This window comes from Rhinolophus ferrumequinum, chromosome 17 (genome assembly GCF_004115265.2).
Source record: "Rhinolophus ferrumequinum isolate MPI-CBG mRhiFer1 chromosome 17, mRhiFer1_v1.p, whole genome shotgun sequence".
Lineage (NCBI taxonomy): Eukaryota > Metazoa > Chordata > Mammalia > Chiroptera > Rhinolophidae > Rhinolophus > Rhinolophus ferrumequinum.
The window spans coordinates 11,112,046-11,236,023 of NC_046300.1; the positions used below are offsets into that span (position 1 = coordinate 11,112,046).

At 47.9% G+C, this 123,978-nt stretch overlaps 4 protein-coding genes and 1 non-coding gene across 8 annotated transcripts; 2 read left to right on the forward strand and 3 right to left on the reverse strand.

Annotated features, from left to right (window-relative positions):
* The first annotated feature begins 7,500 nt into the window (after positions 1–7,500).
* POMGNT2 (protein O-linked mannose N-acetylglucosaminyltransferase 2 (beta 1,4-)) lies at positions 7,501–22,325 on the forward strand. Its single transcript, XM_033132798.1, has 2 exons — positions 7,501–7,726; positions 19,997–22,325. Exon 2 carries the CDS (start codon positions 20,102–20,104, stop codon positions 21,842–21,844), a length of 1,743 nt encoding a protein of 580 aa, XP_032988689.1. The 5' UTR covers positions 7,501–7,726; positions 19,997–20,101; the 3' UTR covers positions 21,845–22,325.
* A 9,916-nt stretch (positions 22,326–32,241) lies between these two features.
* On the reverse strand, positions 32,242–78,592 carry GASK1A (golgi associated kinase 1A). 3 transcript variants are annotated; one of them, XM_033133128.1, is made up of 5 exons: positions 78,300–78,592; positions 45,556–46,809; positions 35,937–36,059; positions 33,835–33,938; positions 32,243–33,189 (listed from the first exon to the last, which is right to left on the reverse strand). In XM_033133128.1, the coding sequence occupies exons 2-5, from the start codon at positions 46,768–46,770 to the stop codon at positions 32,979–32,981; spliced, it is 1,653 nt and encodes a 550-aa protein (XP_032989019.1). In that variant the 5' UTR covers positions 46,771–46,809; positions 78,300–78,592; the 3' UTR covers positions 32,243–32,978. The 3 variants fall into 3 exon arrangements, with proteins under 3 accessions (XP_032989020.1, XP_032989019.1, XP_032989018.1); XM_033133127.1 differs by having other exon boundaries at positions 32,244–33,189; positions 78,248–78,592; XM_033133129.1 differs by lacking the exon at positions 35,937–36,059 and having other exon boundaries at positions 32,242–33,189; positions 78,248–78,592.
* An 8,170-nt stretch (positions 78,593–86,762) lies between these two features.
* On the forward strand, positions 86,763–86,866 carry LOC117037372 (small nucleolar RNA U13). The gene has a single exon (XR_004425516.1). It is a non-coding gene; the product is annotated as a small nucleolar RNA U13 (small nucleolar RNA).
* Positions 86,867–96,006: 9,140 nt separating this feature from the next.
* Positions 96,007–99,136, reverse strand: KRBOX1 (KRAB box domain containing 1). The gene is made up of 4 exons (XM_033133303.1): positions 99,101–99,136; positions 97,279–97,402; positions 96,573–96,680; positions 96,007–96,119 (listed from the first exon to the last, which is right to left on the reverse strand). The coding sequence occupies exons 1-4, from the start codon at positions 99,134–99,136 to the stop codon at positions 96,007–96,009; spliced, it is 381 nt and encodes a 126-aa protein (XP_032989194.1).
* A 6,614-nt stretch (positions 99,137–105,750) lies between these two features.
* On the reverse strand, positions 105,751–114,172 carry ZNF662 (zinc finger protein 662). 2 transcript variants are annotated; one of them, XM_033133302.1, is made up of 4 exons: positions 113,852–114,172; positions 112,172–112,298; positions 111,412–111,522; positions 105,751–108,032 (listed from the first exon to the last, which is right to left on the reverse strand). In XM_033133302.1, the coding sequence occupies exons 1-4, from the start codon at positions 114,080–114,082 to the stop codon at positions 107,017–107,019; spliced, it is 1,485 nt and encodes a 494-aa protein (XP_032989193.1). In that variant the 5' UTR covers positions 114,083–114,172; the 3' UTR covers positions 105,751–107,016. The 2 variants fall into 2 exon arrangements, with proteins under 2 accessions (XP_032989193.1, XP_032989192.1); XM_033133301.1 differs by having other exon boundaries at positions 111,412–111,525.
* Positions 114,173–123,978: the final 9,806 nt, after the last annotated feature.

Genomic DNA, 123,978 nt, shown 5'->3' on the forward strand with positions numbered 1-123,978 from the left:
AACCACGCCTGCTTCTACATGAAATGCGTCCGTCAGCTGAGAAGGATCCCAGAGCCAGGATCTCAGGCAGGGAGAGAGAGAACTCAGGGTAGGTGCTGCTTGAGAGTCAGGTAGAAAGGAAAGCTAGAAAGATGTCCAGGTGACGAAGCTCTACCCGCACCTGCTGAGGCCTTTGGTGTTCTCATGGGGAGAAGGGTGGGTGGAGGGGACAGTTGCATGCAGCACGTGTCCCCTGCCACTCTAATGTACAGCACAGTACAAATTTATAATACTCCACTAGGGTGACTAGCAAATGGAAAATCTCCACTCCATTGTGGATATCTGAACAGCCAGGGCTGTGAAAATGATCATTTCTCCCCCATATCTAGAATGTCACAACTTGGAGCCTTTCTCTTTCCAACGCCCTATTCATTTGCAGAAAGGACAAAGCTGTAGTTGGATGATAACTCAGGCCTTCTTCCTCCCTATAGATGGGGCTGTTCCCATACAAATCTCCACAATTCTCTTCCCAGGAATCTTTTCAGGTTTCCACTTAGGAGCCTTTGGTGACTGGTGCCCCCAGGGAAGCCCTTTGCTTGGAGCTATTAGCTCTGTGTCTTTACAGACAGTCCGGCAGTGTTCCCTCAAAACTTGGCCTGAGTTTGTGGAGCCCTGAGCAGACCCCACTCATGAAACGCCAATTAGCACCACCAGCTGCTCCTCTTAGTGCGGAGTGTGACATTAAGAGACGCCTGCTGTCAACAGGGTACTCACGATGGCCGCAAAGCATCTGAGAATCTATCGTAAGACAGACAATCTCCAATGAGCAGACGCAGAAAATTTCCAACATCCCTGCCCCTACACCCCTCTGGGTCTCAGCTTCCTCCTCTGAAAATAAAGAGCAGACTCGATTGTCTTCAAGAGTCTTAACCGTCAGTAGCCGCATTATCAGTCTTGCCTTTCCTGCCTCCTTTACCCAGAAAAGTACAAAAGGAAGATAGTTATTTACAGACCCTTGAGCAGTCAGAGATGATCTGCCTACCCTCTGACTCTTTGTTGAGTAGATCCTTAGGGGGCTGTGGGAAAACATTTATGCTCTTCTCCCTACTTTTGTCTTTAAGCTTTGGTTTAGAGGTGGGAACTCCCACCCACGCTTCTGCTCCCTGTCTCTACCCACCTCCTCCTTGGAAAGAGAAGTTGTTGATCCAGTGGGGTCAGAGCCTGACATTCACTGTGACACTGCACTTAGCGAAACGCATTTGCATGAGCCCTTTCCGGCTGCAAGGAACAGCTTGTAGAGTGTTAGCACATACACATATGTGAGAACACATCTCCAGGATAAATTCCTAGCAGGGGGACTTCTGAATCAAGAAGTAAGTTCATTCAAACTTTTAACTTTTGGTAGCTATTTCTGAATTGTCCTCCAAAAAAGGCTGTACTTCATGGCAGAGAGTGCTCGTAATACAACCAATATCCATTCTCCCTTACTTTCCTATTAATCAAAAAGCTACATTCCTGGGCCTCCATCGCAGATGACATGGCCAATGAGATGATCACTAAAGCTTTGGGTGAGACTTCTAAGAAAGTTTCCTTTGCTTTCAGTCCTTCCTCTTTTTCCTATGTGGATCCCTGTTGTGATGCCAGGACCTACAGCAGCCTTTTTGTGACCTTGAAGATGACTGCCATGCACTAAGGATGGGGGAGCAGAGGGATGAAATGAGTCTGGGTCCTTGAAGGCCCTCCTACAGTTTTCAAACAGCTCTGGGCTGTTTTTCAGACATGAGCAAAGTCCTAATTGTTCTAAGCTACCTCAGGCAGGCCTCTGCTGCTAACAGCCTAATGCAGTCCCTGCCTGCCTGATTTATAATGATTTACATTCTCACCTATAGTATATGATAGCATCTTTCCACTCATGCCTTGACCAATATTGAGCATTGAGTGTTATGAGGTAGCCTGTTTTTGCCCTTTAAGTTTCCAGTGATGTTATCCTCCAAAAAATTCAAGATATGGGGTTGGAGAAAGGGAAGTATATTACTGAGTTGGAGACTTCCCAGGCAGCCATATTCGGGGGTGGCCATGTCTGAGTAAATCAGCCACCAGAGAGAGACAAACAAGTGACCCAGAACCGTGTTGTAGAGTGTGGGGAGACCAGTTCATGGGTTCTTAGTCATGTATTTCCCAGGGATGTGTAACAAATGCACTTTTTTTTTCCCTTTTTATGTAACTCTGAGAATTTCCCACTAAAGGATGTGTCTTCCTTCCCTCTCACATTCGGAATAAAATCTTCCACAAGGCTGCATGGCTGGGAAAATTCAAATAACAATCATTGGCAGGAGCAAAAGGAAAAGGGCAGTGTCGGGGGTGAGGAGATGAAGGAATGGGTGATTTTTAATTATGAAAATTATGTATGTCTTCCTCCAAAAGTTAAAGTTTAGTAAAGGCATAGCAATTGTTCAGGCTTCAGTTTTAAGAAGTGGATGTGTCTTTTAGAATTCTCCTCCTCCCTAGGTAGCACTTAACCATCTTTGCAGGTCATTGTACAGCAGGACCTTACCAAAGCCCTGATTATACGTTGTGCCCTGGCTGGTGTGTGTTCCCTGTGGGAGGGGAATTGGAGTGTCCCATGGCAAACGACCTGGTAGACTCAAACACTAGCAAAACTGCCTATCATGACATCAGTGAGCTGGGCAAATATAACCTTAAAGTAAAAACACACAACAGGGAAGGTTTACAAAAAGCAATTATTAAATGTTAAAAAGCATGTTTTTTAAAGCCATTCTAAACCTCATTCCGTTGCCGTATGTGAGAAACCAGCACTGGATTAGCGGCTGGTAGAAGGCGCTTGTCCTTTGCCTCTTCTCTTAATCCAGTCCTCCCGGGAATTACCCTGGCCTTGATTTTCTGATCTGGGTACAGATTCCATCGAGATTGCCTGGCTTCCTCTCTCTCTCCATTTGCTTTCAATCTGAGGATTCCTTTCAGATATCCTAAGAGATGCATAGGCTTCAAACTGCATAGAGTTTTAACAGATTGCTAGAGTGGCTTCATTTAACAGGCATGTCGTTTTTTACCATATCTTTTTTGTAGTGGCTGATACATAGAGGACCACCCTGAGTCAGGACAGTAGAAGCAAGGTTGGTAGAGCATGAGGGGGAGGATAAATGCTGAAGGAATTTACAGAACTTGACAGCAGGGAGGGAGAGGGAGCCCAGGGGGTGAAAAGGTTTGGAGGTTTCAAGCCCCTGGAAGACAATGGAGAGGCTTGTATGGAATCACACCCAGCTGGGTGCCATCTCCCTCCTCCTAAATGGCCTTGGGCAAGATAGTTAATGACTCTTAGCCTCGGTTTTCTCTTGTGTAAACCGGGGACAAAAGTGATCTACTGCGTGAGATTGTAGTGAGGATTAAATGACATCATTTCTATCTAAAGCCAAGCTCATAATAGGTACTGAACAGATGATATCTCTTATTATCATGTGGGAGCCAAGAAGACTTTCAATGATCCTCGTTCCTTAGTATTCACACCCTTGCATGTTCTCCTCCCATACTGAATCCGTGCTCGCCTATGTGACCTATAAAATACTGCAGAAGGGACAATGTGGGAGGCTTCTGAAGCTAGGTCATAATGTTATGCCTCTGCCTTGGTCTCTTCTCAGCTTCTGCCTTGGTCTAGCGGATCACTTGCTCTGCGGGCAAGCAAACCACCTTGCCATGAGGTCACTCAACAGGCCCACATGGAGAGGGCCTCAGAAGAAACCAAACTTGCCATCACTTTGATCTTGGACTTCCAGCCTCCAGAACTGTAAGAAAACACACTTCTGTTGTTTAAGCCCCCTCAGTCTGTGGTGTTTTGTTAAGGCGGCCCGAGCTGACTAACGCACCCATGCATGTCCTTTACGTGTGGCCTGAGCTTTCGAGATAGCACCTGTGTCACTTTTGTGACTTAATTTTAGAAGTCATACAGCACCACTTCTGACATGTCCTATTTATTAGACACGAGTCATTAAGTTATGCCATGGAGTCACTAAGTTATTCAAGGGAAAGGGAATTCACCTCCACCATTCGAAGGAAGGAGACTTAAATAATTTGCAGATATGTTTTAAAATCATCCCGTCATTACCATCATCATGTTCTGGATTTTAAGATGCTGGCAGGCCAGCCAGGTGGAGATATGCCTCAAGCAACTTGATCGCAAATGTGCATTTGGAATTCATGGCTAGATATGTGGATTTGGGAGTCATCCACATAGAATAATTGAAAGGGAATGGGACCCCAGAGAAAGGGCAAGGGGCTCAACCTTAAGGAATGCCAAACCCAGTTTGGTGCTGCATAAATATTATTGATTTACTGAAAGTATTTGGCAAGACCTCAAAAAGCCAGTTACCAGCCCACCGCAGATATTTACTAAAAAGGAAAGTACTTATTTTTTCCAATCTGCTAAAGATTCTGCCAACAAATAAAGGACTATGTAATGCTCCAGTGGCAGAATAGTTTTTAAAACATGATGGACACTACAATGTAACTTCATTGTCTGCAAACTAGGTCCTAGAGAACCCACAGACCATGTCCTTTGGGATCCTAACCAGAAGACTCTGTTTTGACCAGAATACAATCCCCACCCACCTCCAGTAATGGGCTGCTGTCTTGGGCTGCTTAGTACCTCTTTCCACTAGCCAGCCATAGCTGGCTTTCTTGTAGAGAACCATAAACTCAACATAAGAGCTTTTTAAAACTAAAAACGGGTGGCCGGTTAGCACAGATGGTTAGAGCATAGTGCTAATAACACCAAAAGTTGCCAGTTCGATCCCCGCATAGGCCATTGTGAGCTGCGCCCTCCTTAAAAAAAAAAAAAAAAAAAAAAAAAAAAGCATTCTTCCCAAATACTCTTCAACTAAGGGTTGAGTGCAAACAACAACAAAAATCAAGTAATAATAAAAGTGACTTAAATATTTTAATATCACAAAACAATCATACATGTTCATTGCAGAGAAAAATATGCAGGTAATCAACAAGATAAAAATAGAAATCACCCATAATCGCACTACACAGAGTATATGTTGATAGCCTTCTGGATGCTTTTCTATGCACAAATGGACTCTTTTTTAAAAGGGATCATATTGGATGTTTTTTGGTGCTTTTGATTAAATATGCTATAGTGTGAAATATCTTCCACTGCATTAAGTAAATGTTATTTTGCAACATCCTTTTAATGATTTTTTACATGGTCCATAATTTTATTTAATCAATCATGTATGGCTGAGAAATTAAGCAATTTTCAAGTTTTGGGGTTTTTTAAAAAAAAAACTTTTTATTTTGAAATAATTATAGATTCACAAGAAGTTGTAAAGAGAGTACATGGAAACTCTTCCTCCAGTTTCTGCCCAATGATTACATCTCACATAATTATAGTGCTTGATATTGGTATATAGTTGTGTATAGATCTGTCACTTTATTACACGTGTAGATTCATGTAACCACCACCACAATCAGGATGCAGAACTATTCCATCACCTCAAAGATCTTCCTCCTGCCACCCCTGTGTAGTCACAATCACCACTTCCCTGTCTATCCCATCCCTAATTCCAGACAACCACTAATCTGTTCTCCAGCTCTACAGTTTTGTCATTTCAAGAATGTTATATAAATGGAATCAGATAGTATGTAACCTTTTGCGATTGACTTTGTTTCACTCAGCATAATGTCTTTGAGATCCATCCAAATCCTTGCATGTCCATTCCTTTTTATTGTTGAATAGTATTCTATGGTATAGATGTACTACAGTTTGTTTAATCATTCATCTATGGAGGGATATTTTGTTTGTTCCCAGTTTGGGGCTATTGCAAATAAAGCAGCTATGAACATTTGGTGGTCTAAACCCCCCAATCTGTGGTATTTTGTTATGGCAGCCCAAGCTGAGTTTTCATTTCTCTAGGATTAATGCCCGGGAGTGCTATTGTTGAACCACATGGTAAATGCATGTTTAGTTTTTTAAGAAACTACCAAACTATTTCCACCAGTACAGTATGAGAGGTCTGGTTATCTGCATACTCACCAGCAGTTGACATTGCCATTATTTTTTATTTTAACTGTTCTCATAGGTGTGTAAAGATATCTCAGTGTGGTCTGAATTTGCATTTCCCTAATGGCTAGGGATGTTGAACATGTGTTTATTTGCCATATGTCTATGTTCTTCAGTAAAATATCTATTCATGTCTTTTGCTAATTTTTAAATTTATGGCCCAGAGGTGCAGTTTATTTTAATATATATACTGTGGGTGCTTGAAAAGGAATGTGTGTTCTGTTGTTGTTTGGTGGAAGGTTCTGGAAATGTCAATTAGATCCTGTTGATTGGGTGTTGCTGAGCTTTTCTATGTTCTTGCTGACTTTCTGTCTAGTTGTCCTACATATCAACTGTTGAGAGAAGGATATTGAAGTCTCCAGCTATAGCTGCAGATTTGTCTACTATTACTTTCAGTTCTATCAGTATTTGATTCATTTATTTTGAGGCTCTATTGTTTGGCACCTTCACATTTGGAATTATTATGTCTTCTTGCTCAATTGATCCTTTATATCAGTCCATACTAACCTGTTTTATCCCTGCTAATTTTCCTTGATATATTCTGTTTTATCTGAAATTAATAAAAACAGTCCAGCCTTTTAATTTATTATAATTATAAACAATACTGGTCAGCCTTTTCACGCATCCACAATAATTAGAATTTATATAACACAATTATTAGAACAAGGGTTGCTTGTTTTCAGAGGCTTTTGACTGTATTGTCAATTGCCCTGTATAAATTTACCAACTTACTGCCTCAGTACCTCTGGGCATTATCATTTAAAATAATTATAAAGGAAAGACATGTTTTTCGTATTTCAATAAACAGAAATGTTATCTCATAACTCAGTGGTGGTGGATGGAGGTAGTCATGATCCCTGCACATTAAAATGAGTAAAATTCTCATCTATCCTAGCCAAAAGTCAGGAGGTCTAACATTCATAAATCAAGAAATAGGGTATATGTATATTGTGAGCGTTGGCAGTAAATGCCAGATGCAGCAGCCGTGAGAGTTGAGATGGTTTGTCCTTGAAGAGCTGGACAGTCCGGGTGAGATAGGGTGTGGGGTGGGAGTGGTACAGAAGGGGAATGGTGACTTTGTATTTACGTACGCCACACCATTAAATTTTGTAAAGCATGTGAGCGTATTACTTATGCTGATTTTACAAATCAAAGCATATGGTTGTTGGTTTAACTTACATTTAAATTTATTATCAGGACTCGCATAATTGGATAAAGTTAACACCAAGTAAAACAGCCTCTCCCGGTGCAAACTACAATTCCCAGGATTCCGCGGGTTGAAGTGGTTCGTTCTCGGGTTCAAACTACAATTCCCAGAACTTCGCGAGCCAAGGCGTAGAATTCAAACTACAATTCCCAGAACTTCGCGAGCCAAGGCGTAGGATTCAAACTACAATTCCCAGAACTTCGCGAGCCAGGGTTGGGCGGTGTACCCGCGAGCCTGCGCACATTCACCGACTGCCGCTCCGGGCTCGCCAGCCGGGCAGGCGCACGGCGGCCACCCGCGAGCCCGGTGGCGGCAGACGGGACGGCTCGGCGCTGCCTGCTCTCCCTGCCTGGGCCTCCCCGGCTCCCAGCAGGCGCCGAAAGGCCAAAGCTGTCGCCGCAGAGGGCACTCCTGGACTCGTCTGCGGAGGTGGCTTTAGCCCCGCGGAGCCCGGGCTGCGGGTGAGACACGCGCGCTGGGGACTGGGAGGGCTCCGTGACCCGGCTGGGTTTGGAGTTGAGGGATAGGCCCCCGGACCTCCCCCGGGAATGGACGACGCGGGAGCCGGGCCCTGGGGTGAAGGGGAGTTTGCAGAACGGAGGCGTGACCTGTGATGCGACCTGAATGGGGCGCGGGAGGTGGGCAGGGGTTAGAGGAGGTGGACCCGGCGGGTCCAGGGGCCGCGCGGGCCCGGGCTGCGCCCCCGGGAGTGCTGGTTGAAACCCTTAGCGAGGGGCAGGCACTGGCAGCGGGTCCCCACACTCTGCTTGGGAGACGACGGTGCGCAGGAGGCGCGGGTGGCGGGGAGCCAGGCGAGGTGCGCGGAGGGGCACGGGCCTCCCCAGCTCTTTTTGGTGGCAGTACCTGGACGCACCTGCAGCTGATCCCCTGGGCTATTTGGGGCTCAATAGTGCACCTACTGTGTCGGGTGATAACAGCCTGTCACGGACTGCTTGACATTGTCCAGGCAGCCTCTGAAGGAGGGACCCAATGGACTCCCCACCCCGTGCATGTGTGCAGGACCCCGTCTCCCGGTCACTGATGGGAATCCACTGCCAAGGTCTGGGGTCCCTCGGGCCAGGGTCCTGCACCTGGTGGTGAGCGCCCAGGGTCTGCTTATTTTATGCCAACCAACTCGCAAAGCCTACTCTTGAGGGAAGCGCGTTGGCATGGGAAAGGTTATAGGATGAGCTTGATAGGACTTAGTGACTAAGAGCACAGATCACACAGGGTTCATTCACCGAATAGTTTACTGTTACATGTGCCGAACATTCAAACCCTGACTCTCATTTACTAGCTGTGTGCCCTTAAGCAAGTCACTTACCCTCTCTGAGCTTGTGCCTTCCTCTGCAAAAGGGGAACGAAAGTGCTTTCCTCACAGGGTTGCGGTGAGGATTAAATGAAACAATGCCACACAGTCCTCTCAGTCCAGTGTCCGGTGCCCAGTAAATGTTCAGCAAATGTTAGCACTTGTAGCTGCCTAAGAGAAAATGTTACAGGTGAGATTGGAACCCCAGTCCGTCTTTGTGCTGGAGCTGGCTGCCCTCTCTGGCTCTCATGGACCTTGGAGATCTTCCACTCATCCTTTCACATTCCACATCCTTCCACATCCTTCCCCACTTCCTTTCACAGATGAGGAATCTGAGTCCCTGTTGGTGGCAGAGCCAGGGAAGAACACTGGTCCCTGGGTAATGGCCAAAACATCAGATTCTGAGCCTTGGGCCCCCAGAGGGTGAGGAAAAGTGGAGAGTGGGGATCCTCAGCAAACTAGACGATGGGGTTTCTGCACACCCTGGCCACGCGAGCATCCTGGTGGCCTCGATGTGGGGGGTGTCAAAGCCGCTGCAGCTTGTTTTGAACTGGCCTTCTGGTTAGCAAGTTCTTGCTCTAAGCCTTGCTTTGGAAAATATTTAGCAATAAACAAAGGCTCCTAGTGAATATATGGAGCTAACCGGAAATTAAATTACCAAACGCCCCATTTCCCAGGGATCCTCATCACTCTCAGTTTGGTTGTTAGGCGATACTGTTCCCCTGGACCGACTCATCACCTGATAGGCCTTGTAAGGGGGATGAAATAATGAATGTGAACGGGGTTTCACTAATGTCATCGTAGATGTTGGAGTCACACGTGGGTTCGAATCCCAGCCCAACCACTTAATAGCTGTGCGACACTGCACAATTCGCTTAACAACTCTGAGCATACTCCCTCAAATGCCAGCTGGGATCGCTAACACCTCTTTTAGGTTTGTAGGAGGGAATAAATGAGATATAAATGTAAAGGGCTTCACATTGTGCCTGGCATAGAGTAAGAGCCAGTGAATGGGATGTGTTATAACATTATCATGATGAATAATAATACTATGAAAATAAGTGTCAGGCACTGTGCTTTGCCTGAATTGTCTCTGAATTCACAAAACCACCCTGTGAAGTGGCATAATTGTGTCTATTTTTCAGACTGGGAAATGGAGGCTTGCAGGAGTTAAGAGTTGGCCCAGGCAGACACAGAAAGACAACTAGTACATGATACAGCTTATATGACGAATCTAAAATAGTCAGACTCATAGAAGCAGAAAATGGAATGGTGGTTACCAGGGGCTGGGGACAGGGACACGGGAAGGTATTAGTCACAGGGTACAAAGTCTCAGGTATACAAGAATGACCAAATCCTAGAGCTCTGCTATATAGCACGGTGCCTATAACTGACAATACTTATCTGTTATTATAGACTTAAAATATTGCTAAAAGGATAGATCTGATGTTACGTGTTTTATCACCAAAAATAGTAGTAATAATAAGAGGGCAGGAGGAAACTTTTGAAGGTGATGGATAGGCTTAGGGCATATAGACTTACGGTGATAATGGTTTCACGAGTGTATCCTTATCTCCAAACTCATCAGATTGTATCCATTAATTATGTACAGCTTTCGGTATGTCACAAAGGACAATAAGAATTTGTCTAGGGTCATGCTGCTGCTAAGTGACAGGACAGGAGCTCACATCCTAGCATCTCCGCTCCAGAACTAGCGCCACTGAATTCTCCTGCCCGTGGTCTTTGCAGCTTTTCAAGCACGGCTGTGACCTGGGGCAGCCTCCAGGGTTCTAGTGGGAGTCTTCTCATACCATTTGGAGAAGAGGGAGAACTCTGCAGCCTGCCTGCATTGTTTCCTGTCCCTGTCTGAGGGCCCAGGAGGCTGGAGGAGGGTGTCTCGCGGGTGAGCCTGGGGGGGGCGGTGTTAGGAAGAGGCAGCCGCAGCAAGGGCTCACGGGCTGGGGGAGGGTGCCATCCTGGTGGGACCTGGACAGCTTGGTTATGACAAGAACTGGTCTTGTGTAGGGGCTGGGCCGAATCTCTGAGCTGCGTTCTTCTTTGGGCCTGATCTCTGCTTTTGGGAGGAGGGCCACCCATGAGCCGCAGATGTGAGAAGGAGCCATGGACTGAGCCAGCATGCCGCTGTTTTAATCCTGACTGTCTGTGAGAGCTCACACCGCCTCCAAGACCTCTTTTATATATTAAAAAAAAAAGAGTTGAAGCAAATCATTTCTAAGGGTTCTTTTAGCTCGAAAAAGCGGGGTTTTGTAATTCTGAATTGGTGGCGTAACCCTCTCAGCACAGCAGCCGTCGGTGGGACAACCATCACAGCAGTGTGTACACAGACTTCCCCTGGGGGTGAGAATGGCCATAGCTCCCTGAGCCTCCTGCCACCGCGGGCTTCTCTGTGCCCGGCAAGGTGGGCAGTGATTACACAGAGGAAGCCTGGGGTTGCTAAGTTACAGCTGAGGGCCTGTGGGTCTGCGTTTCTAGAGCCATCCACACCCGCTCTGCCCTTGAGTGATAAAAGCTCATTGCTCTGAGGTCTAACCTGCTTCTCTGTCACCAGTTGCACCTCCGAGTCTGATGGCCGACGAGCACAGTGCTTGAGAGCCAGACCTCTGGAGTCAGACCCGGTTCTGTCCCCAGTGTAAGACTGAGAGCCAGTCACGTAATTCCTGGGTTGTTTTTTTTTCATATTGAAAGAAAATGGAGATAATACTAGTACCCGCATTGGAGGGCTTTTGTGAGGCTTGAGTGGAAAAGGGCAGGAAAAGGGCTGAGGACAGTTCCTGGCACATAGTAGGCTCTCAGCAAAGGAAGCCCCTCCACCCTCTGCCCAGAGGAGGCCCCAGATTGTGTGTTTCTAACCTCCCAGGTGATGCTGAGCCTGGGTCACACCGTGAGTCCTGCGTGGGAGGACCCGTGACCAGCCCCCCTCCCTCCCTCCCTGTGGAGTAGCCCTCGCAGGATGGTCTTGTTTTGCTGGACCACTTCCAGGCAGGGGCTCACAGAGTGGCTGAGCCCTCCTCCACGTCTAAGCAGCTCTAACCCTTAGAGAAGTCCTCTTCCCACCCACCGCACTATAGACTTCCCCGCCCTGTGACTTCTTTCTGCAGGCCTCACTCCAGGGCCTGGACCAGCCCACACAGCTCTGCTAGGGGCAGGGACAGAATGGCAGCCAGTAGCCAAAGGCCGTACTTATGCCTGGGGGCCTGAGTTGCAGGGTCACTGTCGTGCCTGTGTCACCATCACGCACATGTGTCAAGTCAGTTAGAAAGGCTTACAGCCACCCCTCTGGCGCAGCCTCCAGCCTCCGTCTTGCTGCACAGCCCGTCAGGTGTTTGGGCTTCTCTTCTCCAGGGAGGTGGCCCTACCCCTTCGGGCATCCTGCACAGGGTTGCGTTTCTGAACCTTCCGGATCCTGACTGCCCCATGGAGTCGTGTCGCAGGAATGGTTGAGCCCTGTAGCTCTGATTCCTGACAAAGGGGCAGGGCCTGTGTCTAATCACAAGGTAACCTCAGACAGACCCAAACCAGGAGCATCCTGGGAAATAACTGACCCTGACTCTTAAAATTGTCAAGGTCATGAAAGTCAAGGAAAGACTGAGACCCTGCCCCGGTTAAAGGAGACTAGAGAGACATGATAACTGGCTGCTTGCTTCATCCTGGATTGGCTTCTGGACCACAGATTAATAATAGTCTCATATCAAGATGAATATCCCAAATTTGTGTTACGTAAGGGACTGTTCTCATTCTTGGGACATACATAATGAAGGAAGGGCAAGATGTCTACAGCTTAGTTTTAAATGGCTCAGGAAAGGGAGAAGGATAAAACAAAAGTGTCACATCAACAGTTGGTGAATCTGCAGGAGAATTCTTTGTACTACCCAGGCAACTTTTTTGTAAGTCTGGAATTATTTCTAGATAAAAAGAAGCAAAAAACAAGATCACAGAGGCTATAGCCAGAGCCTCCTCATTGCTTCCTGTGCAGCCTCGGGCAGGTCTCACCTCTCTGCGTGTTGGTTTCACCGTCTGTAAAATGAAGATTGTCCTTATGAAGTGGAGACCCTGGCAGCTGGTGACTACCAGTGTTGTTAGGAAAGGGAGGAGTGGAGGATGACACCAGGACGAGAAGGGAATCCCAAGCCAAGGCCCGTCACCTCCCCCACTTGCTGATGTTGGGTCCCAGCTCCCTGAGGCCTGGCAGGGCCGCTAGCGACTGGCCACCCGCCACATGGCTTCACCTGCAGAGGGCTTTGCTCCTGAGCCCGTGTGGCTCCACTGGTAAAGCCTAGGTCCCACTGCAGCTTCGTCCCTTGCCTTCTCCTGGCACTGCCCTCGGATGGTGCAGAGCTCAGGGTTTGGTGGCCTCAGGACTTGCTTGGTGGGTAAATAACTGGCATGGGGAAGCCTGCAGTGGACAGGGAGGTGTAGCATTCACTGCCCACGAGGACGTGTGGGCACATAACACGGATGTTTATCTTACCCCCCACGATCACCAAAAGACCTCCCAAACCTTGCTCAGAACTCACTCACCCTCCAGGGTCACTTCCCCGCTGGCCCCAGCCAATGCGATTTCCTGTCACGCACTGGGTGCTGTGCACACTTTGTCTTGCTTCTTTGTGACTGTTTTATGCTTTTCTCTAGTGAGTTGTCTTCTGACCCTGTCGATGACTTGTTTTCTGAAACCGGACCCGAGAGCCCCTTGGATCCATGTACACCCTGGGGTCTGAGCGTTCCCTGTAACAGTTGTGTTTGTTTGAATTTGCAGTTTCACCTGGAAAAACTGCTGCGGCCTGTGCCGTGTCGCCTGTGTGAGCCTCTGTCTCAGCAGAGGCTCACGATTCTGTTCCCAGCTGGCGTCCCTGTGTGTGACCACATGGGTGCGCTGTCGTGCTGCTCTGTTCTGCTGGAGAGGACCACACAGGGAGATCTAACTTCCAAGTGACCTATGGGTGCCAAGCAAAAGCCAGATGATGTCAGAGCAGGCCATGCGACTAAAGGTTTCTGCGTTGGGAGGCTCCTGCGTTGGCAGGCAAGCCAGGGGAGCCTGGGCTCACCCCCTGCTCCAATGTCCCATCTGCACTGAGCGCCTTGGAGCCTCGGCTCCTCAGCAAAGCCTGACGTCACCCATCGCGCCAGTCACACGGACTGCCGTTCTATTAGGGTGCCCCCCCGCCCCATGAAGGAGTTCCATACCTGTTTATTGATAAGGAAGTGGAGTGAGTCGCCAGCTGTTAATACAGGATTATGTCTTCCGCTTTGCCCTTTATACTGAAGCAGGAAGGTATTGTCCATGCTACGGTTTTAGTCTAAGAATGTGACCTCGAAGTGTTAAATATGCCTGCTCTTTTAAACGCTGGGTTTTACAAGGAGCACTCAGAGGCTGCCAACATTTTGTCAAAGGGTCCATACTTTTGTCAGGAAACCTGATGCCCTGTAAATGTTTGTCTGAGTTTGTCAGTAGCATCGGATTGATGCCTGACCTTGGAGCACAAATAAGCAATGTGTTACGGTTCCATGTACTGCTTCCGGTCACAAAAGGAGGAGTTGGGAGCGGGGGAGAGATCATTCTAGAATGTGTGTTATTGGAACTTGTTTGCTCTTTACCAACTCACAGTGTGTGAGACACATGAATGCAGGACTGAAAGCTTCCATAATTCAGCCCTAGTAATTCAGGCAGCATTTCGGATAAAAGGTACTTTTCAGTGACAAAAGAAGACTGCTGTCATTTTCTGTGAGCAGGGTTATGTAAAGAGCCCTTAGAAGTAAAATCGTTAACAATACTTAACATAAACCCTTGTCTAGGCACTGACTTGGCCTGGGCCCTCCCAGGTCTTGTGCAGCCTGGGGCCGGCGGGGGCTGGCAGTCCAGTGGGTCCCCCGACTTCCACAGCGCTGCTCCTGGAGGAGCGACCGGTGAGTAGCAGCCCGTTCTGGCAGTCGTGCAGCTGGAAACTCGGGAGCAGCTGGTGAGGCCGGCAGCAGGGGGGCTTCCCTTCACACCCGAGCTTGCTCACATGTGCCCGTTGCACCCAGCAGCAGCGAGGCCGGCAGCCCCAGCCCTTGGGCCTGCACGTCATCGTCACTCAATCCGAATGGTTGCCAGAAGTTACACATTAGCACATTTCACATTGTAAGTGGATTTCTGGCTTCTCTGGAAAGGCCAGCAGAGTTGCGTTGTGGACTGAATTGTGTTCCCACAAAATTTTATGTTCCAACCCTCACCCCCAATGTAATCATATTTGGACATTGGGCCTTTAAGGAGTAATTAAGGTTAAATGAGTTCATTGGGGTGGGGCCCCAGTCAGATAGCACTGGTGTCCTTATGAGAAGAGGGAGACCGGAAACCTCGCTCTCTCCGTGCACACTCGTAGAATACAGTGAGCACACAGCAAGAAGGTGCCGTTTGCAAGCCAAGGACATAGGCCTCGGAGACACCCTACCTGCCGACACCTTGACCTCGGATGTTTAGCCTCCAGAACTGTGAGAAGATACATTCCTGGTGTGTAAGCCACCCAGTCTGTGATGCTTTGTTATGGCATCCCGGGCAGACTGATACAAGTGGGTCCCACCAGGCCGCGGTCCTGCCACGTCCTCATTAGCTTGAGCTTTAACCTGGGTGTTCGGTCTCCGGGTCACACAACTCACCCCTAGCTTCACTCTCCCCTTTGGCTCTTGGCCCCAGTAAAGCAAGTGAGTTGGTACCTCCTGCTCTAGGCCTAGAATTCCTGGAGCTTTTCCTCCTTATCAGATCCCAAGGCCCTTGTGAATGACTTTTCTATGCCTGTGTCTGGAGCTGGCCCGCGTCTCCCAGAAGTGGCGCCTGCACCAGTGCCAGAGGCCCAACCTCAGGGGGAGCCCCCATGGCCGGTGGTCCCCACCCCACCTGCCCAGATCTTACTGTGTTCTCAGGTGTGGCAGCATCAGGGACGCCTTCCTCCAGGGCTTCTCAGAACAGAAGGGGTCCTAGAAAGGGGGATTCAGAAACCCGTGGCAATCTGATCATAGTCAGCTCCTCTGGGAGCTAAGCGAAACGTTGCGGGGAGATGTGAACTGTCCGCCACCTTCTGTCAGCCTCAGTTTCCAAAGGACTTTCTTAGGCATGTTTTTAATTCCTCATTTATTTTTTTCCCTTTCTTTTGAAAAACATTCCTGCTCTATCATGTTTTGTCCTGGCTGAGCCACTAAGCTCTGTGTGCCACACCAGTTGGATCCTAAATCTAGTGCCCGACGTAGAAGAGGCAGAGAATTATGAACTGGTGACATTTGGGTCCCCTGGACTGCTTGGCCTTGGAATGACGAGATGAGGTCCAAAGGGTGCCAGGGCTGTTCACAGAAGACAGTGCTTAGATGCTGTATGTTCAAATCCTGACTATTCCATGCACGCTGAGGGACGGGGGTCACATTTACTCAGCTTCTCCTAGCCTCTGTGTGCCGATCTGTAAGATGGGGAGAGTGGCAATGGTGCTCCACTAGCCTCTTGCTGTTGGTTTAAGGATTAAAGGAGAAAAGGCACCAAGTTTCTAGTACACAGCCGACATAAAATGTTGGAGGTGGTGGTGGTTCTGATTGTTAATTTTATACTGAAAACTGGCTGCTCAGGCCAGGGAGAAGCTTTTCCTAAATTTATGGGCCATCTTCACAGGAAAGGGGAAGCAAGTCATTAGAAAGACTGGGAGAACCTGCGAGACTGAGTATGCCATCCAAAGTGAGGGCTTTCAGTCCCTTTGGGAATCGGCTTGAAGCTATGTGACCACGACCTGTTTTTCTTATGTTGTTAATTTAGGTGCCTCAAGGGAAATATAATTATGACAGCTAATGAGTTGTGAGGCCTGTTTTGAGATTTCCCATGCATTAGCTCATTTAATTCTCACAACACCCTAAGGTTAGTATGCCCATAATACAGATGAGGCAATTGTGGCTTGAGGAGGGAAAGGAACCTGCCAAGATGATAAAGCCAGTTCACACCCAGAATCTGAAGGAAGGTGAGTGTGAGCTGTGACTTGGGGAGAATTCTTGACCATCACCATTAGGGAGAGGGGTTTAAATGTCCCCTGCAGCCTTTTGGGTGTCCTCATGCCTGCACTGAGCCCAGACTGAATACACTTACGTGGCGTGGGAAATCCACCAGGCTTTTCCAGCACCCTAAGCAGATTCTTCTCTTATCCACCAGACGGTGCTCTTCTCTAGGGAGCACTTTGGGCGAGACCGGTGAGAGGCAGGGATGTTTAAGCAAGGCCAGATGACCGTCTCTCAGGATGACCCAAGGGCCATCCGATCGAGTTGGGCTGGTCCCACTGAACAGGAAGCTTGCAGCCTCTACAGAGCACTTCCCTGCCACTCCGGGGACAGCAGGAGAGCGTCACAGTGATGGGCTCACCCCGCCCCCAGCAGCTAAGCTGCTTCCTCCATCAGTGCTCCGAAGCACGGAGCCCCTGCTTGCTTTGCGTTAGGTATTAACTGCCTCTGCACATAATCGCTCACCCACCTTACCTTCATTTAGGTAGAGTCAGCGCGAAGTTAAGGATGGCTTGCCATGGCACCCACGCCAGTGCTGCCCTCCGGGGGAGGAGCACTGTTTCGGCGTCATGGCTGCCATCCATTCTTGGTGATTCTGCCACGTTGGTGTCTAACCAAAGCCTATAGTCAAGAGAATGAAGGAGGGAACCTAAGAACCTTTGTCAGGAACAACTCGAGGGCACAGCTTTCCACCATGTGCCGTGGATCCAGGCCTCAGCCAATGTTTTCAGGAGGGGTTTCCTTTGGGGGGTCTATTCAGAGCTTGCCTCTGCTGGGAGATGGGAGCTCCAGGCAAGGGTCCCTTCCGTGTCTTGCAAGCCTTGAAGTCTTGTCCTGTTTAGCATGGGCCCCCTCCCCTGCTCCTTACCTCTCCTGAGAGAGTGTCTTCTGCACCAGACCAGGCTTTGTCTGGGGCCAAGTGACTTGACAGGTAACTTGAGACATGGGAGTTCTGGTCATAGTAACCGGAGGACAGACTCTTCCCCTCCTGGGCCTCACTGCTCGGAAGGGGGTTCGCTGGGAGAGATAGGAATAAGGACAGCAGGTGAGAGAGAGGCAAATTCCAGCTTTGCTTTTGAGCTTTTGAGGTCTTGGGAAAGTATACAAAGCCCTTCGAGTACGTACAAAGGTAGACAGACTGCTTAGGGGTGGGACGGAGCCCCCATCAGAACAGAGCAAGGTTCCTTGTCATGCTGGCATTCTGGCCTCTGCACGCATTTCCGCAGGTCCAGGTGACAAAGTGAGGCCCTGAGACCGTCAGTCTGAAAGAGTCCTTATCCCGCGGTCACCTTTGTCCTGGGGAGGCTGTTGGTGCACAGAATGGCACTTAACAGCTGGTCAAACATCAGGACTGAACAGACAGCACGCCCGGTCAGTCAGACAAGCTGCAGTCCTGCAGTAGCTTGGCTGAAGGTCCTTCTCCGTCTCCAGGGCCAAAGACAGCAACCGCGTTGTCGCTCACCACCCTGCCTCCCTACCACTGCCGTGTTGTCACTGAGACTAGCAGCCTCTCCAGGCAGCGGCAGACCCAGGAGCAGTGAAAATTTGGCCTAGAGAAAGGGGGCGTCACTGAGGCTATTGCCCACTAAGCAGCTTGGCCCATTTATTCACCATTTTGAATTTCCCTCCTAGAGAACTATGTGTTTATTATCCAGGAACATTTCGATGTGGTGATGGGGGAAGGCCTCTTACCTCCTCTCGGGCTAGGGGTCTGATTAATGCAGTCCTGGCCTCCATCTGTTATCTTTTGAAAACCGTTCTGAGGATTTTGCCTGATCTTCAGTTCTCCCGGCTTATGAAGGCCGCTGCAGAGCAGTTGGTGGCGGGGGGGGGGGGGGGGGGGGCGGAGGCAAGGAGGAACCCAGAGGAGGAGTGTGGGACACAGATAGGAAGGCTCTGTAATAACCCCTGAGTGCCCGAGTGTGTGTTGGCTTTCTCCTGCCACACTTGGGCCACTTCCCAGCAGGTGAAAGTGCAAGGGCGGCTTTCCATCTCCACAGTGCTGAAATACACTAATATCTGTGTTAATTACCGTTCCCCTAGAAGCAGATCCTGAGGCAAGGATTCAAGTGCAAGTAGATTATTTGTACTCGGTCCTGTTATTCAATAAACATGAATAGGGGAGTGAGGAAGTGAGACAGGGAAGGGAAAAGCGTCCATTGGGCCTATTACCCTTGTGGGCAACTGCTTAATCCTTCGGGAACTCTGGGAGCCTGTGTAGAACACGCCTCAGAGCTATCCCACCTGGAGAGGATGGTGTTTGTGCATCCATTCCCATCAGACATTGGTGCAGGCTGCCTGGTTTGTAAGTGGTCAAGTTAGGAACCCAGGCAATCCGACCTCCAAACCCCGTGCTTTAACACCACACTTATTTCTAGCAAAATGTTCAGCCAGTCCCCTGCAAACCTTCCTTTCCACATTCGCCCTTGGAAGGGTAACAGAGCCTGAAGCGCCCAGAGAAGGTCCCTGTGGGCCAGTCTATATTTGTCCTGCTGTCTGTCAACACCATTCCAGCAGGGCTGAGGGGCTGGATGGAGGACTTAGCATCTAATTAGAAACAGTCCTCTCCCATGCCCCGTCTCCAAGACTGTTCTCTGCCTAGTTGCCCATTTGCCCCACAAGCCCCCACCTCCATGTTTTCTGGTTCCCATAAACTTGACCTCAAGGCCTGAGCTCAGTGGATCAGCTGCTGCACACTCAGCCCCCCAGGTCCGGAGGAGAAACCGGGCTTCCTTCCTGTCTGGCTCCCTGCCCCATAGCCCCACCTGCCGCCAAGCCTTCTTTCACCACAGGGACACCTAGCAGAGGGGCAGGTATCCTTCTTCGCTAGAGAAGTGGGAGTAGCCCGGGCTGAGGTGCCCCCTCAGGTTGAAGGTGGGTCTTTCCTCATTTCCCTGGGAGTCTTTCTTCCTGATGTTCCCTGGGTGTGTCTGTTTTAGCTTTAGCTTTTATTGGAAGCGTTCTTGTCTGTGATCAGAGCAAAACATGCATCAGCTCATGGCACACGCATCTGCCTCCCGTCTCTCCAGGGAGGACTTTATTTACTTTCTTTTCTCTGAATATCAATTTATTGCTCATCCACAATCCAGAATCCTGTCACTGATAATAGTGATTTATTTGATTCTTTGTTTCCTTTTTGGCCAAAGCAAGTTATGTGGCCAAGCCCAGAGTCAAGGTGCAGGGATATATACTGTCCCAGGGAAGCAGTAGGGGAGGGGAGAGTGAGGACTTTTGAACAAGGTTTCATCTGTCATATTACCAATGTGCAAAATGGTGCACAGAGCCCACGCTGTAACTGGAATACAGAGCCGAGCACAGTGCCTGGCACACAGCGGGAGCTTCAGATGACTCCAGACAGACTGTGCAAACAACTGTTCCTTTTCCTTCTCTCCTGCAGGCATTTGCCGGTGCTCAGAGTGCCCGCAGGGATGGGTAAAGCCCACCAGGCCTGTGGCACTTCCCAGGGGCCGTCCTCTCACTAGGGCCCTCTGGTGGCGTTAGGATGCACCTCTCAGCGGTGTTCAATGCCCTGCTGGTGTCGGTGCTGGCAGCAGTCCTATGGAAACACGTGCGCCTGCGCGAGCATGCGGCCACACTGGAGGAGGAGCTGGCCCTCAGCAGACAGACCCCAGAGGCGACCCACGCGCACAGGATCGACTACCCAAAGGCACTGCAGATCCTGATGGAGGGCGGCACGCACATGGTGTGCACCGGCCGCACGCACACCGACCGCATCTGCCGCTTCAAGTGGCTCTGCTACTCCAACGAGGCCGAGGAGTTCATCTTCTTCCACGGCAACACGTCTGTCATGCTGCCCAACCTGGGCTCCCGGCGCTTCCAGCCAGCCCTGCTCGACCTGTCCACCGTGGACGACCACAACACACAGTACTTCAACTTCGTGGAGCTGCCGGCCGCCGCCCTGCGCTTCATGCCCAAGCCCGTGTTCGTGCCTGATGTGGCCCTCATCGCCAACCGCTTCAACCCCGACAACCTCATGCACGTGTTCCATGATGACCTGCTGCCTGTGTTCTACACCCTGCGGCAGTTTCCCGGCCTGGCCCGCGAGGCCCGGCTCTTCTTCATGGAGGGCTGGGGCGAGGGCGCACACTTCGACCTCTACAAGCTGCTCAGCCCCAAGCAGCCGCTCCTGCGGGCACAGCTAAAGACCCTGGGCCGCCTGCTGTGCTTCTCCCAGGCTTTCGTGGGCCTCTCCAAGATCACCACCTGGTACCAGTATGGCTTCGTCCAGCCCCAGGGCCCAAAGGCCAACATCCTCGTTTCCGGCAATGAGATCCGGCAGTTTGCACGGTTCATGATGGAAAAGCTGAATGTGAGCCGCGCAGGCGCCCCGCTAGGCGAGGAGTACATTCTGGTCTTCAGCCGCACGGAGAACAGACTCATCCTGAACGAGGCCGAGCTGCTGCTGGCACTGGCCCAGGAGTTCCAGATGAAGACGGTGACGGTGTCCCTGGAGGACCACGCCTTTGCCGACGTGGTGCGCCTGGCCAGCAACGCCTCCATGCTGGTCAGCATGCACGGGGCCCAGCTGGTCACTGCCCTTTTCCTGCCCCGGGGGGCCACTGTGGTGGAGCTCTTCCCCTACGCTGTCAATCCTGACCACTACACTCCCTATAAGACGCTGGCCACGCTGCCTGGCATGGACCTCCACTACGTGGCCTGGCGGAACATGGTGCCCGAGAACACGGTCACGCACCCTGAGCGGCCCTGGGACCAGGGGGGCATCACCCACCTGGACCGGGCCGAGCAGGCCCGTATCCTGCAAAGCCGTGAGGTTCCACGGCATCTCTGTTGCCGGAACCCCGAGTGGCTCTTTCGCATCTACCAGGACACCAAAGTGGACATCCCGTCCCTCATCCAAACCATACGGCGCGTGGTGAGGGGCCGGCCAGGTCCGCGGAGGCAGAAGTGGACAGTCGGCCTCTACCCAGGCAAAGTGCGGGAGGCGCGGTGCCAGGCGTCGGTGCAGGGCGCCTCCGAGGCCCGCCTCACCGTCTCCTGGCAGATCCCATGGAACCTCAAGTACCTGAAGGTGAGGGAGGTGAAGTACGAGGTGTGGCTCCAGGAGCAGGGGGAGAACACCTACGTGCCTTACATCCTGGCCCTGCAGAACCACACCTTCACCGAGAATATCAAGCCCTTCACTACCTACCTGGTGTGGGTCCGCTGCATCTTTAACAAGAGCCTCCTGGGACCCTTTGCAGACGTGCTTGTGTGCAACACGTAGCGAGCGAGCCAGCAGAGGCCAGGCCTCGGAGGGTGGCCCCTCCAGTCAGTGTCCCTGCTACCCCCCTTCTCCCCCCCATTTCTGGGAATTGTTTATTTATTGAGCAGGCCTGTGCCTCCATGTCTTCTTACTGCATCTGGGGGGTGGGGTTCGCAGCACTCCCCTGTGCGCTGGGATGATGGGACACCCCCTCCCCCCCACCTTCTCCCATCCTGAGCATTCATACCCCTGGAGAAGGTCCTTAGCGGGAGGGGAAGGAAGAGGAGAAGGCAGAAGGAAGGTAAGAATCCCAAGGAACCTCTTTGGTTCAGTGATCATGCTGTCTCCTACTGAGTCTTTCCGGTTGGTACCCAGGTTTCTGGAAACTGCGAGTAATCATTTAGTGGTTTGGTGGGTGGTTCGTCAGCTTCCATCACCATGAAATTCACCTGTAGCCCAGTGAAGGTGTGCTTGAAACATTCATTAAATGATTATAAACATCTTGGTCAAGTCTTTTTATTGGCTGGTAGGAAGGGGGAGGCTGCGAGACAAAACCAGACGCCCTTGAATGCTGATTGTCACCCAAGGAGATAAGGCAGTGGAAAGGCGTCGAGGACGGGAGAGGAAGGCAGGCGGGTTGGACTTCACCTTGACTGCTGGACGTGTGTCACAGCGCCATCTCAGTGGGATAAAAGTCTGGAAGAAGGTGGGAGAGGGCTGTGCTGAGGAAAAGCAGTGACCACCAGGGCTTCTTAGGGTCCGCTGGACATTCAGGCTCCCAGACTACAATAGAACGTACCTGGCATCAGATTCACTTAGAAGGACGTAGACAGGACACTCAGCAGGCCAGTCAGGCACTTCCCTTCCACAGAAGGACTCTTCACAGTAGTCCATGGGCCATCGTCCTGCCCTCTCCCCCAAGTGACTGCACAAGGGTGATGAGAAGAGACCCACGTCGATAGTTGTCGGGGGCACTTTGGCTTAGAAGCCCCATACAAGTCATTATCTTTTAAACAACCCACAATCATACCGTGTTTCCCCGAAAGTAAGACCTAGCTGGACCATCAGCTCTAATGTGTCTTTTGGAGCAAAAATATAAGACGCGGTCTTATTTTACTGTAATATAAGACAGGGTCTTAATATAATGTAATATAATATAATAAATATAATACCAGATAATATAATTAATATACTGGGTATAATAAATATAAGACCGGGTCTTATATTAATTTTTGCTCCAAAAGACACATTAGCACTGATGGTCCAGCTAGGTCTTATTTTCAGGGAAACATGGCGGTTCCCAGGGTCCCTCAAGGGACATGCCCACAGTTGTAAGTTGTGCTCAGAGAAGCCTACATTATGGTGCCCTACCAGATAATTTAGTTCCTTCATAACCCTTTCAGAGGTCATTTTTACTGTCAGCAGTTTTGCTGAATACCACGCCTGACATTCCACCTTCCTCTGGCTTCCATGGAAACAGAGCTAGAAAGTTAACCCCAGACCAAATCTGTCTTTAGAGAAGGAGAAAGAGTTTTCACCTTTTCTTCATCGAGAGACCCTGATGCAGGTCTGACTCCTGCGAAGGAAGCAGGGAGCTTCGGGCGGTAGTTCAGTTCTGAGAGTTGCACCGGGCCGGTCAGGAGACCTTGAGCCAAAGTGGTCTATTAGATGAGTGTCCTGGTCACTGACTGAGAGCCGCTGTGGGAAGTGTGACCTCAGTGCAGGAGACCTGAAGGGCATGTTTTCACGGTCATCCTGGGCATCATGGCATTCCTTTTTACCCAGAATGTCTTTCTCCCTAATTCTACCCTCCATCTGCCACCATCTCAAACTGCCACATGAGTCCACATATAAAGATTCAGCTCAGTCGGAAGTCTCAGACACTGCTGGTGGGGCAAAATGCTGCATTTGGCAAACCATTTGGCAGTTTCTGCTAAAGCTGAACACATAGCTACCTTACTTTCAGCAATTCCACTTCTAGAAATATACCCGAGAAATAAGGCTGATGTCATCAAAAAGATGTACTAAATATTTCCAGCTCTGAATAGCCAAAAACTAAACAACCCAAATGGCCATCATCAGATATATTCATGCAAAGGACACAACAATTGATAAAAAAAAAATGCTACATGCAGCGACGTGAATCTCATAGAAGCCAGACTCAAAAGAATATATACTGCCTGGTTCCATTTATATAAATCCAAGGATAAGAAAACAAATCTGTAGCAATAGACGTCAGAATCGTGGTTACTAAGAACGGGGTAAAGCTGGATGAACACAGAGGAGCTTGGGAGGTAGGGAATGCCGACCTGGGTGGTAGTTATACAATGGCTGTCCACGCAAGCGATCATCTGCTTACACACAAGATGAGTGCACTTTACACACTTTACTATATGCATGTGACACCTCAGCAAAAATGGCTCAAGTGGTAACTTCTAGAAAAGCCCGTGTGTGTCTCCCCCAGCCCTCTGGTAATTAGGCCTGCCACATTCCCCAAACCCCAGCTCTGCTGCCCTGTGTATCCTTCCGGAAGACACTTAGCTCCCACAAGGGGGTGCCCACAGGCTAGAAGCTCAGTGTGGGTGTTCCGTGTCTGTAGATCATGACAAAAAGAACTCCCTGAATGGTTCATTGGTTCAAGAAAATGATGGGTTCCTGCCTGTGTCCAAATTGCTTTTTCCAAATTTGAAATCCTGCTTTATGTGAAACTTTGTCCTGGTATTTTTTTCTCTTAACATTATAACATAAATGCTTTACCTTGTCATTCAACATTATTCTTTGAAAGCAAGATTCTGATTGGCTGTAGAACATTCCATTGTATGGACTCACAGAGAAGCTAGTATCCTTTCCCCAGGTCACAGTATTTGGTAAACCCAGCCTGAGCCAACCTTTGCTAGCACTGAGTGTGACTGGTTTGCTTCTTTTTGTTTTTAACATATTTTTTAATCGATGTTTCGTGAATTTATGGTGAAATGCACAGCTCTTCAGTGTCAAGTTTCATGAGTTTGACAGATACACCATCCATGTACCCCACATCTCTACACGATGTGGTTTATTTCCATCGTCCCCCTATTTGCAGTTTGCTAAACTTAGGAAATTTAATAGGCAAGAACTATTTCTTTGTTATTATATAAGAATTATTAAAGTGCATTTAACATTCGGGGTATTATTTCTCGATCCTGTTTGTTTTCAGTCTGCGTCTTAACACGTCGACCCATTAAAGACTCAGGTGAAGAATAAGGGCAGGAGAGTCAGAGCTGAGATCTGGGCTGCTCACAAAGTTCCTCAGTCATGTCTCACATGTGCTACCCTCCCCACCTACAAGTAAGCCTGGTTTGTGTTGGAGGCCAGCCCCCCAATCCCCAGCACCCCTACTATCAAGACCCACCATCTCGGGGGCTCTCTGGGCTTCCATCTGCTACCTACCTCCCTGCCTGACCCTGCCACCATCACCCGAGCAGACAGTCCTGCAGTCCAGCCCTCTTCCCAGCCCATTACCTTCTACATCCCCAGGACTCACAACCTGTCATGTTATTTTCCTACAAAAACTGAACTCCGCCTCTGCTATTGTGTGGAGCCTGAGTTTCTACCTAGAGACACCTTCCTCTCTGGTCAACTTTCTTGGAGACTCGGTGACTCTTCTCTTGGAAGTTGGACAAAACCAGAGATACCAAAGTTTACCCCAGCTGTCACCCACCCAAATGCCCCACCAGTCCCCACCCCCCAAATGAGCGTCTCCTGAGCAGTGCTAACCAGAACCCCAGGTGGGCCAGGAGAGGCCTTGGGCAGCACCATTGCTGGTCCAGGGTGGGGACAGAGGGGTGATGAAGAGGGGAGGGGGAGAGCGACCGAGGGGGGAGAACTCCACACTGTCCCTCAGAGTGGTCATAAATCCAAAAGTGGGAGCGATAGGCCAGTGTCCGCGGGAAAGCAAAAACCTGAGAGACAGCCCTTGCCTACAGGTGGTCCAGGAGTGGGGACTGCAGCAAGTATCTTACTTGAGCTGGCCAGCAAGTGTCAGGGATTCAGGTGGGGACTGCCCACTCCTCCGAAAGCCCAGGCCAAGGGGAAACATCTCAGGATGTTCACAGAGGTCTCCCCTCCTGCCTCTCCTCTGCCCTCCTGACAGGCAGAGCTCTTCCTCTGATGCCCTCTGGTCCACAGCGCTGCCCTCACGCTTCCCGTATCCCCAGTTACGGGGACCTTGCTTATCACACAGTGCCAAGACTCACGCTCTGACAACCAGACAGAATATATAAAACTGGGCCTGTCTCCAAACATCTGGAACATGTGGCCGCCACAGCACATGGCCTCGTTCCTTCTAAATGATACATTCTTGGGGGAAAGTTGCTCAATAAGATTTATTGAATGAGTGAGGGAAGGGAGGGTGGAGGGAGGGAAGGAGGGAAGGAAGAAAGGAAAGAAGGAAAGAAGGGAGGAAGGAAGGAAGGCAGCTATCACGGTGGGAGCAGAGTCTCTGGAGTCATTCGGGCCTGCGTTCAAATCCCAGCTCCACCTATTATCTGCTCTGTGACCTCTGGCAAGTGACTCAACCTCTCTGAGCCTTGGCTTCCTTTTCTGTCAAGTGGGATCAATAAAGCCCATCTCTTGGAGTTGTTTCAAAGGTTTGTGATAAAGAACTGTCATGCAGGGCGTCACGCAGAGTCTCTGGTCCCGCTTCCCGCATAAGAACGCAAGACATGGTGAGGTCAAAAAGGAACACCAAGGGAGCCATAAATTGGGGTTTATACCATTATATTCTCGCTGGCGGCTGAGTTGGAGATACAGGCAGGAGCCACAGGATCAACAATCTGCCGTCAGCTTCTCTGCCGACCAACCAACTCCACTTGCTAGCTGCCAACTGCTCTGATAACTGCAATCCGTGCTGGTTAGCTCAGCCACCATCCGCTACTAGTGTAGCCACGGCAGTTACATTAATAGTCAATGGCTCACTGGCTACAGCTGACGGCCAACTAGCCACAGCTGATGGCCATCCAATCACAGTTGATGGCCATTTACTACCTGAGCCAGCACCTTTCCACGTGAGGCCGAGAGCCTGGAAACTGCACTCCTGGCTCTGTCCCCACAGGAACATAGGTAAAGCTTTTGGCACAGTGGAGGCTACTGTCCGTGTTCACTTCATGCCAGGCACTGCTCCCCAGGTTCACTGCGGAATCTGCTGCCTCCGTCTGTGCGGCCTCGGGGAAGTCACTCCCTCCCCAGCTGAGATCATACAGCTGGAGTTGTCGTGAGGCATTCAGGAAATCATCTGTGTAAAGCCCTTAGCACCACACCTGCCTGGTAATAAATTAGTTTTGGGTGTGTGTGTTTTTTTCAGATTTTATTGGTGGAAGGGGGAACAGGACTTTATTGGGGAACAGTGTGTACTTCCGGGACTTTTTCCAAGTCAAATGTTGTCCTTTCAGTCTTAGTTGTGGAGGGCGCAGCTCAGCTCCAGGTCCAATTGCCGTTGTTAGTTGCAGGGGGCGCAAGGGGCGCAATCCTTTGCTGGAATCCAACTGGCAACCTTGTGGTTGAGAGGACGCACTCCAACCAAGTGAGCCATCTAGGAGCTCAGTAGCAACTCAGCTCAAGGTGCCGTGTTCAATCTTAGTTGTGGGGGGTGTCGCAGCCCACCATCCCTTGCGGGAGTCGAGGAGTCAAACCAGCAACCTTGTGGTTGAGAGCCCATGCGCCAATCAATTGAGCCACCTGGGAGCTGAGCAGGAGCTCTTTGTCTTCATTAAAGTTGTGGAGGGCGCAGCTCGCTGGCCCATGTGGGAATCGAACCGGCAGCCCTGTTGCCCAGAGCTCGTGTACTAACCAACTGAGCCACCTGTCCGCCCCATAAATTAGTTATTATGGCTCCAGAATCCCACACCCAAATCCTGGAGGCCAGATGTGATTCAGAAGTCGGAGTTTTTCAGATGCAGAAAGGTAATAAGGTGCATGTACCAGGTACTATGCAATCCTCCGAGCAGGGGCTGAGGTTACACCCAGTAACTGAACACATCAACGTCTCTGCAGTGAAACCTGTGAGTATTCACGCAGCGAGGGACATGAGTTCGGGCACCCAACCTATGAAAAAGCTTTTGATTTTCAGAGCTTGGGGATTATTGGAATTGCAACTAGAGAGCTGTGACCCTGTTAGTATCATCAGCCTCTCCCGCTTGGCAAGGTCATCATTTCCCTTGGAATAGCCATTTTGGGGTGAGGTGCATAGGAACAGGGTCAGGCCAGGGTGGGGCCCATCAGGCAGCATGGTAGCCAGCTATTGTGACCGCCTCGCTGGAACTCTTTGCCAGCCTCTTTCCGAAGGCTGATTGGCCTGCAGCTAAGATAGCATGCCCACCCCCCACCCCCCCCCACACTGCAGACCCCTGGCAGCTCCTGCCCTCACAGCCTCTTAAAGTTTGATGGGAACATCCTGATTCACCATTCCTGGCAGCTGGCTTCACTTGGCTTCACATCATTCTCATTCCGGGGGTAACAGCTGGGGGAGGCACAGGGCAAGCAGCACACACTGAGGCTGAACTCTCAGCCTTTTTGAAAAGGATAAAAAGCAGCTGAAGTTTCAAGTTTGCAGGAAAGACGCACTTCATAGCCTGGGCAGACTTTAACAAGCAAAGAGCAATGGGCCGGGAGCCAAATGTAAGTGAATATGCTTGGCCAGAGTCTCAGTTTACTGCTGAACGTTCTGGGGAACCGGACCCTGCCTACGTCATCGGCTCTGAATCCAAAGGGTTTAGAGGAAAAGGAGCTGTCAGAGCAACTGGGGCAGGCGGCAGGAGCCCCTTTGAGTGGCGGTCCTGGCTCAAGACTAGTTACCTAGCACAGCTCCTGCCTGGGTTTGACTATGGCCCTTCCACCTACCAGCTGGGTGACCTTGAACAAGTTAGTTAACCCTTCTGTGCCTCATCTGTGAAGTGGAGATAATAATAATCACACTTACCCATCGGGTTCTGGTGAAGTTAAATGCCTTGAACCATGGAAACCACTGTCACCACGCCTGGCACATAGTCATCACTCAGTAAATGTTAGTAGTTATTATGGTGGGTGCTCAGTAAACATATGTCAAGTGCTAACTACTACGTGGCCAAGCCCAGGCCTGAACCCAGAGCTCCTGCATTCAAGTCCAGTTCTCTGAAAGTCTATATATATACATATCTGTAAAATTTATATAGATATAATTCTTAAAGTCTTTCTGAGGCAGAAGGTAGGGACTCAAGGGACACCTGTTGAGTGGCCTGTGCCCTCAAATTGGGGCCATTCTCAGCTGAGGAGAAGCTGAGGTGCGGGCTGGGGCTGGACCCTGGAGTTCCACGGATCGGGCAGAGCTGGGCTTGGAGCCTCCTCCCCTTCGCCATCCACCCTCCACCATGCCCCTCAGGCAGGAAGAGGCCAGTGTTGAAGGGAGCACCAGAAATGGTGTCTTCGCTGGGAGGGCCAAACAGGGAGAGCTGGTCCCTGTCCCACGGTGCCACAGACAGTTGATATGAATTGGGCAGGCCGGTAGGGGCCATACAGTGTCTGCCCATGGTCCGTCCCCCTTTTAATGCTGAGCAGACCTGTTCACATCGGGACACAAAAGTGCCTGCTGGAAGCTTCGGACCTTACTCACTGACAAGAAGCTTCTGGCTTGGTATCTTCAGAGAGAAACTACAACACACACACACACACACACACACCCCAACACCACCACCACCACCATCGCCACACACCAGCCAACCCACCCACTCACTAGGCTGATTTCCCCTTCTCTCCCAGGCAGCCACCCAAACCTACTTCCATGTAAAGGAAAGCTGCTCTGGGCTGTGGTTCAGTTTGCCTCCCTGGAGGGCACTGGCCAGCTGCCTTCACCTAGATTACCCTCTAACTTTAAGCCTCATAGTCAAGCACTGTGAAAATAAAGACCACCCAAGTAGAAGCTATTCATTCAGAGCTTGTAATAATAACAAGAGAGTCAGCTCCATCCCTTGCCTTCGACAGAGACTCCAAGGCAGGCAGAAGAGTGCGAACGCTTTCTAGTGGAAAGGGAAGGCTTCAGGGATGCTCTGATTGGAGGCTGAGGACCTGGGGCAGTTGGAGGTGGTAACCAGAAGTGGGGCCTCCTAGGTGACTGGTTACCGGTGCATATTTGGCTTTCTCTGGTCATCCTGAGTTGAAAGTGGAGACAAAAACTAGTGAAGCTGGCAATGACTGACCAAGACTGGGCCATTCTGGGCTGATTCCGTGTTTCCTGAAAATAAGACCTAGCAGGACCATTAGCTCTAATGCGTCTTTTGGAGCAAAAATTAATACATGATCCAGTATTTATTATATTATTTATATTATATTATATTATACCCAGTCTTATAGTATATTACATAAGACCCAGCCTTATATTACATTATATAAGACCTGGTCTTATATTATAATAAAATAAGACCTGGTCTTTTATATTATATTATTTTATGTTATGATATGATATATTATATTATAAAGACACGGTCTTATATTATAGTAAAATAAGACCGGGTCTTATATTAATTTTTGCTCCAAAAGGTGCATTAGAGCTGATTGTCCGGCTAGGTCTTATTTTCGGGGAGACGGGGTTATTGCAGATCACCTTGTGGTTTGAGTTCTTGGGCTAGGAATAAAAACAACTTCATTAACTTAATGAAAGATATTTATTAGAAACTATTTCTTTAAACCTGATAATATTCAGTGGTGAAACTCTAGAGGTGTCCCCCCTAAACTCAGGAATAAGATGAGGATGTTTGCTATTGTTGCTGTTCAACTTTCCTCCAGAAATCCCAAAGTAATGAGACAAAAATAACTGAAGTTGTCCCTACGTACACACACACTTGTGAAACAAAAATGTAAAATTATCATTATTTGAAAATATGACTTTCTATTTAAAAACTCTAAGATATGCCTTTAAATATCTAGAAAAATCTAATCAAGAAAAATAACTCATTCTGAACATCAATAAAAATTATAAAATACCTTTAAAATGAGTTTACTTGTTGAAGAAGACTTTAAAATGTTACTGGAAGTCATCAGAGAATAATGGATAAACCATGTCCCTGAATGAGAGCACTCAATATTGCAAATGAGTCAGATTCCTACTAATTAATCTATAGATTCATTACAGTCCCAATCAAAACACTAACGGGATTATGAGGACGATGGGAGGAGAGTGGCATGCTTCATAGATTGGCGCTATTATATTAAAGGAAAATGCATAAAAATAGCAAAGAAAATAACTAAAGTAAATAAAAAGATGAGAATTGCCCTACCAAATAGAAAAATATTAGATAACTTTAATTAAAAGTGTCATATTGATTCAGAAACTGAAAAAAATGTCAATGCAACAGAACAGGTTGTGTATATGGCAAGAGTGTACTCTCAGATTAGCAGAGAAAAAGTAGACCATTGAATGATGATGCTGGAACAACTGATTATCTATTTGGGGAGAGAACAAAACTTAAGTTAGATGCCCACCTCACACCACTCCCAAATATAAATTTTATATGGATTTAGAGAGAATGTAAAAGGCATACTATATAAATACTAAAATAAAACGTAGGAGATTATTTCAATAATCTTGAAATAGAGACAGCCTTTATAAGAAGCCATGAAACTCAGAAGACTTAAAAGACAGATAAATAGATTTGACTACATGGAAATTAAAATTTTCCACTTGGCAAAAGACTCTATAAACAAGTCAAGAGATAAATGACAGGCTGGAAGAAAATATTTACAACATAACTAACACGGAAAAGATTGATTACAGTAATTAGACTCAAAGATCTCTAACAAATTAACAAGGAAAGAACAAATATCTCAAAAGAAAAAGACAACTCATAGAAAATAAAATAAAAGTGACTAGTAAATAATTGGAAAGATAACCTCAGCAGTGATTAAGGAAATGCAGTTTTAAAAGTGGGTTTCCCTATCAGTTGAATAAAAAGTTTGAGAATAGCCAAGTGTTGGTGAGGTGGTGGGGAAAGTCAGTACCCGCCCTCTTTCTCCGGGTGTAAATTGGTACCACCATTTTTGGGGGCAATTTGGAGGTTTCTCTCAAAATACTAAATGCCTATACATACCCTTTGACACAGAAATCCATTTCTGTGAATATAGCTAGCAGAAATAATTGCACATTGCACACCATGCAAAGATGTTCATGGCAGATTGTTTATAACCAGTGAAAAGTTGGAGCTACCAGTATTTATCCCAATAGGAATAGCTAAACAAAATCTGACATATCCCTGCCTTGGAATTCTATGTAGTCGTCCATGAGAATTGGGTTAACCCAGATGGCTGATACCGAATACAGAAAATACACTAAAGTAAAAAAAGTGAGCTGACAAACATAGATGATCCTGCTTTTATTATAGTTTAATTTGCGTGTAGCATGAGTACAAATAAAATACACACACATCTCTAGGGAGTTTCTGAAATTTTCATGTTTTACCTTATGTGTTTCTATTGTTTATGACTTCGTTTTTGGTGAGCATGTATTACTTTTATAATTCTTAAACCAAAAACATAACTTACTAAGAATTGAACCTCTAAAGCCTATAAAGACAAAATGCTTAGTGTTTCATTTCTTAGACTGAGTCCACTTTCAGCCAGAGCAGTTCTAAGCCACAAGTACAATTCTACGAAGACCTTGTTAGGCTCATCTTATGTATGTGTGAGGGCATGAACACATGCCACCTACACATACACACGTCTATACACACACACACACACAGAGAAAACCCACACACACACGCACACACACAGAAAAAAAACACACACAGAAAAGACACACACACAGTTGTCCCACTCTGCATATGCATGTGGAGTACACAATTTTACAATATATTGAACAGTTCATAGAACGTTCTTGAATGTATTTATTGGTGCAAGGGAGTAAATAGCCAGAGCTAAGAAGGCAGAAAGGAATGTGGCGAGATTGAAAACCCAACACCCACAACCACCTCCACCATCCCAAGCAGGTGACATCCTGTGACATCCATGGTGCTCTCTGGTTTCTGGCTTTTCCCATTTGTCTTCAAGATGGGTAAACTCAAGAAAGTGCGGTGATCAGAATGGGTGCTCACCCACTCGTGCTGTGAGCACCCCAGCAGCGAGGCGAGAGCCCTGCCGGGGCATTGGCGGGGGCTCACGTGTCCTCATCCCTGAAGAGTGTCATGTTGTGATCCCGGATGTATCCCAGCAGGATCTGTCCTCGCCGCTCCAGGGTCTGGAGGACCTGCTTCAGCCCCTGTCGCCCGCCTTGGCTTTCCCAGAACACCAGGTCCATCTGCAGCGACTTGAGCAGCATATTGTGTAGACACCCTGATGCGAGAACCTTCACGACAGATTCAGGAAACCTGGACCAGGGTTCCCCGAGCGCCAAAACAGAAAGGAAAAGCAAAAGTGATCTCAGAGAGTTCCTGTGAAGGACAAAGCCCGATGGCCAGAACTTGCACATCTGGGGAACCCTGGCAAAGTCAGCCGGCAAAGTCCCCTGGGCCACTTCCGCTGACTGGTTATCAGGGGCCCTCCCACCTGCTCAGCTGTGAAAGCAGGCGGGGGATAAAACCTTCGGATGGGTCCCATCCCACAGAGAAGCTCGGCAAGTCAAGTCTGCTCTCCCTGGTGAAATGCCGGCTGCTCTGCTGGGCAAATGCCAGACAGAGCCCTAGGAAGGCTGAGCTGCCTGCCGAGGGTAAGCAGGGAAGGCAGGTTTCCAGGCTCACTCCCCCAGCCAGACCAGGGCACCTAGTGTTCTGTGGGTCCAGGTGGCCCTCTGGATACTTGGAGTGGGGACACTCCATCCAGGAGTTGAAGGGCCTGCTGACTGTATCTCCATTCAGCTTTCCCGGGGCCCCCACCCCCTCCTGAGGCTCAGATCCAACAGCTTTTGTCTGGCACACCACAGACTTCTCAGCAGCCCCGGGTTGAGGCCCCACGGTCTACAGCAGAACCGTCGAGCCTCAGTCCCCGAACCTCCACCCAACCCCTCTGACCCTCACCCATCTATGCCCTCCAGCAGCCGAAAGTTCAGCTTGTCCTCAGGGCGCTGAAGGTTGCCGGCGTTATCGATGTAGACCAGGTGAGAGGGATCACTGCTCCGGACCTCAGGGAAGAAGACGGACAGACAGAGGTGGGGAAGGGTGCAGCCGAGTGGGCGCCCATGAACGCTGGCAGGATGAAGGGGCTTGGGAGGACCTGAGCGGTCCATCTCACCGTCCCCCCTGCTACTCGCCCCGATGGTCCCCAGGGGCTGAGCAGCCAGCTTACTGTATGCTGGCACTATGCTCAGTGTTTCCAGGCACCATCTAGTGAGCCCCATCTTACAGAAACAGAGGCACAAAGAAGTTAAGTAATTTGCACACGGTCCCACTGCACTGGTGGCAGAAGGGGTGAGGAGCGTGGGTGGAAATCGGCAGAGACAGAGGTAAACGCAGCAGGGCTATGGCTGCAGGATGTGTCACACACACGCTCACCCCCACCCCGTGCCACCTGGGCCCCCGTGCACCTGGGTGTTCCCTGAGCATCACCGAGAACACACGATACCCGTCATCCTCTGGGAGCACCGACCGCGCTCCATCCCCACGGGAGAAGAGTTTAGCACCTCCTCAACCTCTTCAAAATTAAAATCAGCAGCAGGAAACTCTTTAGCACCTTCGAATGATGGTGTGGTTGGGGCCGAGAGGCCATCTCTGCCGGCCTCCTCCTCCCACCCCCATGCACACACCCCGTTCCTGTGCATTCTCCAAGAGTCCACAGTCATTTCCCATAATTCTCTCTAGTGACCTTGTGTCATGTGGGGACTCTGGTTCCGCTCCCCGCACAAGAACACGGGATATGGTGAGGCCAAAAAGGAACACCCACAGAGCCATGGATAGCGGAGTCACACCACTATAGTCTCGCTGGCGGCTGGGTTGGAGACACAGGAGGCAGGAGCCACAGGATCCGCAATCCACAATCCGCTTGCTAACCGTGCTTGCTGCCTGCAATCCGCAGTCCACTTCTCTGCCAAGCAACCGACAACCCCTTGCTCACTGCAATCCGCCCCTGCTAGCTCAGCCACGGCAGTTATGTCAGTGACCAATGGCTCACTGGTTACAGCTGATGGCCAACTAGTCACAGCCGGTGGCCATCTACTACCCGAGCCAGCGCTTTTCCACGTGAGGCCGAGAGCCTGGAAATTGCTCTCTGGGACTCTGTCCCCACACCTAGGCTTAAATTATGAACTTTGGTCTCTAGGACCCCAGCTTTCCCTCTCTCTGCCTCATCAGGGATCATCTATTTCTCGAAGCCTGATGACTCCTCCCTCGGAAATCTGCAGTCCTCAGGGGTCTGTGGAATAGCTGCCCACCCGGGGTAAATGGTAGATAGAAAAGGCTCACCTTATTCCAGGGAAGAGGACAGACGGCCCTGCAGGGCAGGGACGGAGAGTTCCCACCACCCAGCAACTCCCGCAGGAGCCCTGGCCTCCAGGCCGCTGTGAGCTGCCTGAAGGCTCCAGGCTGACAATGACCCCCCAGTGCACCCGGCCTCACTGGGTGAGAAGCTCGAGAAAGCCTCCCAGGGCGGCACCTTGCTCCTCGTGTAGGAATGTCCTCCTGCCACCCCATCCCCTCTCTGGTGGCCTGAGCACATCACTTCCCACCCTGGGCTCTGGTTTTAATGGGAGGCAGCACAGTGTTTCCCTGATCACACCAGCCTGTGCACCATCCAGGTCCTAGAAAAGGACCCTGTCACTGCCACCAGCCATATGGAGGCAGTGCCCTTCCTGGCTCCAAGTCATGACTTCCTCAATGACTGGCAGAAGGAGGACGTCCGACGAGACACACAGTTCTCACACTCAGTGTCCAGAAGCCCTAGGGGGCACCCTGGCGACCCTCGGGGACCGTGGAGTGGGTGAAAACGGCTCCATCCCCACCCCACGCCCAGCTCAACCACATTCTCAGAGCTCCAATTTGTCAGTTTTACATTATTCAAACAATGGGTTCTGCTGCTGAAAAGAACAGGACTGGGGACCCCCAGTCTGACATGAGCTCTGAAACTCACGAAGAGCATCTTCAGAAGGAGACAGGAGGACCGGAGTCCGGGTGACGAGGGGACGTACCAGGATGTGGACCAACCGCAGCTCGCTGGGGTTCCCGCATTTCTCCCGGAGCCCCTCTTGCACACAGGGCTCCGAGGGCCCCGGCTCGAAGCCACAGCAGTAGCGATCCAGGCGGTCATGGACCTGTGGGGACACCGTCCTCTGAGGGCGGGGGGCACGGGCCTGCCTCCAGGCCCAGCATCAGGGCACTTGGCCCTGGCCACACACAGGGCCCTGCTCAGTGGCCCTGCTGCTGGCCTCCAGCTCCTAAATGGGCTGGTGCCCGGCTCCTCTGGCCGGCTGACCCTGCCCACCAGAGCTGTCTGCTCCCACCTCAGGCCAAGACCCACGGCTTCATCCACAGTGCTGCTCCTGCACTCTGGCCTGAGGTCGCTGGTCCTCCGGACTCTGGCCATTCGTCTACCGGAGGAGACCCACACGTGACTCCACTTTTTCTTTAAGCAGCAAATGCTACATCTCCCTTCTTCGGAGACAAAAGTCCTTTAATGAGCATCGAGACAGCTCCTGAGTGGACAGTCCTTCCACCCACAGCAGGAAAGAATCCAAGTGGGGAAGGAGGAGGGCACTCCTCGTAGGGGCTCATTTCACACTGGATGCCTGAAGTAGGAATTCTCAAGCGCGGTGTGGGGTCCAGTCTGAGGAGCTGTGCCTCGAGTCCCCTACATACACACATATAGATAATGTGTGTACATGACGTTTTAGAGCCGATCAGAGGATTCTCATAAGAACACTTCCCACTCACCTGCTTTCAGTAGCTTTCTTCAGAAGGAAGGAGTTACAGGCTGCAGGTCAGGAATTAAGTAGAAATGTGAATCCACCTCAGCCCTGACTACAGGGGATGTTATCTGCTGCGCTCATAATGGACATAGAGGTCGAGAAAGGAGAAACCTAAAAGCAGAGCTGGCGGAGTCCGCTGGGGGTGGGGATGGGTGAAGGAGGTTCTTACTTTGGGGAGAAAGATAGGAAAGGCGTAGGAGTTAAAGGGGGAAGGTGGTTTGGAAAAGGTTGGGAAGTGGAGGAGAGACAGATGTGAGGACTGGGGACAGCAGGTGTCACCGTCACTTCCAGGAAGGGCGAGGTGGAGAAGATGCACCCTTTTTCCTCTTAGGAAGGAAACTTGGTTTGATACGATACCTTGATGAGTGCTTACGGCAGAAGGTGAGATCTCAAGAGGTCTGGGTGTGGGAGGACTTGCTTTGCATGGGACAAGAGGAAAAATCCATTTGTTGCTGCAGAAGGAGGAGGAGAGAGGAAGAGAGAAGTGAAGCAGGGAGCAGCAAGAGGCTGAGGGCATGAGAGGTGCCCTCCGTGAGCCTCCCATTCCCCCAGTGAAGTTGGTGCCCTGGGGAAGTGCTTGGAGGTCATGGGGCCATGCTTCGAGTTCAGGCTCCGAGTTCAGGCTCGCTGTGGGGCAAATCCCGGCAGTACGCCTGGTGAGGGAACCAGGAGTAATCCAAATCCTAGGAGGGCTTCACATTTGTGGGACCAAGGGTTTGTGTCAGCTCCTTAAATCCGCAGTTGGTGACTGAGTCACAATAAAGGGAGGTCTGGGGACCCTGGCTCTACCAATTAGGATGGTGAATCGGCTGCCTAACTCTCACGATGCAAAGTGTATTTGGTTCCTGAAAGAGTCCTGTGGGGGAACACCCAGGAAGGAGACTCAGGTCCTGCCTTTGCAGAATGGCTAGTCTACACTGGGAAGCCTGGGAACACCACTGGCGAGGAAGGTGCCAGCCTGGGAACCTAGAAACCAGCTCCAGGTAACATACTCTAGTTGGGGCAAATGTCTAGACCAAGCTAAAGGAGACAGAGTCAGGGTGGAGGGGAGCAAAAGTCGGGGAGAGGGAGGCAGCATGCAGGAAACCAGATGGCACTCACGGAAAGGGAGCCCCCGCTCCCTCTCTCAGTCCTCAGGACTCAGGAGTGTCCTGTGACTCCTGGCTCTGGCAGGATCGTAGGACAGCCCCTCCCAATGATGATGCAGAACAGCCAGGGCTTCCCCACGGTAAATATGCAGTTGTTTTCATCCACTAAAGCCATGACAGTGTCTCGATGTTCTACAGTAAGAAATACATCTGGCCTAGGTCCACCTTCCGGGCACAGAGCTCCTAAACCCTTGGCATTTCCCAAGTGATAGCAGCGTCTTTTGTTATTCATAATGAGCCCCTTTGACCACACCTGAGTTTATGCTAATGAGGCGACTCAGGGGAGCCCCCAGATAGCTTCAGGAAGCCGGCTAGTCCCCAGAAAGACAAGGGAATAGAGGGTGGGAACTTTTGGCTCCAACCTCCAGGAAGGGGAGGGGAGCGGGAGATTGGGTTATAAAAACTCCTGAGCCATGAGATTTGGAGACCTTCCAGCTTGGTGAACATATCCACATGCCAGGAGGGTGGTGCACCCCAACCCCACGGGCTTGGACCCTTCCAGACCTCACCCTGTATACATCTTCATTTGGCTGTTCATTTGTAAACTTTATAATAAACGAATAAACATAAACTAAGTGTTTGCCTAAGTTCTGTGAGCTGTTCTAGCAAATTATCAAACCTGAGGAGGGGTCCTGAGAACTCCCCGTTTATAGCCAGTTGGTCAGAAGAACAGTTAGCCAAGGATGTGCGACTGGCTCGTGAAGTGGGGGCAGTCTTGTGGGACTGAGCCCTTTAACTTGTGGGATCTGACACTTACTACAGGGAGAGAGCGTCAGAATGGGATTGCTGGACACGCAGCGGCTGTTGGAGAACTGGCTGGCATCAGAAGACAGCATCACTCAAGATGACCATCCCAGCGTCACTGCTGTCTCTATCCCATGCAGACCTCACTGCAGCCTTGCCAGGAAGATTTTATTACCTCCATTTTACATAGGGGGACACTGACCCCAGACATGCTGTGGGGACAGAGCCCGGAGAGCAGTTTCCAGCCTCTCGGCCTCACGTGGAAAGCTCGGGTAGTAGATGGCCATCAACTATGACTAGTTGGCCATCAGCTGTTACTCGTCAGCCATTAGCCACTGATATAACTGCCATGGCTAAGCTAGCAAGTGCGGATTGCAGCTAGCAAGTGGGGTTGGTTGGTTGGCAGAGAAGTGCATGGCAGATTGCGGATTGTGTTGATCCTACTTCCTGTGTCTCGCCCGGCCACCAGTGAGATGGGGGTGCAGGAAGACCTCTTGTTGGGGTACTGGCGTATGTTTGCTTTTGTGTCTCGATCAGCTGCCATTGAGAATATAGTGGAATGACTCCCCTACCCATGGCTCCATTGTTGTTCCTTTTTGGCCTCACCATATTCTGTGTCCACCCACCGAGAGCGGGAACAGAAACCCTGCATTACACATGCCCAAGGTCATAAAAGTAAAAGCAGTATAGTTGGGGTTTGAACCAAGGTCTGCCTGGCTCAAACCCAGCTCTGCTCTGCCTCCCCGAAGCTCAGGAAGGGTGAGGCAATTAGAGCTCAAATGAGGTCTCCATCACGGCATCTGCAGTGCACAACGTATAATATATATTATAGATAATATGCAAACTGATAATATGCATGACTATGTTCCAAAAAACTATTTATGTGCATGGAAATTTGAATTGTATATAATTTTTAGATGTCACAAAATAGTCTCCTTTGACCTTTTCAACCATTTAAAAATACTAAAACCATGCTTAGCTCATGGGCTGTACAAAACTAGGTGGAGGAGTGAATTTGGCCTGCACTGTGGGCCATGCTTCTGACCCCTGGGATGGAGTTCAAATGGATCTGGGGCCGAATCGTGGCTCCACCCCTATGCAGGGTCCCTGCCCCGACCTGGAGGCACAGGCCTGGGTCCTTCTGGGTGAAAAGGGTGGCTTTTAGCTGGGCTGGCTCGCTGCCTGGGGGTCAGGTTACCACAAGGTGGCAGCTTCTCTCACCAAGGAGGGCAGTGGGTTGGCCCCACACTGAGTGGCTGTGGGAGAATTCATGAAGCTTTGGGGAGGTCAGAGCGTGGGGGAGGAGCACGTTCCTGGGCACCACTCTCACTCTCCTCGGAGGCCTCATCCTGCAGTGTTCCCCATGTATCCCACAAAGGGCAACCTTCCAGAAGATCCAGGGAAGAACAGCTGGACGCTTCATTTGCCCCGAGCCTGAGGCCAGAAGTCAGGCACCAGCTTAGGATTCAGGTGAATAGACCAGCTGATGGGGTTTGAGGAAATGGGTTGAGAAGAACTAGATTTCGTCTAAAAAGACGTCTGTAGACCACTCTACATTTAAAACATCAACACAAAAACCAGCAGCCACCACAGCAAAGTAGGTTCCAACCAAGAAAGCTAGGATGAGTCCCCTGTAGGACACCAACAAAAGTCTCCACTTGAACACATGAGAGAGGGGGATATTGTGATCTCCCCGGATACTCAAAAGGCTTCTGATGAAATTTTACATCCATTCCTGACAACAAACACTCTTAATAAAGCAGGAATGATGAAGAGTTCTTCATCATATCTTCAGGCAAGAGCCAGCATGAGGTTTAATGGCAAGACACTAGAAATTGTCCCAAGTCTATAGACATAAGTCACGTCCATCATGCTATTAATATTTACCATTGCTCTGGAGGCACCATCAATGTAAGGAGGCAGGAGAAAGAAAGAAAAGGCGATGAGAAGAGACTGCATTCTCTACAGATGAAATGGTGTGCTTGGAAAACCCAGAACAAACCAAGCAACTGTTGAAGCAATACAAAGTTAGCGGGAAGCCAGTAACCAAACTACTACACAGAAATAACAGCCTTCGCACCGACCAAGAGCTCCCGGCCAGGACATATAATGGAAAGAAAGATCCCATTTCCAATGGCCACATAAGACGAATTACTCAGGAAGAATAACCCAACATGAAAGTGAGGATTCGGCGAAAGAAAAATGCTTTGAAGAACATGAATAAAGGGGGAGACATATCCTATTCTTGGCTACAAGACTCTACATTTTAGGATGTAAATTCTCTCTCTTACTCCATGCAAATTTAATTTGATTCCAGTAAATTCCCAAAAGGACTTGGGAAGGAGAAGGAAGTCATAAGCGGACTCTACATTTCACATGAGAATAGTATGCAAGAATATCAGGAACATTCTAAAAAAGAGCAAGGAGAAAACCCAGCCCTACTAGTTATTAACATAAAATATAAAGTGCAATAATTAAAACAGTGTGATTCCGGCATATAAATAGACCCTTCTCTGGAACAGAAAGGAGTCCAGAAATAGACGTACATACATATGGAAATTGACCATATGGTTAAGGCAACATTTCAGACTGGGGAAAAGATTGATTATTCAGCAAATGGTGTTGGGACATTTGGGTTGCCATTTGAAAAAAAAAAAAAATCCTTGTTTTGCATCTTCTCTATTAATCCAGAATAACTTCCAGATGGATCAAAGACATACGAAAACACATGGGAGAATTTTTAAAATAACCCTGAACTGGGGATGGCCTTTTAAAACATGATATATTAACACTAACCTACATGTCACAAAAGAAAAGCTTATGATTTTAACAACGTAAGAATTTGTTAAATTTCTGCACAGCAAAAAGACTGTAAACAAAGCTTAACGACAATTGAACCTGAGAAAAACATTATAATACAAAGAAAACAAAAGGCTAATTTGTTTAAATGATGAAAAGCCCCTCAAATCATTGAGAAAAAGACCAACAACTCAACAGAAAATGGGGCAAAGATATGAACAGACAGTTTAAAAAAGAGAGAGTTAAAACAAAGTCTAAACAGAGACAGGACGAGGGTGCGGTGGAAGCAATTGAGGGAGGTTTCCACTCTCCAGGTCCTGCAGTGCAGGGTGTAACTGCCTGAGAGTGAGCCCCTGCTACAGCGTTTCACCTGGGGCCCTCCCTTGACTCCTAAATTCGTTTTCTATTGTTGCACAACAGATTACCAGGAGCTTAGTGGCTTACAAGAACACATGTATCATCTCCCAGTGTCTGTGGGTCAGGAGTCCACCACACGCTTGCCGGCTTCTCTGCTCAGGGTCTCACCAGGCTGAACTCGAGGGGGTGGCCAGGCCCACATCTCATTTGGCCCCATAGCTCGGGGTCCTCTCCTCAACTCCTCCGGGTTGTTGGCAGAAACCATTCCTCAAAGTTGTAGGATTAGGTCCCCAGGGAATCTGAGTCCTCCCAGAGGTCTCCCTTATCCACAAGCCGTTCGTAGTGTGGCTGTTTACTTTCAGCCTGAGGCAGGAAAATCTCTCAGATGCTTCATCTTCCATGAAAGACTCATTTGATTAGGTCAGGCCCACCCAGGATCACCTCCCTTTTAATTAACTCAAAGTTAAATGATTAATAACCTCATCATTGGAGTGATATTGCATCATATTCACAAGTCTTGTCCACACTCAAGGGAAGGGGTTAATACTGGCAGGGCTTGGGTGGCGGGCAGGAGTGATCTTGGGGACCATTTAGAATTCTATCACACCTCTCCCTAATCTAGACCCTGCTTTTAAACATGTGAAAGAGGCTCAATGTCACCCTTCAAACAACCCTTGTCCAGCAGGTTGTTTGTCCATCCTTGGCTGCACCATCTGTGAGACGCGGAGGGATGCAGCACTCATCTCTTATCTGCGTGGCACTTACGTGGGTTCACGTGTGTGGTCTGTATCAGACATTGCACTTCCTAAGTGGTAGCTACTATTACGGTTCAGGCCTCTGGTAGGAAGCCTGAGAGGTTGGCATTGGTCAAGATCTGGGCTCCTGTCTAAGATGAAGCACCTGATGCCGCAGGTAGACCAGGCCAGAGGAGATACCCATGAACCGAAGCCATAGGTGTGGACTCAAAATAAGGAACACACACAGGATCACCAATGACTGAAATGGGCTCCTTGGGAAGGAAATGGGCCAGTCTCATCCAGAAGAAACCAGTTCACCGGAACCTGGAAACCCTGGCCTGCTGAAACTTGTTTGTGACCTCACATCATTATAAGTAGCAGGTGCTGTTGGTATCTCACCCATATGTGCTTGGTGCTCACGATTCCTGTACATACCAGGGCTTTGCACAAGTGCCTGTGGCTCTCTGCCTTAGCCCCTTTCTGGATGCAGCAACGTGCTTGGCTGGCTGGCACATGGGCCACGCTACAGTGACAGGAAGTCCACGCCCTCAGGAGCTGTCTCAACCAATGACGGTTCGGAGTTGGTGGGTAAATAGCCTAGCTTCTCTGGCCCCTGGGTGGGACAACTCTGAGACATGTCCTACACAATCCCCAAGAGATCTCAGCAGGATTGAGCCCCAGATGCCCGCAGCAGTGTCTGGGCACCATATGGAATATATGTGGGTGTATGGTTCATGTGAACGGTGTGCGTGTGCGTGTGTGGCTGTGGTACTTGTGGGCATATATGGTTCTTGTATAAGGAAGCGTACAATGTGTCTGTTTGGGACGTGTGTGATTGATTTGATTATTGCCCAACAAATATTTTCTCTTCTCCCCCTTCCACTCTGGGCAGAGTATGCTTCCCACCTCTGACATTGGGCTTGGCCATTGACTTGCTTTGGCCAGAGGAATATTAGTAGAAGTAGCATCGGCAGAGGCCTCAAATGTGCTCCTGCAGTTTGGTTGAGCTCTTGGGCTTCTTTCATTTCTCATGAGAAGAGTCTGTCCCAGATGGTGCAGCCTGGGCTCCAGAATGAGAAGTGAACAGCAGACCCACAGCTCAGTAAAACCCACAGACCCTGGAGCAAAGACACAAGAGCTGGAGTTTTAAGCCAGTGAGTTTTGGACAGGTTTGTTATGCAACATTACCTCTGCAATCACTAACTAATACACTATCTGGGATTTACAAAGCACAGGGTATGATTTGTGGGGGTATAAGGAATGTGTGTGTGTGCAGTGCTTGTGGATTTTGTGTCTCGGTAAATGGTATGTTATGATACACAAACACAGAAAACCCAGGGTTTATACTGGATAAAACAAAACAAAGGCGCAAGCGTACCACAGAATGGGCTGTATGTGGAGTTTGTACCCGGCTCCCCAGTCAAAAGGTACCTCAGCTTCCTGTGCTTGGAAACCCACGGCCCCGCCTCTCTCTGACTTGCCAGTGGTTTCTAGGAAGGCAGCGTCAGCCAGACAGGGATGTTTGACTTGACCGGTGTTCAGGAGACCAGGGAAGAGGTGGCACGAGGCCAGCCGAGTCACGTCTGACCACACACCCAACCTGTGTGTGCTTTGGCTACTGAGACTTCTGTCCCCACAGCAGGCCTTGGCAGCCGAGGAAGGGTCCCATACCGCAACCACACGAGATGGACAGAGGGGCTCTGTGTGGAGCAGAAAGCTGCTGTGTGCACATCAGCTGGGCTGGAGCTTTGCAAGGAGGTGCCTCCAACCTCAAGGCCCCAGGGCGTCCCAGCAAAGTCCCTTTTCCTGCCCTCAGTCATGGCCTGGTTAATAGTGACTCTGTGAAAGCGAGGGTAAGCTCTGGAGTCAGACCGTCCAGGCTGCGGCTCTGCTCCATCAGCCGTGACCTTGGGCAAGTGACTTCACCTCTCTGGGCCTCCATTTCTCAACTTTAAAATTGGGATAAGTGTGATATCTCTCTTGTAAGTGTGCCATGAGGATTGGATGAGTTCATTCCTGTAAAGTGGGCACAGTGCCGGCTTCTTATTGAGTGTGTACCACCCGCCAGGCATGGTATTAAGTACATTCCACAAACGATCTTGTGTGCAGAAACCATCCAAGTTCAGTGTTATCATCTGGACAGACCTTGAGACGAGGATTCAAGGAAAAGCAGTTTATCTGTGAGCTAATCCAAAAACACATGCAGAGGGAGTGAGTCAGAAGGGCCAGCCATGACACTGCAGGGACCTGGGGCTCAATCCTGGTAGGGAACTCAGAGAGACTTGTAGAACACGCACTGAGGAGTGACCCCAGCCAGGGAGCCGGGCCTTACACACCCAGAAGGAGGTGTTGCTCCTGGAAAACCCCTCCATCCCAACATTGGCTGGAGGGCTTTAATTCCTCAGCTCCCAGCCTGTCACATGCTGGGCAGAGCAGGCTCTGGGGCTCAGGCAGGTACTGACAGTTTGGAACTACCACGTGCTAAAATGACCTGGCCCAAGGGACACCCAGTCCCATTTTAGAGGTGAGGAAAGTGAAACTGAGAGGGGAAGTAATCTGCTCAGTGTCATACAGCAAGAAGGGGCCTGGGGCGGGCGGTTCAAACCCCAGCCTGGCTGATGGCAAAGCCCATGACGACCACCAGGCCGCTTGCTCCTCCTTCCTCAAAGCAGCCATGGAGACAGAGACGAGGAGCTGGAAATACCGCGGGGAACCAGCCAGTCCAGTGACTGGAGACAAACACCCACAAGCAGACAAGTACCGTTCAGAGGTTTCGGGGCGGGACAGTGGGTGCGTGTCAGACAGTAAGGAGAGCATGGCCACCTCTGAAGGGAGCAGCGGCCACTCGTGAGCTGATACGAGCTATTCCACTGGATGGATAAACACAGAGACAGAGAAGTAACAAAAACAGGTGCTTGCTGGTCCAAAGACAAGGATGGGGAGGAGAGTCACCGTCCATCCTCAGGTCGGCAATTCCCGTGTCCTGATTCACCCCGAATCCCCTACTTCTGCTGCTCTCCAGCCTGGCCCTGCCCCACCCAGCCCCACTCCACATACCTGCAGCAGGAAGTCGAAGAGTGCCAGGCGTGCCCACTCAGCGTGGTGGATGCCCAGGCACTGGGCCTGGCCCGGTCGGCTACAGCCTCGCGCCAGCAGGGCCTGGTACTGCAGCCAGCCCAAGGCCAGAGAGTTCTGGTCATCATCTGGGTCACCCAGGTGCTGCACGTCGGGTGCCCACCAGATGACAGGCCTCGCACCGCCGTCTGTGTAGCGGTAGGGCAGCAGGGGGCTGTGGAAGCGCCGGGCCACAGCGGGTAGGCTCCGGTGCAGCCCCAGCACCCGGTCCACGTGGAAGGACAAGACCTCGGACAGGTCCCCAGGCCTCTTGATCAGGCCACAGAGGCCCTGGGAGCAGAGTCGGCTGAGTCCAGGAGACACGTCCTGAAGGGCACCCTCGGTGGAGAAGCCGACCTGCAGCACCTGCCCATGGCCAGGGACCCTGGCTTTGCCCACCACCTCCCCCTGGGCCAAGAGCCGGAGGGTCTGCACATCATGCTCTGTGAGCCATGGGGGCACCTGCCCACCGGTCCTCAAGCCCGTCAGCAGCGCGGGGGTCTCAGAGGCACACCAGATGGATCCCTGCAGCTCCCCAACAGAGCCAGGCCGACGAGTCCCTGTGGCCGGGCTGGGGTCCCCTGCTTGCCCCCCACCAGTCAGGGCTCTGTTCCCAGCTCCTGGCAGATCCCTGCCTCCCACTGGATGGGGCTGAAGGGTTGGTCCATCAGCAGCTCTCCACTGCTCTGCGAGGGGGCCGACCAGGATGCCCGTCTCACTCTGTACCTTCTGGATGGGACCATCATGCCAGGCGGGGCCCAGGCCTTTGGCTCCTGGCCCCTTGACCTCATCCTCCCTCAGGAGCACAGGACGCTGGGTACTGAGTCTCGAATCTCCTAGAGATGCCAAAGGAATGTCCCTCCTGACCCTTCCTGGGCGCCTGCTGTCCCCTCCTGGGGACGGCCTGCTGCTGTCCACTCTTTCTCTGTGGCCCTGCTCCTCAGCACACACCAGGATGGAATTCCTGGGCAGGGCCCAGCCTCTCCAGAACCGCAGGTTTCTTGCCTGCTGCCTCCGGCGGGAGCTCAGAGCCTGAGGGCTGTGAGGGGCAGGAGTGCTGGTTACCCGCCGGGGCTCCACGACGTCTGGATGCTGTGCGGGGAAACGGATGACAGCCACCACAGACAGAGTCAGTAAGAGGCAAAATGCCACCACCATCCGCCTCTTGCCACGCAGCTTTCTCCAGAGCCCAAACGCCTGGGGGATGGGGTAGAAACAGAAAGTTTGAGACCTGGGGAAAATGTCAGCCCCAACCCACAAAACAGTGTGGGTAGTGAACGAAGGCCCATCCTGGATGCTGGCAAAGGGAAAAGAGCAGAGCCCAGGCACAGTGACCCCCAGCTGCGTTCAGGAGAGGCCTGGCACTGCAGCCAGCGCTCCTGCTTCAAAGTTTAGCTTGCTCACCTTCCAGGGGTAGCCTTTGCTGATACATGCAAGTAGACTTGGGCTCCCCTCTGAATAAACTGCCATACAACACTGGTCACCAAGCACCAAGAATCTCTTCCACATCTGTCCCCACTGCTGAGTGCTGGCCCTTTCTTTTCCTCTCCGTGTGAGTCCCAGGGCCACTCCGGCAGGCCTCTAGTTGTCTCCCACAAACATGCTGTCCCCTTTTCCTGGGCACACAGTGACATAGCTACAGATGACTTTGCCCAGCCTGCCTTGCCACCAGAGATGGCCACGTGACTAAGTCCTTGCCCACGGCAGGAGTCAGCCATTGCTGCCTGCCTGTGGGGACTGAGTCCCAGAGAGCAGTTTCCAGGCTCTCGGCCTCACATGGAAAGGTGCTGGCTCGGTTATTAGATGGCCATCAGCTATAATCAGATGGCCATCCGCTGTGACTGGGTGGCCATCAGCTGTTACCGGTTAGTCATTAGCCATTAATATAATATAATATAATATAAATGCTGTGGCTATGTTGGTGGGTTGGTTGGTTGGCAGAGAAGCGGACGGCAGATTGCGGATCGTGTTGATCCTACTTCCTGGATCTCTAACCCAGCAGCCAGCGAGAATATAGTGGTATGAACCCCCTATCCATGGCTCCGTGGGTGTTCCTTTTTGGCCTTGCCATATCCTGTGTTCTTGTGCGGGGAGTGGGGGCTGGGACCCTGCATGACATTGCCCTACTTGCTCAAAAGGAAGTTGGCTGCCCAGCCTTTCTCTCTTGGCTCACAGATGTGGCAGCACCAGCTCTGCACGGGTTGGTAAGGACCCACCCTGGGGCAGTGACTTTTCAACGGGTGTCTCCTGAACCAACATCATTAACATCACCTGGGAACTTGTCAGAAAGGCAGATTCTCAGCACCGCCCGTCCTCCCAACTACACAGTGAGAAACGGGCTAAGCATCCTGTGTTTTAACAAGTTCTCCAGGGGATTCTGCTTCTTGGACCCCGCGGAGCCACCAGAAGGAAGGAGCTGGGGAACCACAGGGGAGTAGAGCTGCCAAGAGCTGTTTGAGCCACTGTGTTTTGGACTCAAGACTCATTTTCAGTCTACTACACATGGTAATTATTTTAGCATAAAGGAGGTGACTACTCCACCACTTACTTTGGTTGACACAACAATATGTCCTGAGGCTTTTTCCATTTTTGTCTTTTTCAATATAGAGTTACTTAACCGCTGCATAATAGTTCATATGGAAATATGCCATAATTTCTTTGCCCTTTCCTCGACAGGAAGGATATTTTGATCATTTCCAATTTTTATGATAACAAACAATGCTGCACTGAATATCCAGCGCTGGGGGAAATTGTGAGGATTTCTATAGAGGAGACCCCAAGAGATAAAGTCGTTGGGTCCCACTCCTTCTTGGTGATGTTAACTTTTCATCGTATACCAGTTAGTATCTCCTTTAATCCTCACAAGAACATAGGGAAATGGGAATTATATCATTCCTATTTTACAGATGAGAAAACAAAGGCCCTGAGTGCTAAGAGTTGCCCAGGCTCACACAGCTAGCAAGAATGCTAATATTTCAAATTAAAACTAACAGGAGAAACGGTCATGGACAAGGAGTCTGTCTGGCTCTTTTTCCCCTTCTACAAAGAAAATTATGTTTTCAAGTTGGATTCATAATCTGCGTTCTCCAACTTTTGGATACCACTAGGGAGAAATAAATCATCTTTTTAAAATGTCTCAAGCAGACAGAATGTTTTGATCCCTCTGTCGGCCTTACTTGGCTTAGGACAACCTGGGGAAAGTTGGCAATTGTGCAGTTGTGCGGAGAGCAAGGTTCAAAACGGCTATGAGCCGATGTCCCTGCAGGGCCACACAAGTAAAGCTTTGGGAAAAGAAAGGCAGCTTTGATCAAACTGAAAAAACATCCTCTGAAGAGAAATATTCAGCTGAATAATAAAGAGGACATTAGAGAAAGGAGAAAGGGGGATGACGCATAATATAGTAGAAGGTTTGCTGTCGGAACCCAACTGATCCCATGGCCGCACACTTGCCAGCTGCACCTGCCACCCCCCTCCCCAATTTCCCCATCCAGAGAATACACGTGGTCTTTTCCGTCACTGTCTGGTCCTACCACGGGTCTATTTCTCCTTCCTCCTCAAATCCTCCCACCCTTAATCCCTTAGGGAGGATGCCCGCTAGCCCAGTCGGCACATCCAGCTGCAGAAGAAGAGGAGTGAAAAAAGGGTAGTGGAAAAGCATATGGAATGGGCTTTGGGCTTCTAGACCAGCTTTTGCCCTTCTGAGCTGTGCTACAAGGGGCAAGTTACACAACCTCTCTGCCCCATTTCCTCAGTTACAAAACGGGGGAGAGTGAGATCATCCGTCCCTAAGGAGTGGCATGGGAAACACATGCATCCAAAGAGCAAAGGGCCCACTACCTGGCTCGGTACGTTTAAATGAGTCGTGGGGTCAGGGCTTTTCTGCCCCTACTTTCCGAACTCCCACTACCGTTCTGGAATCTGGAAAATATCCACCCTGCTTCCTGAATTTTGGCACATTGTAATGTCAGAGTAAAAAAAAAAGGAGGGGGGATATTTGGGAGCACAACTCAAGGCAGAGGTAGAAAAAGAAACTCTTTCATCATAAAAACCTAAGTGTAAGCCAGGAGGAGGCCACGTTGGGTGTGAGAAAAGTCTCGTCCTGCAGAGACTCCATCCAAAGACATCCAGGAAGAAACCGGAAGGAATTGCTTGGATTAAGGGCATGAGGGAAGGAGAGGAGAGAAATGGTGGGAGCCAGGAGGGAAATACGTGGGAGGGCTAAAAGGAAAAGGCTGAGATTCCAACCAGGGTGTGGGGTTTGGGATCCTTAGCAACTGTGGCAAGGGAAGGCAGGAAAGCAGTAAAGAGCCCCGCCCACTGCGAATCTCAGGGCTGTGTTGCAGGGGATTGCAGCCACCTCCCTACTCCCTGTCATTGCCCCCATACTGGGTGGAAGGCAAAGGACAGTGTCACTGATGGTATTATTTGCTCACGATTCCTTCTTCCTCCTCACCTTGCCATGGTTTCACCGAAGGTGGAGTACACTTGTCTGCCCGCTGTCCTTGACCTTGGTGACATGACTTGTTTTTGCCAACAGAATGTAAGCGGATATAACACATGCCATGTCCAGTGGAGGCTTTAAATGTGCTTGTGCGGTTTGACTTGCCTCCTTGCAAACTTGTCCTCCACCATGAGAGGAGCACGCCCCCGGTGTGGCACCTGGCGCAGACCTGAACCCAACCCCCAGGCTGGAGCCAACCCAACCACACTGCTGGGTCCAGCCTACCCACCGCCCTGGAACCAAGATAAAGGTGTACGTTGTTGCCAACCACTGAGATGGTGATTATCACAGCAAAACGCAGCTAATCCAGATCCGTTGGTGATTTCTGTTGGGCGCAATGTGTGGCCTTGGTCAGATAACAATATGGCAGTTTAATTGTATGGTGATGGATGGTAACTAGACTTACAGTCGTGAACACGATGTGGCGTATACAAATACCGAATTACAATGTTGTACCCCGAAAAGAAAAACAATTAGGCGGTTTAGTAATGAAGTGTAGCATCTGTCCCTTAAGTAATAAGGGCATCGAGCTGTCACTACAGAGGGGTCTCAGGCTGTGCTGACGAGGACCTGGCCACAGGTATACCCCACGAACCAGGGTCCCCCATAAGATGGGCAAATGGCATGGGGAGTCTTCTGTCAAATAGAGAAGTTTTTTGGGAAGGACTTTTTAAAAAAATATTCCAACAAACGCTGCAGATCTTTGCACAGAGACAGTCTGAGAAACAAGGACACTTGGAGGAAAGGACTCAATTAGAGTGTGCACTGTAACAGCCAGCAGGAGGCTTTTTCTCATTTCTGACGGGTCACAGGGAAAGGACTTCTCTTGGACTTTGGGGAACTCCAGTCAGGATTTTGCCTCTCTCTTGGGCACTAGCTCTCCATTCTCCACACCGCCTCCCAGAATGCCCTGACACATGCCGTGTTTCATGCTATCATTCCCACTGCAGAGGGAATGACATGGGTAAAGCCATCTTTTCTCAACTAAAAAAAAAGATGACAAAACCGGGTCCTCCGCTAAAACTGCCATGGATGAGGAATAACATGCTGGGCAGGGAAGGTGGAGAGAAGACAGAGATCACGTGTGCCTCTCCGCAGGAAAACAGGCAAAGTCTCAAAACACTTGTAAAGTGTTTCTTGGTGGGAGTTTTCTGGGTGGGAGAAGGAGCAGAGGAAAGCCATGTGACGACAACTACGACAACAGGGTGTGTGTGTGTGTGTGTGTGTGTGTGTGTGTGATATAAACTGAGTTTGGCTCTGGGTCTGGAGTCGTCACTTAAGGTGTCCTTCTGTGCTGTCCCCTGCCCTCTGCCCTCTTCTAAACATCCCCACTGGCTGATGACTGATTTGTCGCTACTCAGCCTCTGAGTGAGACTACCAGAAATGTTAGAATTTGGAGTTGCTCTTCCATTTTTTAAAGATCAGTAAATAATTTTCAGAACCAAACCATGGGCGGTGTCAGAGGGAATACATGAGCATATTGTCAGAGGGCTGAATTAGAACCACATGTCAGTCCTGTGAGTAAGGCCGCGGCTAGACCTGGTCAAACCCTGCTTCCCGTGGCTGAAGGCAGAGGCAGGCCCCAGGCAGGAGGAGCTGGGCGAGCACGGGCGTCTGGGGGCCACAGCGACACGCACAGCCCGTTAGAACCTCCAGGCACACAGTGTCCCTCTCCTAGTCAGATCTGCGGGGTCCTGTGTGTTCCACAGTAGGCAGAACCCCGGGGCTGCCTGTCTCCTAAGCCACCACCCAGCCAGGCCCCCCTTGCTCAGCGTCATTGGAGAGCTGCGATTTTCCTTCCACATCAGCAACTTCAAGACAAGGAAGGACTTTTGTCCCTGTCGTTTCTGGCCTGCACAATTTCCAGGAAAAAGAAAAAACAAAAACAAAGGAATGATAACTAACATTTATTCAGTGTTCACTGGGCCTGTTTAAACCACTTTTATTACCTCATTTAATCTGCATGCGGGTCTTACAAGGTATTAGTATTATTATTCCATTTTACAGGTGAGGAAAACAAGGCACAGAGAATCAAGGTGGGCCAAAGCTAGCATGGGCAGCACCAGGACAGGAACCTAGGCAGTCTGGCTCCAAGAGGTGGTGACTTAATTGCTGTGCCACCCTGGGGAGGGGCGGTCACCCACAGCCCCTGCTGTAGCCCTGATTCCGAAAGACTGCACTGGGCCTCAGGGGTGGGCCCTGCTCATAAAGGACGTTTACCCTCTTTGGTATTGGTCTGGTCATCTGTAAAGGGAGGCTTGAGTGAGATCAGGGTAGTGGCAGTCTGTTTGTGTTGGAGCCAATTGAGGGAAAATAAAAACGCTTTCAGTCTACATTTATTTTTCTTCCAAAATGAAAATAATTCAATTATGCATTGTGTCCTTCTTTATGAAATAGAAGAATATCAGTGAGAAAATGCCACCATTTGTCCCACTCAAATCTTGAGAGGTAACATCAGAAGCAGGTTGCTAACAATCTGTTATCCTTAAATTAGGTCTCAGGATTGATCTCAAAACAGGGCAGGTTCTACGCTTCCTGCTTCTCCCAGAACCAGAAAGTGTCCAAGTTGCTCTCAGCTTAAGCATTCTCAAGACTGTAGCCAGGAAATGGAATATACTATCTGACTTGCGAGGTGAAAACAGCAGGTCCTAGTATTAACCATAGCACTTACCAAGTACAGACCATGTACCGGGAGCTCTCAAAGCCTCCCAAGATACGTACTAAGGTGGTGATTTTACAGTTGGAGAAATTGAGATTTCAAGAAGTGCCTTCTCAAGGTCACACAGCGGGTCAGTGGCAGGCAGGATGCGAGTTTCCTGGAGCCCTTTTCACTGCACCACAGAATGATGAAGCTTGACTGGAGAACCTTGGGAGACAGCGGGGAGTTCAGGGAGGGGCGAAATGTGGGAAGGAACCTGGGATTTTGCTGCCCCTTTGCTGCCTCTTTCAACAACTTCTGTGGCTTCACAGTCTTGACTTGCAGTAATTTAGAGGGTGCTGTATCCAAGAAGCCAGCTCAGTCTAGTAAATGGTGGTCCACACCGGGGGTTCCTAAGGACAGATCAGAGTCTTTCTCGAAAATGAAAATCTCTTTTCATCTCCTCCTCACCCTTCCCTAATCTGCCCAAGCAAATGCTCTCCTTGGCACGCTTGAAGAAAAGCATTTTTGAACAGGTAAAAGCACTACAGATATTTGATATTTGGCCTTGGGGATTTATGGCGGTGGGGGGTGAGGGTGGCTAAAGGTCCCCCGCAGGGGGGTAGTTGGAAGTTCTCCTGGGGCTCAGATTTGAATCTCATTTACCCCAAGCAAATGAGTCCCTGGCTGCCTGCCCAGGTTCTGTTGCTTCACTTCCATAGCATAACTTCAAGGACACAGTAACCCTGTGATGTGATGGAAACGTCCTGTTGAACAAATGTCAATGGCTAGTGCTGGGGATGGAAATGAAGACCAAATGGCGTCTTAGAAAGGGATGGTTCTCAGCCAAGGGTAGACAAGAAACAGGGAGAACAGCCCCTAGAAAATACAAGCTATAAAAACAATAAAGAAAAGAGTGGTACAGTTAGAGATGGCAGAGATTTAGGATACAAATGAAAATCAGAAAAGCAATTCAAGAAATTGTTTCCGCAAAGGCTCAGCCAAAATAAAAATGATGATTCGAGAACAGTAATAGAAACTGAAATTTTAACTCTCAGCCCACTTTGCTGCATTTTAGTTAGGACATAAAATGCTAGAAGGTGTTTTCAAAGTTGGGGCTCAGGGCATAGAGCAGGAGGCCTGGAGCTGGGGAGGACGAGGGAGGAACAGGGCAGCCATGTCTAGGGAAACCGATGGAAGCACCTGGAGGCACAGAGGTCCTCCCTCCAGGGACCTCCATGACGACGACTGTAGCCAGCATTGGGGACATCTCCTGTGCCGGGTACCTGACTGACAACAGCTCATTTACTCCCTGCCGCCTCCCGCATTGAGGAAAAGGAGGCACGCTGAGGAAACTGAGCTTACGTTACTTTCTCACAGCCTCATAGCTAAGTGGCAGAGGCAGGATTCAAACCTGGGTGTGGCTGACTCCATCAGTGTATTCTCTGCCGTGATAGAAGCCTCAAAGAACGAGAGTTGTCTCCTTCCCTGCCACCCTTCTCCAAGCAAGCGAGCAAACCCGGAGAGCGGGCCTCCTCCTGCCCCAGAAGAGCATACAGAGGCCTTTGCTTTCAAAAGCCAAGACTTCTGCTAGAGACAAATTGAGTGGGGCTGCCTGACAGATGTTAGGTCACGTAGGTGAGGGCTGGCTTAGGGCCAGGCAATTTGATTTAGAAAAGCAGTGCTGTTGTTCCAAATGGTGAATGGAACACACACGATTCCCTCTCTTCCTTCCTCAAATGTCACTAAAATGATAGCAAAGCGCTCTTATTTTTTTAAGGGACAAACCCATAAGGACGAAGAGAATAGAAGAGGCCACTGCAAGCAACATTCAGGAAAGCAGGGGAATGAATGGCAGTGGCCTTAGCAGACCCGAGAAACCTGACTTCTCAACGGGAAGGCAGAAGCCCCCAACACGTTCAGAATTGGAGCCACCAGGAACCTCCAGAGGAGGTGTGAAGGCAAATTGAAAACCAGAGGACTGTTGAAAGTCTACTTAAGAAGGAGGTGGACACCCAGACCTCTTGATCCATACTGCTAAGCCAAGTAACTGCCACTCCTGCACCCAACTAAAGCCCGGGGTTTATTCCATGGAGAGAGAAAGCCAGAGCGTCTATGTGCTAGGAGGCCTCTGGCATGACTGACAGCAGGAGGACCACGCTGAAGACAGGAGTTTTAAGAGAGCATTTACATACTGAAATTGGAAATAGTGCAAGGGTCCCCCAAGCTGAAAACAAGGGTGCCCTCTTGGTTAAAAACAAGACTCGAACTGTAGTGAATTCAATTATTTGCAACCCCCCGCAACACATGTGGGCGGGCACGTGCACACACACACACATTCACACACACACTCACACACACACTCATGCATTTGCATTTTGATGGGATCAGCCCTAGCAGTAGCATTGCTTGTTCCGTAGTCATGGAGACAGTTTGTTGCTGCAGCCATTAAAAGCCAAAGCTTGCACGGCAGTGGCTCCGTGGGGTTCTCTCTGCCACCTACAGGCACATCCTGACGGTCTCACCGTAAGTGCTGTGCCTGTCACCTGCTCCCCGCCATGACTAGCAGGTGTGTGGTACTGAGGAGCACACAGCCTGGAAGTATGGGGAAATTTATGTCGAGTGGAGCAAACCTTTGATCTGGGAGACTGCAGCCAGTGGGAAATTTCAAGTGGTCCTGAATTCAACTCATGCAGCTTTTTGGCCAGGTCTGTCAGATCATGCAATCAATTGCACGTAGCAGCAGTCAGCTTAACAATGCGTCCTCATGTCATCTCTCCCCACTTCTGCTACTCTCGTGTGTTCCCCAAGACTGCACTCTCAAACCAAATAATACTAGCACGTAAGCCTTCTGCCGCTAGCTCAGCTCTTGGGAAGCTAGGCAAAGAGAAAGCAATTTCTTCATTGTGAAATTTCAGAACACTAGGGAAAATAGCCTATGGGTTTCCAGAGAGGTAACAAAACAGGTTTTACACAAAGTGATCAACAATCAGAATGGCTTTGGACTTCTTTATTGCAACACTGGAGGCTAGAATACAACTGAGCAAATTCTTCAAAATCTGACAGAGAATGATGTCTGGCTTAGAATTCTACACTCAGCCAAACTATCAGTCCAGGGCGAGGGGAAAATAAAGGCAGTTTCAGACACAAAACATTTCAAAATGGGTTATCCCTCATGCATCAGTTCTAACAAGCTATTGGATAAATAGCTCCACCAAAACCGAGGTGTAAACTGAGAAAGAAGATGTGGGATGCAGAAAAGAGAGATCCGACACGACAGAGAGGCAGCAGGACTCCCAGGGTGGTGGTGACAGGAGATCCTAAGGAACAGCTGTGCAGCAAGCCAACACAGCCACCAGTTCAGGAGGGGACAGGTCAAACCGTGCCAGGCAGGTGGGTTCCTAAGAAGGTGAAATTGATATGTGCTTCAATCTAGTACAAGGAAGTTGATTTGGTGAGAAACATCTGAAAAGCCAAGCAAACAAAAAAGGCAGTTATTAACCACGGAGAAACAAAAAGTCACACGGGAAAGGAAAAATGATCGTAATGTAACAGACAGCTCAGCTATCATGGCAGGCTGACATGGCCCCCCAAGGATGTCCATATCTTAATCTTCAGAACCCATGATTAAGTTAGTTTACATGGGAAGAGGGATTTTGAAGCCTTGATTAAATTAAGGATTTTGAGATGGAGAGAATATCCCGGATTATCCAGATGGGTCCAATGTAAACACAAGTATCCTTATAAGAGGGAAGCAGAGAGAGATTTGACTAGAGAAGAAAAAAGCCATGCGATGACTGAAGTAGAGGGAAGCACAGGCAGTGAGAGAGAAGATACTATGCCTCTGGCTTGGAAGATGGAGAAAGAGGCCACAAGCCAAGGAATACAGGTGGCCTCTAAAACACAGAAAAGGCAAGGCAATGGACTCTCCCTGAAGCCTCCAGGCGGAGCCTTGACTCTTGCTCTGTGAGACTCATGTCAGACTTCTGGCATCCAGAACGGCACAAGAATAAATTCGTGTTGCTTTGAACCATCAAGTTTGGGGCAATATATTACAGCAGCGACAGGAAACTAATACAGCCGTGAATCGCTTCTATGTAGTGATAATTACGTAAACACTGATCTTACTAAAATTGTTACCTTGTTATCTTGGGAAGATGGATGGATGAGAACCGTGTGTGTGTGTGTGGGTGAGACAGAGGTAGGGAAAGACCCAAATCCTCATCTTCCACTGAGGAAAGTAAATAAATAATGATCAAAATGGAAAACATCGTTTGAGAAGCACTGCCCTGGTTCTCCACTCTCACTTCTCGTAGATGAGGAGGAAGAAACCCACAGGAGCTGTGGTTGAGTTACCCAGTGAATTAGCTTCTCCTGAGAAGAGAGTGGCTGGGTGTAGGCTCTTATGTGACTGTGGGGACAGAGCCATGAGTGCAGTTTCCAGGCTCCCGGCCTCACGTGGAAAGGTGCTGGCTCAGGTAGTAAATGGCCATCAACTGTGATTGGATGGCCATCAGCTGTGGCTGGTTGGCCGTCAGCTGTAACCAGTGAGCCAATGGCCACTAATATAACTGCTGTGACTACGCTAGCAGCAAATGGGGGCTAGCAAGAAGATGGTGGCTGAGCTAGCAAGAGCGGATTGCAGAGAGGCGGATGCCGCCAGCGAGAATATAGTGGTATAACTCCCCCATCTATGGCTCCGTGTGTGTTCCTGTTTGGCCTCACCACGTCCTGCGTTCTTGTGCGAGGAACGGGAGCAAAGACTCCGCAGGCCACCCCGCATGACAGTGACGATCTCTCTTTAGCTGATTTATGTTTTGTGACAGGCTAACCCAGACACCTGAGGGGACTGGAGGCAAAGAGTATGTGTGAGAGCTCCCGAGTCTCAGCTGCTAAGCGAGGAGAAACTGGCCTTTGCTCTGAGCAGCGAAACCTCTCCTCGGCCAACTGAACAGCTCTCACCTGAAATCATCTAATTTGTTTCCCCAAAGCCTAACCCAGACATGCTAAAAGTACTAAGAAGCCCCCTTGGGAAGCCTGAGAAAAGAGGCCTCCATCACTCATTCCTCCACCCCCAAATGCCTGAAGCCTGCCGAAACTTCTTCCAGCTATGAGGTGGCAGAAAAACAACCGATTCAGAATCCAAAGCAACTGCCACCAAATGTCACCAAAGCAACTGCCTAGTAGATCCTAAATAAATGTATGAATGAATGAATGAATGAAGTGTATATATTCAAAAGCATAACTGACACAGTGGCGGGGTTCATTAACACTAGGAGGGAAAATCACCTTCTTTGAACCAGGGGTCTCAAAACCTTTTGATGACATACCCTTATTGGTAAAAATTTTGAGCACATCCCTCCAGTATCTACAAATTATTTTTCCCAATATTTACAAACCATAAGCAGGGAGTGCTGCATGACTATGTTCATCATAAAACATGAACAAAACATTTAAGAATCATAAAAGGATTCGGTAAAATACATGTGAACAGAAGCTCTAATATGTTTGTACCATAACCCAGTGGACTGTGTGGTGTGCGTGCTGAGGTGACTGAGCCCCACTCTGGAGACTGACCCAGACATAGTCTGCCTTCTCCACACACAAGATGTCTTTGGCAGGGAGTAATTTGAGTTTGATTATGAGCATCTATTTTTTTTTAAAATGCACACTTACCCCGAGTGTGCTAAAGATAATTTGATAGGGTTATGGGACCCAATAAAGTACATATTTTCTTGTGTAAATCAGTCGAGTTACTAAGATTGAGGTCAACAGCCTAGAGACTCCTCTCAGAAATACGTGGATCAAATGGAGTCCAGGTACATTTGAATAAGAAAATTGGGGTCTAATGAACCTCTCTCGTTCCCACGTGTTCAGAGATGAAAATCAGAGAATAGGGCTAGAAAACAAGGTATGTGGGAATTGTTCAGCATGACTTTCAAGAATAAAAGAACTGGGGTAGCCGATTCGCTCAGTTGGTTACAGCGCGGTGCTAATAACACCAAGGTTGCCAGGTTGCCAGTTCGATCTCTGCATGGGCCACTGTGAGCTGTGCCCTCCTTAAAAAAAAAAAAAAAGAAAAGAAAACGAACTGAAGAATGAGGTTCTGCTGTGAGCTAGTGTTTTTCTAATCAGTACTGCCTAATAAAAATATATTGCTAATCTCACGTAAGATTTTAAATTTTCCAGTAGCCACATTTAAAAAAGGGGGTGAAAGCCAGGTGAAATTGATTTTAATAATATTTTTATTTAGCCAAATATATGCAAAACATTATCATTTCAACAGGTTATCAATATAAAAATCATTAATTAGATAGTTTACATTTTTTGTAGTAAGTCTTTGAAATCCAAAGCGGATTTCACACCTATGGCACATCTCAGTTCAGACTAGCCACCTTTCAATATGTGGCCGGTGGCTACCATGTTGAACAGCACAGCTCTAAACTGGGACATAGGTCCTGGGAACCCCAGCAATCCACAGAGTGTTTGAGATATGCTATACTAAAGGATAAACAGCACCAGATCACTTGGACCAATGCAACTGTAAACACAAAAAAAAGGCAGGCATAAAAATTACAGCACAGTGGAGCTCCAACGTATGAGAGTTAGATGCTAATAGAGCCCATTAGGCAAACATTAAGTCTAGATCAAGATTCCCCTTCAGAAAGCAATTGATACACCACCCATTTTTCCTCCCACCTTAGAACAGATGCTGAGTGTTTTGTCTCAATAAAATAAAACCACGGAGCTGGAAAATTTTAGGAGCACACTCGGCCTCTGACACCATCAGTCTTGAGAAGCTCGCTGGACCATCTAACAGGGGCTTCTGGGAGAGGAGGTCTGAGGACAGACCTACCCCAGCTCCATTCATACGTGGAAGCATACTAGTGATGATCAACACCAGCTCTCTAGCCAGTGAAGTTTCTATGTTGTGTAGTTTCCAGTAACAAGAAGAATCCAGAGAGGAAAGGTGGGTGTGTGTGACCACAGAAAAGGAGATCAGGGAGCTTGCCCCATGCACAGAGGAGACCTTGAGAAGACACAACGTAGGTGGGAGAAAGGGTGTTTGAGGAGAGAGGCAGCCGGTCATGTCCTTAGAGCCTGCAAAAAAGCGGAGTGGGGCAAGGAACCAGCTGGCAGGGAGCCTCAGAAATTCTTTCTCTAAAGCAAGCTTGACTGCCCTCATTGGCCACGGAAACAGAAAAGGTACTGTTGCCCGAGCGTCCAGGGCTCTAATTACCTGTCCACACCTTCACTCTTACCTTCCTCTCCTCCTCTAATTCTCACTGAGGCTCCTGGCAGGTAGGTGTTCCTGGAAATCGGTAGCTGTAGCCCCCTCCTTTGAATCTCAGTTCTCCTCTTTTGAAAACAATGACGTCAATCAGCCTTTGCCCCATCTCAGCTTTGTGTCTGAATAAATGAGCAAGGGCTGCATCGCTGTCCACGTCCTTGGTGACGGTTGTGTGAGCGTGCTGAGCACACACCAATATTTCATAACTTCTGGCTCCTTTTCCTCTGTGCTGGCCTACTGCCCTGGTCTGGCTCTGGGCCAAACCCACTTCAGGCTGGATGTGACCACATGCTGTTTGGATTAAGTTGCATCCAGTGATAGAAGGAATGGTCTCTTATCCCGGACTGTGTATCACCAAGTTCCACCCAGAGAAAGACCTGGAAGGGTTACGTTCCTCTCCTCTGTGTCATGCATGGAACTTCATCCAGCATATGACCCAGGGAGGGCTCTCTGGATAAGTGCTCCATGCCAGAGCCCTGGTTAGACAGAGGTCTGGCGCTGGGCGTTCCCAACACTGGGGCATCTGGAATGGTGCATCTGCTGGACAGGGGAGGGGCAGAGATGGAAAGGGGAAGAAGAGCCAAGAAGACAGCCCTCCTGGCAGGAGAACGTGAACTGCACTCCATCTCCCTACTGTGGCAGGCACCTCTTGGGTACCCCACCAGTGCATGGGGGTCCAAAAGAACGAGGTTTTCCCTGTCTTCAAGACAATGTAAATTTTAGTTCAGGAAATGGGCCCAGGGCAGGACTTGAAAAAGCAAAACAAGCAAGTAGGAGAAATTAGTCTTCAGCGTCCTCCACGCCCCCATCCTACGTTGTCCATAACTCCAGCCACTTGTTGGACGATTACACGGTTAATCTCCTGGGCATAGCACTCTACAACAATGAATGTACAAAGGACAGTATTTACAAAGTACTAATGTGCTTTGCCTGTATCCATTCCCGGGAACCCGAGCTTCATCTTATCCATCTACCTGGGAGTGTCACAGGGAAAGTGACAGAGTTAGACCAAGGTAACGTCCACCTTCTGACGTGTGAAACAGAATTATGTGGAAATGCACGCACTTGTAGGCACGACTATTGTCTTGAGAGAAGACTTCCTAGATTCCTTTATCTCCCTCTCTCTCTTTAGTATCAAGGGCCAAGCCTGGAGTATCTGGATGATTTGGCCCAGGGGGCACCAGTGTGAGACCCCTGCTTTATACAATCTCTCACTTCCTTCCACTTCTGAGATTCTGTGGCTCCCTGTGCTTCCAAAGAGGAACTCGATTGAAGAGTTGCAAACCTGACTCTGGAAATGGTAGAACACAACAGTTGTTTGTCACATCCCTAATAACTTGACTTGCCTCGTTTTGGTAGATGGGAGTAGGAAAGCACTGAAAGGTCACATTGGTCTCACTGGACCCCTAGGAGCATACAGACCTAGCCTGACCGCCTCACAGGACTAGGCAGCTGATGACAGGAAACAACTCATGGTCCTCAGAGCAGAGGCTGAAGGATTCCAGCGGTCAACTGAATAATGGCTCCCAGAGAAATCCAGATCTCAACCCTTGGGACCTGTGAATGTTACTCTGTGTGAAAGAAGGGACTTTGCCGAAGTGATTAAATTAAGGGTATCAAGCTGAAGAGATTATCCTGGGTTACTTGGGTGGGCCCCAATTATGATGACAAGTGTCCGTAGAAGAGGGAGGCAGAGGTAGATTTGACTGCAAAAGAGAAGGCAGTGGCATGACAGAAGCAGAGACTGAAGTGATGCCATCTGAAGACGGGGAACGGGCCACAGGCCGAGAAGTACAGGTGGTTACGAGAAGATGGAAAAGGCAAGGCAATGGAGTCTCCCTAGAGCCTCCAGAAGGAACCAGTGAAACTGATTCCGGGCTCTGCCAGAACTGTAAGAGAAAAAATGTGTGTCGTTTTAAGCCACCAAGTTTGTGGTAATTTGTAACAGCAACAAGAGGAAGCTAATACACCCCCTACCTGGCCGCTGCAGAGATTGGCCATATGGCCTCCTTTGAGATGTCTTACTGTCCCTGAGCAGCAAGGGTTCCAAGAGGGCCATGTCTGGCAGACCCACCCTGGGCATCTGAGTGTCCACGTCAGGGTGGGCAGTCGGGGGAGGCAGCCAATGGACAACCTCCTCCCCTGTACCCCATCTCAGGCGGAACAGCAGGGGGGTGGCCTTGGGGCTGACAACTGGTCCAGGACAGCGCTCCTGAGCACCTTCACCCTGGGGTTTGCTGGGTGTGGAGGGTGCCGGCCTGTGGAGAAGCACCAGTATGTGCCAGCTTGGTCCAGAACGTGGAGTATATGTTGGCAGGAGATGTGGTGATCTGAAAATGCAACAACGGGCACACTAGCTTCCAAACTGGCTTCCTTCCTGGGAACCTGAACCGAGTTCAAGAAGAGGGACGGCTCTATCAAAATGAGGGGGGAGTTCAATCAGATGGTCACCTTGTAGACTGAAATCCATTGGTAGTGTCTGCATCACCATCAGGAGAAAAGACGGAAAGAAAACATGAGTCATTGTGCCTCTTCAGGGTAAGTATCATTTCATGAAACTTTTATTTCAGTTACACACACACACACACACACACACACACACACACACACACATCAGGTCACAATGCCACATATTCCCAGGCATCTTGAGAGATGCAAGTTTGGAAAACAATGGGTTAAATGACATAGTGGTGACAGTCAGGACCTGGCAAGAAACCAAAGAGGTTTGTTCCCACCCTATGCATCCTAAGAAAGCTGACACTGCCCCCCCCCCAAATCTGGGCGTCATCAATAGCCACAGAGACCAAGTCAGCACCAGGAATGACCACAGAGGTGGTATCAGGTGAAATGGTACCAGCAAACGCCCAGTTGGCACAAAGGTCATGAAGAGGGGGCGTGAACCAGTGGGGAGGAAGAGCCATCAGGAGGAGGGCCCCCCACAAGGCTGTGCCCATCACCCCAGGAGGCAGAAGGCAGAGACTTCAGGCCCATATTAGGGGAGAACGCCCAGGGCAGGTGACCCTGCTCTTCACTTGTTTCTACAATGGTGGCAATCATGGCACCTACTTCCTAGGGTGGATGCAAGTATTTCATGAGTTAACGTGTGTAAAACTCACAAGGAAGTTGCAGGGATGTAGCCATTGTTTGAGAGATGGCAGCTGCCATGATCATCCATTAAGAATGAACTACAATGAACGACCAACTGGGCTGAGGAGCTGGCTGTAGGTCCAAACCCTGGACGCCCGTCTTACCTCCCTGAAGAAGCTGGTTCTGAGCGTGCCCACCTTGCTGGCCTTGCCCCCTCCCCGTGTCCACCCCGCCTCTTCTCCTTCAGCCTCTCCTGGTTCTGGAGTTGAGGTCCCCAGAATATTCCACAATAGCTGGGCCTTCTTCATCCAACCAACTCTTGGGCAGAGACCTTTTCAGTTCTGAGTTCTTCCAGCTATTCCTTCTGTGCTCATAGCCAGTACCCTCCCATACAGACGAACAACATGGCGGTGACCGGGACGACGTAAAAGGCTTCGGAAGGGGTCAACAGCAAGACGGCAGCTCAGCAAAAGGCTCCGGAGTCAGACGGTCTGGGTTCACGCGCCAGCAACACCACCTACTTGCTGTGTGACCTTGGGCAAGTTACTGACCCTTTTTTCTGAACAGGTCCTGACTGCCCCAGCTGTCATTCGTCCTACCAGCAGTCAAACTTCCTTTTTACCCATATTCATAGAAACACATCTCACATACTGACCCAATACATGTGTGTATAACTGAAATAAAAGCTTCATGAAATGATACTTACCGTTAAGAGGCACAATGACTCATTTTCTTTCTCTCGTCTTCTCTTTTCTTCCTTTTCCTTTCCCTAAATAAGGAGCCTGGTAGTGCCGCACTCATGTGGGATGTGTCTCAATTTCCTCCCCTGTAAAGTGGGGGAAATTGACCACTTACCAATAGTAGGTGCTCTTGGGGGCCCACCCATGTCCCCGCCCACAAGCGCTTGGCTCTCTGCCAGCTGGCTTCCCTTGGATGCTGGAGTATGCCTGCTGGGAAGTTAAAACACCCAAGGCCAGACCTCAGACAGGAATTGGTGGGTGAAGGCTCCATGTCATCACCCCTGTGGCAGGACAACCCTGAGACACGTTCTACACAGGCTCCCCAAGTCCCCAGCAGGAAGGGGCCCGTCGCCCACATCAGTGACCTGCTCATTCATGCCCTCTGCATCAGCTGCCCGCCCCCCCAACCCCCCACCCGTTGCTGTCCTCTGGTGACATCTTCCAAATAAACTGCTTGCACTGGAATCCTCGTCTAAAGGTCTGCTTCTGGGGGGAAGCCAACCTAAGACACAGCCTTCTAGGGTAGGTATGCGAATTAAGTAACTGCCAAATGTTCAGCAATTCCAGACTCATAGTAGATGTTCAATAAATGTCAGCTAGAAGGAAGAGGCAGAGGCGGAGCGTTCCTCCCTGTGTGGAGTCATGCAAGGTACAGCTGGAGAGGGAAGAGTCTGCATAGTGAAGGTCAGAGCAGCCTGGATGGGAGGCCCCAGGAGGTGCATTTTTGGAAAAGAATATGCTGTTTTTCAATGTGGAGATTCTCCCCACCTCTGTGGATCCCAGATATCTATCTATTTCTTTCTTTCTCTCTCTCTCTCTTTCTCTCTCCCTCCTTCCCTCCCTCCCTTCCTCCCTCCCTCCCTCCCTCCCTCCCTCTCTCTCAAACAGCAGCCTGCACACTTAATACTTCCCACTTGAAAAGCAGGTCAGACCAAGACGGAGCCCTGCTGAGCAAGGAGAAGAGGCCAGCGGTGGGCCCGGCAGGACTGCCCGGGGCCTGCCCACCCTTGGACCAAGGAATTTGATCCCAGACCCCCTTACTGATCCCCAAACACAATCACACACAAAACTACCTTCCTGTGACTCTGCTAAAGGGACTTGCAGGTGTCACCCAAGGAGTGGGTCGCAGAGGGTGGATGGTGGGCAGTCAGGAAAACTTCTGCCTCTCCTGTGCCAAGCAAGGAACGCTGGCTCGTGGGGTGGGGGCGCCTGTCACAGGGCTCCACCACAGAGGGGATAGTATTCCAGCCCAATCCCCAACCTCAGCTCTGACTCACTGCTCAGCATAGGAAGGGAGCATAGAATGTGTGTTTCTGCACGAGGCCTTTGGCACGTGCAGCTGCCAGGTCTCGGCTCCAGGGACAGAGTAACCTACTTGTCATCAGAAAGACAAACAGCCTCTCGGGTTTGTGCACATTCTCCAGGGACGGCACAGGTCCTCAGGCTCAGTGTGGACAGCCCCCAGCCCACTGGCCTAGGCTTAGCAAGGAAGTAGGCACCCCATGTCCAAATGGGCCCAGAGGGCCCCACTCAGTCCCCAACCGAAAGACCAGCCCCCAGGACAGATCTGCTCCCACGACCTTTCTTCAGTCCCCAAACTGTTTGCTAAGCTTCCTCTCTGGGCCCAGAGAAGGCAGCAGCTCACCAGGCTCTCCCACCATCACCAGCCCATGAACACTGGGCTCAGAGCCAGCCTGTCTGGACGTTGATTCCAGCTCCGCTGCATGCTTGTGCGTGACCTTGGGCCGCAACTTCCTCCCCTGTACAACGGTGATAAGAATACCAGTAGCACCTCCCTCATAGGATGGCCCAGCATTAGTCCATTGAGTAGATATTCCTGAGCCAAGCACGGCTCCAGGCAGAAGATAGACAAAACAGACAAAAGTCACTCCCCGGACGAAGGTGACATTCTGGTGGGAAAAGACTGGTCACTCATAAAAACCAAATCACTCCACTAAGTACGGAGAGTCATATGAGGTGTTATAAGCAAAGCATTCAAAACAGAGCCTGCCACAGAGGTGTGTTCACTCAGTATTGTTACTACTACTCTGACCACAATGTCCTGACAACGCCACGGATTACCTCCGTGGTAGGGCTCCTGGAACCTGGCTGAGAACCTGCCCTCTGGGTGGGCCCGTGAACCCCCTGCCTTCTCCCAAGGTGGGAGGGAGTTAACCGCTGTGTCCTTTACCTCTCCCTCCCCGTTTGCTGGTTGCTGGGCTCCAGTCTCTACGTTGATTGTACGCTGGGGCTCATGTAGCCCTGCTGGCCCCGGGAGCCCTCTCCACATCCGTGACTGAATTACCATTTTGTTCCAGCTCACAAGAGTGCCAGTGTGGGAACACCACAGGCAGAGGGAATTTTGGAGACCCTGTCATTTGTTGGAAATTTTCTCTGGCTGCCTTTGTATTAACAGCCATACATTTTGCTCTCAGGCCCCGGAAGGGGTTTGAGGTGGGGAAGGAGGAGTGGGGATTGCTGCTGAAAAAAAATTAAGCAAGTTTCTCTCTGGGCTGTTTTAGCCTTCCAGAGATTTCTACTGTCTGGCCACTCGGAGGCCAGGACACAGTCCCAGAGAAGAGTGGGGGGGGGGCAAGTCTGTATCTTCCAGACACACTTTTTCCCTTCTCTGACCGAACTCATGACAACGGGGGATGCTGAGTCGATTATGGGAGAATCCGGCTTGCTCTTGGCCTTCAATCCATCCCATCCCAATGCACTTCTTCAGGGTAAGGCCTAGAGGAGTCTGCCTTTGGGCTCTCACTTACTTTATTGTTATTCATGCAAGAGAAACACTTCTTTGCAGTACAATAAAACTTGAGAAAACAAAACACAGGCTGACTTTTTCTTCATCGCCCTTGCCCATTTCATCCACTTGTACCCGTGGCCTGGGATCCATCAGCACTCAGTTTCTACTTCTTGGACCCAGAGCCGCACTGTCCAAATATGGGAGCCACTATCCACACGCCACTATTGACATTTAAATTAATTAAAATTAAAAGTTGCCATTCTTGGTTGCAGTGACCACATTTCAAGGACTCAACAGCCACCTGTGAGTCGTGGCTACCATGGTGGACAGCACCGAAGAGAAGGTTTCCATCATCTCAGGAGGTCGTACTGCACAGCTCCGGAGAGATTTTAATATAAAAGGCAGGAGGCTACCAACCAGTGATAACACTTATTGGGCACGTCCTCTGCATTCACACTGTGCTGGGCGGAGTGGGGGAGCTGCTGCCTTCCAGGGGTTCGCTACCTGACCAAGGAGAAAGTCACAGCTAAAGACAAGAGACAATGGCACGTGCCCGGTCATGTCACGGGGACCTTCTCAGAGTCAGAGAAGAGCAGCAGGTCTCTATTTTCAAGGTACAAAAAAAAAAAAAAAAAAAATGTCTGCTGGTCCATCACTTGCCCTCTCAGCCCAGTCCCAAGCAGTCTTGTCAGAGGCTTCCAGAAACGGGGACACCCTCGGCCCCTCGTGCAGATGCTGCTCCATGTCTGGGGCTCAACCCCACATGTTTTGGAGGCTCCCCAAGCAAAACAAAAAGGGAGTCAAGCTGGGCTTCAGAGCTCACCCTCGCTGTCGGGGCGTCCCCCCCCAGCTTTGGCCTTCCCCATCCCCCGCACCAGCTCCACTACACGCCACTGCCTGTGTCCCCTGCCCTCATGGCCCCCAAGGCCGTCCTCTCCCCAGGGCTTTCCACTTCCAGGATTTCCTGCTGCAGCTGCTTGCCCTTCCCTCATCTCGATGCGAACACCATACCTGAGACCCAGACCCGCAAGGCAACACTATCCAAGAAACTAATTTCCAAGGATATTTACTTTTAACAGAAAATTTCCAGAGACTGCATGTCAGAATAAAAGCCTACGGCTAAGGGGAGGATTTTCAGGTTGACTGAGTAGACAGAGCGCCACGGAAGTGACTGGAGGGCCTACCCGAAGCCCTTCCTATTTATGAAATGCGTGACTTACACATTACTCCACATCGCTGATCTCTAAAACACGCTATTTATTGGTCTCCACCATGGGGTAATAATACCAGTCTTAGCATTTGAAGGACCAAGGATTCCATGAGATCGTGGATAAGAAAGCTCCAAAGCCCAATGCAAATATATGTTGCTGTTAGTAATAAGAAGAAATTATCATCCAACATCCGTCACGGGGTGTAGCACACACTGGAAGTTTCCTGAAGATTGTTTTTTTAATGACCCTGGAGTAGAGGCTGAGGAAAGACCCTTTTAGGCAGACAGGGTCTTGGCACGCCCCCAGATCAGATCGCACTGATGAATATTTACACAGAAGCAGAGGTTCTGAATCTTTTTAGTGACAAAGACTGCTCTGGCCACGTGGTGAAGCCGTAGCTCCTTCTCAGGAAGGTTTCATTTTTAAACGTATAAAGTTAAAGACATAGGTTACAAAGACAATCAACTGTATTGAAATACAGTTATCAAAATATTCTAAAAAATAAGTCCGTGAGAAAATCATACATGTGGTTCTTGATTAACTCGTTAAATAATGAGCTATCAGCCCATCTAATAACAAATGTGCTTTCAAAGTACTGAGGAGTAAAGCCTGTGTGTCAGAGCATCTGCTTCCACTCAGGATGGAGTCACAGTACCTGTGACTCCTCTTGGTGACAAAGTCACAGTTCCTGCCAAGTAACACTGGGTTTAGTGCCTACATTCTTTACTGAGGAAACACTGCATTTCAGTTAGAGATTAGTGAACAGAAAGATGGAGCTTTTCCTCAACCAGATTTAGGGCTCCCCTGAATTCTAGGCATGAACCCCAGGTCGAGAACCCTGAAGGACCAGACTTATCAGGGTGATGACTTCGTAAGGTATATAAATGTCTTCTCGCTATGTTGTACGTCAGAAACTTATACAACATTGTATATCAACTGTAATTGGAAAACAAATTAATTTTTTTAAAAGAGAACCCTTGAACGAGGTACCCTTCTACGCCTACCATTTGCTGCCATCTTTCTCTAGTTCACCATTATAGGGATGGATCCACATGGCTGATATAAAGGCAGTCCCTTTGCAGTACATATTCGCCTACTCCACAACCCCTTCCGCATGGGAACTAGGGTCCGAGGTTACCCCCCAACTCCTGCTCCCCTGAAGAATCCTAATAGGGCTGCCTCTCCAGCCTTGTTGGTTGTTTAGGGACAATGTAATCACAGTTCCCCCTTAATTGAGCACTTCCTACTGTGTTTCCCCGAAAATAAGACCTAGCTGGACAATCAGCTCTAATGCATCTTTTGGAGCAAAAATTAATATAAGACCTGGTATTATATTATATTATATTATATTATATTATATTATATTATATTATATTATATTATATTATATTATAAGACCCACTCTTATATTATATTAAAGTGAGACTGGATCTTATATTAATTTTTGCTCCAAAAGACGCATTAGAGCTGATTGTCCAGCTAGGTCTTATTTTCGGGGAAACATGGTATGTGCCAATGATGGCTGTACAAGGTGCTTTATGCTCATTATAACATCAAACACACAACCCCACAAGGGGGGAGTGTATGCTTCATGGGGAAACTGAGGCTGAGAGGTTAAAGGTTCACTGACTTGCCCAAGGCGGTAAGCAGGGCTTGAATTCAGTTCTGATTACAACTCACCCTCCGAATTCTTCAAACCTGGAAACTGGACCAACTTAAGAGTTGTGACAATGACAGCTTAAACCCAGTCACCCTGGGCCATCGCCAGGGAGGTGAGTGAGTGTGAATGAGGGGCCAGGAACCTTTCCTGACTTGTAGCAAAGTGACTAAGAGGGTGGCACCCCCTCCTCACGGGGAAATGAGGGGATTCTAACGAGAGTTTCAAGGGAGAGCGTTTTGAAAGAAAGGACTACAAGAGCATCTTTGTAGCTGTGACAGGATCTCTAGGGCACCAGAAGTGGGGTCGTTGGGGGTGGGGGTAGACCGAGCTCGGCGAGCTGACTCTGACTGGGACCTGCAGACAGCGGCCGGGTGTGCAGCGCGGCCAGGAGGGAACGCTCATGATATCCAGGAGGCCACCCACTGCCAACAGCCAGTTCCTGAGCCAGGGTCCAGGTCCCCCAGGAGGTGCACACTGAGCCTCTGTGTGGACAGACAACAGACCCACTCTGTCCTGGAGAAGGAGGCCTGTGTGTCCCGCCCACCATCCTCCAAGCATAGGATGGACATCCAAATGGCCCATTCACTGGCCATCCAGCCTCCCGTTCTCAAACCGGCTGCAGCCTCCACCACCACTGGGCCCAGGCATCCCAGACGGCGTGACCCAAAGCCCCCACCCGGGCCTGGGCACAGCTGGAGCCTAGCTCTGGCCCTTCCACTCCAACAAACACCCCTGCTTCAGAGCAGGGTGCTGTGACCCCACCACCTGCAGATGCTCTGGGGGCTATCAGATTATCCTTGAGGCTGGAGTTCACTCACCTCCTTTGGGGAAAAGGATGAAGGGGGTGGTGGCTCCTGTCGTTTTTGAAATTACGGCCCTTTGATGTTACAGGTTTGACCATATTTGTGTCTTCCCTTCCCACACAAAGATATTACCAAGCTTTTAAAAATACTAAAGCAACTTTGTAAGTCCTTGACAGAATGTCTTGAGAATTCCGTGGTGCCGGGTCCATTGGAAGTCACCTCATAGCACTGGTGCAAAACCAGTGTGGACAGAGGCAAGGCCAGCCTGGACAAGCCGGGTTTGTCCATGGATAATGCTCTCCCGTCAGGGGCACAGGGCTGACGCCTGGGGCTCGTGAAGCACAGAGAGGCAGTGGCAGTCAGGCCCCGCCAGCCAGGCCAGCGGAGCACATCACTGCTCTGCTGGAGGGCAACACACTGCTGAGACCCTGCTCGGAACCCCAGGCCCAGTGCACCGCCCACAGCCGGGCCCCGCCAGTGGCACGCTGCCAGGCTGCAAGGAGCACCTGTCTGCTCCAGCGCAGGTGCCCACGGGGCGGAAGGACACCCATGTGTGTTGGGACATCCACGGGCAGGTCCTTTTTGTCTCTGAGTCTCACTGTCCCGTCTCACGTCCACACATTGCAGGCTCTGATTTTTCTCTTTTTTCTCTCCCTTTCTCTCTGCTATCCCCTATCTCCTCTGCTGTCTTTGACTAGTTTTTTTGGCTGATGGTCTTTCTGGAAAAATCTCTACCCGACTTGGCTCCCGAACATGGAACCACGAACTTGCTGCCCAAGCCAAGATGGAAGGATTTGAATTCTCCAGATGGTTCTGGAAGAGGCTGTTTGCTCATTGCAAGCAAACACCCTCAAAAGCCAAACAAAAACTGCCCACAAGTAAACAACATGTGACACAGCCCCTTCCCACTGCCACTTAGCAGAAACCCAAGCCCATGGTAGGCTGGCCGGTGGGGAAGCTGGGCTAGAAGAGATGCAGCAGCCGCAGCCCCTACCCACCCTCCAGCAGTGGCGGTCAGCTGGGCCTGGGGCCAGGAGGAAGGGAACTGGTGCAGCTGAGCTGGCTGGCAGAGGGCACCAGGGATCGCAGGCAAGGTGGCTTGGGTGGCATACGAGTAAATAACATCTCCGTCATTTATTATTGGCAACTATCTCTAGCCTATCTTTATGATTAGAAAGGGAAAACCAATTCAGAAGATTGGAGGAAAATGTCAAAACTTCACCATTGCTTGTAAGAACATAACATAATAATATAACAATAATCTTAAGAATATGACATAATTATAGAATTAAAATGATTAGCATCATTTTTAAATAAGTTACTTCCATATCATGATTACTTCTAAGTGTAATTAAAGGACATGTAAGATAAATAAAAATGAAGATGAAGAGTGAAGAGGAAGGCAGTTACACAAGGGGAGGCCTGTATACCCAGAAGTCTGAACAAGAAGCTGAAGTCACTCTTGACCTACCCTCAGTCTCCCCATCGGAGGTTACCAAGGGCTGGGGTTCTCCTGCCCAAATATGCCTCCCAGCTGCTCCCTCTGGCCAGCCGCAGGCCCATTCCTCCATGCTGTCCACCAGGATCACCATCATTCCCCAAACACTCCTCCCTCTACTCCACTCCCTGCACTCTCCTCTACCCCCAAAACTGTTCTCCAACACGATCCCACCTCTCCAAGCTCAAAAGCCCTCCCATTGTCCCCTCTGCCCTCAGAATTATACAAATTCCTGGCTGGGTTGGGAGACCACTCTGCCGGGAGCCTCGTTTCTAGGAGGTTCCCCCCAACTTCCCCTCAGCCAACTTTTGCCTCCAAGGCTTTGCACATGCTGTTCTTTCTGCTGGGCTGCCTTTCCCGCTTCTTGTTGTTATATTATTTTTTAAATTTGTGTCCATCAAAACTAAATTTCTTAACGGACAGTTGTATGACTTTGAATACATGTACAGATTCCTTTAACCACCACCAGACTCAGCATATAACAGTTCCATCACCCCGAAAACCTCCCGTGTCCTGTCCCTTTGTAGTGACAACCTTACTATCCCTGACCCCTGGCAACCATTACCTGTTCTCCATCCCCATACTTTCACCTTTTCCAGAATGTCATGTAAACAGAATCACACAGTACATAACCTTGGAGATGGACGTCTTCCACTCAGCCTAAGGCCTCTGAGAGTCCTCCCTGTTGTTTTGAGTACCAGTATTTTTTGTTGCTGACTCCACGGTATAGATGGACTATAGTGTGTTTCTATCCAATCTACTGTGGAGGGACATCTGGGTTGTTTCCAGTTTCGGGGATTCTAAATAAAGTCACTACAAACATTTGGATCCAAGGTTTTGTGTAGACATAAGTTTTCGTTCTTCTTGGGTAAATACACGGGATCTCTGGGCACATGGTAAGTGTATGTCTAACTTTAGAAGAAACTGACAAACTGCTTTCCCGTGTGGCTGCATCACTGTGCGTTTCCACTGAGCGTTCCAGGGGCTCCGCATCCTGGCCAGCACTTGACATCGTCAGGGTGTTTTGTTTTCCAGCTATTCCGGTAGATACACAGTGGCTTCTCTTCTCTTCACTTGAAAAGTCCAGGCTGTTCTTAGACACTCCCTGTCCTAGAGCCTCCCCGTGCCCCCTCACTCCTCAGGCTGGGGCTGGGGGGCTCTCTTATCTGCATCCTCATCAGAGCAGTTAGCTCATAGAAAAGGAACATTTCTCGGTGCTTCCATGGAAGCACCTGCTACCCCTGAAGCTGCTACCTGCTCTGCCCCACATACACACCCACACAGGTGCGCACACACAAGCAGCATCACTCTATTTATTGCTACATCCTTCACCCTAACACAATGTCTGGCTTACAGCAGGTGTTTTCTGAATGGATGGAGGGATGGATGGACAGGTGGGAGGATGAATGAATGAATGTGAAGGCAGCGGGGAGACAGAGGGAGCACCAACACACACTTCCACACAGATTGTTAATTCCCCTCTTGTGGCCTTGTAGCTGTGCCACAAGAATTCCAAAGCACTGGGATAGGACTCAGGCCCTGCCCAAAGGAGATACGTGTTTGGTCAGAACCTGTCAAGGCCCGGAGCCCAGCATGAGGCCCCCACTGTTTCTTCATCGCCACGTCTCCCTCACCCTCCCTTTCACTCTCACCTCCCTTCACCCCTGAATTCACCAGCTACCTTAAAGCACCTCCCAGCTTCCTCTCAGCGAACAGTTCTGGAGCCACCAGGCCAGACCCTTGGGAATATGGCCAGGCCACTTCCAAGAATATGTGTCTGTGTTTGTGGGGGGAACCAAGGGGTTCACACAGAGAGAAGGGAAGCCTGGGGATGACCCACAAACTACTGATCCATCCTCACTCTTTAGAACAAGCCCACGTACACACATGCAGACGATGCAGGATTGTATTCCAGATGCCCCAGAAGGAAAAACTTAAGCAGTCACATCAAGAAGCGATCTAAACAAAGACAATCCAGGCCGCTCACAGCACCCGGGGCCTCCAGGAAACCTGGTGCACTCCGCTTCTATGGTGGTACCTACATTGGTGGAAAGGGAGGGCTAGGCCTCCCAGGCCTTTTCTCAGGGGGTTGTCAGCATAGCTGAGGTCCATCTGAAGCACATTTCTCTCACTGGCCCCTGAAACGGCTTAAGGAACTCATCTGCGAGACCGACCCCGACCCCTTCCAACCTGCTATTTTCAGACCAACCCCTGCTTGCTCTGGTGGGGGCCAGTGGATTATTTAACACCGTCTGCTCCCAGCCAGCCCTGTGGACACCCTGACTCACATATGCAGCAGGAGCTGCAAGGTGACCACAAGAGAGAGGGTATCAAATTCCCAGCAGGCTCCGGGCTGGATGCCTCAATTCCCAGTTCAGATTCCAAAACCGGTTTAACTTCCTAAGGGACTCCCCAGACCTTCAGCAGGGCGGTTTGCTGCTTACCCCAGCGTCAGAACTCAGGGCCTGGGGCTGAGTGGGGGCTGCCACCCCATCTGACCAGGAGGCCCAGGGAACAAAGACTGGGCCGACATCTCCCACAGACTGGGCATTTCCTGCCTGGTGAGAAGAGAGTTTTAAAGGAGCAAGGAAACTACTTTAGAATAGACTCTATTTACACTGGACCGACATTTAGAGAAGAGTCCCAGAAGCATCCGCTTGACTGGAATTGAATGAAATGCGTTGGTGACTTCCTTACTGTTTGCTGACAAAGAAAGCCTGTTTTTGTGGGTCCTCTGTAAAACCCCCATTCTGATAGCGCCTTTGGGGCCCCAAGTGTTTCCACCTCAGTGATCCCCTTCACTCCACGTAACAACCCATTATTAATACCCCGTTTTACAGATAAGGAGCCTGGAGTCCTGGAGTGCTTTCTCAGAGTCACACGCTAGCCTAGTCTGGCACAAACCTCCTTCTGATTTCACACCCTGTGCCTTTGCTCCACCACCGCAAGCTGTATCAAACGCCTCAAATATATGAAGAGGCCACTGTGTCTGTGGTGGGGCCTGCATGGTGGGGGGCAGCGGGGAGAACCAGGAGATCTAGGCTCTAGGCCAGTTCTGAGTGACCGGGAGGTCACATTCCTTCTCTGTCCTTGGCTCCTTCACCTGGAGACTGCCCTCTGAGCTACAATCCAGGGATTTAGCTCTTGTTTCTTCCGAGGAGAACTGACCCACGTGTGGGCTCTCCTGGGACCCCCTTTCCCCGCAGGGTGCCTGCCTGATATCATGCCTAAAGCACAGACACACCTCCCACACCCACACTCTGGGCCTTCAAGGGTGGCTGCAGTAAAATCTTTGATGAAGAGGCTGAAGCAATTTGTTCTCGTGAGCTTGTCTGATTTCCACTTAGCCGGGCTCTCAGATCCCCATGTCCGTGGATAATCAGAGGCTGGCCACATGCCATTGAAAACAGCCCCAACGTAGAAACGAGCTCAAGTCCACAAGCAGAGAGATGATTATCAAAATCCTGGTTCTGAGCATTAAAAGTATGGTTATGAAGATTTTTTTCTAGAGGTGTAGACATGGAAACATTCTTTGATAAAAAGTGAAGCAAAACAAGCTGTAAAACTGCATGTTTCGTATAATTTCAACTCTTTAAAAGAATATCCAGAGAGTAGGAAATACAATAACTATGGTTACTGTAGAAGTTGGCAGTATGGCTGCCATATATATATATATATATTTACCCCCCAAGAACCAGGAAGAAAACTTTTATTTTCAATTTGCCAGGAATAGTCTTAACTTCTACCAATATTTTTCATCCAAGCTCAGAGTCTCTGGCATACATCAAGTCTCCCATCATTACTGTAAGGAAAAGTGGCAAGTGTCCCCATCTTAGCCTTAGAAATTTACACACCAAGCCATGGCACAGGCCCATACCCCTTCAGGATGATCAAAAATGCCAAATGCCCTCATAGGTCCTACAGCTCAGTGTTTCCTTTTTCAAAAAGACATGTAAGAATTCCAGACTTGTAGCTTTATATTTGTAACCCAGGCTTTCCCACCTTATGTACATTGGATCCGTAATATGATGGTGTTGAGGAATTACTGGATAAAAGCTTCCATCTTCAAACAAGCTGGGGAACCTCACAGCTCGGGTTTAATGAGTTTAAAAAGGTTTCTCTACGGAAGCATTCCCCAAGATGGGCAAGTAGCATGTGTTATTTCCCAGGTGACTTTCACCAAAACCTTCTATTTTAAGACTTGAGATACAGGAGTGGCAAGGATATTTGGGGAAGTGCAGCTGTGAGCCCCGGCCTTCCCTGTTCCCTCAGCCTTCCAGTCCTGTGGGCCTCAGTCCTGGCTGTACACTGGCATCACTCAGGAGCCTTCAAACGTTCCCTTGGTCTGGGTCCCACTCCGGATTCCACCTGGGGAACGGTCAGAGCCAGGGCTGAGAACCACTTCTTCCTCACACTCTCTAAGTTGCCCGTGTAAGAAGAGGTCAACACCAGGGAGGGGGTCCAACCTCAAAATTATTCACATGTCATCCATTTTTGGAGTTAGATGGAGCCTCAGTGGACATCTAATCCAATCTTTCATTTTATAGAGGAGGAAACTGAAGTTCCCCCAAGGAAGAGGCAGGATTCCCAGTCCCCTGCCTCTTCCTTCGCTGGTTCCAGCCAGTGTCAGGCTGCCCGTTGGGCCCCCAGGCTCTGGACCACAGGCCCACAGGACCACAGGACCCTTCATTCAGAAGGCAAAGCCAAGGAAACCTTCCCATCTCCAAGGCTATTTTGCGGCCAGGGGTTACCCAGAAGGCCTCTATCTCTGGCAAGTGGAGCCTGACGCAGTGAAATCCTGACTCAAGTCGTCTTCGTAACACAACCCCAGAGCTGAGGATGAAAAGCCAGGAGACTGCTGGCTCACGGGAACAGGAAGCGCACATTGGCAGGGGAGCAAACACATCCACACAGCCTAAGCGGCCAGAGCAGAAGGCAGGTACCTTCTCCCCTCCCAGCACTCCACCTCCCCCGCAGGAGGCCTCAGAGGTTCTGCCACAGACTTTTGAAGCCTGAGACTCCTGCACATCAGGGATGGTCTTTTGAGGGATGGCTTGGCCCCCAGTCTCTTCTGGCAACACTCTTGCCCCTCAACAGGAAATTGTATAGGAAAAAATCTCTGCACTTTTCAGTTTCACATCCTGTATCTGCGATCACTCCCCTTTTTCAACCTTAAGATTCTATTATTTTTTTCTCTTTAGCAGCTTTGCGAAGAAAACCTAGAAGGTTAGGGAGGGGATGTTATGCAGTGGAAAGTGGCACATGCACACACACACACACACACACACACACACACACACACACACACGGCCCCATAGTACCCTTCCCTGAGCCCCCAGCCCCTGCTGACCAGCCCTCAGCCTCAGGTGCACAGAAGGAGCTGTTTTCCCAGAGACCTCCATCCTATGCGGAATCTCTAAACTCCCTTCTAAACTCCAGGCCCGCAGCTAAACTCCTGGAGAAGTATCTCTGGTGAGCTCCATTTTGCCTTGTCTGAGTTTGGGGTGCGGGAGTAGGTCCTAGAAGCCAACAGGAGGCCCCCTGGGTTCTTTTAGTGTTCCAACTCATCAAAATGGCTGACAGCCGCCCACAGGGCAGGTCAGTGAACCGCAGGAGCAGGTGCGTGGGGGCTGCAGGTACCTTCTACCTGGAACAGAGCAGATCAGCTGCCAACCCCAGGGGAAGCTCCTTTCCTGAGGCTACACATGAGCTGAAGCTAAGCTGCCTGGTCACATTCTCAGAGGGTCTATCTTTCCCGCTTATTGGGCTCTGTGAGCTCTACCAATGGAAGAGCGACCTTCACAAGGTCCCCGGCTTCACAAATGACATCCCAGGCCAACCAGCGTTCCCACACCCGCCCTGTGGTCCTGGGAGGTGGAGGAAGATGGGGCACCTGGGAGCTGGGCGTTGGCACCGTACCAGAGCCAATTTAATTCTATGGTAATAAATGGAAGGCACTCCTTGTTTAATATTCAAACATGGCTAAGCTATAGGAGACAATACCAAATTCACATGCATTTTCAGTAGAATAATTTCAGTCATTTCAAAGGCATCTATCTCACTCGTCTGAGGCCGCCTTGGGTGCCCCCAGAATTCTCTCCTCTCCCTGCCCTGTGGATTGATGAAGTTTGTACAGCGCTGCTAGTAGGGTTACGGTCCAGCCAGGGCGTGCGGATCCGTAATGAAAGCCCCTTAATAAGGCTCATCCCCGCCACGGGAAGCAGGAAAGCTGACTGTCAAGCCCTCCCCCCCCCCCCCCCCCCCCCCCCCCCCCCCCCCCCGTCCTAGGTGCACAAATGAAAGCTGCCACCGCCCCCATGCAACCTTGGGGAACAATTCTGGACCCCGGAAACCGCGCAAGCTCTGCGTGTCCACAGCTTGGGAGCGCTGCCTGCGGCCACCTGTCGGGGTGTCCACCCTACCCTTCGGCCCGCGCTGCCCCTCCCGGGATTCCTACCATGTCCCCTGTGGTGGCTGGACCTGCTGCTTGGCGCGCTCAACCGGCTCACCAGCTCATCCTTCTGCCCCCGGGCCGCCTCTGGAGCCGTGGCTCGCCTGGCTTCCCTGGACGCGGGTTTCTCGGACCGAAAGTCTACAGCTTCTCAGCGGCAAAGTGGCCCCGCGACAACTCCCGGGCGTGCGATGCGCGCGGGGTGCTCTGCGGATGGAGCTGTTAGAGGAGGTCTGGGCGAATGCACGAGGGGTCTGTGGGTCTGCGGGGGCCCTCCCGCAGCCGCGAGCCTCCGAGATCAGCTCGGGACGTTTGCACAGTTTGCAAAGTCCCTGCCGGCTGCTCCCGGCCCAGCCTCCCCACTTCCCCGAAAGCGCGGGAGGGGGGACCTCCTTTCACAATAAAAGCCCTGTCCGGGGCTCCGGCAGCCACAGCCGCCTGAAGCAGAGGCCCAGGTGCTAGGAAGGAACCGTTCCGCCCGCCACCGAGGCAGGAGACAAGGGGCGCCGGGCAGGGCCTGTGCGCATTACCCAGATCCCACCTCCAAGGTGTGCCGGTGCTCTGTGAGCACCAGGCAAACTCGCAGGAAAACAAGTCTCTTTTACTGGCATCTCCTAGTCTCCTTAGGGCTCAGTACCCAAGGGCAGTTTGGAAGGAAAATCTGTTGAACACATGAAAAGTTTTTCTCCTTGAGAACTAATCAGTGTGTAAGTATACTAGCTGGAGTAAGTGACTGTTACAGACCCGTCCACTATGGATGCATAGACAGTGCCTTTTGTCCCCTGTGTCACCTACAGGTGCGCTATGGCACAGTGTTAGCAGGACCTAAGGGTCTGCACGCTCCTTGAAGAAAGGAGTGGGCATGGAGTCCATAACCCCGGAATTGGGGGCTGGTTCCTCTGTTAACAGCTGAGTGACCTTCAACCAGTGCCTGGACCTCTTTGAAACTTGTGTCCCTAAGTAACCCAAGGTTTGGATCTCAGGATTCTTAAGAGCCTGTGGGCAGTCAGCGGTAGAGCACCCTGAGAGAACCTGGAACCAGACTGACGTGTGACCCTCCGAGATTGAAACTAACAAGAATCATTGTTCATGGTCAGAAACTGGCCTCTTCCCAGGAGTTCCCTGCTGCAGAATACTTTGAAGTTGTCACTGATAATAGTGCTTCTTAAGCAGAGCAAAGACCCAGAGAGTCTCCTTAAAGTGTGGGCAGGGGGGACAGATCTAAGGGAAAGTATTTTGCAGTCCTTATTATGATGCATATGCTTTCTGTAGGTTATTTCATGTCATCATCATAAACAATCGTAAGAGAACAAATTTATTATTACCATTTACACATGAGGAAACTGAGGATCAGGGCGTTGAAGTGACTCTCCTGATGGAGGATGGTCAGTAAGTAGTTCAGCAAACCAAAGTCTATTTGCCAGAGCAGGAGCTCCCGGTGGAGGCAGAAAGACATTGATAAAGCACGGAGGCAGGAGGCAGCGCTGAGAACTGCAGTGTGTGTGTGCACAGGGGGTCGACGGGTGCAGAGTCTGAGCACTGAGAAGAGGCAGTGGGACGCTCCAGACTTCTCAGTGCTTCCTGCAGGCGTTTGGGGAGACGACGGGGTCCTCCCTTGACTGTGACCCACGTAACGCGTACATTCTGTATGGTGACTCTTTACACAAACATGTGTGTATAAATGTAACTAAAAGCTTTATAAACCATTATTACATGTGGTTCACTCTGATTTTGTTCTCTTCTATTCCATTTTAATTGTTTTTTTTAATGGTGGTCTCCAATCACTTTTTTTCACTAATATGCACTAAGGAGTGTAGTTTGAAAAACACTGTGCTAGAGAATGGAACAGAATGATTTCTTTAAGAGTTTTCAAAGGGTTTTGTGGTGTTCTGCAGAATATGTCTGTTATATACAAAAAGAATTGAAAAGGCAGGGATTCTGTTGGTCAACTGTGAGGACACTGAACATAGTTAAACAGACTTTTGTTTTTGCAGTAGAACTTGTCAGAGGCTTTGAGGTTAATATGTACTGAGGTTTTCTGAGACAGAAGGAGTGTGCCCAGTTTTTCCCAGGTTTCCTGGATGCAGAACTCTTTTTCAGAGGAATCAGGTCAGAGGACTCATGGGACATACTTGCGAAAAGCTGCTCCAGAACCTGGCCCAGCCACATGAAGTGTCACATAAGAACAGAGTCAAAACTCTACATTCTGAAGCCTGACTCCCAAGCTCAGCACCGTGTTGTTCACCTGATATTCTGCTCAGCTAAGGGGGCTTCCAGACGGTGAGTGTAGGAACTCCCTTTGTAAATGAACAACTACCACTTCTGTCACCCGGACTGAATGTGAGCAGTCAGTACTCCGAGAATGACCACCTGGGGTAAGCAGCTAAAACTGAGTTCTGGACCCACCGAGCTGAGCGTGCACCCCAGCTCTGCAGCGACTCCCCCTGGCCCTCACAGGATTCTGCCTAGAAAAGTCAACTTCCCTTTCTTTCCTAACTCCTGGTGTCTGGTGTCTGCTGACTCCTTCCAGCTCTGGAGTCCTATCATTCAGACCACTTGACCCTGATTCTCTTAGATGTGGCGATTTACCTCCCTGATAACATCCTCCTCCACAGTGCCTGTGACTCGGTCACTCAACACGCCTACGACACTGACATCCTTTGTCAGTGCCCTTTCTCATTCCGTCCCCCTGCTTCCTCGCTCTCCATGCATTCGTCCAGAACACATTTGTCACATACCCTGTGTTTGGTGTTGAATGTCAAGAACAAGGAAGACGTATCACTGTGTTAGAAAACTGTCTGGCTATCTACTAAAGCTAAATGTCCATGTCTTCTGTGACCCAGCAAACCCACCCCCGGGCCTAGACCCAACAGAACTGCCTATACTATGCACCGAAAGCCGTGTACGAGAATGCTCATAGCAGCATTATTGGCAGTGGTTCCAAACTGGAAACAACCCAAATATCCATCAACAGTAGAAACAATAAGTTAATTGAGGCGCATTCACACAGTGGAGCATTTTACAGCAATGAGAATTCATAAACTGCACACACAATGACACTCAGACGCTCTGTGGAGGGAAAGAAGCCAGTCACAAAAATCGGCCTGCCTCTGATTGCACGTATCTGAAGTACGCAAACAGGCAATACTAATATCTGCTGTTAGAACTCAGGTGTGTGGTTGCCCAGAAGGAAGGTGATGACAGGGAAGGAGGTATGAGGGGCTTTTGTGGTGCTGCTAGTGTTTTGTTTCTCCATCTGGCTATTACTGGTGTCAGTACCAATTACAGATGAAAATGCATCGAGCTGTAGTACTTGTGATGTGTGCACCTGTCTGTCTGTATGTTAACCTTCAATAAAAAGCTACGTAAGACAAAAATTAACACGTACATTCTCTAGCCTCAGAGGACTCATAATCTATACCAGCAGGCTCCAGACTTTTCTGATTATTCAGCTCAGCAGCAGTCAGTTTTTGAGTATATCCTCATATATATGCATTACACCTTTACAAGCTACTTAAGTATACCACCTGATTGCCTACTGTACAAAACGTACGACAACAAAGAGACTTTGAAAGACCTTCTACCTTCTCGTCCCCCAGCTCAGGGGACTTCCCAGACCCGAGACCTGTGCTTGGGGACAGGGCCTTCCTGCAGAGGTGCTGGAAGTACAGGCAGCACCCGGGACCTCACAGCTGAGCCTTGAATCAGACTCAGCCCTGTGGGCTTTGAACACTTGATGAGAGTGGAAAAAGTATTGTTTGAAAGTTTTGAGCCAAACTTGGTTTTGCAACAGGAGGAGATTTAGACCTTTGGGTCTAACTATTCTTCCAGGAAAACAGGAACTCCTTAAACTCCACACTGCACCCCAGCACACGCGCGCACACACACCGCCACCACACACATGTACCAGTGGAGCTCTCAATCGTGCAGAGCTCTCTGCTGAAATGGAGATTTTGTTTGACCATTTCCAAGAAGCTCAGTTATGGTCCTCACTAGAGCTGGTCACCGATAGCTAGCTCGCCATCTTCCAGACAAAGGTTAGGCTATACGTCTCAGCCCCACTTGACGTTAGTGTGGTCATGTTACTAGCCTTGGCCAATGAGATGGAAGTAGAAGTGGTATCTACCCCCTGGGTGGAAGCCGGACGAGCCAGTGCGTGGCCAGCCACATTCCCTCTTGGACGCAGTGACTGGAAAGCATGTGTGAGATGGAGCGCCTATCAGCCTGGGTCTCTGGGTGACTGTGATGAGCAAGCCCCATGAACCCGTACTGGATATGAGAGCAAATGAGAAAATTCATGTGTTAATTAGGAAAATATAAATTAAAACCACAGTAAGCTACCTCCGTGTTGCCACCAGAATGACTAATATTAAAAAGACGAAGGAGGGAGAGAATGTGGAGTAACTAAGACTCTCATCCATTGCTGGAGGCAGTATAAATCATTACAGCTATTTTGTAAAACTTATGGCAATCCCTGCTCAACCTAAACATAGGCCAAACCTGCGATGCAACAGTTCCACTCACATAGTAACTAATTAATATAAATTTATATCTATATCTATACAGATGGATAATAATAGAGAGAGAAAGGAACAGAGAGAGATGAGGGAACAGGTCAGCCAAAAGACATATAAAAGGATGTTCCAGTAACTTTATTTACAACAGCCCCAAATTTGAAAGTGCCCAAATATCCATCAACCCGTGTCCTGTGTATGTACAGTCAATGGAATAGCACTCAGCCATTTTTAAAAGCCTCTGCTACATGCAACAACATGCAGAAATCTCACAGACAAAATGTAGTGAAAGCATCTAAACACAAAAGAGTACAGACTAAATGATTGCATTTGTTTGCAGAACAGATAACACTAACCCAGAGTATTAACAGAAATTATTCTAATGGCTACTGCTTGGGAGGAGGTGGACCGGCAGGAAATACGCGGAAGCCTCCTGTCTATCGTGATCTGGGCAGTGGGCACAATAGCTCTCCCTGTCCGCCTCCACTGAAGACTAACTTGCTGTTCTCAAGCTGGCTTTTGCTCACTTAGCAATATGTTGTGACCATTTCCATGTTAATAAAAGTCGCTCTCTTTTATCAGTCGTTAAGTTGCTGGCACCTTTTTTATTAAACATGCTTTCGGAATCTTGTCTCCCTGAGTTATAAATGCTACAAGGGCAGGGCTCCATCTTACAAATCATGTGAAGAAAGAGAATTTGGAGCTATTGAGATAGTCAAACCTGGGTTTAAAACTGACTTTCACCCCTTTGTGCTGTATATATAACCTTGGATAAATAAGGTACCCCTCCAGCCTCAGCGTCCTCATCAATAAAATGGGTATAATGCCTACCTCATGAAGTTTGTTAGCAAGTTTTAAAGAGACAATGAATGTAAGGAGCTTAACACCTAATAGGTGCTCATGAAATGACAGTTCTCTTCTCTTCCACCCTCACCAAGGCCTCATAGAACCCTCAGTAAAGCTATGATGATTTTCTTACCTTGTTCCTGTACCCAAGCAGCAGTCTAGAGAATGAATGAAAGGCAGCCATCAGCTCAACGTGCTTCCTACTTCCAATCACTTCTTCTCAAGGTCAAGAGATCTGTTTAGCTGACCTCATCATTTAAGATCTGAAGATGAATTCTGAGAACTCAGGTAATCCTGAATAGTTCTCACCACTCACGGACAGCGATCTCCTCAGAAGGAATACAAAGGAGGAAGTGCAGTGAGCTTCAAGGCTGGCAGGCAGGATTGGACACATCCAGGCTGGTCCCAGAATCAAGGGTGTAAGAGAGAAATGTTTTAAATAACGCGGACGGGAAGAAGTAAATAGCACCACCGTGTGGCCAACGTTTCATATGGAAGCTGCTCTGTGCCTTGACTGAGCGCTGGGTTTTTCCTAGCTACTGTATATAGTGCCCTGGCTCTACAAGGGTGGAGACAGAGCGAAGACAAACTCAGGGCTGTAAGAACAGTTGGCCCCACAGTCTGTTCCTCACCAGGAAGACCAGTGGCTACATCCCCACCATGCCTTTAGAGCCTCCTCACTTCGTAACAGGCTCTAATTCAACAATCTCTTTTGCAGGCATTTTATAGACTTGAACTTGAGCAAGCCCTGCTCCACTCCTACTTATTGCCAGCTGACCTTTCAATGTGGGTGGGATTCCTGAAACGGTATTTCTTGCTAGAGTATTTCTTACTTCCACTGTACATGGCTGTCTAACTTCTTGTGTTTTCCTGAGCACTAGGAGGAAAGATGCCATGACTGACTTATTCACAGCTGTAATGTTGGCACCTATCATGAGGCTTGGCACAGAGAATGAGCTTAATATTTGCTGAGTGAACTAATGTTAAAGTGATTGAACTGTCCAGTATGTATTGTATCTACTGATTGCAGAAATCATTTCCCTCCCTTCTGGATTCAACATTTAGTAAGTATCTATGTGCCAAGAACTGTGTCAGGGGCTAGGGTGACAAAGGTGACTAGAACACAGTCCTCTGGCCACAAGAACCTCCAGGAGGGGAGAGTATGGAAGTGAGCACTGTGCCTAGAGCTACCAGGAAGGAACGAGCGGGTTTTTCTTGACAGCTGCAGGCAGAAGACAAACCTGCCTGAGGAGGTGAGCGAAGGCTGCCAGGACTTCTGAGCCAGCCGAGTGGTTAGGATGGGAGGAGCTGTCCGAGTGGGCAACGGGGAAAGGGGAGGCATCCTAGTCAAAGGGAACAGAGCGACGTGCATGGGGTTGGATCAGGATCATCTGTGGACTTCGCAGATCAGGAAGCTATGCTTTCTGTTGGGTTTGAAGGACACGAAAGGCCCACCCGCACAAGGGTAGCATTTGGAGGTACGGTAGGAAGTCCTCAAAACTTTCCCCCCAAAAGTTGGGGGCGGCCAGTTGGCTCAGTGGTTAGTGCACAGTGCTCATAACACCACGGTCGCCGGTTCGATTCCCACACGGACCAGTGAGCTGCGTCCTCCACAACTAGATTGAAGACAACGACTTGACCTGAGCTGATGATTCCTGGAAAAATACAGTTCCCCAATATTCCCCAATAAAAAAATTAAAAAAACAAACAAAGGAACAAAAAAGAACTTTCCCCACAAAAGTAATAATTTCCTTCTTGGAAACTGGGAATATTTGAAAACACTGTCAAAACAATAGCCTCTTTTCTTTCTCCCTGGGAATCCTTTGGCAGCTATGCCTTCCTGACCTCTCCTCTGTTCCTCTTTCTCCTCTCTCTACTTTCTCCTCCACTTGCAGCTTTCCCCTCTCAGTCTCAGAATCCCTCCAAGAGTCAAAAGGAAGTACCACAGCCCCAGGTTAAAAGAAAAAAAAATAAAATAAAAGGACCTGAAGCACAATATTTCAGGACCACAGACAGTGGCACAGGGTCTGCCCACCCACCCACACATTAGACATGCCTGCCTAGACGCATCCAGCCTACACACACCTGGAAATACAGCTTCAAAGTTTACTAAGCAAACAAAGATGGAAAGATGGACAAATCCAGAGGTACAGTATGAGATTTTAAAACATACCTCTCAATAACTAGCCAAACAGACAAATAGTAGTGAAAGTATAAAAGACTTAAAGAATAAAAAATAAAGTTGGTCTAATGGATCTGTATAGAATACTTCACCCAACAATTACAAACTGGATATTCTTTTAAAGTAAGGAATATTGCCCCAAATTGAGCATCCATTGTGTAATCTCAACATATTTCAAAGGACTGAAACCATATAGAGTATATCCTTTGACAACTACTCGATCATGCTAGAAATCAGTAACAGAGGATAACTAGAAAATCCTCATGTGTTTGGAAATTAAGGAATATACTTTTAAATAATTCATGGGTCAAAGAATACCATGTTTCCCTGAAAATAAGACCGGGTCTTATATTAATTTTTGCTCCAAAAGACGCATTAGGGCTTATGTTCAGGGGATCCTGAAAAATCATGCTAGGGCTTATTTTCTGGTTAGGTCTTATTTTCGGGAAACATGGTATACCACACTATAAATTAGAAAGTATTCTGAACTGAATAAAAAGAAAGTAGTGCACACAAGGAAACATAAATTCATATATTACGAAATAAAAGGGTGAAAAACTAATGAGTTAAGCACTAGCTCGTGTAGTAAAAAAAAGTAATAACATAGGGTAGAAGAAAGAAAATATTTAAAATAAGAGTAGAAATTAATAAAACAGAAAACAAACATACAGTAAAAAAAGATTAAAAAGTTGGTCCTTTGAAAAAACTAATAAAATTATTAAATTCTAATGAGACTGATGGAGAAAAATGAGAAGTTATAAATGACCTATATCATAAATGAAAAAGATATCAATACAGATTATGCAATCATTAAAAAAATAAGATATTATAAATAACTTTACACCAGTAAATGTGAAATTTTAGCAGGAAAAGGGAAATTTTTCAGGAAAATACAACTCTTTAAAAAGAAAAGGGGAAAAAAGAAAATCTGAAATAATCCTACTAACTAAGCTGAATCTGTAATTAAAATCTTCCTATGATCCGTTTGTAACTCATAAGTGTGATGATTGGGTGTTCACGCTCTTGTGTGAGATGTGCCTCCCTCAAACCTTGTTACGACATCGGCACATTACCCATTTGACGTGAAATAAAAAAATTAAAAAATCTTCCTACAAAGAAACCTCCAGGCCTATAGGCCTTCAATAAGGGTTCTACCAAATAAATATGGAATGGAACAAACAATCAATTTTACCATAAGTATTCCAGAGAATAGGAGGAAAATGTATATTTCAAGTCATTGTATGAGGGTATCACAACCTTGATAGCAAAACCTGATGAGAACAGTATAAGAAAATTTACAATCCAATTTCATTCATAAATGTTGATGCCAAAAATCCTATATAAAATATTAGTAAATCAAATATAGCAATAGGCAAAAAAGGGTAAGGGAAGCTAATATATCATGACAAAAATGAGTCTATATCAAGAATACATGGTTGATTTAACATAACAAATCAATCAGTGTAATTGGCCACATTAACAGATTAAAGGAGAAAAATCATATGATCATCTCAGTAGACTTAGAAAAGCATTTGATAAAATTCAAACTTCTTCTATTTCTCAATTACAAATTAAGGGAAAGAAACTTATTAAAATTAAAAACAAAGGGATCTCCCTTCATCTTATAAAGACTATCTACAAAAATTTAGAGTAAAGAGCAAATTAATGATGAAATTGAGATTGGGAAGGAGGCCACAATGCCCCCTGTTATCACTGCTGTTCAACACGGTACCAGAGGCTCAGTTAGTGCAACAAGGCGAGAAAAGCAAATTAAAAGTATGAGGATTAGAAAGACAGAAATAAAACTGTGATTATTTGTAGATGATATAAGTCTAAAGTAATTGATGTATAAGGTATTAGAATTCGTAGTTTAGTAAGCTAGATGGTTATAAACTCAACATAAAAATATCAATTGTATTTTCACATAATTATCAAATTAAATTTTTAAGAGACACCTATAATAGTTTTCTATCACTGCCATAACAAATAATCACAAACTTAGTGGCTTAAAAGCCGCCCACGGAGTCATGGCGGAGTCATGGCAGGGAAAGGAGATGGTCTTTCCTGCCACTCGGTTCCACATCCGGTAGCAGCCGAGGATGTACCTGTTGACTGCCATGTTCACGAGCAGGAAACTTCCGAGACAAGACATGGAGTCACTTCACAGGATGCTCTTGCTCTGAGCATTCTCTAAGCATGCCCTGCTACCTCGCCTTTGCCTGTTCTGCACTACAGAACTCTCCACCCCACAAGGATACTCATGGCTGCCAGTGGCAGGCGGTTGTTGATGCCATCACAAATGGACAGCTGAGATTTCACACAGGACACTGCAGGAGAGCTCCCAAACTGTAGGTCTCTAAGCCTGACTCCAGCCCCCTATGTCTTGACTCACTCTCTAAAGTAGACATTCTTCACAGCACCCCTTCATGCTCAGAGTTCATTTAAGAGCATATCTTTACGGCAGTGTCGCAATCTGGGAGACAAAAGTTACCCAGCTGAAATAAGACACAATTACCCAATCTCAATCAGCGCAGGTCTTAGGCAAGAATTCCTGATAGTTCCAGTCATGCCTCTGAAATTTTTACACTATAGCCCAGCTCCTAACGCAGGACACTCTTATCCAATCAGACTACTTCTCTCTCTAGGACCTAATGGAGTCCTCCTTAGCCCCCAAGATCCCAGACAAAGCAGTGCCTTTCACGCTAAGGTACTCTGACCATAGGACTTACCAATTCTCCTTTATTGCTCAACCCACTAACTTGCAGACTCCCGATTTGATCCATAAAGATACAGTCTAATGCCCTGCAACTCAAAGGGCAGTTTGGGGACTGGTGGCCACCTGTGAACTGTTTCTTACAGTCCTACAAGTGCAGAAATTGAAAATGTTTTAAAATGTATATAGCAATATGACATTGCCAGGACATCCAAGCTGTCCTAATCATCAACATCTGGCTCATTTGTATTGTTTTTTAAACACAGCTTCCAACAAAGCATAACTTTTGGTTACGACAAAAGAGGATAACATTTGCAAGGTACAAACAAGGGGAAACAAGAGAAGGGAGATAATCTATCACCCTATCTCCTGAAAATGTCATCTAGAAGCAGCCACCCTATAATGAGGTTTTTCACAATGAGGCTATTCTACCCCATTATAGAGGGAGGGAGAGAGAGGCAGAGACAGACAGACAGATGGAAACTAGATAGCAAATAATCATTTGGACCCAAAAAAGATGTACCAGATGGGAAAATAACAAACTGATTTTTTTGTTTAATAGATCAGTTTCCTCCAAAATGTCAAATGAATTCGATGACTGGTATACAGCTCTATGGGGAAGCCCTGATGAAATCATCCCTTGAAGGATAACCAAGGACCAGTTCCCATTTACATTCTCCTATAAGGTCCAGGCAGAAACAGATCTCTACAAGGTCCGTTTCTTAGAGCAGTACCTTCAGTTTCTATTTATGGCTCTCCCTTCCTGAGTTAAGTGAAATTTCTCCTTTGTACCATTACCATAATCTACACTCAAATGTTTGTGCTATACATTCATTTACAGTGGAAATATATCTAAACTTCCTTTTAGTCATGTGATTCCTGTCCTTGAGAAATGACAACTTAGCTGCAACACTTAAAAATAAAAATCTGAGTCCACTACAGGGGGTAAAAAACCGAGGATATACTGTATTTTGCCACGTATAAAGTGCTCTCGTGTATAATGCGCACCCACGTTTTTGGCCCAAACTTTCAGGGAAATGGAATTAGTACTACCTGTGTATAATGCACATCCTTATTTTCCCCTCACAAATTTGGGCAAAAAAGTGTGCATTACGCACTGCAAAATACATTAATTGAGTGGCAAGTTGTATTGAGGCCATCTACAGACAAGGTAACAATCCAAGATGGCAGAAGGTATATGCAAGAGTGCAAAAGGCAGTATCAGAGTTGCAAACTTCCAAGGGCCTATTTAAGTCTAGGAAAGATCAAAGAAGGGAGAGAGATGAGGGCAGGGCCTCTGAGGAAGCAGAAAGAGCAAGGGCTGTGAGGTAAGAAGTGAGAGTGGGTGTGGGGAGTGGGGAGAAGGAACCGCTGGAGCAGTGGGAGTCTTCTGGGGAGAAGCAGGATGTAGGGCTAGATTAGTACGACCGGGCCAGGAAGGGGAGGACCTAATAACCTGCACTTGGGGGATCTGAACCATCAGTTTCATTTAAAAGTGTCTCACGGGAAGGAATACTCTGATGGAGAATAACATTTTAATTCCAAATAAAGGTTTTTCCACAATCCTTATGCTCACCGTATCCTCCTCTGGTGGGGTTCCTGCTCTCCTGGAGCCCCCGGTGCTGCTTCAATCCTGAACTTACTTTGAAATCTGTCTTGCAAGGGTAAATTTGGTGACGTCTATTAATACATTGCCTTTCTGCCTGTAGGCCTTCCCACATTGCGTACATTGATTGATAGGCTTTCTCTCCTGAGTGAATTTTCTGATGTGGGACAAGGTTTGAGCTCCGAGTGAAGTTTTTCCCATACTCTTTACATCAGTAGGGTTTCTCTCCAGGGCGTAGCAATTGGTGGCAAATGAGCTGTGAGTTCACATGAAAAGCTCTGCCACACTCTTTACAGACATACGCTTTCTCACCACTATGAACACTCTGATACCGAATAAAAGTATTTTTCTCACTGAAGGCCTTACCACAGTCCTTGCCTTTAAAGGGTTCCTCCCCAGTATGCACTCTCCAACGACACAGCGTGGATTTAAAAACAGGCTTTGCCAAGTACCTCCACTCATGGAGCCTCATCCCAGTGTGGATTCATTGTTTAGTGCAGTGGGAGCTGGACCTAAAAGCCTTGCCATACTCTTTGCATACACAGGGTCGCTCCCCACTGTGGATCCCTTGGTGATGTATAAACTAGAGCTGAACCTGAAGGCTTCCCCACACTCCTCACACTGATAGGGTTTCTCTCCAGTGTGAATGCGCTGCTGTGGATGGGAGCTGCCCTTCCACGCCTTGCCACACTGTTCGCACACACAAGGTCGCTTCCCACTGTGGATCCCTTGGTGCTGAACAAAAGTGAAGTTAAGGCTAAAGGCTTTGCCACACTTCTGACATTGATGAGGCTTTTTTCCAGTGTGTTTTTTCTGATGCTGAAAAAAGTCTGAATTGTGACTGCAATGTTTGTCCCACACATCACATTTATAGGAAACCTATGCATCTGATATTTGCAGATGTGTTTCACGCTGAGAAACACACACTAATAATTTTTTTCTAATTTCTTTTGTGGATGGCTTCTATTTGCTACAGAAATTTTCTCATTGTTAACTATCTCCTTCACAGAATCTCTCTCATTTTTATTCATTCCATCCCTTGCAAAATTTCCTGTATGCCTATCTAAGTTGCCCTCTAACTCACAAGAATCTTGGAAATCAGGTCCCTCCCTCAGATATTCACCTGCTCCCATGCCACAGGATTTGTGTTTATTGGGAATTATTTTGTTTTGAGGTCAACTGCTCATTCTAAGCCCATGTGTTTCCACCTGATAAGAAGAAATATATGAAAAACGTACCACCTCTCAGCAATGCGAGAGGGAACTGGAATGGGGTTAGCCAACTTTTCCTATAAAGGGCTATATAGTAAATAATTTAGACTCTTCAGGCCATATGGTCTCTATTGCAAAGACTCAACTCTACTATCGTAGTATGAACACTCCCCAGACAATACTTAATGAATGAACATGACTGTATTCCCATAAAACTTTATTTATGAACACTAAAATTTGAATTTCATACAATTTTCATGTGTTATAAAGTTGTAGTCTTCTTTTGCTTTCTCTCAACTATTAAAAAATTTCAACCATACTTATCTTGTAAGCTATACAAAAAAAGACGTGTGGTGGGCCAGATTTTGCCTACAGGCCCCAGTTTGCCTGAGTTAATCATGAAGTAAGGTAATCGTATAAAAGATGCTAGTACACAGCTTTTATATGCTTATAAAATGCCGTTAGAGCATGTAGGGAATGAGACAAGGCAAGGGAAAGTCCTGAATCCCAAAAGGCAAAAGAGAATTTTATAAGGGTTTGTAGATCCAAAAAGAGTTCAAGATGAAAAGGTGGCCAAAAGGGTAGGACTGGTCAATGAGGGTAGGTTGTGGGCAATAAAGGAATGTATGATGGCGTACAAAGCCTGAGGACATAAAGGGATGGGAAAGTAAAACAGGGGGCTCAGATACTAGGGCGGGGAAGGAATGGTGAAAGAATTGGGAGGAATAAAGTTAGGAGAAAACCTCATTAATCAATCAAGAAAAAAAAAATCAAGTAACTTTTTATAAAATGTAATGGCATAAATGAGAAAAGTATGAGATTATTTATGCTATCAGGAAGCTTTAATTTACTTGGGAAATATACATAATATCCATAAAATGGTAAGAGAACATAGTATTGGACTAGGAGAACACAGATCTAGCCCATCAACCAAAATAACTTACCCCATGAATCATAACATGACCAAATCTCTGCCATGCCAGACTGGTTGCAGGTTGGTATTTCTCCAAATGTGGTCCTCATATCCTCTATATCAGAATCACCTGGAATGTTCTGTGAAGCATGCAGATTCCTGGGCTACTGACTGACTAGAGTTGAGCGCATTAATATGTCCACGTGTAAGTGGACCTGCACAGTTCAAACCCACGTTGTTCAAGGGTCAATTGTATTTTCAATCCACAGTTGGAACCTGCATATGCAGAAAGCTGACTTAAATTATACTTGGATTTTCAACTGCATAGGAGGTTGGTACCCCTAACTCCACATCGTTCAAGGGTCAACTGTATAGAAGGTCCCCTAACTTATTATAGTTCAACATATGGTTTTTTGACCTTAGGATGGTGCGAAAGTGAGACGCATTCAGGAGAAACCATACTTCAAATTTTGGATTTTGATCTTTTCCCGGGCTAGTGACATGCAGTATGATGTTGTCTCATGATGCTGGGAGCAGCCATGATCTATAGCTCCGCCATCCACATGATCACAAGGGTAAACAACCAATACTCACTCTACAGTGTACTGTGTTGCCAGCGTTTTTTGGATTTTGTGTTCAGAGCACATCTAAGGTAGACTAGGCTAAGCTATGAAGTTTGGTAGGTTAGCTGTACTAAATGCATTTTTAACTTATGATATTTTCAACTTATGATGGGTTATTGGGACATAACCCCATTGTAAGTTCAGGAGCATCTGTACCATGAAAGCAACAACTATAAGAGAGCTTGAGGGGCCACACTAATATCAGACAAAATAGACTTTGAAACAAAATATATTAAGATAAAGAGGTAAAGAGATATTCTATAATGATAGAACGGTCAATCCATCAGGAAGAGATAACAATTGTAAACACATATGTACCTTCAAAAAGAGCCTCAAAATACATGAAGCAAATACCATCTGAATTAAAGGGAAACAACAATAATAGAGACTTCAATACTTAACTTTCAATGATAGACAGAACTAGACAGAAGATCAAAAAGGAAACAGAACACTTGAACAATATTATAAACCTAACAGATATGTATAGAACACTATACTCAACAACAACAGAATACATGTCTCAAACAAATATGGAATATTCTCCAGGACAGACCGTAAAGCTAGCTATAAAGCAAGGCTCAGTAAATAACCAGTAGGTCAATGAAGAAATCCTAAGCAAAATTAGAAACGTGAGGTGAATGAAAATGAAAACACAACATACCAAAACTTAAAGGAGGCAGCTAAAGAAGTGCTTTGAGGAAAATTTATAACTGCAAATGCCTATTTTAAAAAAAGAGAAATCTCAAATCAATAACCTAATCTCCCACCTTAAGAAAGTAGAAAACTACTTTTTAGCAAGAGCAAATTTCCCACAAATAAAAGCCCAGGTCCAGACAGCTTCAGTGTGAATTCCATAGAACATTTAAAGATTTAACACTAATCATTCACAGACGTTTTCAAAAATACAAGAGGAAGGAATACTTCCCAACTCATTCTATGAGGACAACTATTACCCTCATATCAAAACCAAACAAAGACATAAGAAACTACAGACCAATATGTCTTATAAATATAAACGCAAAGGCCCTCAAAAAGAAAAAATCAGCAAACCAAATCCAGTAACATATAAAAAGGACTGTACATCATCACCAATTATAATTTATCCAAAGAATGCAAGTGTGGTTCACCATACAGAAATCAATCGATGTAATATATCATGTTAATAGACTAAGGGACAAAAACCACATGATCACCTTAATAGTCACAGAAAATCATTTCATAAACTCTATCACCCTTTAATGATTAAAAGAAAACTCAACAAATTAGGAATAGAAGGAACTTAACTGGATAAACAACACTTAGGATAAAACCACAGTTAACATACTTAATAATGAAAGACTAAATGTTTTTCCCCTAAGATCAAGAATCAGATAAGAATGTACACTTTTGCAACTTTTATCCAATACTGTATTCGAAGTTCTAGCCAGGGTAACTAGGCAAGAAAAAAAAAAAAAGGTATTTAAATTGGAAATGAAGAAGTAAAACTATCTCTATTTGCAGATGACATGATTTTGTATATAGAAAATCCTAAGGAACTTCACCAAAATTAAAAACTTTTGTGTTTCAAAGGATATTATTAGAAAAGTGAAAAGATAATCCACAGAATGGAATGGAATATTTGCAAATCATGTTTCTGATAAGGATTTAGTATCAAGAATATATAAAAACTCTTACAACTCAAAACTAAAAAGAATAACCCAATTAAAAATGTACAAAGGGGGCCGGCTCGGTGGCTCAGGCGGTTAGAGCTCCGTGCTCCTAACTCCGAAGGCTTCCGGTTCGATTCCTATATGGGCCAGTGGGCTCTCAACCACAAGGTTGCCGGTTCAACTCCTCGAGTCCCGCAAGGGATGGTGGGCAGCGCCCCCTGCAACTAAGATTGAACACGGCACCTTGAACTGAGCTGCCGCTGAGCTTCCGAATGGCTCAGTTGGTTGGAGCGCGTCCTCTCAACCACAAGGTTGCCAGTTTGACTCCAGCAAGGGATGGTGGGCTGCGCCCCTGCAACTAGCAACGGCAACTGGACCTGGAGCTGAGCTGCGCCCTCCACAACTAAGATTGAAAGGACAACAACTAGATTTAGAAAAAAGGCCTGGAAGTACACACTGTTCCTCAACAAAGTCCTGTTCCCCTTCCCCAATAATAATAAAAAAAAAAGTACAAAGGATTTGAATAGACATTTCTCCAAAGATATATAAATGACAAATAAGCATATGAAAATATGCTCAACATCATTAGTCATTAGAGAAATGCAAATCAAAACCAGTGAGAAAGCAATTCATACTCACTAGGATGGCTACAATCAAAAGTTAGACAATCATAAGTGTTGGTGAGGATGTGGAGAATTGAGAACCCTCATACATTACTGTGTGGGATAGTAACATGATTTAGCCACTTTAGAAAATATTTTAGCATTTCTCAAAATGTTAAACAAAGGGTGACCATGACTCAGCAAGTATATGTCTAGAGTATGTACCCATGAGAAATTAAAACATACGTCTGCATTACAACTTGTGCACTAATGTTCACAGCAGCATTTTTTATAATATCCAAACAGTGTAAACAACCCAAATGTCCATCAACTGATGAATAAACAAAATGTGATAATATCCATCCAGTGGACGTTATTCACACATAAAAAGGAATGGAGCACTGAGACATGTTACAAAGTTACTTGAAAACAAGGAATAGTCAGCTGCAAATGACCATATATTGCACGATTCCATTAATACCAAATATCCACAGTAGGCAAATCTATAGAAACAGAAAGTAAATAAGTAGTACCTAAAACTGATCGTGTTGGGGAAGGAGAGATGGAGAGTGACTGCTGATGGATACTGGGTTTCTTTTCGGGTGACAAAAATGTTCTAAAAGCAGATGGAGGTAATGTTTACACAACTGTGAATATACTAAACACCACTGAACTGTATACCGTAAGTGGGTGAACTGTATAGTCTGTGAATTATGTCTCAATAAAGCTGTTTAAAAAAAGAACAGGAGAGCCACCTTGTATACCAGTAAGAATAATTTTAATGAATTGAAAAGCATTAGCTCTATGGAAATCCATGTGTCTACAGAAAAAGAAAATGTATATTTGATATTATTTAAGATGGCTCTTAACTCCATACTTTGAAAACTGGTATTTAAAGGTAAAGAATTAAGCCTTTGTCCTGTCTTCCCAAAAGTGATGATTTTGAAGAATTCTTAATTTTATTGCATCTGATATTACCTTAGCTAAGTAGATACAGCTTCTCATTTTTGACATGTATCCTAAAGGGGAGGAAAATCATAACATTTATAAGCCACTGTAAAATATCCAATATAAAAAAATTTTTAATTTTAACATATTAATTATGAAAAGCAAAAATACATTTTTCTACTTGTTCTGTTGGTTAGTGGAAAAGATAATAATACTGCACTGAGTTTATCAATTTTGTAAAACTGGGAACTGGAAAAAGGTGATCACACATAACCCATAAAGTGTTGAGAAAAATGTTTCTACACGTCCCCAGGGATAAAAGCATCCCAGTGTGTGAAACACTGGAGCAAGGTGTTGTGTACTACAGTTTAAAGGGATGGGAAACAATAAATAACAGATCCGTCAGAAAGAGGGTGATCAAGGATCCCAATGATGCTGGATATAGAGAACACACACCTTTGATTTTGACGAAATAAAAGCAAAGGAAGAGGCAAAGCTGGAAAGGGTACCCTTCCTTAACTCACTTTCAGGGCCTGCTCTCCTGCTCAGGTCTCCCTGTGGCTCGGTGAAACATGGCTCTTTCCCTTGTTCCAGCTGACAGATCAGAGCTGGTTTGGAAGTGGAGGATGCTGCTTAAAGGGAAGAAGACACGACACAAAGATAAGCAGGGCCACAGAGGTCAATCTCAGCCTGTGGCTGCAAGAAGTACCAGAGGTAAGGAAAGTAACCCCTGGGTGGACTGAGCTAGAGGCACCCTAAAGAGGTACAGGGAGGGGTCCTGTCAAGAAGCCTCAGAACGGTGCTCCCAAGGAAGCCTGAAACACTCTGGGAGGCAACTCTCTATTGAAAGGGAAACAAAATTTCTTACCTTCTTTGTTAGAGGGTGGAAAATTCCCACTGTGGGAAAACAGACACACGGCTCCTAGGAGACGCTCCCATAGGGAACCTAAGGGGCTGAGTTCTCTCAAGATAATCTGGAGGTTGACTGCTAGGATGAGGGTACCAAGATATAGCTCAAGACCTGCTGTACCCAGAGAATCACCTGTACGGCAGGTAGAGAGGGAGGGTAGCTTTTATGATGGAAAAAGAAAGTCTTCTTGTAGGTCAAATAGACTCCAGGGCTCTCCATACCTAGCAACTCTTGACACTGCCATTTGGGGTCAGCTAAGAGTGACAAGAGAGCCCTTTACCTTCTGGGGGCCCGGCCGAGACCAGCGGCAGAGGCCTTACCTGAGGACACAGCCCCGCAGTTCTCCAGCATCACATCCCTGTATAAGGCTCTCTGACCAGGTACCAGCCAGGCCCTTTCCTCCTCTGTGAAGTACACAGCCACGTCCTCAAAAGTCACTGATTCCTGAAACAACAAGTTCCTGCTCTCAGGCCACAGGACTTTGATGATGGTCAAAACTGTCAATGAGAGGCCTGGGAAGGGCACCTACAGTGATATGTATTTACTACTGGGGCCGTTATGTGCCTGAGTTTTTGTGTGAACTTTGGAAGGTGTGGAGGAAGAAGACACAAATTAAAGGCTGCCAGCCAGCCAGAGTTCAGCATACTTTCCCAGTTAGAACCAAATACATCTCCACTATGAGTTTCCAAACGTATGTGACCTTCAAAGAGTACTATATAGGTGCTGGGCTTGGTCCTGAGTGTGAAAGCACATATACAAAAGGAAAACTATCATATAACTGGGTGTAGCTGACACCTTAGCTCTAAAGCCCTCCCCACTTTGTAATACAGTTGGGTGATTATTTGGGCTGCTCATTTTACTGTCATTTCCTGATTCTGCTTTCATCTCAGTTCTTTTCTCATTATTGTTTCCTTGCCCACTACACCAGGCACAAAGCTCTAGATTTGCCAATGACTCCCCTCACTCATGCAGAAGTACTGAGGTTAGAGAGACATGAGAAAATACTACTTACTTGGATAGGCTAGAGAAAAATCTGTTTATCAAAGGACACCACCAAGAGAGTGAAAAAGCAAGCCACAGACTGGAAGAAGGTATTTCATAATACATATATCTAACAAAGGACTCATAGCCATACAAAGAAGTACACCTTGGAAAAAATGACACACATGTAATTTAAAAAAATGGGGGCAATATCTAGACAGGGACTTCACATAAGAGGAGATTTACATAGCCAATAAATATGAAATAGTACTCCATATTACTGCTCATTGGGGAAAAGGAAATTAAGCCCCTCCTCCCCAATGAGATATCAAGAATGACAACAAGTGTTGGCAAGGATGTAGAGCAACTGGAACTCTCATACACTGCTGGTAAAAGTATAAATTGGAACAACCATTTTAGAAAATTGTTGGGCAGACTCTACTAAAACTAACTAAATGTATACCCTATGACCTAGCAATCTGACTCCTAAAAATATAGCCAGGAGAAATGAGTGCATATGTCCACCAAAAGACATATACAAGAATGTTCACTGCATTCTTATTCATAGTAGCCAAAAACTGAAAGCATTCAAAATGTCCATCTACAGAAGAATGAACAAATAAAATGTAGTATAGTCATATATTGGAAAACCATTCAGCAATAAAAAGATCTGCTATGTGCAACAACATGAGTAAAGTTCATGAACAATGTTGAACAAAAGGCGGCAGATATAAAAAGGTGCATTTTTAATGATTCCGTTTATTTGAAGTTCAAGGGCAAATAAAATTAATCTATGGTGACAGAGGTTAGAATAAAGGTTAATTTAGGGGTGGACTGGTTGGGATGGTGTACGAGAGAGCCTGCTGAGGTACTGAACAATGTTCTGTGTCTTAATATAAGCAATGGTCGTAGAGGTGTAGATAGTCCTAAAAAGTGAGCTACATGGTTTAGATTTGTACTGCAAATAGGTTAGACCTCAATAAGAAAGGACATTTACATATTTTACATATCCATACGTAAAAGTGTTATATATTTTCATACGCATGTATACTCATCTATGCATATATAATTTATATGAATGCATATTTACATATGCATATATAAAATATATATATATATACTCACATATATATGTGCAGAGGTGGAGGAAACTCAGCTCACCTGGGGCCTGGTCCTTAAGGACACTGCTGTCGTCATCTGATCTCTTTTATTCCCGTCTTGGGGAAAGGTTAAGTCTCAGGAGTTGAAGGTTAAGTAAGAAGCATTAGTAACAATAACTCTACTGACCATAACTCTTGCACACATCGGACCCATCCCGTTTTGAGGCTACGGGAACTACTATTCCTCAGTTATTACCCTGTATTACTGGCAATAGTCATCTCACAGTGGTAAGATAACAGGCATGCTGCTAAACTCATGGACGGCTTCTGTCCAAGGATAACAAAAGCAATGGTTCATACTGAGTAAATAGGTCGCCCTTGTAGTTGTATACTCCAATTCTCTTAAATCATGATACTGCCATCGTATCTTTATAATAAATGCCCCTTACAGTGGATACTTAATAAAAGCGACATATTAAACAAAAGAACTTAAGCAGAAAGGTCTGATCTGTACAGTTGATGATCTGTGAAAAGCAAATCATCTGGAAGTAGAAGAGCTGCAGAGGCCACCCTGCGAAGCACTTCCTCCTACTTTCCTGTGGGTAAAACCACAGCAATTGATCTGAAACATAAATAAAAGCCCAAAGGGAAACAAATCACAGCCCAACACACTTCACCAATGGCAGGGACCAAATATTTAATCTGATTGATCATGAACCTTAACAATTAGATTATGATAATGAGTAAGTTAAGGGAACGTAGAGAAGGCAAATAAAGGATGTGAAGAGAAGTTGGTCAAGAAATCTTTCCATATCTCCAATACTGAACATAGGAAATTATATGCTAAACACTAGACACATATTAGGTGCTTGATGGATATGACTCGTTATGAGTCGTTTAGATTAAACATTCATATGGGCCAATCCAAATCCAGGGCTCCACATTCTCCCATCTGTGGACTAAGGAGACTACATCCTGGAGGAAAAAAAAACAACCATTTCAGTATTCTTAGAATTCTTACTGCTCTACAGACAGTAATAAGCGTCCAGATTGGGTTTACACCAGGCCACGTGAGTAAATAAAGTGATTACAGACCGATTTTCTGGGAATACCTGAAAAGAGAGAAAGAGCGTTAAGTCGTACACAGGCTGAGGGCTAGGGCTGGGGTCTCCACAGCCAGGGCCAGAGTGGGCTGGAGCGACCAACTCTCACGTTCTATTGCTAGCGTGCCCTGGGGCACCATTAAGACTTTTTGAGGACTTCATCAACACTGGAATTTGTATCAGTACCCGATCTAAACAGGCTGTCCTGGGGATGAGAAACCTGAGGCCAAGAGCCCAACGTCCCGGGCCTGCTTAGCGCCCCCTTTCGACACAATGGAGTCGAGCCTGGGGGTTGGAATGAGGACCCCAGGAGCAGCAGTAGGCGCTTGTCTCCCCGAGGGTCTTTGCCGTCCTTCTCAGACCAAGCCAGACCCGCTCACCGTGGACTCTGAGCGACCTCTGCAGCTTCCCAGCGAACAGAGGTTTTGGACCTCACTTGCTGGTCCTCACAAACCAAACCCGCAGACGTTACAATTAACAATGTCTGCGCCGGAAGTACGTCAGCACACTGAGCGGCCAACCCAGACCTGCCCTGAAATTCCCTCCAGGAATCTTGGAGGACCACACACCGCGGTGGTTCCAACTTCTAGTGCGAGCAGGACAAGCCTGAGGCAAATGGAGGGCGGGCGAGATAAGCTCCTGTCTTTCTCCCAGCCTCGGGGTTGAGTCGGGGGTCCTGGACCCCCCAGGTCCACCTGGCCTCCTCTGGAAGGAGGCGGAGTCTAAGGCGGGAGCAAGAAGCACAGCGTTCATTCGATTGGATATCGGGTGAAGAGACAGAGCCCAGCCAGACCAATGAGCAGCGGAGCCCGCAGAGGTTGTCCTTCCCCTTGGAGATCGGAGCTAGTTCCCTGCCCAAATAGGCCCAGCCCTTGCCAGAGGGATTTCCCACCTGCTGGTGATTCCCTCCCTTCAGGGCCTACGTCGAAGCAATCAGTAGCATGGCGGGAGGTCTGAACAGGGCTGAAGGGCTGGTCTGGACAGGATGGGGACCTCAGGACAGAGGAGCCTCCGAAACGTTTGCTGAAGGAATGAAAGTTGAGGAGCAGAGGAGCCATCTTATTCTATACCCAGAAGACCCTCGGGATGTCAAAAAAGCAGTGCTTTTTGGTTCTTCTTAGGGAGAGGCCATGAGTGAGGGCGGGTCAGGAGCAGGAAGAAGTGATTCCAGGCGCCAGCTTGAAGCCTACCACAAGTCCTGTATACCTTTGTGAGACTGCCCTGGCCGGTGCAGCGAACTTCACCTGTCCACCCCTGCCCGATGTCCTTATTTCTCCAGTTCCTTCCCAGGCCACTCTGATGCCCCACAGGGGGCTCAAAGTTTACAGCTTTTTCTCTCACACTCATGCGCAACCGTTGTTTCCCACAAAACAACCACACTGTCAAAAAGGCTGGGTCCAGAGGAAGCATCCAGCCCTGAGCCATATCCTACCGAGGCCAACACTTCCCAGGATCCACGAGGCCCTTGTGTGGAACCCAGGTGACATCGTTTCAAGGTAATTTTATCTCAAGTTCTCAGTGGTCTGCACACCCCGGGACCTTTATGGGAGCTCCTCTGATCACTCCCAGAAGACTTAAATATGGGAGAGCAGGGGTTCGGATTTCACTCCCTCCTCAGAAGAAACTGACTAATCACAAGATACACGGTTGGGTAAGATGCCAAGACAAAATCAAAAGAAACTATACCATAGTGGTTAGTATAATATTCATTTTAGAACAGCAATTTAGTTTCACCAAAACATCACTGTCCCTAACATGAAATAATGCAATTTTAGTATTATTGAATTTGAATATTCAGTTGCAATTATACAATAACCTATAAACATACGGTATTTATATCAAGCGTTCAGGGTGCACATATTTAAATACGTTTACACATTTTACAAATTCTCATGCATCCAAGTGCTTTAAGATGCTTCTTGACAAAATATCTTCATCTCTGCTTGGATTCCCTCCTCATGCAAATACTTTCTCCATATGACCAAGAGCAAGGCTCAGACTACCCTGGACTTCCATCCTTTAAGTAAAGTAACCTAATGAGCAAAAGATTTTCCCTCACAGCTCTACCTAGCAAAGTACCAGAGAAGAATTCTGATTGGTCCAGCTTGGGTACGTGGCCATCCCTGGACCATTCTTTCAGGCCATGGAACTACAAATGATTAGCCTCACCTGGGTCACGTGCTAACCTCTGTGGTCAGAAGATTGGAGTACTATAATTACTTGTCCTACATCACCAGAGTCGTATGTTTGGAGAGTTGAGGAACTGGTCCTCCCAAAGGGAAGAGGAATGCAGTAACAGGAGAGTGGACAGGTAGGAACAGGTGTCCACTAGAATCTAGTCCTGTGATATCCAGCAACCTGCAAATCTTTCTTACTATGTGCACAATCCAAGAATATCCCCCACCTAGCATACTGCAGTTATTCCTTGTACCACGGAACACATACTACCCCTCCAGAAACACAACCTGGAGTTATACTCAGACTTGCATCTGGCTCCATGAACAAGATGGGTGATATCCATTTATCTAGTGTAAGTGTCAAAGATACTCCCATGATCCTCCAACTTATGAGATGATGCTTTTATCCACCCCCTTACCCTCCCCCACCACATCAGTGGGTATAAAATGGAATAACCAAAATACAATCTCCCATTTAGAAAATAGAAAGCAGTATTAGTGATCCCTAATCCTAACTGCATATTACATATTATTCAACAGAGATAAAACAATGTATTTCACTGAATCTCTCCCCTGGCAGTGAGCAAGTTCTTGGTGGTGCAAAGTGGCTGTCTCAGATTCTGCTTATTGGAGAAATGTCCCTTTTCATGGTCCTCCAAGCCCACACCTGAAAGGAACATGAGAAAGATTGTTCATTGCAGGGCTGGGGAGCTATTCTGACTTAACAGACCACTCCTTTTTGCACGATATTGGAGAGCTGAAAATCCTAGTTGACTGCACTGAATAGGATGCTTTTACTTACAATAGGAAATCTGAATTATGGGCATAAAAGAAAATGTATTGGTTCATTTAACTGAGAGCTCTACAGGTAGTTCAGGCTTCGAGTGTGGTGTCACCCAATAGTTCATGCTGTCGTGCCATTAAGTGTTACGGTGTCATTTCTCTTGACTCAGGTCTCTTCCTTCTTGCCCTCATGGTGACAAGAAGGCTGCCTACCGTTGCTTCTGGGTCCCTATACAGGGCTTCTACAAATAGTTGTGCAGTTTTTCCAGAAAGAAAGTAAAGGCTGAAACCCAGACTGTTCTGCTGGAGGAACTGTGTGTCCTGGTGTAAGGCTGTCTCTCCCCATAGTAAGGGCCACCTTTTCTTAGCACAGATTCCAAACCTGAATCTACAGGACTCAAAGAAATGGTCAACACACTTCCAGATGTGGTTGGCCTATACAAGATTTTATTAATTGTCCCGGAATACCTATCTTTTGTCATATTTTGGTAATCCTCTCACTGTAATACTTCTAAAATTTGTCTTGCCATTCCACGACTCTGCCTACAAACAAATATTTCCATCTTTGAGAGAGAGAGTTTCTAGGGTTGATCAATTTCCACGATGCTCCTCTACAAGTCCAAACTGTTTCTTCTTTCATGGTTCCATTTCCATAGGTTCTTATTCCTACTCATTCATGTTCCCCACCCCTCCCATTTTAAAGTACTGGCCTCATCTAGCATATGCATCATCCTCACTCAGGCAGTGGGGTGATGAATCCTTATGAATATTCAGGATTTTAATGATCATCTCTTTGTAGCCTCGGTCTAAGCTTCAACGCTATTTCAATTGCTGCCTACATAGTGTGTCCACTGGTAATGTTGCCAATCCCTCACTGAGTAAGCTCTTTCTTACTCTTTTCCTGGCACTCGCCGTCCAACTCCCTAAATCCTGAATTGGATTCCATTCCTCATATTTTGCTACACTCTCTCTGGGGGCAGTACTGTCCAATAGAACTTTCTGCAATAATGAAAATGTTCTCTGTCTACACTACCCAATATGGTGACCGACTGCCACATATAGGTATTCTGTGCTTGAAATCTGGCCAGTGTTACCAAGAAACTAAATTTTTCACTTAATTTTCATTAAAATGCCCACATGTGGCTACTGTAATGGATAACGCAGCTCTAGGGGATTTCATCAGTTTCTTCCCATGTCTTTAAATAACTTCTTCTCATTTGATGGCTACCAAATGCACAGCTCCGGCTATAACTAACCAGAGCTCCAGCCTGTATATACAACCACATACTTGACATTTCTACTTGCAAATCCCACACATATCTCAAATTTTAATCCAAAACAGAGTTATATATGTCTCTCTCCCCAACCCCAATCCTATTCCAGGCTTATTCATTCCAGTAAATGGCACCATTGTCTAACTCAGCTGCTCAAGCCAGAAACCAAAGCTACTTGATTCCTCCCTGTCCATTACTCCTTGTATCCAACCCATTAGCAAGTCGCTCGTTTTATTGCCAAAATATATCTTAAATCCACCTTCTCTCCATTTCCATTGCCATCACCCTCTCTAGCCCACCCCCAGCTCTCACCTGGACTGCTAGCAATCTCCAACAGAGATGGGATCTCTCCCATCTCTGTTGTCCTTACAAACCATTTTCTTAGTAGCCAGGCTGATTATCTTAAAATATGAGTCAAACCAGTCATCCCTCAATTGAATATCCTTCAATGACTTATTTTCGCTTAGGATGGAATTGAATGACCCAGCCCACCCACCTCTACAAACCCAGTTTGTGCTTCACATATCCTTGATCATTGTGCTAAAACCTTTTGGTTTCTTGAACATGCCAAGATAAAGAGGGCCTCTCCCCATCATTCTCTCTCTCTCTGTACTCTATCCATTCCCTTCATAGCACTTAACAATTTTTTAAAATTTTGTTTACTTGATTTTTTTTGGTTGGTTTCTCATTAACGTTCTAAGGGGGCAGGGAGGTCGATTATCATTATTTACACACCTGGAATAGTACTGTGACTATAAGCAGGTGCTCAGTAATATTTGCCTAATAAACAACTTCCCCCAAATACCTGTTGACATCACTCATTTCCATTTCCTGGTCCCATGTTGTACAGAGCACAATTTTTACTGCTTATTAGAGGCTATCATAGCTGGACTATGATACAAGACCAAGTTCTCCTTACTACATGGCATTTGGCTTCCGTATTCAGGGACTCTAGAGTTATTAATGTTAGTAACTTTCAGGAAACAGAAGTTTGGTCCAAGCAAGCCTCTTGCTTCTTCTCTTCCTTGCTCCTTATTCAACAATTATATTAACTGACCGGGAGCCTATAAAGTGGTATGCCTAAATAGCAATGAGGCAAACTATTGTCTGAAAAATGGCTCTAAAGGTGAGGAGTCTGAAATGGGTGTTTCAAATCTGTTTTGGCCAGCATTCTTCCTGTGAAAAGGGCTTTTGGTTCTCTAATCCTTTAAGATGGTAAATACCATTCTCTAACATCCTGCATTTCTTCATAGTATTAAGAGCCTGCATCCCCCTTCTTAAATATATTAATATTTTATAGTCTCCTGATTTCAGGTGTTGTTAATTGTGGAATTTCTCACTTTTCCCTTACTTGTTGTGTAGGATCTATGCATTTATCTTTGATCCCGGACCTAGGAAGGGCATTTGTGACTCTGATGCCAAGATATCGATTATATTTCAACTGCTAAGTGGCTAGCTACCTAACACATCATTAAGCATCACAGAGAGTGACCATTTCTCAGTTGCTTGGTGATGGCCCCACAGCTTACTTTGGAGTGTGGACTATTACAGTAATAAGGGGACAGAAAGGGAGAGGATGTAGAATAGGGTGCAATGAGAGGGATTGTAGCTATCCAAATTTTTATGAGAAAAAGAAACCTCCCATTTGGTTTTCATTTTTCCAGTTGAAGAATACTCTCATAAAGACAATCAGGTCTTCCAAGATTGCATAACCCAGACTACCCTCTGCTACTTTCCTTTAAGTTACCTTGGTGACTTCAGAGGGACAACTTCTGAGGAAGAGAAGGTCATGGAGTTGGCAATGTAACTGCAATGTCATTTACATCAAATATGGTTTTAAGTGAGGTAGACTTAGGAGAGCAGTATTAATACTTATATGTGTGACAAGGAAATTTACATTTCACTGAACACTTTTTTGAACTATTTCAATTTTTTTATCATGAGCATGTTATATCTAGTCAAAAAAAAGTAACTTTTAAAATTTGAAAAACATAAAAGAAATACAGTGTTGGTCCTCAAAGAGCCATTTAGCTAGACTAACAGACAGGAAACTATTAGAAAAATGTAAGACAGCACATAATTAAATACCAAGTTGGAGAGTACTGATTACTAGCAGAAGAGGAAGAGAAGTCTGCTCATTTGAAGGAGCTGGGTCTTAGATGAGGAAGGGAAATTTTAACCCAGGGAAAATTGAGCAAATAAAAATGGACAGAAGTAGAAATGTGCTCAAATAAAGAACAGTAGACTCTGGAGTGTGACAGGCCTGGTTCCAATCTCAACTCCATAACTTACTACCTTGAATGAATTGTGTAACCTCTTTTAACCTTAGATTTCTCATTTGTAAAATGGGGATAAGAGTATCTACTTTAATAGGAGTAAGAAAAGTTAAAGAATGTATGTAAAATGGTTAGCACAGTAGCTAACACAGAGTAGGTGCTCAACTAAATGCTGCCTTGTATGAATGTGGGTGGTTGAACAGGGGGACCAGTCTTGCTAGAGTACAGGGTATCTGTTCAGGAGAAGGAGAAAGATAATACTGGCTATTAGAGTTACAGCAAATGTGGACAGTCGTCTCATTTTGTCTCTGGGAATCCTGTAGCATGAAGATAATAAACATCACCATTATGTATTCTCTAATGTTCAAGCAGGTAGAAGGTTTAACAGTTTTTCTCTAGCATGGCACCTCTGGTGCTTAATCAAAACAGAATTCTGACTAAAGTCTTTCCCACAGTCATTACATTTATAGGGTCTTTCCCCAGTATGGATTCTCTGATGTCGGATAAGGTGTGCCTTGCAAACGAAGCTTTTCCCACAATCAGTACATTCATGAGGCTTCTCCCCAGTGTGGACCTTCTGGTGTTTAGCAAGATCCGAGTTCCATATGAAGCCCTTCCCACAGTCCTTACATTCATAAGGCTTCTCTCCAGTGTGGATTCTCTGATGCCGAAGAAGGGCTGTGCTCCGAGCAAAGCTTTTCCCACATTCCTTACATGTATATGGTTTCTCCCCAGTGTGGATTCGCTGGTGTTGTGTAAGGCTTGTGTTGTGACTTAAACTCTTCCCACATTCCTTACATTTAAAGGGTTTCTCTCCTGTATGTATTTTCTGGTGCCGAATCAGGTTTGACTTCCGAAGGAAGGCTTTAGCACATTCTTGACAAACATAGGGCTTCTCCCCAGTGTGAATTCTCTGATGTGCAATGCAGTGTGATCTAAAACTGAAAATCTTCCCACATTCCTTACATTCATAGACATTCTCTCCATTATGAATTCTCTGATGTTGATCAAAGTCTTCATTTTGATCAAAACACCGACCACATTCTTCACACATACAGAATACCCGCTCACTTAGAATTTTCTGATGTATAACAAGGTGTGTGTTAACATCAGTATTTTCTGAACTCTCTTCTACTGAGATCATCTCATCTTTGACAATCATTTGTGTAATATCATTTGTAGTGTTCTCCATACTTCCCCCATTGGGGTAATCAGGCCATCTCGCTAACCTGCTTTTCTCCTCTTCACACGTTTTTCCAAACCAGAATTCCTGGGAGCCACACCACCGGGGTCCACTTGATAGCACTGTGTGGTCCTGTGGATCCTCAAAAATTTTCTCCTTCAGAATAAAATCTTCTTTCTCACTCTTCAACACACCCTCTGAAAGAAGAAATCAGAGCTGCAAATGTCATCATAGGTCACCAAGTGGTAGTATGTCCATGTCTCTCCAAGTGCCACCCATGTCTCAATGGCCCTGACCTAGCTGAAATGGCAAAACAGAGCGAACACATAGAAAGCCACCAAAAGCAAAAGGCAGAAACTAGACAGAGAGTTCCTGGGAGCTGTGATTCCCAGCACCAGACCAAGCATGGGGGGAGGGCTGCTCTCAGGAAAGTTGAACCAAACCTAAAGAGGACAAGTCAGAATTCCTTCCAGGTAGTCAATCCAGTTTATAACATGAGATGAACAGGCCAGGATTCAGGGCAGAAGACCTGATCAGAAATCAAGTATCCTTTGTGATACACCTGGGGAACCTGAGCTTGTCACACACAGCAGGGAGCAACAAGAAGACTCTTCCTCATAATTTCCAACACCATAGGAAATGTAGTTCTCATGCAATCCAGTCACCAAGTCTGCCATGAAAAGAGCTTCCCTAAACTACTTCAGGCAGATCTGGGCAGGCTGCCTCCTCTTTGTTTCCATAGGGTCTTATTCACACTTCTGTTACAGCTTCACATTTTACTGTAATTATACACCTCCATATACTGTCCCATTAGACTGTGAGCCCTTCTTGAATAGGGGTCATATATTACTTGTTTTTCATCCCTAGCAATTAACACAATGAGTAAAATACAATTTTAAAATATTGGTTAACCATAGCAGCCAGATGAGTAGGCCCTCTATTCAGTCTGAGTCTAAGACCCAACATATACCAAATTTAATTAATTGAGCCTATCCAGATGAAAGCTGGACCCTAGAGGTTTAAGTTAGCTCTTGATTAATTGGTTGATTTGGGCATTTTTAGAGGGTCTTTTACTTACAACATAAATGGTAAACTGGATTTTTGACATTTTACAAAGAAAAGACAGGAAAATATGTGACTGGGAGAAAAGTGCTTATTTCGCTCTCATTTACTAGTTCAATGGCTCTCCCACCTGCTGAAGATGGGAGATCCCAGGAGGCAGAATCCCAGCAGCAGGAGGGGAACACTGTGCAAGGGTGTGAGCCTCCGGACGCGCAGCCTGGCATCATTAGGGAAACACCGTGTATGGTGTGAGCCTTAGACTCTATGCCTGGCACACAGTCATAAGGGAACACCATGTATGGTATGAGCCTTATGATTCTGCAGGACCCGCTGCATTAGGGGAACACCGGGTCCGGGGCAAGCCTCCCACCGTGGATCCCATGGCAGGAAGGGGTCTCCATGTGTGGCCACGTGTCATTAGGGGAGCACTGTGTACAGGAGCAAGCCCCCTGCCCCGCTGCAGGAGGGGAACACCAAGACAAGCCTCTGACGTGGGCACAGAAGGGCACAACAAAAAAGAAAGAGAAAATAGAAAATAGAAATGAGGAAAGAAGAGAAGAGGAAAAGGAAAAGAAAAGAAGAGAAGAGGAAAAGGAAAAGAAAAGAAGAGAAGAGAAAAGAAAAGAAAAGAAAAGAAAAGGAAAAGAAGAAAAGAAATGGACAGCCTGCCAGGTCAAGATATAAATAAGGCGCCTCAGTAGGAGTGAGACCCATTAGGAAAGGAGCAGAGATGAAAGTTGTCAGAAGAGAATGAAGGTGGGTAGAAAGACTGGTAACAAAGATGACCTGAAACTTGGGATAAGAACGTAAAGGATAGGAAACTGAGGTACAGGGAAGTTGTGATTCGATTAGTTCCCCAAAATATGAAAGCATATTGCTCATTTTAAAGTGTCAGGAAGAAACAGGAAAAACTAAGGTATCTTCAGCACCTGCCCCTAGGAGGTGACAGCCGATTCATAGGAAAGAATCAGGATAGGATAGACTTGCAAAGAGCTGTTCCTGGGACTATATCGGGAAACCACAATCTCTTAGTTGCCTTCCTTCCTATCCATCTATCTATTGCCTTCTCTTACCACAAAGGATCAGTGATGGGTCTCTCTATAGCATCCATAAGAAATGGCCTCACAGCCTCACTCAGCCATTTCCAGAAGTCACTTCTTACTCTAACGACAGACACTTCTAATCACAAAAGTCCCTTATTTTTCGGGCGTAGCTAAGATCTGTCTCTGTAACTCCCATCCGAAGCCTCCTAAGAAACAAATCAACTCTACACCTTCCAACTGATGACATTTTATGCTGCTTAAGCCAAGGACCATGCGTCCCCTGAGTATTCTCTTCTCTGAGACAAAAGTGGGCTTCAAGTAGGAACATGTGCTCCAAGGAGGTCTGCCGCAGGTCATGGAGTTAGGGTTTTTCTTAAGGAATAACGACTATTGGCTTTCTGCCTAAACCAACGATGGGAAACTCCCTTGGGTGGCTGGGAGAGTAAGTACCAAGATCCTGAAAGAATGTGGAGGACACCGTAGTTATCTCCCTACGTCCTTTCTACCCTCCTCCACTCTGGAACAGCCATGCCCTGTGGGCGGGAGTGAGCCCAACCGGGAGCAATACTCAGGACTTTGATTAGCAATGGTTATAGTCTGTTTCTCCCCCTAGGTATGATTCACACCTACCAATCACCTGACGACCATGAGAGGAGCCAGACTGTACAAAAAGCCGACATACCAGGAGACAGAGCAGAGCAGAGATTGAAATTCTGATCAAACTACTTCAGCCCACTCTACCTAAGGACTTCCCAGTTACCTGAAACAAAGTAATTTCTCTTTACTGCTTACGCCTGTTTGAAATGGGTTATTACTTGCAATCAGGAGTTTTATAACATGGAAAGACTGACAGACACAGCAAGTTGCTATGAGAATATAGAAGTTGGGAGCAGAGTTCAAGTCTTACTGGGTCACAAAAGAGCCGCTGTGGGAAGAAGATAGGATGGGGCCAGTGAAGCAATAAGGGGACACAGTTCTCTTTAGGAAATTAGGAGCAGGAAAGCCCTGTGCTGGGCCTGAAGGAATGCCAAGGCTTTCCCCAGCATAAATCCCTGAGGAATAGGAACTACGGGGTTCGGGGTTATTGACACTTCTTGATTTCTAATGATAAAGATGGCCGTGATATCCCCAAAGGGCAGTCGGAATCTTCTGCTGGAAGATTATAAACACGCCAGGAAAGCAGAAAGGCCACCTCAGATCAGAGAGTAAACAGAAAAGTCAGGGAGTAAAGATAAATGGTGGCCATGATAAGAACAGACGAGATGGACAAGAGGTAAAACAAGTGAATGAAGGTGGCACCCAGAGGAGCCAGGATGGATACAATAAGAAGATGGAAAACCATGAGAACACAGAGGACAAAAAGGAATCCCAATGGTGTCCACAACACTAAATTAAGAGAACACATCCTATTACAATGCAAAGATCAAGACAAGGGAACTGGTCAATGATTGACATATGTGTCCTCACTCACCTGAGATGTCCCTTGGGCCCTCTCCATCCAGAGCTCCCTGAGGAGCCGAGCTCCAGGGTGCTTCCCCTCGTTCCAGCTGGGAAATCAGAGCCGGTTTGGGAAATGGAAATGCTGCTTAAAAGGAAGGAAATGGGACAGGCATGTGAGTGGAGTGACAGAGCAATCCCAGGGCTCTTCCCAGAACTGTGTTTCCAGGTCAGGGGCAGGAGGGGAAAGAAGGGAAATTACTAGGAAGAACAAGAAAAGCAAGTTCAGGGAAAGGGGCAGGAGACCCAGGGGAGAGGGGCCAGAGGCTTGCAAAGCTCAGGAAACAGATGGAGCAGGAGGTGCTCAGTAACAGCTTGAGTGAGCAAATGGACGATTTCACTCAGCGAGGAAGTGTTCTCATTCTCTACCTCTCTTAGAGCTCTCAAGTTCAGGCATCTGCTTGACCATGTATGGTATTGGGCCAGGTCTCCCACACTGACGGGATTGGGGGGCTGAGGGCTCAGTGGGGCACCAGGAATCTGCTCTCCCCACTGTACCCACAGCACAGGGGTGAGGAGATGGGCAGCCCTCCCCCTGGGACGAGGAGGTCCTGTGTGAGGCCTGAACTGAGAACAGGATTTCCCACTTCCCAGCAATCACTGAGGCTGGGTCATTAAGACCCAGTCCCTGAAGTTGCCACGCAGCCAAGGGATCTCGAAAACTCCTGAGCCTCCGAGGAAGGAGTGAGGGAGCTCTGAAGGGCAGAGGGGAGTCCAAAGGGAAAGAGCCTTACCCAGGGAAGCCACAGCCGCGTAATTCTCCAGCATCACATCCCTGTATAGGGCCCTCTGTGCAGGCGTCAGGCCCGTCCATTCGTTCTCAGCGAAGTAGATGGCCACATCCTCAAAGGTCACTGACTCCTGAAACAACATGTGTTTAAATGCCCGAGGACAATCCCAGGACCCAGGCCTGGAGTAAGGGGTAGACCAGACTCTAAGAAGTACAGGGGAGGCAGGAAGGTACTGGTTGAGTTTCTGGATTCTGAATGTCTCAAGGAACTATCAGCAGATTTTTGCCCCCTACTTCCAAAGATAAAAAAGATCAGCCATCAACTTTTTCATGTCCCTTCATCTTTACTTCAGCAAACGTCCTCTCATCTTTTTTATGAGTCTCCACAAGTTTTCCTTTTTCATCCCTCTGCCCGAGACAGCTATCTACATTCTAGGTGTCATCCTTTCTCCACAATGTATCCTCCTTCAGAGAAACTACCATTTATTGAGCTTGTGCCAAGCACTTTACATGTTACTTTGTGTACCATGTACATACACCCATTTTATAGAGGAGAAACCCGAGGCTCAGAGATAACTTCCCCCAAAAATACCAAACTGAGCCTGAGTCTCTGGCTCTTACCTACTATGCCACACTGGCTTCTGTCCTCACTCCTGCCATCCTGTTGGCCCCAACCTAGGGCCCTTTGTCTTCTCTCCCTCCAAGTCAGACACCAGCCAAGGAAGCAGCTAAGGAAGGGCTCCTCAGAACACTATAGGGTTGCCCTGGAAACTGTACTCAACAGGACAGAACCAAACACTGACTTTATTCCCTGCACTCCCCCACCCCACCCAACACTCTCTAAAACATCCCACCCTTCTTTTTCTTCCCTACTCCTAGTCTCAATGCCCCCTTTTTCTTTATTTTCGGGAGCCCGAGCTCCTGCACCTTTCCTTTCCCTTCTCTCTCCCCCTCCTTTTTAAGAAACACAAACAGTGCTAACTTAGAGCCATCCAGACTTCTTCGACTTCTTATAATTCGCAGCCACTGCCTCATTCAGGATGGCAGTCTCCATGCTATGGGGTCACCCAACTGGTCCATTTCCTATCAGTCCTGGCCCTGTAAGTCCCCACAGGGACCTCCGTGCACTCCAGGGCTCAAAGGCTTTGGCTGGCTCACCTCCGCCTCCCTAAAGAGTCCAAATCCTGTGCAGGGCAAACAATGCCATTCACTACTCAGGGACCCAGCTTACCTGCCTGGGAGCACCTCCTGAGCCGCCATCCTCTTAGGAACCCAAACCCTGCTTTTGCCTAGACCTGTGCCCTTGCATACGCAGCTCCCCCTTCCCGAAGATCCAGTTCCTCCCTCGTGCGCCTGCAGACTCACGTTCACCTCGAGACCCACCTCAAATATAACGAGCTCTGTAAAAGCAGTGTCGTGGAAATTCTGGACATTCGTCGCCGCGCATAGGGCTGTGAACACCTCTGCCCCAGCACCTGGCTCATGCCTATGCCGCTAGTTGCACTTGTGCTTCCCCTGCGGGCGCAAGTCTGAGGGGTGTCGAATCCACTGTGCCCCCTGCCTGTTCCTCCGGGCCCTCCACACTGGGCTGTACCCCAATTCCCCGGTCGCGGGACTGCCCCCTTTCCGCCCCTTCTCCGGGCCTAGAGCCCAGTCAGCTTCACGGCGCCGGCCCCGCACTCACCAGGTGCGTCCGGGCAGGCGCGGGCTGTCCCGACAGCAGCTCGAATGCAAGGCCCGAGCGGACCCCGCTCGCCAGGGCCCGGGCCGCCCCCCGGGGAAGTGAGCGTGCGCCGGGCCCGCCCGGTGGCTGCCAAGGGTCGGGAAGGGACGCTCCGGAGCCGGGCAGGCCTGGCACAGCGGCCCCGTGCCCGGGAGTCCCGCAAGCCCGGCCGGCTCTACCCGTAGCTCCCATCCTCTGTGCGGGCCAGAGCTGCGCACCGGAGAGGTAGAGGCTGCAGCGTTCGTGCCACTCTGGCTTCTCTAGGACGGTGGAGGGCGCCGCGTCTCTGTGGTCCTCCTTTCTCCCCAGCAAAAGACCGAGGGGAGAGTGGTCCAGTTCTCCCGAGCGCCGCGGCAGGGATGGGGGAGGAGAGGGAGTGGGCGGCGGGGAAGGAGGCTTCTCCTGGGAATCCTTTCCCGGCCCTTTTCCCACTGACCACTCTTCTCCACTTTGCTGCACCTTTGTCGGATGGATGCTGATATAAGGTAGCACACACTTCACTTGTCTGTTCCTGCTCATGTATCCGCCTCTCTTTACCACAGAGAGCAGATTACCTCCTTGATAGGGTCGTCTTTGTGCCTCTAACATTCACCCAATGTCTAGCACCTCTTAGGGCCAAATTTGTTTAAGTGCCAAGAAATATTTGTTGAATACAATAATGAATAAATGTTGAACCAGTTTTTCAGTTGAAGAAAGTAAGGCCTAAAGAAATGGCTTACCTAGCATCACACAGCGAGCGTGTCAGGAAGTTCAACTTTTAAACAGAATTATAAAAATAAACGAAGACCACCCAAATGAGAACAAGCAAAGGCTATTTATTCTAACCTTATAACAAGAAAGTCGCCCGTGGTCACTTGCGTTTGGAGAGACTCCAGGTCAGGCAGAGAAGTGGGAAAGCTTTATAGTAGAAAAAAGGGAAGGCTTCAGGGTGTTCTGATTGGAGATTGTTGGCATGGGGAACGCCAAGAGCTAGAAGCAAAGCATCTTGTGTGATTGGCTGAGGGAGCATATTAATCAGGTTCTGGCTGTTCGAGGCTATAGGGGTTATTTTGGCTTCCTGGACTGATTGCTACAGATAGTAGTTTGACTTCTTGGACTGGTTACTGCAGATATGGATTGCCTTCCTGGGCTGGTTGATGAAGATTGTGAGTCAGAGTTCTATTTTTTCTATATGGTCTGGCCATTAACCATTTGTATAACATATTCAGTCTCTTCTATTCAAATTATTACCCTTCCCTTTCTTATAAGAAACCCTTGCCTACACCCCATAATTGGAACATTATTTGGGTTTCTGCCTGAATAGCTATTCTTTGATCTCAAATAGACACTTGCTGCCTCTCACTTGGCTTTTTATTTTTAGGTTAGCATTGGTATATGTGATGCTGATTAGAAATCAGATGGTTAACCTGGGGCCAGGCTGTCAAGAACCCAGTTGCATGGAGGAGTTTCCTTCAATTCCTGGAAAAAAAAAAGAAGGAACCTTGAAAGCTAGAAAAGGAAAGGAGCCATAAATAAGCTCATCCCTAAGAAAAATGAGACTATTATCCGCTCTAAGGGCAGAGTGAAATAATTTCTCTCCTGCATCTCCATTTCAACGGTACTGCTGTTGCAGTCTCAGGGCGAAGCAGTGGGTTCGAAGTGGCAAGCGTTGGGGGAGCAGTCAGTATCATCTTGAATTGAAACAAAGGGCAAACAAGACTGGGTGGGTGGGCGGGCGGTGCAATCGGACTAGAGACCCCCCACAGCGGAGAACCCCGATACAGGAACCACAACACGTAAACAGAACCCTCTGATCGGTACCCAGTTACTCAAAATTCTGGACCACATGTGGATTGAGAAGACACGAGACAGCCCAAGGCCAGAGACCCGTTTGAGCTCTGTCTAGAGAACTCAACCCACCACCCACTCACCATGGAATGGGCCAATGAGATGGGAAAGGACACTGAAACGATGCTTCTGCGGGGCTTACGAGATGAGAACTCCCAGCAGTATGCGCCAAAGTGGTGGCTTCGCACAGAGCGCGCGTGGGAAACAGGCGCGGTGGGAGGGGAGGAGGCAGTCCCCTCTGCAAGTCCCTCTGCAAGTCCCCCCGCAGCCCCGGCCCCACTCCCTCCTGATGGCTCCGCAGACGAACTGACAGACGCACAGCGCCTTCGCGCGCAAAGCCCCACGAACCCACCGGCTGAGCGCGCCTCCGCAGGGATGTTAACTCCACAGCCATAGAGGAGACTGCAGGGCCGGAAGTGCGTCATCGCGTTTCCGGCCCTCGGGCCCGCGGCCGCTCTAGCACGCCGGGGAAGTGGGGGCAGCTCTGCATGTCGTTGATCCTTCCAGGCCATTCGGCCCCACATCGTAACCCCGCCCCGACCCTCCCCTGCGGAGTTGGCGCCTCTCGGATTCATTCGTCCTGCTGGTTCTGGATCACCGGCCTCTGTCAGTCCCAGCTGGGAGGGCAGCCGCGTGGGCCGAATTCTCAGGAGCCGGCCAGCCTCCGCCCGGGGAAGAGCCACTAGTCACTGCGGGTCCACCAGGCCACCCCTAAGTGACGCTGGGTGGCTTGCGGCCGACCAGCAGCCACGAATCAACGCGGATCCTGAAAGGGGGAGTGGGAATGAAAAGACACTCACAATGATGATGATGCGGCCGGTCTCCAGTGATACTGAAGCACGGAGTTTACTTTCCTTTACCAATATATACCACCTGTGTACGTGCAGCTTAACAATCACGAGTGAGCATTTTCTCATTGAAAGTAAAATTTGCAACTTTTACATATGAACTACAGACTCACTGAAACTCTCCCAAAGTCATTATCTCAATGACAAAGCCCACCAATTACCCTGATAATCATCAGTGATCTGTGTCCGGGAACTGGCCGTTCCCACCTCATTCCTCAGCAGCTTGCAAGCACCCTCCAGGTGTAAGCAGAGACAACGCCTTAAGAGCTAAAACTGAGCCAGTCTGCAAGGTTACAGAATAAACAAGAAATCATGGCTCCCCACATCTCCCCCTTTTTTATTTTATAGGAGCAAAACCCATCCGGCTAGGATGGCGAGGTGACAGCGCCTGACTTAGGTGTCTCGGGACGCCGACTTCAACTTACCCGTCCTTGGAACTTATATTTTATAATACAAGCCCTGTCTTAGGTGTTGAAGCGGTGCCTAAGTACAACCCGTCTTTGACTATCCTGTCCCTCTGAATGCTTGGGGAGGAAGGCTCAGGGCTTTGTCTTAAGTTTAAGCTGATGGATGTCAGCTCGCAAGTCTAACATCCTGCTGATGAAACATTTGATGAAAATGGGGAGAAGGCACAGAACCAAACAGACACAGATGCCCAATGTAAGAAAAATCATAACAGAATGGGTAATATGAGGCATAGATGGCATAGCATTCCTAAGAACATCAACAAACTCAGAAGCAGCCTGGGCTGCATCAAATTTCAAGGGTTCAGCTTCTCTCATATTTTGAATTTCATCATGAAGCCGAAACATATCTAAAGACACATTAGCATCATGCCAAATTCCTTGAAGATGTAAACGAACCCGATTCCAATCATATTGACTATTATTATACCTTTTAGAAGTAACACATATCCAATGATATTCTGAATGACATTCTAAATAAGATTTAACTTTTATACTCTGAATCACATCTTCCAAAAACTGAACTCCTACAAAATGTACATTAATATTTCCAATCAAAAGTGTATAAGGGGAAGGAACACAAGCAGATACATTAACAGATTTCTTAGACCAGTCTCTAGTCCCGTCTTGTAAATCAGTCACCTGACTGCAGGGAGTGCCTGATTTACAAAACTTTCCAAATGTTGTTTCATGTGTCCATCAGAAGGCAATCCTAGGGCGTGAGTGTCATTGACATAGTCTGGAATCTCAGGACCATCCCATACAGCAGGGTGGAGAATAGGTGGATCAGGTACGTAGGCCCAATACGTCTGGTCTTCTTCTGCATTGCTGAGGGTCATCAATGTCATCAGCAGGTAGAGGGTCCACATGTCGCACCAATCGTTCTGGCAGCCACCGAGGACTATCTGCATCCTGTGGAAAAACACAAACATGCCCTCGGCCCCATATGAGGACTGGGTCTGGGCCTTGCCATGATCCAGTAAGTGGATCCTTCTTTCTGACCAAAGCCTGAGGGCCGGCAGAAGGATGCCAGAAACGTTCAGCTGCACTCTTACCATAGGCATCCAAAGTCAAAAAATTTTGAATAAAGAGAGAATGAGACAGGTAATTATGGGGCGTCAGGGGATATAACTCCCCCTTTTTTATTTTTTGTAAAATGACTTTTAATGTGCCATGAGTACGTTTAACAATCCCTTGCCCCTGGGGATTGTAAGGAATGCCAGTAACATGATTAATTAAAAATTGTTGACAAAATAAAGCAAATTTTTTACTGGTGTAGCCGGAGCCATTATCTGTTTTAATTTTTTTTTTAGGAGTGGCAGAAGGGTGTGGTAACCCTGGCTGGAGGGCACCCATAACTTTTATAGTTTTATTTACTTTTTTTAAATCCTGTAACAATCTCTATTTTCCAGACTTCTTTTTAATTACAAAAATAGGTGAATTCCAGGGGGAGGTAGACTCAACCACATGGCCTTTTTCAAGCTGCTCCTGTACAAGCGCTTGAGCGGCCGATATCTTTTCTTGCGTAAGGGGCCATTGATCTATCCACACAGGCGTATCTGTTTTTTAAATTATAGCCTCTGCTGTCCTTTGGTGGAGTACAGGTAAATCTATGACCCCTGGGGAAAATATCCTAAACCTGTTCTTTGTAAGTTAGGATTGGGTGAAATGGGTTTTTGTCGTCCCTGTCCTTCAATTCCTAAGCCCTGTCCTGGGAGGAGCCCTTGATCAAACATTTGCTGAGTTACTTGGGTGTTTGGGCTAAAGAGATAAACTCCCACATCACTCATAATATCTCGTCCCCAGAGATTGACTGGGAGGCCAGGGATAATATACGGTTGGAAAGTTCCCTGATGACCTTCCTGATCCTGCCAAGATAAAAGATTACTACTTTGTTGAGGAGAATGAGATTGGCCTATGCCTTGTAGATCTGTATTAGTAAGATGCGTCGGCCAGTTAGAAGGCCAATGTTCAGCAGATATGCAGGACACATCAGCTCCAGTATCTAAAATTTTTTGAAAACTTTTTTCATTTATTTTAAGTAGCAACACTGGCCGATCTCTCTTTATTTCCTGAATCCAATAAGCATCTGAGGAGCCAAATCCTCGATCTCCTCGTTTCTGATCTTGTCTATTCTTCCCCACCTTAATGCGAGGCAAAATAATTAACTGAGCAATTCGGGTTCCAGCAGGTATGGCAGAAATATTTAAAGGAGAATGGACTATGATTTTAATTTCTCCTGTAAAATCCTCATCAATAATCCCTGGAGAAACATGAATTCCCTTCATAATGGAGCTGCTTCTTCCTAACAGTAAACCCACCGTTTTAGGTGGCAGGGGCCCAAAAACTCCAGTGGGCAAAACTTGCATTCCCATTTCAGGAGTTAATATGATGTCGGAGGTGGAACACAAGTCCAATCCTGCGCTGCCTGTGGTGGCCCTGAATAAGTCTGTGACATGCTTCCTCGCAGGGGTTCGTTCTTTTTCGGCTCCTGGGTCTGTTCCTGAACCTGCAGTGCCCCATAACATTGCTGAGTCGGGGCCTGGGGCTGGCCCCTCACCCAGTTTCCCTGCAAGGGTTTGCCGTCTTTGTCAGTTTTGGATTTACATTCATTAGCCCAATGAACGCCTTTCTTGCACCTGGGACAAGGCCCTGGAGGTTTTTTAACCACAGCAGTAGCCGACGGATTGTTAGCCTCCATTTTATGTGGGCATTGAGAAGCTCGATGTCCCATTTTTTCACAGTTAAAACAAGCTCCTGCGCGGCCACTAGCATGAAGCTTGGCCTGTTGCTGTATTACTTCATGAATGCTTTTTCCTTGCAAAGCGGCAGCCAGGGCCACTCCCTGTGAAAAGAAGGGGCCGACATCGGCACAGGAACGGATAAAATCAGAGATAGTGCCTTTTTTCTTAATGGGCCTAATAATCGCTTGGCAGGCAGAATTTGCATTTTCATAAGCAAGCTGTTTAATGAAAGCCTCCGTAGCCACGGACGCTCCAAAGGTCCGTCCCGCAGCAACAGTAAGGCGAGACACAAAATCTTGAAAAGATTCATCAGCTCCCTGTCTTATCTGAGTAACCTGTTCTTCTTTGCTATTTTTATCAGGCAACATTCGCCAAGCATTTTTGGCTGCTGAGGCAATTTGATCATAAACACGAGGTGCAAAATTCCATTGATTTCTAGCATCCGCATACTCGGGTCCCTCTCCTGCAAGCATTTCAAAAGTGATTGGAATATTTCTCATCTCATTTTCATTGGCTCTAATCTTACAATTCTCATAGAATTCTGATTTCCATATAAGAAAGTCACCTCCGGACAGGCAAGCATAAGCAATTTTCTTCCAGTCCTCTGGAGGAGTAGCCTCACTGGACAAAGCATCTAAAATTGCCATGGTAAAAGGAGCTATAGGGCCATACTGAGCACAGGCCTCTTTTAATTCCTTTACTTGTTTCCACTGAAAAGGTCTCCATTCCCTAACTTGATTTCCTGCCTGATCCGTTCTCTGAAAGAGAGGATAAACTCCAAAACGTTCTGTAGATTCTCCTTGCTTGTGAGCTTCCTCACAAGCTAGCTGAAGCGGAGAACGTACAAGGGAATCTGACCCTGGCTTAACGTATCCTGGCGGGGGTTTTGTTAGCATATCCCAGACCAGCGGCTGCGGTGGTGGCAGCGGAGGGTCCCACATACGAGGTCCCTCTGGAGGTGGTACAGTGGGGTTAATTACAGGGGATTCACCACCCCCTGGATTTCCTGGATCTCTATAAGGAATCTGGGGAGGCCTGGGACAATCCTCCTCTCTATAAGGAATCTGGGGAGGCCTGGGACAATTTTCCCCTTCCCTAGTAATCTTGAGTTCTACTAATTGTCCTTGAAGCATCTTTATTTGCTCTGTAAGCGTAAAGATAGGATCTACAAACCGCCTGCTTTCTTGAGCTGCAGCCATTACGGAATATTTCTCCCTGTCATATTTAGCTGCAGCTTCTTCTAAATCTTTCTGATCTTGAGGGCCTAAATTTTTCCATTGATCATCTGGAGGTCCCTGGCTAGCAGGTTCTTTATTATGCATAGGAGCTTCCTCGGCACAGTCAACCCCCTCCCTTTCTCCCAGCTCTTTATTATGCTTAGCAAGTCCCTCTGCATACCTGACTTTCTCCCCCTCCTCCTTCTCCTCCGGAGAGGCGGCAGATGGAAGAATTTTTTCATTTTTAGCCTGTTTTACTTTTTTTAGTCTACAACTCTCACTTTTAAGATTTAAACAGTCTCTTATCAAAGTCCATAACCCGAATGTTTTTATAGGGACCCGCTGAGGTCCTTGGGCAATATAATAGTCCTGTAATTGTTCTCCAACCTTTTTCCCAGTTTCCAAGCTGACAGTACCTTTATTTGGAAACTTAGGGCAAACTTCCTTTACAACTTTTAAAAATTTATCTAATTGCTCTTTGCTCACCCTGCTGCCACGGGCGGCAAGAACTTTTTTGAGGCCTCTAACATACAGGTCCTTACTGCTGGCGTGACCCATTTTCTTAAGTTTTCTAACACACAGGTCCTTGCTGATAGCGTGACCTATTTCTCTTTTCCCTGACTCGGCCCTTCTTTCACACAAATAAATAGCCCAAACAAGCTCCGTAACACGAGGTCGTGGAGCTATCACTCACTCACACACTCATTCGACCGAGGGGACAGTGTCCTACTCACCGTAGCTCCGTTTAGCTCGTGAACCGAGCCGGTACCAATCCGTACGGTGTTCCTCACTGAATCCCCCGTGTTCAGGCCCCACGTTGGGCGCCAATTGCGGCCGACCAGCAGCCACGAATCAACGCGGATCCTGAAAGGGGGAGTGGGAATGAAAAGACACTCACAATGATGATGATGCGGCCGGTCTCCAGTGATACTGAAGCACGGAGTTTACTTTCCTTTACCAATATATACCACCTGTGTACGTGCAGCTTAACAATCACGAGTGAGCATTTTCTCATTGAAAGTAAAATTTGCAACTTTTACATATGAACTACAGACTCACTGAAACTCTCCCAAAGTCATTATCTCAATGACAAAGCCCACCAATTACCCTGATAATCATCAGTGATCTGTGTCCGGGAACTGGCCGTTCCCACCTCATTCCTCAGCAGCTTGCAAGCACCCTCCAGGTGTAAGCAGAGACAACGCCTTAAGAGCTAAAACTGAGCCAGTCTGCAAGGTTACAGAATAAACAAGAAATCATGGCTCCCCACAGTGGCTGGACCCAGACGCAGGGCTGGACGGGCTGGTGTGATGAGGGTTCAGTGCCGCACGATGGGTCAAAGCCCGAGTCCGCAATGAGCCTGCGGAGTCAGCACCCTGCTGGAGCCTCTTCCCCTCTCTCCTGAGCTCTGCAGCCACATTGGCCCTCAGAGTGGGTGGACACCCCGTCCCTTGGGACGACCTTGCTCCATGCCTTGAGCAGCTCACCTCTCACACATCCCTACCTCCACCTGTAGCACCACCACACACAACACACATTGTGGTGGCTTCGCACAGAGCGCGCGTGGGAAACAAGCGCGGTGGGAGGGAAGGAGGCAGCCCCCTCTGCAGTCCCGTTGGTATCCTCCAGGTCTCCACTTAATTACCACCTGATTTGTGTGTCCTTCCTGACTTACTACCCACCTTCCCCCCTCTGCTCTTCTTGTTTGTGTTGTGTGTGCTCGCTCGCAGGCCGTGAAGGAATTCATGAGTCAGATAGAAATATAGAAGATTTATTAAAGTAAGAGGAGGGTCAGCTGGGCAGAGTCTGCTGGAAACTACTTTGTTTGGTCTCAAGTTTTATATTTTCTAATCAGGATGTAAATTTCTTGGACCCGAAGGTGCAGTTAAGCTGGTTATGGCAACCTTTGCATATGTTATGTAGATTTAAGTTAGAGCCAGGAGAGTGGATCCCATATAGGTGCAAAGTCTCCCCCAAATCACAGGGCCTGCAATGGGCCCTAGTAAATAGAAACATTGAAACTGTCATGCGGGAGACCCTGCTCGCCGCGCCATTTGTCACGCGGGGCAGCCTGAGGGGTCTCTGCTCCCGCTCCCCACATAAGATTGCAGGATGTGGTGAGGCCAAAAAGGAACACCGAGCCATTGATAGGGGAGTCATATCACTATAGTCTCACTGGAGGCTGGATTCACACGACATGTGACCTGCTGTTCACTTTTTTGCCAACCGACTGACGACTCTCCTCGACTCCACTCCCCAGCGCAGCCGCGGCAGTTATATTAGTGGCCAATGGCTCAAGGGTTACAGCTGACGGCCAACTAGCCACAGCTGACGGCCATCTACTACCCGAGCCAGCACCTTTCCACGTGAGGCCGAGAGCCTGGAAACTGCTCTCTGGGGCTCTGTGCCCACAAACTGATATGCATAGTAAATGTACAGCAAGCAGAGACCAAGAAAGCTTTCAAAAACTCCCAAGCTAAATTACATTTATTAATTTGAATTATACCAGAGAGCCAAATCTCAAAAATAGAAGATTCAGTGCCACCATTACAATCCCGTCTTAACACTTTGCAGCACTAACACAATTGTAATCATATACTTCTTCCGGCAATGATTTAATATCTTTTTCCCTACCTTAGACCATAAACCCCAAGAAGGCAGGGACTGTGTCTCGTTCACGGTTGTAGCAAAATTTCTGGTAGTAAATGCCCAGTGAATGGAAAGAAGGGGCTGTTCCCATGTTGACTGGAAGGAGGGAATGAATGGATGAGTGGGTGTAAGTGAATGAGTGAATTTGAATAAAGGTGAGAATGAATGTAAGATGGTGCCGCCACCCATTAAAAACCGGGGGATGAAGTTCAGCTCACAGGAGTTAGCCTGCAGTTCTGGATTCTAAGGCTAAAGAGATTTAATGTGCTGAGTACTTGCTGTGGCTGCCAAGAGCAATCCGAGGTGACTTCATGGAGGCAGACAGTGGGTATGTCCAGC

Coding starts and splice junctions, on each gene's coding strand:
- KRBOX1 (XM_033133303.1), bottom strand. CDS start 99,136: ATGACGACAGCAGTGTCCTTAAGGACCAGGCCCCAG. Junction 97,403..99,100: donor CCTTAAGGACCAGGCCCCAG/GTGAGCTGAGTT, acceptor TTGTTGTTTCAG/GAATCAGTGACTTTTGAGGA. Junction 96,120..96,572: donor CAGGAGAGCAGGCCCTGAAA/GTGAGTTAAGGA, acceptor CCTCCCCTTTAG/GATACATGTCAAAAATGAGA.
- POMGNT2 (XM_033132798.1), top strand. CDS start 20,102: ATGCACCTCTCAGCGGTGTTCAATGCCCTGCTGGTGTCGGTGCTGGCA.
- GASK1A (XM_033133127.1), bottom strand. Junction 33,939..35,936: donor TGCGGTTGGTCCACATCCTG/GTACGTCCCCTC, acceptor TTCTTCCCTGAG/GTCCGGAGCAGTGATCCCTC. Junction 33,190..33,834: donor CTGCTGGAGGGCATAGATGG/GTGAGGGTCAGA, acceptor ACCCTGGTCCAG/GTTTCCTGAATCTGTCGTGA.
- ZNF662 (XM_033133301.1), bottom strand. CDS start 114,082: ATGGGAGCTACGGGTAGAGCCGGCCGGGCTTGCGGGACTCCCGGGCAC. Junction 111,526..112,171: donor CGCGGCTGTGGCTTCCCTGG/GTAAGGCTCTTT, acceptor CTTCCTTTTAAG/CAGCATTTCCATTTCCCAAA. Junction 108,033..111,411: donor GGGCCCAAGGGACATCTCAG/GTGAGTGAGGAC, acceptor TTCTTCTTTCAG/AGGGTGTGTTGAAGAGTGAG.